The sequence below is a fragment of the Protomyctophum parallelum genome, assembly GCF_964188405.1.
Source record: "Protomyctophum parallelum genome assembly, chromosome: 16".
NCBI classification, from domain to species: Eukaryota; Metazoa; Chordata; class Actinopteri; order Myctophiformes; family Myctophidae; genus Protomyctophum; species Protomyctophum parallelum.
The window spans coordinates 12,354,931-12,499,109 of NC_139711.1; the positions used below are offsets into that span (position 1 = coordinate 12,354,931).

Below are 144,179 nucleotides of genomic sequence, written 5' to 3' on the forward strand. Positions count from 1 at the left end.
GGTCAAATACATATTCATTTGCGGGTCCCTGACATGAAAATGTTTTTACCTGAAAATGAAATAAACAGGATGACTTGAATTATTTCCGTTTTTGTGCTGTTTGTGCTCTTGATGTGTGGCAGACAGGAGGACTACTTTCACAAGATCTACAACATAAAACATAATGAAGGTAGTTGTGTGGCTTTATGCAAGTTTGGTTTGACATTAATTTATAGCTGCTATAAAGATTCACATCTACCTTATCTATTTTAAAACTGTCATAAGTGGTAGCCGGGATCATTACTTTAGACAATTAACCTTAGCCTTTAAGTATCTGGTGTTGATGAGGGAGGCTGTCAACACCATAGATAGTCGGTGTGGCTGGCATACAGTGGAATATAGTCTTCATAATGAACTACAATGAGGACATCGTTGAATAAATACGGTCAAAATGAAAAACTCACATTTAGGTGTTGTTGGGATACAAGTCTCAGATGTGTCTGGTGTCGGCTGAGCTGCTTAAAAAGATCGGGAAAAGAAAATGGGAACATTTGACAATGCAATAATACAACAAAGCAACGTACATTTCGGTGCGTCAGTGTAAGTGCTTGTTTTCCCTGGTGAAGTAGGAGCTGTCTGAGGCGCTGATTTGTATTTGGCTGCAGACCACTATCTGAAAAGAATGTGTGCCAGCCAGGGCCCACCAAAATAATGTTTTAAATTAGTAGTTTGTCGTGGGCAACCCCACCACTGCATGTCCTGTGACATTAATTACGGACATGTAAGCCTAGCTGTATTTTCAAATTCCTTAAAAAAAAAAAAAAAGCTTTTACGTCCCCAGATAAGTATTCTAATCAATATCTATTTTAGCCATATCATATTACACTGATCCTAGCTTCCCTTCACTGGCTGCCAGTGAGTTTCAGAGTTGATTTTAAGATTTTACTGATGACTTTTAAAGCCTTGCAAGGCCTGGCTGCAAGCTACATCTCTGATATGGTGGAACCGCATAAGCCGGTGCACAGCCTTAGATCCTCAGGTATTAAAGGCTCTGTTGGAAGTTCCCAAGACTGGCCTCAGTCACCATGGGCCATCTGGCTTTTGGAGCCCGGGCGCCCAGGCTCTGGAACGCCTTTCCTGAGGACTTAGGCTATCTATGTCAGTGTCTTCTTTTAAATCGCTCCTGAAAACGTATTTGTATAGTTAGATAGTTTAGTACCCTTACCTTGCACATTTGGTTGTGTCAATTGTGTTACTTTCAATATATAGGCTATGTAGTATCAGTATGTGCGTTATGTGTATATACACACTATAGATTTTGGTTTTATTTTATCTGAATTTTAATGTACCGTTATGTTTATCCCTATGGATGTTTTTTGCCATTGTAAAGCACTTTGTAACACACATAGTTTATTAGTAGACTGACATTTTAAGAGGCTAGCCTCAGCCTGTTTCCAACCAAACTACCTGCATGTCCTTGTCAATACTACTAGGCCTACTACAATAAAACTACAAACTAAGCAAGACATAGGCCTACAAGTGCAGCTCAAAGCTTAGCAGAATAGGAATCACATAATGCCAAATATCTAGCATTTGTCACGATAAAGGCGCGCTATTCTCATGCAAGTAGCCTAGCCTACATGAATGTGTCATACTCATTTTGAACCATGGTTCAGTCAGTCAGTAGCCGCGCCATAAACCTCTCACGTTAGTTACCTTTTAGTACAAACGGGAAACTCGAAAGCACATAAATATATAAAAACATATTTAACATTTTGGAAGAGTGTCCTAAACATTTCTAGTGCAAAAAGGTGTGATTCTGTACACTACAAAGTACAAACCTGTCTTTAAGAGCTGGAATGAAGCGCAGTGCATGCAGACTGTGTGGAGATAAGATGAATCGGTTGTTGACGTTCATCAGCTGTTTTAGAAAAAAGCCAATTCGCGCGCGACCTCATGCTCTGCTCAGGAACGCCTTCTGCACAATACCTCCACGTACGACGGTATAGCGCGCAACCCAAAAAAAATAAAAAATAAATGGCGAAATAATTGTGTAGTGCAGTGGTTCTCAAACTTTTTATTGTCAAGGACCCCAACATTAATATGTATTTGGCTGAATACTAAATATATAAAACAGTTAGTGTAGGCTACCACAAAATGTTTGCCTGCTATGACATAGTGGAGAAGGAGTAGCCTATAAAAATAGTATTGATTTGAAAATATTTTGAAGAAAAAGATTTGTTTAAAAAATAGGCCTACTTCGAAAATAGCAGATCTTCAAACTCACAACCAAACCAATGATATGAGCTTTTAGTCAGATCAGCAATTTTCAAATGGGCTATATAAAGAAACAGATTTTGCTGCTATTAACAAAATGTGCTGTGGACCTCCAGGAACATATTTTTTAGAACATTTTTTGCCTGGAGGATACCTGCATGTGACTCGTGAAAGGCAGGTCTTATAGCTAGAGGCGCTTACCAGAAACTGCTCCGCTGGTCAACAACAGTAGAACTCACTGGTCAGCTCCCAGCTGTGTGGCTCTTTAGGCTATGTGGGTGTGATGCAGTCTGCTTCTGAAAATTCACCAGTCAGAATGTTGTACATCTGCAGGCCTATCCAAGATCCTTTAATGTGATGTCCCATTTTACAGTAGAAATCCTTGTCACACTTTGCCCTATAGTGTGGGTAGTGTTTGCCATAAAAGGCACATGTAGGAAGAACAGCCAAAAAGAAAACTGTCAGACAAACACCTTGTGCACGTTGAAGTCGGTTCTTTATTCACCTTTTCACAGAACAGATCCTGACACCTATGCAGTCCTGCTTTGACTGATAAGCAGTGGCAAGTCTCTCACTTATATAGGCTAAGCCCCTCCCATGGACCATACCAACCCTAAATTGATTCCAATTACCCCAGTTACTTTTCAATGTCCAGAAACATCACATTTCACATACACATTTAAAGTGTTACATAATATTCAACCCATTATCCACATAATATACACAATGATAAATCAATAGTAAACAAACCGTCATACTGTTGGTATGTTAGTCTGGGTCACTGGGTCATATGAACTCCGAAGGCAAATCGTGTTAATTTATGGCATACATGTTTTCTAGGGGTATTAAGGTCTGCTGAATCCAAATCTGCTGTATGCCAAGCTCAAAAATGGATGCTAAGCCCTCAAAATGGACCCTTTAAAGATGGCGGCCACCATTATGCTGAAACATAATAAAACACATTATGTTTGACTAAACATGGTAGAAAATAGACTGAAATGTCCTCTTTTATGTTTTTATATATGGTGAATACAATGAAATATTCTGATTTAAGATCAATTGTGAAGAAACCAGTTTTATATAATTTATAGTGACAATTGTCCTCTTTAGTCCAGGCCCTTAGGGATATGTCGTGGTAATCAGTCTAAAAGCACCATATTTGGTCCAGATGTAGTCCAGGGCATGTTCTAATGATTTAGCTAGAGGGCCTGAGCCGATGACCTTCACAGTTGCCATATTGGCCAAATCCAATATGGCTGCCACCTGAAAATGGTTTTGGCTATAACTTCTGAACCAGATGAGCTACAAATGCAAACTTGGTGTCCATTTCAGGATGTTTGACGATAAGAAACATTTTGGAATACTTATCTTTATGATTGGGTGTGTCTGGACACCTAATTTGCATATGTCCAAGATGGAGGCAATATGAAAATACCTTGTTGTACCTTAACATTTCCCACTATATTGGCAAACTTGTGTCTATTTGTATGTTTTTTCTTTAGCATTAGAAACATTGGAATGTTCTTATACTGTATGTTGTCGTCTAGACCCTCATTATTGGTGCAGGCACCCTCACATGAGGGTGGCCTGGATGCTCAGTAGAGCACTCACCTTTCAACCACAATAGAGTATGTGCATGCATAAAGTGAGTGGCAAATCGAGTGGCAAAGTGAGTTTAACGTTGTTTAATGCAATCAGATTTCTGTTTGGAGGTATGAGCTGTCAAGGCCAGAAAGTGTTTATTTTTCCCACTCAGTAGGCGTTCCCGCATAACTTCCGGGTATGATGATGATGTCCTGTGCATACCCTCTATGACTATGCCATGTCTTTGATCCTGGGCACCTCCGACTCTGATAAGAAGGCACTTTGACCTACTTACTTGTACTACTTACTGTTATGGAGTCCCATATACTGAAATCATGAATATGACAACAATGCAGACACAATAGCAGGGGGATGGGATTAGCCACTGCAACCACATGGATGTGCTAAAGAAAGATGCTTATGTGGAAAGCACAACTGGCTAGAATCGCTAGGTGTACTGTATGGGGAATCGAGATAGCTGAAGACGCAGATGAAGGAGTCACTGGACATCAGAGTTGATCTGCACAGGCTCCAAGGTGAGGGCAACTATACTGTAGGTTTCCTGTCAGATCCAGTGTTAATTGCTTCCAAAAATGCCTATTGACAGCCTGTTAGCACATGGAAGAGAGGCAAAGCCAGTGACTCTTGGAGACCAGGAGCATTGCAGATATATCATGAACAGGAATGTCCCAGTAGTTATTTCCGCAGCCAAAGCCAATCCAGCTGTGTGATGCTTAATGTCTCAAATAAGTGGATTGCAAGAACTACAATTGATTGACAAATGCCTTTATGGCCATTGGCCCCAGCATGGGCCAGGTACAGAACAATTTTTGTGTCCTTTTCAGGATGGTTTCAAAGCTGTAGTGCAGATAAATTGAATCCAGGTTAGTTTGAGAGCACATTTTTCTTGTTACAAAGCAGCAGTTAACCCTACATGTCAGCATCCATGAGCTCATCACTGATGATCCCAAAAAAAAGTACCAGACATTATTAGGTGTACATGTCATCAATCGCGTTCGTGCATGTGTGCGTGTGGCGAAGTATCAATGATTGCTGGTCTGATCTAAACATATTGTTTAAATTCTAAACAATGTTAATATGTTAGCTGTAACAAAACTACTTACTTACTTATGTTATTGTTTCAATATCTGAAAATTGCATAGGTTGTTTGTTTTGAGCTTAACTCAATCTGGGTGAAAATGTACAATAGATTTAGATGAATAGTGACCGTATTGGTAATAATAAGCAAATTAAAGTGCTCTAGTCTAGATAGATTGAATCATCACAATACACCAAGTTTACCAAGAGTGTTATAGGAAGATTTAGGTAAATGTCCGGGCCAAATTTTTGTCTTAGTTCAACCATGGCTACATATGGGGAAACTTTGGTGATTAGACTGATGTTATCTCCTTAAGGGCCTGGACCATTCATAGAGAAGCAGCAAGCCGTTTGTGGCTGATATTGTAGTTAGGCCATCAGTTTATACCACAGGCATGCAATATAATTTTTAAGCAGTTTCTTCACAAGTATTATGGAGTTGGTTACCTTGTACACGTTATGTACATATACTTATTGGGAACATCAATTATTGCATAAAGTTGGTTGGAAAAATATTCGCCAATAAATGTCAATTTTCACAATATGTATGAATTTTAAGCAATTTCCTCACACTTGATTTCAAATCAGAATATTGAATTGTATTCCCCATATATGAAAACATAAAAAATGACACTTCAGTCTATATTTCTACCTTGTTTAGTCAAAAATATAGGCGTTTTATTATGTTTCAGCATAATGGTGGCCGCCATCTTTAAATTTTGAGGGCTTAGCATCCATTGTTGAGTTTGGCATACAGCAGATTTGGATTCAGCAGACCTTAATACCCCTAGAAAACATGTATGCCATAAATCAACACGATTTGCCTTCAGCACTTTAAATAAGCACATTCTCTGAAATCCTGCCTTGACTACCAACACCCCACAGCTGATAGTTGCTCCCTGCAATGGAGTCAACCAATTATCAATCAACTTGAATCAAGCTTCAAATAATATATAAAGTTCAATTCAGTGTCAGTTGCACCTTGAACTGCCACAACCCTCTAGACTTAAGAAACTGGACCTATACCGGTAAGTTGGCTCTGTTGACTACTTGGACCGCCTTTTCTGTCTACACGGTCACCTCTCCCTTCGCCAAGAATAGCTCAAAGCGTTGCGATGTGGGTTAACCACTTGAAGTTTGGTATCCCTATTCTCATTTTCGGCGAAGGGATTTGTTGTAGACGGAAATACTAGAGGAACTAGGATAGAGCCCTGGGGAACTCCGGCCATACAGTGTTTACCAACCGTAATTGGTTAAACTGAGTATACAATCGTTTCGACTCCTCAACAGAACGGCGACATGAACAGCTTTTCATCCTAAAAAAAGCTTCTGTACAGTAGACCTACATGAGCAGGTTTACAACGACTCGGTGACCTTCTCATTTCATATTCCACAACATACATGAATTATGACGACCTGTCTGACAGTGACTTATCGTCGACTTTCCATTGTCAGTGTAACTGTGCTCAGTCCCAGAGGTGGTCCATCTGTTTGATAGGAGACCCAGATAAAGAGCCAGTCACTGAATGCTGAACCAAGTGTTTACGGTCGCCTGTCACTTAAATGCCATGTTGACTTGTTATATTTATAACTTGATTATTCCGTGTGTGTGTGTGTGTGTGTGTGTGTGTGTGTGTGTGTGTGTGTGTGTGTGTGTGTGTGTGTGTGTGTGTGTGTGTGTGTGTGTGTGTGTGTGTGTGTGTGTGTGTGTGTGTGTGTGTGTGTGTGTGTGTGCGTGCGTGTGTGTGTGCGTGCGTGTGTGTGTGTGTGTGTGTGTGTGTGTGTGCGCGCACTCATATGTGTGCGTGCGTGCGTGTGTGTGTGTAAGAGAGAGAGAGAGAGAGAGAGAGTGATAGAGCTTCCATTTATGACAGCCAATTAATTCAGCTCTCGGGGACTGTGTGAGGAGAGACAGCGACTTGCGGGCTGCATTAGTCATGCCGCATCGCAGAACAGCATCACAAGCCTCTCTCTCTCACACACACACACACACAAACACACACACACACACACACACTTTAAAGGTGACTCAGTGTGTTATCTGCGTGTGCGCGTGCACGTGTGCATGTGTGCACACTGTGCAGTCATGGTTGTGTGTGTAGGTAACATTAGCTGTTCTACTCCAGAGCAATGCTGTCACACCCCCCGCCCCCAAGCCACAGGGGCTCAGAATGTACGCCCCACCTGGACTTATAAGGATGCTGTCTGCACTTGGGTTCAGGATGGAGAATGGAATGCAGCGTGTGGAACTTGCGCTGAAACATTTAACAAGCATTACAATGCACCACTTATAGCTCCTGGACAACTATTTCATATTTAATTGTGTTTCTAAACCTTTTTCATGTCAAGGACCGCCAGTTTGATATGAACTGGACCAAGGACCCCCTTTTAGATACTTCCTTTTTCTCTATACTTTAAAATCCTATGAGTTAAATCTGAGAGTATAAATGGAGCCACGAGCCAAATGGGCATGCAAGGCTTCATTTCTACATAGACCCTGCATAGGGTCCATTTGGACCCATTGTGCTCCCCGGTCCCCGGAAGCCGACCACGAACTAACGAACTCTCTCTCACACTCGCACGCACGCACACACACACACACACACACACACACACACACACACACACACACACGCACGCACGCACGCACGCACGCACGCACGCACGCACGCACACGCACACACACACACACACACACACACACACACACACACACAATGTTCCATGTGGGTCCATTAAGATACAAATGAAATGCAAAAGTGGATGTATTGGATATTATAGCAGCAGTGCATGGCTCAGGTGGTTGAGTGGCTGTAGATCCCGGTTCGATCCCAATTGGCTTCATGTGGAAGTATCCTTGAGCAAATGAACCCCTAACCGCTCCCGATAAGTCCCGTGAAGAGCTTTGAATGGCAAGGCACTATTAAAAGATGCACACACTCACTCACGTGTGCACAAGCAATGTGCACACTCACACACACAAAATAATCATCTCATTGTCTGTTTTGTTCAGCCAAGCAGTGGCAAAACAGAATTGATTTTATCTTCATACCTTGACATTGACAGTCATAAGTTGAATTCTGATCTGATCAGATGATCAGGTCAAGATAAGAACAAGATTGACTTGGTAATAGAGGAATGGAAGCGCTGCAGGGATCTGTTAGTGGCTCTTAGATGGGTGCTCTTTGGTGATACAGGTAAAACCATATAGACACAAGGTATCCTTCCTCCAAGTAGTACTGCTTGTCAAAATGTGAATTGCAGGTGAAAAATGTAATAGTTTATTTGATGATGAGCAAATCATCAAAAATCTATTACATTTTTCACCAAAAGACGGAGTGCCTTGGATTCTTTTCTTTTCAAGTCTGTAATTCACATTTTGACAAGCAGTACTACTTGGAGGAAGGATACCGTTTGTCTATAAGATTGACTTGGTAGTTTGTACAACAGGAAATGCAAACATAAATCTAAAAATAGAACAAAACATAATCTAAGAAAGTGCATAATTGCGACTGTAGGTCGCAGATTAATATGAAAACGTGCAAAACCTGTCTGTCGCTCTGTCACTGAGTCACGCCTCCATATATGGTTGTCAGTCCATCACGCCTTGTGACATCACGCCTCGTGATGTCACAAGGCGCCTCCATATATGGCTGTCTCCATATGAAGATCACGATGCCTCGTGACACACTCCTGAAGGTTGTCAGTCTGTCATGCCTCCTGAGTCGTGACACACTCCATATATGGCCGTCTCCATATATGAAGATCACGACGATGTCGATCTGACATCATCAAACCCTCTACACTCAAGACACGCTATAACGCCATGAACCCTGGCCATACCTGCGTTATATGGGAATGTCAATATATGGCCATATTGTGACAGTCTCATGATAACCAGGTGTGGTTGCAGGTTGCTGCGACACGAGCCCCCCATGCAAATGAACCAAGTTGGTACAACACATGGATCTCCATATATGGAGCTGACTATCATCACCTGGATCTCCATATATGAAGATCACAACACTGACCTTCTCAAACCCTGGATAGCCTTGACATATAGATCTGCAAATATGGAGCCGGCCAGCAACTCTACATCTGACCTTACTGACACCAGATTAAACTCCTGCTTCTTAACTGTGCCGTATTAAGAAGCTCTGTTGCCCTTTAGCGCTTCTCGACCTCAGGGCGTCTTTTTTTTGTGTAAAAAAACCTCCCCTCGGCCAACCTGGGGAGAGCAACGGACTTGAACTCATTCTTCCTTCATGCATGAGTGTCTAACTCCCTCCTTTACACCTGACAGGGGGGAGTTTCCCTGGTTGGACGTAGCGCGTGGATGGAACACGTTATTCCAACCAGTTCCTTTCCCCTCCATCAGGCGGCCCGGCTGGCCAGGGGGAGTTTAGAGACCAGGATTACTGCATGTTTTTGTGAGGGGTACCCTAGGGGACACGGGGAGAACATGCAAACTCCACACAGAAGGGCCCTTTCGCCAACCCCGCCTCGGGTATGGGCACTGATGACACAGAGGAGAGAACACACACCCAGCATCCACAGCGTCCCCAGCGGGAATCGAACCCAGGTCCTTCTAGCTGTGAGGCGACAGCACTACCGACTGTGCCACCGTGCCCCCTTACTGGTCTTACTGGTATTATATAAGTGGCTGCTGTGCCTCGATAGGCAAGCATGGGGGAGTATATATACAGGATCAAAACAGTATGAGCAGAACATTGCAGCGACTATACTTATACCTCACAGTGACAGCAGACTTGCGCTCCTTATAAAGTTCTGTGTAACCTTTGCAGCCAGGGAATGAGGACGCAGAGGATCGCTACTGATGCATACATAGTACATACCCTTGCTGCCCCACTGTTCAAAGATGAGTCTAGACGCTGCTCCATTACCTCGCAGCCAGACAGTGACTCATACATTTTGACTTGGCAAGTTTCTTTGCGTGCATAGACATTGTGAGGAGAATTTTCCTGCTCCTCAAAAGAGAAATGGTTGATTCATGGGTAATCTCTCAAGAACAGATACCTATAGCTATGCTACTGAATCTGTCGGCAGGGGCATTCAGAAGGTCACGTGCATACAGGAATGAAAACATAGCTGCCCCACAGGAAGAGGAGGGCCTATAAGGCAGAGCAAACGGGCAACATCCTGCTATCCACATTCTGTTTGGCGCCGCCCCGAGAGGCATATTCAAAGGAAAACCTTTTTTTGGGGGGGTTCACGATTATACAGTTTGAGGTTAGGTTTGGGGTTGGGTCTGGGGTTATGCTTGATTTATAGTTGTGCACACAGGTGTCATGCACTCTAGCCAATGTCCAAGCTCACTACGTGTCACACTACAGCGCATTGTGAGCTTGTAGATCTGCTTTTGCCAATGAGTGATACCCGTGTGCATCTATGTCATTTATAAAATAGCTGTCTTTGTATGTACACATTCGTATTCGTACAAATTCGGTCTGTGTGTGCCTGCAGGTACATGTACTGTATGAATTTAGAGTACGCTGCATACCGTAGTATATGTATGCGTATGTGTGTGCATGTGCTTATTTTCTCGTTCACGGGCGCGTGCGCATCAGTGCAGGCGTTGTCAGTCATGCTGCTGTGTTCATCCACTGTTTCTCCTCGAACCAGTGGCAGCGGGAGCGAGGAAGGGTCGATCTCAGTGCGAGGAGAGAGAAAAAATTGACGAGGAGTAAAACAGTGGGTGTTGGTAGGAAGGAAGCCTTCGCCATGCTCCCCCTTACAAAGCACCATTAGCTAAGGTCTGTGGCTGACAGATGATGGCTCCCTAATGGTGCAGAATCACGCTGTGATTTACAGTCTTCATATCTAACCAGAGAGAGATTAATTATTGCCGGCAAATTGACAGGGCCGAGGAGGTGGCGCGTCCATCCGACTGATGGACAGCGCCATCCCTCACGCAGCTTCCTGCCAGAGGGCATCGCTCTTGACCTTGGAGCGTCCACGACAGCGGGCTCCCCTGCCCTTCGCCTGATCTTCACAGCATCAGCACTATATATATATACACCGCCCATCCTCCTCCTGGTCTCGCTTCTCCTGCTCTAGTCTTATACAGCACTGGTTCTCAAACATGTTCATGTCAAGAGCCCCCATGTATTTGGCCCATTTGGAAAAATATTCAGTGCCACCATGGATGGACCCTGATAAGAGAAAACTTGCCAACTTTTGTCAACGCATTTTCTAAAATAGTATCCTTTGAGACACACATACAGGTATTTCGGGGTATTGTCCGAATCCACCATTGCTTCATGGGGTGAAAACAACACGGCGTATATTGGAGTTGCATTACGGAACGGACACATGATTACATTGTATGGGTTTTTCTTGTCATAGAGCAACAGCAACATACTGTGAAGTATCGTAGGGCAGGTGATTGCAACAACCACCGATGCAGTGAAAATGGAAAACGGGACTGCCAAATATTCTAAACTTTATTTCTGCCAATAATCATATTCTTTGAGACATTTTGCGGAGTCAAACAAAGAATCACGTGCTGTTGATCCCATTCCCCTATTTACTCATTCTAGCACATGATGTATGTGTATAGGCACTAGGCAGAAGAATATCTACAAGAATATCACAACGTGTTGCCTCGTGACACGTTGTCATTTCGACGATCGGCTACTTTTGAATAGCTGAAATGTATAGAACAGTGTTAAAAGTGTTTTAAAACTGTTCTGATTTTGCCGAGAACCCCCTGGAATCCCCTCAAGGACCCCTGGATGTCCCTGGACCCCACTTTGAGGACCAGTGTGTCACAGCATCATCTACACTGCTCCCTCCTGCTCCCTGACTGCTCGCTGACATTTCTCTTCATATGAAATGTCCGTGATATATTCCTCCCACCGATGCCTGTGACCTATGACAAGGTGAACAAAGCAATCGATGGCCAATTAAAGAGACGATTCACTGTCAGGTGTCATCTACATGTTAAATCATGCCTGTGTCTTGGGCACGTTTGCTATAGATCTGTGTGTGTCTGTATTATTGAATGGAACAGAATAGAATAGATGGCACAGATTAGAGTGGAGACATTGTCGTTTCAAATGTTGAAATACGTGATGCAATCATCACAAAAATGAATTGATGCCAAGTCAAAAAGTCACAAGGGAATTGGGATATGATAATGCGTGCGTGCGTGCGTGCGTGCGTGCGTGCGTGCGTGCGTGCGTGCGTGCGCGCGTGCGTGCGGGAGGAGAGAGAGAGAGATGTTGCCCAAAGCTATAGGAAACACAAGTTTCAAGATTCTAGTTTGTTGTGTTCACCCTGTTTGCCCTGTGGACATCCTATACTAGCGGTGATAACTTATATGTGGTATCCGATCTATGTGAGGTTTCGTTGAAACATCTGGTGACCTCCTATTGAGAACCTATCTATTGAGTGTTCATCCTTTGTGTGACATTTCTGTAGGGTCGAGGTAAAAAGCAGAACAATAAACATGCATTCATACAAGAAATGTTCTTGAATGCCATCTGTGTGCCATCATGAACAAATGGAGAGCCAACCGTTGCAGTGCTCGCATTGTAGGTGGTATAACAATCCATGTCAGGATCCATGTCAGGGCTATTGTGAAAAAGAGCTTATTCAAGGTTTCGTGTTTTATTTCCATGCGTTTGGCAGAGACAGTTACTCAGGAACAAAGGTTATAATAGTTTTGTTTTTTTCATTATAGTTTAGTTTTAGTTAGTTTTGACTTTTTAGAGCGGGTTTGCTAGTTTCTATTTAGTTTTTATTTTGTTGAAATGCTTAGTTTTAGTTTAGTTTTAGTTTAGTTATAGTTTAGTTTTTTTTTTTTTTTTTTTTTTGTCAGGTATAGGATTAAAAAAGATCAATAAGTATTGTGTAATAAAACCTAAAAGATATACCATTTAAAAATATAAACTCTAAAAGTTCAGAAACGTAACTTTGGTCCTTTATTTCTCCACTTTGATGATACCATTTGGTATTGTGTTTTATATCATTTTAATCGTTGATCGTTGTCACCAGCTGTACAACGAGGTATAGTCTGTATAGATTGTAAGAATTGGGCATTCGTGGAATGAGCAACACAGCTAAACGTGTGGGTAGCGCCCCCAAAACATTTGCCAAAATTGCAAATGGTTGGTATACCAACCCTTGCTTTGAGTTGCTTAGTGGATTGGATGATTGCACTCTCCCACAGTAATAAGGAAAAAACAACACTTGGTTCTGTTGGTTGCATGGACAGCACATGCGTCTCTCTCCCATATTGGACTGTCTCTTTCTTCCAACTTTTCCCGGCAGTGTCCAAGCACGAAAATAGCGTTTGTTCACCACCAAGTGTCACTGTTGCACAGCCTAACACACAGACACACACAGGCCAGGGAGGAGGGCTTACAGGACAGTACAGTACAGTACAGTACAGTACAGTACAGTACAGTACAGTACAGTACAGTACAGTACAGTACAGTACAGTACAGTACAGTACAGTACAGTACAGTACAGTACCACTCACTTAAGACGGGTTTGATTTTCCAAGTAACATGCAGTCAGTTTCAGGCAGTGCAGAATGTAAACAAGCAATGTAAAGTGTGGCTACATGCAGCTGCCGTACGGTGCTGAAAACAGCCGTAAAACTTGTTGGAGAAATGAGGAAATGAATCGAATGAATTTAAAAGGTTTATATTATGAATTTCCGAAATGCATATAAATATTGATTAAAAAAACTAAGGGTATTTTTTCTATAATTTCAGTTAGTTTTAGTTAGTTTTGTGAACACACAATACAGTTTCAGTTTAGTTATCGTTTTTAATTTATTTTTAGTTTTTATTTAGTTTCTAACTAAATAACTAAAATGTTTTTTTAATTCTAGTTTTCGTTTTTTAGTTAGTTTTAGTTAACTATTATAACCTCAGGAGTAAGACTCATTGAACCAAAAGAAGAACATAATACTATAATACAATGTAAAGAAAAGGTTTTTTGCCTGTAACACCTCTCATTGCAGCACAGTCCCCCCCCCCTAGACACCTCACTACTCCCTACACATTCTCTCTCTCTCTCTCTCTCTCTCGTTCTCTTTCTTAGTCTCTCTCACCCTTCACCCTAACCTCCATCCATCTTCATTCACCAGCTCCCCATAGCTAAGCACCTCTCGCCCCTCAACCCGTGCACTCTCCCGTGGCGCCCATGCACACTTAACACCTTACAAGACAGAGGATCACCGGGAAAAGGATAAGGTACCGCTAAGAGCCGGCATGTGGCTTAATTCACTTTGTTCCTCCAGGGGCTGAGCAATACATGTATCACGTCTTTGGATAAATCCCGAGATTTATGACTTCACCATCACATCACTTTTTATTGTATTTTAAGTCCAGTAGTGCGAGAAGCTTGGTCGGCCTCCGTCTCATCGGCCCTGCTGCAGGGAACTGTGGGAAAGGACCGTTTAAGCACCTTTACTGATCCTTTAGCTACACTTGCTTTAACGCCCCTATACCCCCACCCACACAGCCACGCATGCAGCCGCCCATTACCAAGCTCTAATCAGCGTTGGAAATCGCTTAAGGATCGTAACATTGAATCAACTGGATTCCAGGTCATGTTTCCTTCCTCTCTCTCTCTCTCTCTCTCTCTCTCTCTCTCTCTCTCTAGTCACTTGAAGTGTGAAGTGAGGCTGTGAGGGTGTCATCATCATCATCATCATACATCCCATCCGTGCTCAGCCAATCAGCTGAGCACACACAAACCTGTGCATATGAGCACGTTTCATGCTCATACACAAAAACACACAAGCTGTGCATAGGAGGGGCTACTATAGCGCCCCTCAACACAGGGCGCTCTTTCTGTCAACAGTCTGTCTTTTCATAATTGCAGTGGTGGAAAGTATGGAAAAAACAACTACTCAATTAGGCTACTCATCTAAAAACAAAACAAAATAAACAGACAAACTAACTAACAAACACATTGACGCAAGCATTATCTAAAAACACATCAGAAGGAGAATAAAATGAAAAACAAATATGGAATAAGTGGATAAAAGCGTCAGAGATTGCCTACTCCCCACCACCCCACCCCCGTCTCTCTCTCTCTCTCTCTCTCTCTCTCTCTCTCTCTCTCTCTCTCTCTCTCTCTCTCTCTCTCTCTCTCTCTCTCTCTGAGGTTGGTGCTTTAAAAAGGAGAGATCACGTCAATCCCAAGTGTCAGCAATTAGCAGACAGGGGCAGAGAATTGCTCTTTTCATAATGAATGTTATTTATACATGCCCCCCTTAGGGCCTACAGTGACTGGACATGCTGGTTCACAGACAGACCGCACATCACTGCTCTGTCTGTCTGTCTGTCTGTCTGTCTGTCTGTCTGTCTGTCTGTCTGTCTGTCTGTCTGTCTGTCTGTCTGTCTCGTACATGCGTGCGTGCGCGTGTCTTTCGCTGACATCAGTAAGACCCTGCACATATTCTTATTGAACGACAGACAGTAAATCTGTATTGCAGCAGGTTGTCAAACACTCCCGGCTGTCCAGTCAGACATTGCTTAGTATGTTAATAATGAGAAGCAATAGAGGTCAGTGTCAGCAGCCCCTCCCTCCCTAATCAAACGCTCTAGTTCGGGTGCAGTACTTAGTTTAGACAGTTTTTGGTTTAGACTAGTCATTGGTTAGACCAGTCATTAGTCCTACAACTACAACCTATCTCAAACCCTCACCCTAACCCTAACCTCCCACGGGGCAGCACACCTAAACCTAACCTTAACCCATGTCTAACCAATGACTAGTCTAAACTAAGTATGCACCCCTGTTCATGCCGAGGCCCATTATTTATTTGGCATTTGAACCACGGACCACCATTTGATGAGAGTTAGAAATATTTTGTTATCGTTGGATAAGATTTTGTCCACAATTCCATGCTGTATTTATGTGGTGCCATAAGGAGATTGATTGATTGAAAATAACAATTCTTCTACATTCTGTAATTGTGTAGACTTCTTATCAGTAATGGAGGTGTTTAACAATCATTCTACTCTTGAGAGTGTACTAAATGGACCCGTCTCAAGAGTTAAAGATCTATAAAGGGTCCATTTGGTTACCAACTCTCCAACATTTACCTACGGGGACCACCTGAAACCCCCTCAATGACCACTGATTGGAAACCACTGGAAGAGACAGCACGGTCACAACAAGAACATAATATAAAAAAAGTCTCTGTATGCTTCTCAAAGTATTCATATGTTTCTTTTTGGTCGTCACTGATCTGAAGGACAGGAGAAGCCGCTAACCACTTGTTTTTTCAAGGTTGTACTTCGTGGGTGTACATACCTACAGTCTATGGTACATACAAGTAAAACCTATGTTGGTATGGATAAAAGAAAATGATAATAAACAAATATACATGTAAAAAGAAAGGAAGAGAAAAAGGAAAGAATAATATTAATTCTAATCTAGAGCAACACAAATGTAGCCTATGTGTACATATGTACATGTGCATATAATGAGCATGCAAACCACAGACAATGAAGATATTCAAGGTCATGCATTTTCAAAAGGCCACTATATAATATATATATAATATATAATAGCATGAAACAAGCTCATGAGAACATGTGTGAACAACACATGCCTTCATAAAAGCTCTCTCTCTCTCCTCTCTCTCTCTCTCTCTCTCTCTCTCTTCTCTCTCTGTACACAACACTCATTTCAGTCTCTAAAGGTCAAAGAGGTCATGTGGAGTGTACAGTCTCATAGCTTGCGTCAGACCATGGAGCGCTACTGCCCTCTGATGGCTACTGGTTTAGAAAGTAAATCTCTCACTCTCACTCTCACTCTCACACACACACACACACACACACACACACACACACACACACACACACACACACACACACACACACACACACACACACACACACACACACACACACACACACACACACACACACACACGCTGGGAGTCTCCCTTGACAGGCCACAATGTTGCATGGTCATTTTTCATTTTTTACATATTATGAAAGTGAAGATTGTATACATATTTTCAGAAGATAATCATACATTGAAATATCATAGATTGATTGTAAACGTTTTTTTTTAAATGCTGAAGTACGAGATCACAACGTGTCCTGTCCTGAATTAGGCCAGGGCTTAAGTGTTTATAAAACGGTTCCTCGTTATGAAAACTCCCCGGGGACCCTACTTTGAGAACCAGTGCTTCACAGCCTCAGCACCGCCCACCTAACCCAAACCCCCAAACCCGTATATCATATACCTTTCACAGCAATTAGTAGGCTAGGTACGTACTACTATTAAGGACAAGTTATTACTTGAAAAATCACCTTACTTGCGCAAGCAGAGCGTGCAAGTACTGCATGTAGAACAGCAGTTGTATTAGACATTAGTTAGTAGCACTCGAAGTAGAGAGGATTTACAGAGGATTTAGACCAGCAGCTGTACCAGGCAGTAGACACTACCGAACACTGCACTTCAAAGTAGCTTATATAGGGACTACCCAGACAGCAGAGAGCTCTAGGACTCAGAGCAAGTCGTACCCAGACAGCAGAGAGCTCTAGGACTCAGAGCAAGTCGTACCCAGACAGCAGAGAGCTCTAGGACTCAGAGCAAGTCGTACACAGACAGCAGAGAGCTCTAGGACTCAGAGCAAGTCGTACACAGACAGCAGAGAGCTCTAGGACTCAGAGCAAGTCGTACACAGACAGCAGAGAGCTCTAGGACTCAGAGCAGCAGTCGTACCCAGACAGCAGAGAGCTCTAGGACTCAGAGCAGCAGTCGTACCCAGACAGCAGAGAGCTCTAGGACTCAGAGCAGCAGTCGTACCCAGACAGCAGAGAGCTCTAGGACTCAGAGCAGCAGTCGTACCCATACAGACAGCAGAGAGCTCTAGGACTCAGAGCAAGTCGTACCCAGACAGCAGAGAGCTCTAGGACTCAGAGCAGCAGTCGTACCCATACAGACAGCAGAGAGCTCTAGGACTCTAGGAGCGGTGACAGAGAGGGCCTCGAGAGAGTGCATTTCTAGTTTTGATCTGCAATGTTTCATTCTTGCAGTGGTGGGGTTTTTTTTAAGATTTGTTTTTGGCTTTTGTGCCTTTATTGATAGTTACAGTGAAGATGGCCAGGTAAGAGGGAGAGAGAGGAGAGAGACATGCAGCAAAGGTCGTCATGAAAGGGACTCGAACAGAGCCTATATGTGGCATGCGCCTGGACCACTCAGCCAGCGGGCACCCCAAGTACTCAATAGTTTTACTTAAATAGAAGTATCAATAGGCCTTACTGCAATAGAAATACTCTGTTTCAAGTAAAAGTACAATTGAATTAGGCCAGGGCTTAAGTGTTTATAAAACGGTTCCTCGTTATGAAAACTCCCCGGGGACCCTACTTTGAGAACCAGTGCTTCACAGCCTCAGCACCGCCCACCTAACCCAAACCCCCAAACCCGTATATCATATACCTTTCACAGCAATTAGTAGGCTAGGTACGTACTACTATTAAGGACAAGTTATTACTTGAAGAATCACCTTACTTGCGCAAGCAGAGAGTGCAGTACTTTCATCCGACGGAGCATTGGTCCGAACGACAACCTACCTCCTCCCTCACCCTAACCCTAACCTCCCCCGGGGCAGACACCTAAACCTAACCGCAACCCTCTCCCGACCCGCAGCGCACCTCGGAGCATTGCTCCTTCGGAGCAATGCTCTGTCGGATGATAGTATGCCCCCCGCAAGCAGAGCGTGCAAGTACTGCATGTAGAACAGCAGTTGTATTAGACATTAGTTAGTAGCACTCGAAGTAGAGAGGATTTACAGAGGATTTAGACCAGCAGCTGTACCAGGCAGTAGACACTACCGAACACTGCACTTCAAAGTAGCTTATATAGGGACTACCCAGACAGCAGAGAGCTCTAGGACTCAGAGCAAGTCGTACCCAGACAGCAGAGAGCTCTAGGACTCAGAGCAAGTCGTACCCAGACAGCAGAGAGCTCTAGGACTCAGAGCAAGTCGTACACAGACAGCAGAGAGCTCTAGGACTCAGAGCAAGTCGTACACAGACAGCAGAGAGCTCTAGGACTCAGAGCAGCAGTCGTACCCAGACAGCAGAGAGCTCTAGGACTCAGAGCAAGTCGTACACAGACAGCAGAGAGCTCTAGGACTCAGAGCAGCAGTCGTACCCAGACAGCAGAGAGCTCTAGGACTCAGAGCAGCAGTCGTACCCAGACAGCAGAGAGCTCTAGGACTCAGAGCAGCAGTCGTACCCAGACAGCAGAGAGCTCTAGGACTCAGAGCAGCAGTCGTACCCAGACAGCAGAGAGCTCTAGGACTCAGAGCAGCAGTCGTACCCATACAGACAGCAGAGAGCTCTAGGACTCAGAGCAAGTCGTACCCAGACAGCAGAGAGCTCTAGGACTCAGAGCAGCAGTCGTACCCATACAGACAGCAGAGAGCTCTAGGACTCTAGGAGCGGTGACAGAGAGGGCCTCGAGAGAGTGCATTTCTAGTTTTGATCTGCAATGTTTCATTCTTGCAGTGGTGGGGTTTTTTTTAAGATTTGTTTTTGGCTTTTGTGCCTTTATTGATAGTTACAGTGAAGATGGCCAGGTAAGAGGGAGAGAGAGGAGAGAGACATGCAGCAAAGGTCGTCATGAAAGGGACTCGAACAGAGCCTATATGTGGCATGCGCCTGGACCACTCAGCCAGCGGGCACCCCAAGTACTCAATAGTTTTACTTAAATAGAAGTATCAATAGGCCTTACTGCAATAGAAATACTCTGTTTCAAGTAAAAGTACAATTAAAAATGTACTTGAGTAAAAGAACTGTCAGGCCAGAGCCTATATGTGGCATGCGCCTGGACCACTCAGCCAGCGGGCACCCTTAAATAGAAGTATCAATAGGCTTACTGCAATAGAAATAAGTTTAAAGTGTACAATTCAAAATGTACTTGAGTAAAAGAACAAACGTATTGGCATTAAAATGTAGGCCTACAAGAACTACCAAAAGTAAAACGTACTATGCAGAATGTCTCCAGATCTACAAGCTCACAATGCGTTCCTGCACGCATTGTGAGCTTGTAGCCTATTGTAGATCTTCTATTTTAAAATGCCCTAAATGTATAGGGCTGAAGTGGGTAATATAGACTTTGTTTTGTAATATTACATCTGCAATGTTAAGTAACTCAAGTTTTCAAATAAATATAGAGTAAAAGTAGGCTACAATATTTTCCTCTGAGATGTAGTGGAGTAGGCCAACTGGAAATTGGAAAACCACTGCATTCGTGTGGCACATTTGTTATATCAGAAAAGACCCAGTAACCTGATGACACTCCATCATGTGAGGGAGGTTCATCTTATCACAAGTAATAAATCCTCAAGATGGCCACCAGTGGCCAGACAGTGAATGCAGAACACGAACCTATATCCTGTGTCTGTCTGGTGACGTGCCTGGCTGGTGGTGAAAGTTGACAGGGGTGTCATTTTTCAACGGTTGGTTCTTTTGTTGAGCCAGAGATGAGATCTGGACTCGTCACGGCACATGGCAAGTGGGATGTAATCCCCAGTGACCTGAGCAAGCTTCATTATGTTGAGAGAGACGTCTTCACCCGCCCAACAAATAGCTGTCTGTTTGTTGACTGTTACTGCCAGGAAGGCTCTGGAGAGACGGGGGTTATCTCAGTCGATTGTTTGTCTGTCAATTTCCACGAGGGCTTTATGTGTGGGGACGCCTTCTCCAAATGATCCCGTGTCAGCTATTGCCAAGGTTAATTTAACGTGGTGTTGTACTTGTGGCATCATTCATTTGGCATTTCTGTATTCACGAATCATGCAGGACCAGGTGACACAGTATTGCATTGGGTAACATGCATTGCATCCTTAAAACTGTTCTTTTGTCTCCATCTAGTGGTGTTCAGTGACATTTCTGCATTTTACAGCTTGCTTGGTTACCCTATGATAATGTAATATAAGTGGACTGTCTAAGAACTACCATGGGTTCAGGCTTTGAAATTAAGTTACACTCTCTTATTTGCGTATTTAAATATTTTCAAGTAGGCCTATATCAGTTATGAGAATAACCCTCATAAAAGCTGTTAAAATGTCACATACATATAGAAATCATCCCTTGCATCATTCTTTACTGGTCACCATAACTCATAACTTAATGATCCACTGTTTATAGGCTGTAGAAATGTAAGCAAATACCATTTACTGGTTGACTTTAAAATAGGCCTACAAACCCATCCATTGATTGTCCTGTATATGAAATGTCTGACAAATAACACAACACAATAAAGCAACCATACTTCAAAAAGACACCAAATCTCTCCAGACATTTAATAATAATGTATACGATTTATGATTCCAATGGAGGTTTTGTCCAAAACTCATTCTCTTTTTATTCCCTTTTCTTTACTGGGTAGGCCCGTGACCCCAGGGGTCCATATTATAGGCCCCCTCCCTTTCCCCCCCCTTGCTGATCTACAAGCTCACAACACATTGTGAGCTTAAGCTCACCAAAAAAGAGCAGATCTACACAATTGTATAGATCTGCTAATGCAGAATAGGGATACTTTGGATTCATGTGGCTAAAGAATATACAGCTGGCAGTATACAAACAACACCCAGCCATAAAACATATAGCCTACAGTCAGTACTAGAAAAAGCTAAAATTGTAAAATAAATTAAAATGTGAGGTGACCTGCAATGAAGGATGACCTTTGACTTTTGTTTAGTTTTTGATCCAACGTCTGTTTTTTGCATCTTTACATGCCCGACCATTAAATAAACATTACCAGGCAGGCACCCCTCACTTCACACAATTGTTTTGTATAATTTTTTTAATTTTGTATCACGTTCTGGTGAGGTGGGGACCAAAAAGCAGGACAGCCAAGCAGGTGGGTGGTGTTTAATATTGTTTTAATATAGCTGAACGGAAACAGATAATACAAACATGAACTGACACCAAACAATGACTCAAGACAAGACTAATATATACACATGAGGACTGATTACACAATAGATACAGCTGAGAAAGACAACATAGAACCATGAAAACTAGAACCGGTAACAACAGAAATACAAGACCATGGTCTTGTAAATGACCAATTTGACCAGTGCAACATGGTCAAAGTGGGGTCTCCAGCTAAATGAGTCAATATAACATCAGTTAACCACTTTAACTGTGTTTTATACGTGAGTTATTTAATTTAAAAAAATAGCTGATCTACAAGCTCACAATGCATCATGACGTTGTTAATGCGTTGTTGTGAGCTTGTAGATCTGATATTTTTGGGAAATAAAATCTTGAAAGAATATGAAAACTTTGGAATAAGTTAGATCTTTAAAAAAAAAATTACGCAAATATTCTATTATGGGTTCCCTGGCACAAAATCATGGGGGTTACACTTAATTGGATTAAATATTGGCTTCTGTAGCCATTCTGGATTCAGTGTAGAACGTTCTCCCACTCCTGACAGCTAGCTTCAAGGGGCCCTGGCTGAGGTTGACATCTCTGGGGGTGTTTATTCTTCTCTTGATGGCATCATGGCTCCCACCACTGCACTGCCTATCTGCCATATGGTGTGCTGCAAAGAAACTCATTTCCACACATACTCTCAGCCTGTCACGCATATAGCCATAATAACACTAATAATGACTTTATTCATTAAACACTTTTCAAAACGACGGTTTACAAATGCTGTGCTTTGCTGTAGTTGTAAACAAGCAAATGGCCTATACTGAAAAGCACACAGAAACAAATAATAAAATGTTAATGAAAACTATTTAAACTGTTAAATAAAGTGTATAAACTGTGTCTCCATGTATGCACCATGAGGGCATTAGGTATAACTTTCAAAGACATTACAATCTGCAGCTGAGCCACCATGCAGGGGCTAATTCTTACATTTGGTATTTTTTAGTACAATTTTCTCCTTGTAATAAGCAATGTTAAGTTACAGCACAATAGAGCAAGTATATGACACAGGCCAGCGTATATAGCACATAAATAGTCAGTGTTAATGTATCCATTTCTTGAGAAGGACACCAATTTGGTCAAATTTGCACTCTTTGCACAATTAAATTAACACTGACTGAGTATTTCACTATAGTGACCTTTTTGCTTCATAAAGGACACCCCACCCAGTGACCCCACCAGTCTCCCACAGAGCATAACAGGCCGCACACGAGTCCCCCAGACCCTCTGGGGAATTTAAAGATGACCCATGACTAGCATTGATTCCTCAAAGTGTGCAGGAACAAATAAAAAACACTGGACACTGGATATTAGATATATTGATATAGCTGCCTATAGCCTATAGCAGGCCTGTACTGCATGCACTAATAAGACCGTTAAAACTACATTTTCGTTCATTTTGAGTCAAGCCGAAGTACAATAGCTGACTTACTGAAAAGGGGTCATTGGTTGTTTTTGCACCATTGTGAGGTAGGATATAGCTTGTTCATGCGTTTTTAAACACATTCGATCGTTCAATGCCTAAACTTTAAGAGTTAGAAAGGCTAATATTTCATGCCCCCCAAAGGGGCTATATAATGCCCTTTCCACACACGAGACTCTGAGCAATGCAATAGAATAGTGGATATGATCTCATTAGCTAGCTACGCGGCTCTCCATTTAAAAGTTCATCAATTAGCCTTTCCACATAGGCCCTATAACCACGATTTACTGATCCGTTATTTTAACAGGAACAACTTCCCTTGCCCAAATTAACGAGGCCACTAATTTCCCCTAATTTGAGTGTGAAACCCCAGCATTAAGCGACTCCCAGGCAGCTATAGCCCACATGCAAGAATTAAGAAGCCTCCGTATAGCTTCGGGTGGGTGAGGATAATTACAGGCTGCTGGCTATAGAGTATGCAAACATCAAGGGGTTCCCTGTTCCTCCTACCGCATCAGTGTGTGTCTATTGTGTGTAAAAAATGGAAACGGGACTATTGTTTAAAAATGAAAATGTCTTTAATTAAAACCAGACACGCAACAAGGTAAGCGTTGATGAAGCAAGGAAAGCCTCGTGTAGCTCTTTTAGTGAGCCCCATCGTGAGTCTCTCTGCAGACCATTAGGCCTATGTCTTTCTTTGTGAAATAATCAGACTGTTTAGATTAGTGAGATGATGATCACTGGGATGTATAGGCTATTAGGCTTCATGTGTTTGCAGATCTTTTTTGTTAAATAACACTATATTTCTACAGTGTTTGTTCAGGGGTCTCTCCAGCACTTTTATAACATTTGTATTTTTCATCAGGAGAGAGAACTCATATATAGGCCCATACAGGAAAAGTGAATAAATCAAACACAATTGGAATTGAAACAAGCTCTCTCATTGGATCATCCAGTCAGGAAATCCATCAGGTTTCCAACCTGAAAATGTATTTTCTCTATTTATTAAAGAGCTGCATGGAGAGATGGGGGAGAGCCAAACAATATCACTTGGGCTGCAGCACCTTACAGCCCATAGCTCGAGGAATTAGGCTAAGCATATCCACATTTTGACATTGAACATCCAAAACGAGCCTCCTGACTTCTTCTATCCATAACTTGCGACCGGAGTCCGGACTGTCCCTTGCAGGAGGCCACCATGCAGCTCTGGTGGCAGGGCATTAATGATGGGGAGGACTGGGAGGGAGGGATGGATGGAGGTTGACCTTTGAAATGTTCCTCACACCTCCTTGGCCCCGCACCGCGGCGCAGCCACTCCCCCGCTCACACGCCCCGCAGCAGATGGGGAGTGTGTCCCCGGCACCGGGCTGTTGCGCTGCTGCCTGGCACAGGAATGAAATATTCATGCTCCAAACTAAATGAATGGACGCCCCGCCACGAGGAGCGCGTGCCGATTTATATTCAACTAAAGACTTGGAGGCCTCATTAAACTGCTGACGGTGACGAGGGTCACGCACGGTTGGCTCTTTCCGCGCGTGTGCGTGCACGCACGCGCGCGCGGGAGAGAGTATAGCGCTCTGCACAGTTTACACACATTGCTGCACTCCACAGTCTATATACATTTCCTTTACAGTTTTTAGTTATTTATATTTTGACACTTGCTTTGGCAATATAAACATATGCTGATAAAGGGCCTGGTTTTCTCATGCATGCGAGAGAGAGAGAGATATGAATTAAAGCTAAACTCATACAGGATGGTGTGTTCTAAATAGCTAGTGACTAATGAGTGATTACTGATTATAGCTCGCGTCATCGCGTGTCACTTTATGCAGCGTGAAAGTTGAATTGTCCCAGAGAGGGCCATATGGGAGACGAGGAGCTGGTGACACCGCGGCCTCTGAGAGGCTGCCAAGAGAAGAGACTCAAGCTGAGACACTAAAGTTTGACTTGCTCACGGTCAAAGTAATCATTTTAACATAATAGGCCTGTAGCCTAGATTATCATCATTCAATCATTTTTTACTGCATGGGTTTTCAATTGCAATATATTTTCAATATAGGGTAGGCCGGCCCTAATTGTAATTGATATAGGCTACTTGAATTATTGTAATAACTGATTACCCTTATTATTTAGGCTTACTATTATTGTTTTTGTATATTCAGCTATTAGTGTGTAGATTTTCGTCTTACACAAACATTACATTCCCAAATCGGCTATTTTCCCAGGATTTTCAGTTTTAATGTGTTGTATACCATTTGGTTTTCAAACTCAAGATTTTTTGGAAAATAGCAGATACAAGCTCTCAGCAACTAGATCTGATATTTTCAAATAGCCGATGATGTTTAAAGGCTATTTGAAAGGCTAGTTAAACTGATTTTTAATTAACTAACTTTGCGGCGAGGGGTCCCCGGACCTCAGTTTGAGAACCACTGCTATAGATGTTTTCTCTTGTGGAGTGGCTTGGCTTCATTGCTAAATGATTCATAGATTGCCTGCAGACAACTTATCAGTTATCCGGGTTCTCCCAGAGACAGGTGGATCCCATGCCTTGCCTCACACCTGTTGCTTTTATTATTCAGCAAATAATCCGCAAATGGTTTACTGCTTGAGAGCAAACTTGAACTTGTGTTTCCTTGCCAGGTCCAACTGCGATTAAAACCATAGTCGTTTAATTTGCTCTATATAATATAGGTCTTAGAAAATAGACAAAGCCAGAACTTTAAATTATTATATCATTTATTCAATATTAGCAGCCTATATTCCCAAGTAGCCAGTCGTTGAAACTTTGGTCTGTGTTTTTGCTTGCATTTATTTTTTATATAAACAAACCAAAAGTCTGCTTTACCGTATACAGAGTATAGTATCATCATCTGGATATAGCTAGGTTACATATAATGTTCATAGTGTTCAGTTTAATCAAAAGCTGAGAAAAATAAACACTAAACATTACTCTAATGAACAGTGGGTAAAAACCCACTGAATGTTCATTAGATTAATGTTTACCCTATAAACAACGTTTTGATAAACATGATACTTTTAAAACAAAGGTGAACACCACACACATTTGTCTATGGGACGTTAGATGTGTAACAACAATATTGTGATTGAGTTACAATGAATGCACAATGGACACAAAGCTTTGTGTCCAATTGTCTTTTGATGGGATCAAAGAGAAGTCAGTGATTGGCTTCCGTGCTAACTAACAACCTGTGACGGTGCACTCAGACATGGCAGGGCCGCCCACAACACTGCATGGTGGAAAAAATACTTTTTTTTGCTATAAGTAAAAGTATAAATGTGGAAAAGGAAAACCGAAATAGCCTCACAAGTAAAAGTCCGGTATTCAAATTGTAATGTAGCCTACAAACGGGCCTATAGTGTCATTTAAAAGCAGCTTAAAGGCTGCCAAAAGTAAAAGCAGCATTAGATGAATGTGAGAATGTCACACGTTTTTTAAATGTATAAAACTTTTGAAAGCAGCAGGTCTTGTGAGCGTGTACTGGCTCGGGCTGAAGAGGTTAATGTGTTTTGTAGTATAATAATATAATGATGATAATAATAATCAAATTATTAATTAAATTAAAACTAGTAAAATATGTTAAATAATTGCAGGGGTGGAAACATGCACTTAAAAGGTTTAAAAAAAAACCCTCAGCATTTTAAGTATACTTTTGAGTACTCGTACTTAGTTACTTTCCACAACTGGCCCAGAGTCCCACTATAAAGGATGGACACCAGTCGCACAACAGGACAGTTGGCTAATACGACTTGGTGAAGGAGAAGTGCTTGAAGTGAAAAGAGGAATCAGCGAGCCTTCACTTCTCTCTGATCTCAGACTTAATTGTTTCCTTTCTTCTCTTGCTGTGGACAACTGGCTTCTAACTAACCGTGATGATGACAGCTAAAACTGAACTTTCATGCTGGCCAGATTACCCCGAGGATTTCAGGCCAAGGTTATTATAGTTTTGACATTATCATTCGTTTTTTATTTTGATTGAACATTTTTAATGGTTTTTTAAAGCGGGGTTGCTGGTTTAGTTTTTATTTTGTGTTATTCTTAGTTTGATTGTTACTTTCTTAGCTTACGCATGTTTCATGATAAATGCTTTTATGTGATGTATTCCCATGCTTTTGTTCTTGCTTAATGTAAATCGCTCTGGATTAAGAGCGTCTGCTAAATGCCTAAATTGTAAATTGTAAATTGATTAGTCAACAAGGTCAGACAGAAGGGAAAAAGCATTTTCTGTGAAGCCTATTTTTCAGTTATTAAAGTACTACAACTGTGGTTCTAGTTATTTCGTTACTTTTAGTTAACAATAATAAACTTGTTTCAGGCTTTTGGATCATCAGATCATCCCGCACCACCACGGCGACTCCAAGGCTTGGATAACCTCTCCATCGGCAGCGCGCTCCACCATCAACGCGATCCGTGCGTATTCCTCCAGGAGAGACATCGCGCACGGACCCGCCGCAGACCTGCAGCAGTTTGACAAGTGCGTGACGCCTGCAGAGCGCATGCTGTCCACCATGGACATGATGGAGGAGGACGCGGGGGATCACCACCACCACCACCACCACGGTGCCCTTAAGGCGCACGGCGCGCCTCCCAAGAGACACCGACGCGTCGCCGCGAACGCCCGCGAGAGACGCAGGATGTACGGCCTCAACAAAGCCTTCGACGAGCTCAGAAACGTTATCCCAGCCATGGAGAACGACAAGAAACTCTCGAAATACGACACGCTGCAAATGGCGCAGATTTACATCAACGAGCTGTCGGAGATTCTGACCGGCGTGGTAAAGCACCACCATCACCACCAGCAGGAGTGTAGCAGCAGAGGCTCATCCCCTCGGGACGGGTGCGTCTCTGTCTCCTCCTCCGCGGACAAGACAAACATTTCCTTCTCGGTGGTGAACTCTCCGCAGCAGCAGATCCAGAGATCGATGCTCATGGAGCGCTGCGAGTCCTCTGCCTCCCTCGGACACCTCATCATCCTGGCATCGCCCGCGGGATCCGACCTGGGATCAGTCCGTAAGAACACTACCTCGTTCTCGAACGGCAGCGACTCGGAGTCGTCGCATCTCAGCCTCAGCGACACGGAGGACTGTCTGAATGGAAGACAGTGACACTTGAACTATAGACTATTTAGAATTAACAGTGGTGGCTGGCGGTCAAATATACTCAACTCAACCCCAGGCCAGTAGGCTACTTGAGTCAAAGATAATGAAAACTGTATTCACATGCAGTTTGTAGAATGGGCAGTTCAACTTGAGTACAGACTACTAGACTAATAACAGTTTAAGTTCACATGCACTAATTATCCATAATGTATAAGGGGTCAGGACAACTATAGGCCTTTTCGTGGAGGGGTCAGAATAACATTTGGACTTTAACTGTTATTCGCCTATAGGCCTATTGTATAAAACCCAGAAAAAGCACTAAGACTTGTTTACATCAGGGTCCTCCGGGTATATGTCCTAGGCCTACTACAAGTGAAAAGTTGCTCAGCCACATTTTGCACCTGAGTTATAAGCTTATATGACTTGCTTTTAAAGTATCCTAATTAATGACAGTGAAGTACCTATTGTACCCCCCACCCCCCCAAAAAAGTGTCAGTAAAAGTCACGAGTATCCAGAAATAACTCAATTAACTAAAGTACAGATACAAGTGTGCAATGTACTGTAGCCTACTTCATTATAGGCTAACTGTCCACCACCGATAATTAATGCCTTTTCAAGTCTGTGCTAGATGTAGACTAATCAGTAATCAGGGAAACAAACTGTAGGCATTAGTATAGTAAAGTTGACCCAGGCACTGGTTCTCAACATGGGTTCCGGGAACCACCAGGGGCCCAACTTGATCCTTACAGGTCTGTAACTGTGAGGACTTTGCAATGTATATTGGGGTCCTTTTTTTGAGAGGTGATAGACCCTCCATCGTCTGGCTTTCGGAAATGACGTTATGGCAACCAAGTCTATGGACTTTTAAAATTGTTTGTTTAGACCACTTTAAACAAACAGAGAGTACGATGTTTGTTTAAAGGAGTGCCACACAAGTGTGATTTATTTCATCAAATGGGAGGTCCATACATGCATGGCCTCAGCAGGGACCCCAGGCTTAGAACCACAACCACTGGGTTATGGGACTGTCACAATATAAGTGGGACTAGTTTTGATAGAAATGATACACAACAAAAGAAAGGGGTCATTTTCAGATGTACAGATGTCTATCAGTGGTTCCCAAAGTGGGGTCCGGGGACTCCCAGGGGTCCTTGAGGGAGTTCCAGGGGGTCCCCAGCTAAATGATAGTTTGTAACCAACCAAAGGAGGGGGTCCTTGACAAAGTTGACATGAAAAAGTTTGGGAACCACTGGTCATCCAGACATGAACCTTCAGAGCCCTCGTTGCACTTTAAACCTTTTAATTATTACATAATTAAGTAATTATTGTTAACTATAGCTATGGCCCGAGGAGCGAGCGAGGAACAGTGATTGTGTCTAAAGAAAAACAAACTATTTTGATATTTATGTATATGTTTTTTTTTTACTTTTTTTGCTACAATAAAAGATACACTAGAGTGTAGACATGGTATCAATTTATTTGTGTGTTGAAATGAGACACAGTATTTCAGTGGACACTGCATTGCACGCATGTCTTGATACTTTCACACTGGCATGTACACATTTAAACGCAGCAAGTTTGGATTTGAAAAAGGCATCGGAAATCGGAAAGAGAAACACGTTCAAACTCCTGCTTTTCCACCTCCAAGCTTTTTAACACGTGAATTTGGTATAAATGGGGGCAGCTAATTTTCAGATGAAACGGTCATTAAACAGTTTAGAACAACACAACCGTTATAGGTGAAGGCACGCTCTACTCAGGGAGTCAAGTTGAGTCTCTGTAGCTGATGGGTGCAGATACTTGAAGATCAATGGAGAAAATATCCGCACTCTTTTATAAAGTTTGAGTTTCTTTATTTCATGAAAACACAATCAGCAGCACAAACTTTTGAACAGAACACGTTCGGTTCTCTAGGTGGACTGCTGCTGATTGTGTTTTCACGAAATAAAGAAACTCAAACTTTATACAAGAGAGTGTGGATATTCCCTTTTTCCCCTCATTCAACAGTAACATCAATTTAATTTATGAATTTAACAGTTTGTATATTGATTGATGTCTTTCTTTTAATATTAGTTTTTGGCTTTTATTGATAGTATCAAGTGAAGATGGACAGGAAAGAGCGAGAGACATGCAGCAAAGGTTGTCATGAACGGGACTCGAACACGTCTTCTATTAATCATCAGTTCATGATGATGTTTAAGGCTGCGTTTCAAAAGCAACATCCTGCATCTTCTTTTACTATTCGATATGGATATGGTAATTGGATATTAGTACCAAATGTATACTGCCAGCACATGTAGCTGTTTGACAAATCACAGGCATGTGACAATTTATGCTATAGAAATACAAATAACATTAAAATAAACAGCCTTCATGTTTGACAGATGTTGGTTCCTTAACATGTTTATGATTTCAATTGACGGTCAGTATAGTGAAAGATCACCAGTAAGTGCTAAGATGTGTAAAAAATTATAATAATACAAAATAAAATAATAATAATGCATTAACATCCTCTGCAAACATCCTCAGTGTTTATTTATCTCCGAGTATGAGAGTGACCTGTAGGTTAAATGATTTCTTACTGTGTAGTCGTCATAATAACCATTCTTTTACATTTACACTATATCAAGACAATTCATTTTTTGTGAATACGTCTGGATTAATTCCTGTGGTCCATCTCAGATTTAATAGCGAGGCAACATCGGATGGTCACCCCCCCCAGAGGTCAGAGGGGGCTGGAGTTTTGCCAGGTCCTTAGAAATGATTTGTGACAGCTTCTGTTTAAAACTGACAGAGATCTCTCTGCAGGGGGTCACAGCAGAGGGCGCGACAGCCTCGTCTTCCTCCGTCTCCTTTGTGTGATCTTCTCCCAGCGGAGGTTGTGTCTGTTGTTGGACCGTGTGGTCCTGATCCTGGTGCTGCTGGTACCGGTTCTTTAGCAGGGCCTGGCGCTGGGGCTTGGCAGGCCCGGGACACGATGAGAGAGCCTGCTGGGGTTTGGCTTGCGACGAGGCGGGAAGCTGTGAGCAGGGCTCGGGAAAAGTCACGACGGAATAGAGGACCCTCTCGGACTGGGTGGGATCCGGCTGCATGGCCTGTGGCGACCCCCTCAGGTTGTAATAATCACTGTCCTCCTCTATGCTGTCCAGGTTTAGGGAGTATACGGAACTCATGGATTCGCAGCGCTCGTCGTCGTCACCGGTGTCCGAATCCCAGTCCTCCTTTGTGCTGCCGGTGACTGGAGCCGTTTCTTGGTGATTAATTGACATATATGAATTACGAATAATTGTTATCAATGATTGAATTGTAATTTTTGGCATTAACCCATTTTGACCTGAAAAAATATATATTCAAAGATTTGTTGCCGCATTTTTACGATTTTTCAAAAATAGCAGACCTACAAGCTCGTAGCGCGCCACTCGGTGGTGCGCTATGAGCTTGTAGATCTGCTATTTTTCAATAGCTAAATTAAAACAGAATGTTTAAAACACCAAAAGGGGTTCCCGCCCAAAATGGGTTAAACATTGGAAATGTGACATTTCAGTTTGACTTTTAGGCTTTGCAAATAAAAACTGCACTGGACAGACTAACAAATTATATATACAAAGACATGACCGACTATGATCAATACCAATAATCAAAATAAATAATATACTATGGCCAGAACAGACCATTATACTTAATTTGATATATCTTCAGAAATAGCTAAATAGCTAATAAATGTGTCACATCTTGACAGCTTCTAGACAGAATATTTGTGCTATTTCTCAACATAAACTAAAACAATTCTAGCGACAATGCAAAAATAATTGTGATTATGTCAAAACATAATAGTAATAGTAATAATAACAATCGTGACTAGCCTACCGGTGAAATGAGGTGGTCTCTGCAGATTTGGGAGGGATGATTTTCCGCGGTCCAGCGCAGAATGCGGTCCAATTTGCTCTATGGTAGAATAATAGTATGTCACCGGCTCATCAGCCCGGGGCTTGGAGCCCGGAGGGGGGTCGGGGCGGCTGTTGTTGCTCTGGTTTGGTGGAAGGACAGTAGCGGATCTAGTATCTGGAACATTCTCATAAAACAAGCATTTAGGGATGTTGTTGTTGGGTGAGCTGGCTGTCTTGTCCTTCACTAAGCAGTGCTTGGTTATAGCCTGATAGATCTGCACAGCGTTGGAAGACAGGAAGGTGAACAGGCCTTCCCCTGAATCACAGCGGTGGCCTGCTTCAAAGCTGAATCCCCCCTGCAAGCAAGCACACACACAATACTACATCATACAGTACACAGTATATTTATTTCAACTCTGCTGCCAAAGGCCCTCCCTCCAAAGGTTGAGAACCATTGAAGTAGACCAGGGGATCTCAACGTTTTTGGCTGGGGACCCCCGGTAATGCTTTGGCCATGTCTCGCGACACCCACCTCGCTCCCTTCCCCACCCCCAATACAAATTAACCTTAATAATAGAGAAATAAATACTGAAACCAGATATAATCATTAAGGAAAGTTTATGCATGCAGTGCACTATGTGTACTATATGTAAACACTGGTTGAAAAACCCTGCAGTAGACTATCATATATCCTTCAATACAAACAAAGTTAGTAGTATTGTGGCGATGAGTGGTAAGAGGGGGTCTATTGTAGGTATTGTTAAATAATTGACCAGCTTCTGAAAAATGCAAATTAAAAGCAGAGCAAACTTCCACAGGGTCTGAGATTAAACTATTATTATTGTCGATTACTTGAGGAGGTAGCATAGACGAGGAGTTATTAAGGGAATTAACTGCTTTCCAGAATTCTACAGAGTTTCCCTGCAAACGTCTAATTAAATTTAAGTAATCAGATGTGGCCTTTCTAAAAGAGGATGTGCATTTGTTTCTTATTTGTCGAAAGCAGGCCCAATGAGCTGGGTCTCCAGATCGCCTAGCAAGAGACCAGGCTCTGTTCCTTTCTAATGAAGGAGAAAACCAAGGGGTGATTTTATCCTCGATTCTCATTTTCTTTACCGGGGCATGTGCATCCACAATAGATGTAAAATCAAATCAGCATCTGTGAATGAGGAAGTTAAAAAATGAGTCACTATTTAAAATGTCTAATAAGAAAGCATCCTCATTAAAATGCTTCAAATTTCTCTTTAAAACCACCTTGGATTTAGAACGTTGTACCCGGGCATCCCTTATGCATTCGACTGGGCAGTGATCACTAACCCCCAGCTCAAAAACACCACAAGAGGAGATTTTGTCCGCTCTATTCGAAAAAAGAAGGTCAATTAGGGTGGATTTAGAGCTATTGGATAAATTTGGCCTAGTGGTTTCGAGGACCAGTTGGGATAGGTTCAAATCACTGGCAACCTCCTTGAGGTGTTCAGAAGCCACACCCACCCAGTTCTGGTTTAGGTCTCCCAGGACTAGATGCTCCTCATCAGTGTGCTTGGAGAGCATGTTGGCAATGGTACCTGGATAAGAAGATGGAGGTCTATAGATACCCACAACGATTAGGGAAGTCGTTCCAAACTGAACCTTTAGGGAAAGCCATTCAAAGCACCTGGGGTGTGATACAGTGTTTAAAAGTGTAGAAGACAGATTTGATTTAAGGTGCCTGGAGCACTGAACCATGGCCCAGGCCTAAAACATATATTCTTAAACATTTTTAACCCGGCGTCCATATCTCAATTAATTATTTATCTTATTTAATTTTTTTTAGCATTGCGACACGTTGTAGAAACCGGTAGTATAATTGTAGATTTTGACTTTCCCATTGTATACCTTGGACCTGGTCCTGGACACAAAAAGCTTGAAAACCACTACCCCAACCAACCAGTAGGAGTCCCTAGTTCAGCATCAATGAACACAAACACCCACAAACACTACCAAAATGAAATGAGTTCACCGGAGTGCAGCGCGCCCGGCCAAGCGGGAGAGAGGCATCCATGCCGAAAAGCGAACCCTGTCATCCTAGGTTCAAGGTTGCACGTTATTGTCACATCTTGTGTATGGGTACATATAAGTAAAGCTTATTTTTGTTTGGCTGCAAATCTTGCAAACTGCTAGACTGATCAGTGCCAAATTTCTTGTGCACAAATGCCAAATATCTGTAGGCCACATAAGTACCTGCACACTTTCCATATCGTTGATGTTGGGTGGAAACCTTGTATGTCCAAAACTGTTACTTCTCAGCACGCCACTGATATAGTGTAGATATATTATCTATGCTCCAAAATCTATAAATCTTTATAGACCATTAAGGCAGCCGGCGGTTCCACATGCTGCACAAGGTTCCCTTTTTTCACTCGAGCACCTGCCCCTCAAAATGTCTGTGCACGCCACTGCCCACCCATTTGAAAATGCCACATGCGCTCTCAAGACCACTGCTTTAAATCAACATGGACACATTTTATGTGGAGGTTAAGGGCATTGGAGACCTTTTACCTTTACTGGTCCAAATCTGCGCAGGAATCGGTAGGGCCAGTGGTAGAGGACGTGGCTGGTGAGCGGGTTCAGTAGCATGGCAGCTTTCTCGTCTGTGGCGAACACATACTCCCCAGATAGCTTACACCTCCTGGATGCCTCCGTGCTCTGGACCATCACCTGGTACTGGCCTGGGGCGAGGGTCACATCTAGAGCACACCAGAGGACAAAACGCTGCATTAGATTCCGAGGCCTGAAATGAGTTGCATTGTCAACAGCTTAAGCCTGATACAATTCGTCAAATGACATAGTCAATCAAAGCTCACAACATGTCGCTTCATGGCGTGTTTTGAGCTCGTAGATCTGCAGATGTTTTAGATATAATTTAATAAGTAATAACAATCATGAAAATGTAATCTTGTTTTTTAAAATATACCTAAAATAGAGAGGCCAGCGTCAAAGTGGTTAAGTCAGCCCCACAATAGTGAAGAAAAGAGAACTGCTAAAAGTGCATTGAATATACAGATATGATTTAAAAATACGTTGCATTAAGCTATTTTCCCACAGGAATTCAAAATGCTTGGGCTGTGTGGATTAACTTTGTGATATTGTAATCTGTGTGCGAATATTAAAGAGAAACAAATTTGGATAAACCAAAGCTTGCTGACTAATACTTTGTGGCCTTTATGTTTGAATGAATCTTATAGCTCTTATAGCCACGGCCAGAAGCTGCTCACATTTTCTGCTGAAGTCACAATCGTTTGACGCTATGGCAGTTAATCCTTTTTGCCAAACATTTCCCTGCTCATTCTCCTGAAACGGGGCATTTATATAAAGTAACTTTGGATTATTACATTCTTCTATGTTGTAAAATTAATTAAAAACTAATGAGTAGTTCATAAAACCATATTAGGACACAAATATCCTGTTGTGTACTTTCTTTGAATGTTGTTCCATCAGAGCACAATACCTTCTTTCCAAGAGGAGTACAGGGCATTGTCCTCCATGGACAACCCATCTCCTCTGCCCTGAGTCCTTTTGTCTGTTCCTCTAGGATCCTACAGCAAACACAGCACAGGGCATTGTAAACAAGACACGTCACACGCTTTATTGCAGCCTTATCGCCGGTTTATGCCATCAGTGTGGTTAGGAGCAAGCAAAATGGGGAGCTTGTGCAAGCAGATGAAATTGGAGAAGTTAAAAGTAGATATGGTCTATCATAACTTCCTCATAGTGCTACCAACTTCTTGGTGTATGTTGGTTCACATACTGCCACCCACGTCCCATGCACAGATCAGGTATACTTGTCTTATACATGATTTTAAATCAGATTAAAATAATGTATACTTATTTTTCAAAGTATACATTTATTGAGGTACTCAGTGCGCGCGCGCCGAGTACCTCAATCAAATACATTTGACTGCCCATAATCTCCTTGAGCCACGAGGACTGTTCAATTCAATTTCCCTTGTTTCCTCAATCTCAGCCCTAGTACACCCACCGTCTAATAAGCAAAAGATTACCCCCCCCCCCCCCCCTCCCCCCTTCTGTACCATTCCAGGCACAGAGGGCCAGGTCAGATTTTAGGTCTTCCTTTACTGTCTTTTATATTATCCTATTATAATCACACACACACACACACACACACACACACACACACACACACACACACACACACACACACACACACACACACACACACACACACACACACACACACACACACACACACACACACACACACACACAGTAACAGCAAACATAATGAGAAACCGAGTAGCCTTTCAGGAGCTTATTGCTCATCCTGGTCTTCTCGTTCAAAAGCCTGACTGTCTGGGGTGCTTCACAGCATACCGACAGTGGGTTTGGGACAAAATGTCATGTACTGTGCCTTAGTCAAGCAAATGTGTAGTACCTGGAAGGCGACCTGACAGAGTGCAGAGACCCAGTCCTGGCATGTCTCTGAGGCCAGGGTGTAGGTGCGCAAGGTGGTGCTCAGGTAGAGGGCGGTGCACCCTCGCGGACACGCCTCCTCGGGGGCAGGGGTGACACTGGTGCAGTCGCAGAGACGCACCACTTTCCTCTCCGCTCGTTTCTGCTGGGCGGTCATCATCTGATGGGAGATGATGTCACTGCTGCACGTGTTGTGGTCGTACATCTCCAGGCGGCCGATGCCCATGTTGCTGGGCTGGAAGAGCACCATCCAGGTTCTCTTCCACGTTTTCTTTAGTGGACAAAGAGCAGGCACAAAGGTAAAAACATTAAGCCATTTATCTCTCATAGGTTTACATTAAACCTGCAATACCCATAACTACATGCTTAAAGTGCACATACTGTAGTAATACTATGTATTGACAATTTATTTTGTTGGTACATATCTATATGGAAAACAGTATACAATATAAGTATACTATAATATACAAGTACAATATAGCACGCATATCCACACTTATGCCGGCATAGAAAAAAGGTAAGGTCTCCGCACACTGGAATAATCTCCAAAGCTTAGTGACTCACAGCTCTTCAGACATATCTATGCCCTCACAACGTTCATCTGACCATTCCAGGCACAGTGGGCCAGGTCAGATTTGAGGTCTTCCTTACAGTGTACAGTACTCAAGTACAGTACTACTACACAGTAGGGTACAGTACAGACTACAGTACAGTAGCTACCACAATAGAGGGTATGCGCAATCATAAAGTGAATGGGAAATCGAGTAGGCATTCCCGCATAACTTCTGGGTATCACGTGCATACCCTCTATACAAGTATAGTTGCACCGCTCAGTTCACACAGGCGTGCTTTTATATAGGACTGATCCAACTAAATATGTAGATATAGCGATCCCCGATCTCAGTAACATCTGATGATGTGTTGATGTACAGTACATGGGCATACTGAATGGAGATCCAGTGTACATGCCAACAATGTCACCGATATTGGTGTAGGGCAGAAACGTAGCGCAAGGCTCAGGGTATCTGTAAAGCCATTTGGTTGGGTTGGCCAATCAGGGAAGGGGATAGCATATACTAACCTATTAAATGTTGTATGGTTTTTTTAAATCGGATCATGTACTGAAGCTAATTCTCAGGATGTTAGTATTTTTGACCAAACAATGTCAAGTAACAAAGTTGTAGTTATCCAAAGAGAATATATGTGGCTTTTAGAACAGCACTTTCATAAAGTAAAAGTGATTTAACTTTCTCTCTTTTCAATAAATCCCTAAATAGGAGTGTCAGTATCCTATTAAAAGTCTGGATGTGGATATATTGGCCTGTCAGCGCTACAACGTTCTGTGAAGAATTATTATGAATCACTACCAACATTTATAGCCCTTGTCAGAGGCCTTTAAAAATAATAAATGATATGTATTCCATCAATCATCGTTTTTTCTTTCGTGAAGGAAAAATCTTATTAAATTCAATAAGCGAAAATCCATTAGGAATTCATACCAAAAGGCTATGCTCAGACACACAAAAAGCATGATTATTATTTTTAATATTGGACATTGTTATAATTTAGCTATTAAGCTATAAAATAGCAGATCTACAAGCTCATAGCGTGCCACCGAGTGGCGCGCTATGAACTTGTAGGTCTGCTATTTTTGAAAAATCAAAGCCTCAAATCTTTCAGAAAAGTGTCAAGATTAAAATGTTAAAATTTCGACGTCAGGCCTGAATGGGTTAAAAAGTGCAGTATTTGAACAGCTCACCTTTCCAAACTTGACCCCCAGAAGGTACAACATCCCCTCCTTGAAAATGACATCCATGACGGCTGTTGGATCTCCCTTTGCGAGACGTTTCTCAGTCCAGCGCAGCAGGTAGACTGTAAGAGGTTTCTCGATACACCACGCAGGGACCGTGAATGTTCAGTAATGACGCTAGCCAGGAGATTAAATGCGTCGCTTGATCTAAAGATATCTACCACAAAGTAAAATCCGTTTCCTATTCGTCATAAGACAGTCGGTGGTAGCATTTCTGAACGTCCTTCTGAAACGTACAGGTCACAATGTCAGCAACCTGACAGCTTACCACCGCAAAAGGAAGATTAAACCATTTCTGGTTTTATGACTACTTCCTCATGCGGGACACACTTCCCTTTGCATAGCTGTGCTCGACACTTCAGCAACACCCTTTACCAAAAGGACACCGTGGGTGTCGTTTTATTTACAATTACATGACGGATGTATTTTACAAAAGCAACAAGTATTCAGAATAAAAGTATGGAGAAAACAACAAAATAAAATATAAAGTTCTGCAAATTGTAATTCATCAGAGTACAATGATATCTGTTAAGCAATCATAAAAAAATACACTTCCTTTGTCCGATGATACAGATGGCAATACAATTTCCTCAGAGTTTCTCGAGTATCGGTATAACGTCATTGTAAAGAACCTCAAATGACCTCAAAGTATTACACCCGAGTTCTACTTTGTTGTAACAACGGTGTACCAACCTAGCCTATATAAAAACTCACAACACGTCACAATGTGTTGTGACTCTGTGAGCTTGTAGATTATCAGTGAATTATCAGTGATAATTCTCATTGAGTGTCAGAGTGAATCATCCATGTTAACGAAATCCCTCAAAAGTCTTAGAAGTCCATGGAACTGTGAGCCAGATAGTCCTTGCGTCCAATGTTGGTCACCTGTTTGGTCTGCATGGCTTCCAGCTTGGGACAGTCTGTGATACGATGACCCAGACCACCACAGAATGTACAGCCTCTCTCCCCTGTGAAAGCAATGACAGACGGCATGTTAACACTTTCCCTCCCCAACACCACTTACACGAGTTAATTGACTGTAGAACAGCTTCCCTCCCAATAACGAGTTATGTTTTCATTGTTTAATCCGCATTTTAAATAAATTTGAAGTCATACAGGGTTTCATCTGGGCAGGTTGCACGTGTATTTATATTTCATGAACTCTAACATTTGGGTCATATTTCAACAAAAGTTCATGGGGTTATAAACATATTATAATAGTTTCTATATGTGGGAACTATCTTCAGAATGTCCCAATGAGCACGCTTGCCAAGTTTTGTGAAACTCAGCCAGCAGGGTTCTATCGTGGTGGTTCCCAACTGGACCCTTGCAGGTCTGTAACTAATGCGAGTTATGGGGGTTCTTGAAATTAAAAGGTTTGAGAACCACCTGTGTAGCCCATCATAAGTCCTGGTTGCTCAGTTGATGCAACTTCAACCCAGGTACTTGTAAGTAAAACTCCCACATATAACCACACTTACATGTGGTAGGATGTGCGCATTTGTGTCTGTTTAAAATTGGTGGTTGTGCCTTAGTGGGAGGATGTACGTGTGCCTGTGTGTGCGTCTTATTGTTTCAAAACTATCAGTCCATTAGAAGAAATGTTTTATTTGTGTTTTACACTTTTAGATCATGGTATTAATAAGTACATTTCCACACGATCAATAGCACAGCACCTACACTCATTTGCAGGACTGCATCTTATCTGCAGTAGTCTGACAAAGATTCCCCAGTCCCCAGCATTCTCATTACTTTGCAACCCTGGACAAGTTATGCTGTCAGCAAAAATGGCCAATCGGCACACATTTGTCTGCATATCATTAACCATGCATGTACTTTTAACCCCTGTCACTTTACTGTCACCGTCACCATCTGTGTTCTAAGCATGTCACAATAGGCGCTCACAGTGTGTTGTTAAAATACACTATCATCTGGGTCTTTTTGCGCAAAACGTATGTCCGGTGATGATAGGAAATTCTGTCATAGTTTTGTGATGTCAACACTTTTTGGAACAAAACACAGAAGTCATAGTGTATTTATCTTTTTTTTGTATATACTGTACAGCCATATATATTATTCATTATGGTGTTATGTGGGTGGAAATGGTTGGCCAAGGGTCCAACCAGTGTTTACTGAATGTGATCTAGACCAGTGGTTCTCAAAGTGTGGTCCAGGGACCCGCAGGCTTCCTTGAGAGGGTTCCAAAAGGACCCTTACAGTTCTCTAACCCGAGGAGTGTATCCATACGGGTCCGTTTGGTACCAGTACACAGTCTCAGAGTTACGGGGGGTCCTTGAAACTAAGAAGTTTGAGAAGCACTGATCTGGACTCAATGGCCGGGAGACATGAAAGTGAGGGAGTTTGAAGAAAGAAAGAGGCTCACCTCCAATGTCCAGCATCTCCTCGTCTCCCGTCTGCAGCACCTGGAGGACAGGGGGAACCTTCTGCTTGGCCTCGATCAGCAGCGCCTTCAGATCCATCAGCACAGACTCGTCTGGGGGTCAAACGTACAAGACGTGTTCAGAGCCCAACAACGCCAAAACCAATGTGACACAATTTCATGAGTGTGCTTTTAGATCTGCAATTTTCACAACTTTTGTGCGACACTGTATGATGTAGGTAGAGCCATTCGTTCATGAAAAAAAAAAAAAGTTGAAATATTGAGATACAAGGTTTCTGCCCGACACTAAGGAATTGTGTGTTCATTTTGTGCTTGTCATTTCTCACCGCAGCCTTTATTGATGAAGGTCGTCGCAATACCGGTCTTCCCGGAACGTCCTGTTCTTCCAATTCTATGGACTGAAAACAAACAAAACCAAAGAGTTTTAGATCAAATTAGGGGGAAACTCAAGTTAACATACATTTCCTGTCAACATCCAGTTCCGATCACACAGACAGACATCATTCTCTCACCGTAGTTTTCGATCTCCTCAGGCATGTCATAATTCACTACATGCTGTATGGCTGGGAAATCCAGACCCTTGGAGGCCACGTCTGTGGCGACTAGAACATCCTTCAACCCCCCTTTGAACGCTTCGATGGCTTTAGTTCTCTCCTCCTGATCTGAACACATCAATGAACATCACATTATTTCGGGTTATTTGCTGCGACAGTGTCAGATTAATGAATGCAGCTCCCTGCTTTTGAGACACAGAAATCTATGAAGCAGGACAGGGTGTGACATATGCTACATGGTTTGATGACACCTGGTGGTAATGCTTAGCAACTACAAGTAGAAATATTGGACTGTCCTAAATCTGGTGATTCTGAAGTCACCCGCATGACCCCAAATTAACATCATCAAATGGATTGTGCGTTTCCAGTTCCACAGTCTCAAATTAACATCATCAAATGGATCGTGCGTTTCCAGTTCCACAGTCTCAAATTAACATCATCAAATGGATCGTGCGTTTCCAGTTCCACAGTCTTAATACCGCAATAGGGATGTCTGGGCATAGCCTTTCCCCTTGTGCCTTGAATGGTGAGAAACATTATCATCAAACTAATGGCGTCTGGTTGTCTTACTGTTGCTGGGTTTATAGACCATTAAATGTCTACCAACTACTCCCAGAGTTCACACAAAACACGCTCAAGCAGTGGTTACGTATTATGCCACACACAGTAATTGGAATAAACTTCCCAAGGATCTGAGCCCGTGCCAGCTTTGAAGACTTTTAGATAAAGGCTGAAAACATTCATGTTCTCCACTGCATTTTATTATTAACAATTCAGCTTTTTAGATGGGCTTTTCTTTTGTTTTTAATGCCTTGTGCTCAAATAAATGCCTTTCTGTGTTATGTAAAAGCACCTTGAATTACCTTTGGGTCTCCTTTTATTTAAATAATTAATCTTGTACCTGTTATTTTTTTAAATCCACGTTATTATTTATGTCCGTATGTTTATGCCTTTAGTTTCCTTTTGTGTTTAACCACATTAACACTGTACATCCATATATTGGGAATGTTATAGGGCGAGAATTGTCAAAACCTTTCAAAAAAATCGTGATGCACTATGAGCATGTAGATTAGACCCTGTGGTAGTCTGGTAGAAACAGAAGCTTCTTCTTACCCTTCCCTCCGTGGATGGCCACAGCCTCAACGCCTTTGAGTAGCAGGTACTCATGGATGGCGTCCACATCTGCTTTCTTCTCAGCAAACATCAGCACCTGCCATTGTGAAAGAGGAACCATCCGAGTTTCACACAGGACCTTCAATGGTGTACTTTCCAAGTTTTATTTCAGTTACAGTATGTGTAGGACATTATTGCATGATCGCAATTATGTGAGGTAACCCAATTATTTTTGCATAATCGTCAGAATGATTTCCATTCATCTGTAGACAATATAAATGTATCTGTTGAAAATAATGCATTTTAACATTTTAAAACATTTTCAAAAATAGCGGATCGGCCATTTTCACTAGTTAAAAGTAGATTTTAAATATGGCCAATCATAGCACATTACTTATTTTGATTTCATGTATTGGTTACAAAACCTAAAAGAATAAACAATGTAATTTAGATTTATATTCTAATGTTCATTTCCAAAACCACAAATAAATAGTTAATCACATGAATTAATCATTTGCATGACAATTACATCGCCAATTAGGATGCCATGATTGTAACAGCCCTAAGTAGCATAATATGCATCTTATGTGTGACTTTCATAACATATGAGGAGTCGGACAGTACTGACTGGTGGTGGTGTTTTTTGGAGACACTCGAGCAGGTAGACCATCTTTGCTTCCTCTTTGACGTATTCCACTTCCTGCACATACAAGGGATAGTTTTTAAATGTAGCCGATTTTCACACAAAACAATACCCTGCTGAAAGCAATAATGGCTTTCAGGGTCAAAATACACTTGTGATCTTGTTCTATGTCGTGAACCATTCAGACCCCATCCGATCAGATCATCTGGGACAGGTCTGCTTTATGTTAGCCTGGTTAATAAACCAGACTAATATCGCACTGGGGAGGCTCAGCTTGGATTTCATTTCCAGGGAAACATTTTCTCTTTGACGCAATTGGTCAGAGCTACTGTCAGTCAAAGGTCTCAAGCATTGAACGTCACTGTACCAAAGCCCGCCCATATTGCATACCGTGTCCCTATTGGGCGCCCACATTCTCGTGTGTAGAAAATGGGCGTACAATTGAGCCTCTCCAGACCGAAATCCGCCGGTAGGCAATTTTTTTTGCCAACGGCTGATTCGGTCTGGTTTATTAACCAGGCTAGCTTTATGTCCCCAGTTAGAATTAAACGTGGAGAAACAGCATTCCATTTTTATGCAGCACATATCTGGAACAAACTTCCTGAAAACGTCTACTACAATTCGCACTTCATTTAAATCAAAGCTTAATTCTGTTTGTTGCTACCATTTACTGAGGTCTTTTCATCATTTATTGTCTCCACCAGGCCAAAGGCATGGGGAGAGAGTATGTTTTGCACTCCGTCCGTGTGTGTGTGTGTGTGTGTGTGTGTGTGTGTGTGTGTGTGTGTGTGTGTATGCGTCCGTCTGTCCGTCCATCTGTATACAGCTAATCTCTGGCACCATTAACCCGGTCGATGACAAATTTTGTACAAACACTCCCTGGATGCCAACGATGAACCTCTGCCCCACATTTTCCAGAACGGCCTGTTATAGTGCCACCAGGACGCCGACTTTTGCAAAACACATATTTTGATATTACTCCTCCGGATTCTGTCCAAAAATCCCGCAAATCGTTATGCGGCTTTCAAAGTTTGCAGGATTGGCCCGTTTTGAAAAAGAAAAGCCTCAAGTCATGAACGCAGTGTGCAATTTACGTGAATTCTTTTTTTCACATTGGCTTATTATAGCGCCACCAGGAGGCCACAACCTGACCTGCCCTGGTGGAGACCTGTGCCCCTAGGGGCACTGTAATTCAATTCTCTTATCTGTTTTATTTTTAATCCTTTTTTTCTTTTCTTTTTAATCATGTTTTTTTTTGTCTTTAGTGTCTGAGTGCTTAATGTTTTGTGTGAAGTACTTTGAACTTGGTAGTTTAAATGTACTATATAGCTAATGTTCTTTGCAGTCTCATTTACCGCATGTCAAAACGTATTCCACTGAAAAGATGAACATACCTGGATGACATCCAAACTGGCAGCACCTGCTCTGCCAACATTGATAGTGATTGGTTTAACCAGGGCACTCTTGGCAAAGTTCTGGATCTTCTTAGGCATGGTAGCACTGAAAAGCAGAGTTTGTCTCTGACCCTAAAACAACAAAACAAATACAAAGTTAAAACACCTCATGCAAGTCAATTCCCAAAGGGGACACATATTTAACGTGAATCGTATTGTTCTTTTGTGATCATCTGTGAAAGTCTGACATAACATGTCCCAGTGTGCTGTGTGCGGAGAGCTCATGCTGGAATATTACTAAAATTGTTGTTTCGATTGAAAAAAGAAAACAGTCACAAGTATCATGGCCAAAATAGAGAAATAAAACCTTCAAATCTCAGAAATATGGAGATATGGTTTCTGTCCGACGGCATCGATATATTTATCTTTCGCGCAGGTGACCACAAAGTCTAATCTGACCTTGAAGCAGACCACCTCAAAGTCTAATCTGACCTTGAAGCAGACCACCTCAAAGTCTAATCTGACCTTGAAGCAGACCACCTCAAAGTCTAATCTGACCTTGAAGCAGACCACCTCAAAGTCTAATATGACCTTGAAGCAGACCACCTCAAAGTCTAATCTGACCTTGAAGCAGACCACCTCAAAGTCTAATCTGACCTTGAAGCAGACCACCTCAAAGTCTAATCTGACCTTGAAGCAGACCACCTCAAAGTCTAATATGACCTTGAAGCAGACCACCTCAAAGTCTAATCTGACCTTGAAGCAGACCACCTCAAAGTCTAATATGACCTTGAAGCAGACCACCTCAAAGTCTAATCTGACCTTGAAGCAGACCACCTCAAAGTCTAATCTGACCTTGAAGCAGACCACCTCAAAGTCTAATATGACCTTGAAGCAGACCACCTCAAAGTCTAATCTGACCTTGAAGCAGACCACCTCAAAGTCTAATCTGACCTTGAAGCAGACCACCTCAAAGTCTAATCTGACCTTGAAGCAGACCACCTCAAAGTCTAATCTGACCTTGAAGCAGACCACCTCAAAGTCTAATCTGACCTTGAAGTAGGAGAAGATGGTCCTGATGTCCTCCTCAAAGCCCATGTCAATCATCCTGTCGGCCTCGTCCAGCGCCAGGTAGCGACAGATGTCCAGACTGATCATCTTCTTCTGCAGCAGGTCCATCAGTCTGCCTGGGGTGGCCACCATCATGTGTACGCCACTGTAGAGTGCAACAGTTAATCCAACTATTCCAATATGAAAAGGAATCGCTCAGTTTGTTATTGATTACATTATTTTTTTAAACATTTACAAAATAGTGAAATTAGAGTTGGGGTTTCGTTGTGAACTTGTAGCCAATTTCACAATTCTTGCACGACTCTGTTGTGCAACCAATTATGAAATAATGTTTTAAGTGCGTAATCAATTCATCGAAAAGGTTGATTATAGAAAAACTAATAGTTAAGTAAGTAATCACCAGTTGCAACCCTACTCTACGGCAGGACACATGGACAGATCACGGCTGCAACTACACATTATGTTCTTAGCTTATTTTTTCAATATGACTGAATCAACTAACCACATACATTGACAGGAACACCCACAAACGTCTCATCCGGTTTTAGCCCGGGGTAAACAAAATAGAGTTATAATAGAGTACGATCCTTTGGATCACTTTCAGAGCGATTTGTTGGATGATAGAAATATTGACAGCCTGGCGTTGTCTGGGGTTCAAGTGGTTTATAGTCAGAGTATCATTATCTCTTTTTACTTTATTGCATGCGTCAAGTTGCACAAGCATAACCACCACTGACATCGGACATGCCTCTCAATCTCCCTCTCCCTCCATGTTACAAAACATTGTGTTACCGCAGCGCAGTGTTTACTCGCCTGATAGACACTATAGATATGATCAATTAAACTTAACGTAATATCAAAAACCAACAGCCATTAAGTCATCAATAATGTTTATAGAACACATTGTAGTGAATTCTAAGTAGTTTAGAGACAGTTGGAACTTGGCACGGAGCAATCGTTGTGCAAAAGTGTGGTCGAAACGAATGGTGTCGGTAGCCTACTTGGAATTCACTAAAACATGTTCTATAAACATCATTGATGAATTAATGGCTTTTTAATTATTATAAGTTTCAGTGATCATATCTATAGAAAAGTGTCTCTTACCACGCGAATATATCAGGCCATTGTGTTGTATCATGTCCTTGCAGTCAAGGAAAACATTCCAATCGGCCTATAGCTTGTTTCATTTTCTAAAGTAGCGTTCCTTGTCGAGTGGCAACAAGGATCTGTGCCTTTGATCTGGCAAGCCATGACGCTACTTTTAAATTAGTAGTATTTAAAGCATCTGCGTTTGAAAACCAAACACTCCACTGTTTATTCCGGTTGGGAGAACTCTGAACTTTCCCCCGGCTCCATCCCCCAGCTATATTGACGCCCCTGATGACAAAAGTCGGTGTGAATGTATAGCGCTATGTTATACTTCATCACACAACAGTTCCGTTAACATTAGAACAAACATCAATTGACAGGAATGTGCAATGAAACAATAATAATCTTGTATATATAAAGAAAGACAGAAGCCTCTGTTGGCTGGAGTGTTTTGGTTGGAGACGGTCCAGTGTGACTCCGCAACACCGTAAAAAAAGGCAAGCACCTGACTGCTAATTTTGAGCGAGAAAGAAATATGTTTTCATGCACGCTTCACTATACATATTATATTTGCCACCAATGCTGCAACGTCATAACCTGACTCCGCCAGATGGGGCAGTATTGAGTTCACAGGTTGACATTGTGAAACAAAATGTGAAGCAAGCGTTTTCCATCTGGCGGAGTCAGGTTAGCAAAGGGAAACAAAGCACTTACCGGTTCACCACCTCCATCTGTTCCTTGACGGACATCCCTCCGATGCAGAGGGCAGTACGGAGTTGTGGAGCTCCCTCCTCCTCCAGGAGTTTACTGTAATACTCGATGATGCCGTGGGTCTGCCTCGCCAACTCTCGCTGGACAACAGAGGGTGATGGGTGAAATCATAGACATAGAAAGGTAGACGCTCTGGGTCGTGTGTTTCTTGAGGCAAGCTTCTGTGACGCATGGGGAAGCTTGCCAAGCGTGCGTCACAGAAAGGGACGTTCGGTAGACCAATCAGAGGCAATGTAAACGTTTGTTTTCTTATGCCAATAAAGCTCCTTTGGATATAATTGATCTGTCCCGGAAAAGATGCGCTGTGATTGGCCAGTAGTAGTCACTTGAGTGGCAGTGACGCAGCGTGCCTTATGCCATTCAGTGCGATACAGGTCGCTCCAATGAACTGCAGCAGCCAATGAGGCATCTAGGGTTTTATATCTATGGGTGAGATAAACATTATTTTCTTCTAATGTTATCATGGCTGACATTCATAATGGCCCAAGCGAGCAAGCAACATGAAGGTGTGTGTGGGGGGGGGGGGGAGGGGGTAAGAAAGATTTCCGTCGCTGAAATCAAGGTTTTAGTTAACATGGTAGTGAACTAAAATATTATTTTTGGAACACACTCAGCAGATTGCCCTCAATTCTCAAACTAACCGTCATCCTTATATTATTTACCAGGTAATTTGGTTCAATAAATACATCAATCCCCTTTCCAATTGGTAGCTGGTGTTTTAGTTAAGACTTAAGAGCTCTCCTGTTCTGCAACAGAGTGCTGTGCTTAATGCTATACAACATGTACAAACTGATCAATCTAATATTTAACTTGGAGACAATCGTACAGAATGGTTTATGGATATTTCTGTTGGTTGATAAAGGAGAGCCTTGCAGACGTAATTCATTGACTTTCAGACATTAAGCATGCTTTACATACCTACAGTATATAAAGTGTGGATAGATGTAACATCAGAGTGAGTATGTCTTACTGATGGACAGATGATGAGTCCATAGGGACCTTCTTTCTTGCAGAACGGCAGCCTTTTCTCCTGCTCCAGTGAGAACATGATGATGGGCAGAGTGAAGACCAGCGTCTTTCCTGAACCAGTGAAGGCAATGCCGATCATGTCCCGGCCCGACAGACTACATACACACACACACACATACACACACACACACACACACACACACACACACACATACCCTAGTCAATTCAGGAACTGCATGGGCTGTATGCCTTGAAAGCAGTATTGCATCAATACAATGCTGCCTGATGAGGTGCATTCATTTGGCTGATTTTGAACAAAGTTTGGGATGAGTCATATAAGCTATTTCATTTTGAATGAAATGAAACAAAAGTCAACAATATAATTTTGATGAAAAAAACAAAACAGAGTTTATGAGTCACCCGGGCCCTCGCCAAAGCATTACTAGTTGATGACGAGCTTCCTGCCGGTAGCTGATCTCTGTCTGAGGCCCAACCCAAATATTCAAAATGAGATTGCCGCAGATGTAGATATACTCACATTGTAGGAATTCCTTGAATTTGTATGGGTGTAGGGTGCACAATTCCCTTCTTTTTGAGCCCTTTCAGGACGGCTGCAACCAGAAAAATGTAATCAGTACCAAGAATATAACTAATGTAGCAAGCACTATAGGCATTATAACAACCCAATTTACATGTTTTGGTATGGGGCTGGGTGATATGAACACAATCAAATTATCACAATATAAATTTTCTATAAGCCAATCTACATCTACAAGCTCATAATGCGTTTCATAAGTATGAAATAAGTCAATTCAAATCAGGAAAACAGAACACTTCTATCATATCATATGCATAATCCCAGATGATATCTCATATCATGATACTGATATATTGCCCAGCCCTATTTTGGCCCACTACCCAAATTGATTGTTCTTTACCTAGATTCTCTAGCACAGTGGTTCCCAAACTGTGGTGCACGACATGAAAAGGCTAATGGCGGTGCTATGGTTTCATTTGAAATATATTCACATATTATGCCAATATATGGCAAGTATATGCAGAATATAGCCTATATGCCATATTCAGGTTCATATATGTGCATATGCATGTGGATAAATAGGAAATATATGTCTCTATATAGCTCATGCAATTTATATTTCCATGTGGGGGGTGCGTCAGCTAGTTCGGGAGGTAACATGGGGTGCATGGCCAAAACGGTTTGGGAACAGCACAAGCTGAATCAATACACAACCAGAGTGGGATTGTGGTGTTTCATTTGCGTGAACAGAGAGTGGTAACGACCTGGTGGGAGTTTCATCTCCCTGAAGCTCTTGATGGGTGCAGGGACTCCTTCGCCGTCCACCAGGATGTGGTATTTTTTCCTGACACGGTCGTGCCTGGCGTCGGGCATGTTCAGGATGTACCGCGGAGCCTTCCAGCTACACAGGTCAGACGGTCGGGTTAGATGACAAGTTAGGTGGTGTTCTCACACTTTAATTAATAAAAGTAATTTGAGCGCATAACTCACCTCGTTTGAATGGGGTCATCGTAGATTATGCCCTTGGCCATTTCCTTTACGGACATCAGAGCTGAGGGAGAAATAGTTTCCGGTAAGCTTTCATGTTTTAGCATGTTAAATTCATCAGTCTTCTTCTTTTCCTTTTGTTTTTTCCCCTTCAGGTGTCACCACAGCGAATCATCTGCCTCCATCTCACCCTGCCTCTTTCACTACATCCATACATCCTTTTTTTTTGGTCTTCCGCTACCGATATACTCACTATCCCTCCTTTGTACGTGTCCAAATCATCTCAGTCTGGCCTCTCTGGCTGTATCTCCAAAACATCCGACATGGGTTGTCCCTCTGATGTACTCGTTCCTGATCCTATCCATCCTTGTTACTTCTAGAGATAATTTTAGTCTCAGCTACCTCCAGCTCTGCTTCCTTTCTTTTCCTTACCATACAACCATACAACATAGCTGGTCTGACCACCGTCTCGGCGTCTTGTATACCTTCCCTTTCATTCTTGCTGAAACTTTCCTATGACATGACACCTGACACTTTTCTCCACCCATTCCAACCTGCTCAGAGTAGCTTCATGTGATCCACAATAAAACAATAGATAAATAAAATACAAACTTTGTACAGAAACCACACAGTCATGCACATGCAGCCTAGTTCATATTATTCATTATTGTACCTCTGCCCTCCGCAACGCTCTCAAGGATCTTTTCTTCTTCCTTCAGCTGCTTCTCCTTGGCCGACTCCTTACGTGCTGTAAACAAACTATTATACATGAGACTGCAATTTTCCCAAAAAAGTGTGGAAATATTTAGAATATTTCTGAAACATTGTGGGTCGCAGGAAAATACATATGAACTTGGGGTCCTTGACATGAAAATGTTTGGGTCCCTTAAAAAAAATATTTTTGGGAGAGAAGGGGGACACGCAAAGGTCATCGGGACCGGGATTCGAACCAGCCACACGCTGTCGGACTGGATTAGCAGCCTAGTTGCCCAGACGTCTACGCCAGCCATCCGGGCCCCACATTTTGTTTTGAATTATTATCGTTTAAAAAGAATATTCCCCCAAAAAGCTATATTTATCAGAAAAAAATGAAATGGTTTGTTTTCAGTAATTTCATGAAGAAATAAGGAAAAATATAATAAATTATGTTGTGAGCTTGTAGATCTGCTATTTTCACTAGTTTGGGCCAGGGGAAAACGTCAACTTTCTCGTTTGGGCCTTGAGCTAGGTTTGGGTAGGGTTGCCACAATTATCATCTAATCTCCTCTTTTTCTGATAATCGCAATTATTTTGTAATAATCGTCATAATCATGTACGTTGTACAACATGTTGTACAACATGTATGTTGAAAAAATTTATACTTTTCAAAAATAGGTGTGAGAAATGCACATAATGTTATTGTATTTATCTGCTTGACCTATGCATGTTCTTATATACGTGTGATATTTGTACATGTAGAAGGAACTTTTAAGTCCATATGATCATTCCTAGTTCACATGAGAGGTAACGGGTCTGAGTGAATGATTGAGGATGTCACCCAACTTTATTAATAGAGGAAGTGACACAGGGGGAAGGAGGAAAAACAGACAAACAAACCTAGGTGCCAGGGTGCACGTTTGTCAGAGGAGCTCTGTGGCTCCAGATAAGCCTACCGTTTAAATCACTGTATTAAAGTGTTTACGTGTAGTATCTGCAGCCAAGACAAAGGACATTTGACTTGAGCCATCGGGAACAGGGACGCGCTGTTGCTGCCGTTGAATCACACTTGCCAGCGTGCGAGGAGACTGACAGAGACGTCACTTCTGGTGAGATCATTCCAAACATCTTGTCCTTGTTGGATAATAATAAGCGGTACCCCGAACTTTCGCTACTCCGTTTGGAGCGGACTCTTTCTTCGTTCTGTGCGGATTATGAGCAACTGTAAAAGACTATAATGTGCATGCACGGTGAGAAGAGGACCGATACGATTGTTATTCTTTAAAACTGTGGGCGTGCGGTAGCGTGCTGCTAACACCATACGAACTGTATATAGTTTATCATTTGCTGGGACTGGGACTCATTAGGGTTGGGTTCGAGTTGCGATTATTGATTTCAGTTGTTTCCCAAAGTGAGCTGTGTATATTGCTTGCCATTTTGTTTGGTCAATATCCTTTTGTGGCTTCTATATGAAATGCCACAGAGTTAACCCGACGGTCCCGTTGTTTTTTCCTTTAGCTAATAATTATCCTTTTATCCCTTCGCAATAAAAGGGCAATTTATTACATAGGTCTTAGGGCTGCCCTGATGAAGACCGTTATTGGTCGAAACAATGCTAAAAACAATTAAATTAATTAATCACAATTATTTGTGTGTAATCGTCAACTTAATTGTGTAATCGTGACAGCCCTAGGTTTGGGAACCACTGGTATCAGACTTATACCCTCTGCCTTCTCCTTGAGGTGCTGGTGCTGGTCCAGGAGGCTGACGTTGGAACGAGGACCCAGGCCTTCATCCTCGTCCCTCTGTTCTCCTCCACTGTCCTTCTGCTCCTCCTCCACCGCTTTCCCACGCAGACGCAACATTTTCTGATGCTGGACATGTTTTCGGATCTTGACAGGGACGTATGGAACGTAATCGTCATCCTCGGATGCTCCAGACCTCGCCTCATCCCCATGGGACTTCTGATGTGAATGAAGCACAAACATGAAGAGTTACACAGGATGATGGGGTCACCTCTGGCCCCTGGTGAGAGGCGTCTTCCTGACAAAGGTGCTGGGCACCTTAATGTTAAATTGGCTATCTTTCCTGAATGGACGTCACTAGAGTGAATGCACTGGACTGAATAGAGTATGCACTATGCAAAATAATTCAGGTCCAGGACCTGATGTAAAGTGGTGCTGTAAAGTGGTGCTGTAGAGTGGTGCTGTACTGTGGCGTGTGTGTATGTGTGTGTGTTAGGCTGCGCAACAGTGACAATTGGTGGTGAACAAACACTACTTCGGTACTCGGACCCCAGCCCTTTTGACCCCAACCCTTTTTGAGTGGCTGCACCACTAAAAAAAAAAAAAAAAAAAAGTAACTAAAATATATTGTCATTAAACAAATAAAATGTACAGTAAATGTAATTTACTTTGTATTTGGATTATTATTACAAAACATACATAAACCAATACCACTTCATAGTAGAGGTGGAAAGCCTGGTGACGCCAGGTTACATCCTTATGTCAAATTTGACTAATATTTCTAAATATGTTTATACATTTGAGTACTTTTACTTTTGGGTACTTTAAGTACATTTTGATGCCAATGCTTTATTGCTTTTGTAAGTACACTTGAATTGAATTCCGGAGACTCGGAGCAAGAAAACATGTAGTCCCTAAATTTACAGGCAACCTAGCCCCTCTCGGAACCCCAAAATGTCAGAAACTTCAGTACCATTGGGTTCTGCTTGTAGGGCTACAGGCAACCCAAATACAGAAAATGTAGGGTCTAGAAAACATGTGGCCCGCTTCATTTCTTCACAACTCAGATACAATTTAGTTATTGTACAACGTATATAATTATAATGTTAATAATATAATAAGCCGTACTGGCCAAAGAGTAAATTCAATAACAACGGGTGACGAACGTAGCTTCAATGCTAGCTAACTAACTTGTCTACAGCTTCATTCAATAAACCTTACCTTTCTGGGTCTGACTTCGTCCTCCATTATAGTTTCCATTCTCGGCGAATGAATGAATGAATGAATGAGCTGTTATATTGTTATATTTAGTCTAAATTGAGTTAAATACGCCTGTGAGTATGCACATGTTTACTATCCACACTGAGAAGAATGCGAATGCCTGCCTGCGACAGAGACGTCAAGCTCACGTTACGGGTAGACTGCAGGGACAAATGTTGGACGCCAGTGTTGCCATGTTTTGCGAGAAAAACAGGCAACTAAGGCATCACCTCACCAGACGTGAGACGTCCCACATAGAAATAAGCATATTTAGCATAAGGTTAGGTGTTAGGGTACCCCAACTTTCATCAGCTGTCACAGATTCCCTTAGGGATATTGAATTTCAATCTTTCTGAGATGTGTTTGTTACTAGACACCTTTACATACACATTGATTGAAGAAATGTCTTGGTAAAGGAATTATTCCCAGAATGTTTTCTGATATTCACTGACTACATTTGTTTGTATGTTGGGGTCCCGGGGTGACTCTAAAATGAACATTTTGGGTCTCGGCTTAAAAGGTTCAGGAACCAATTATGCAACATTGGTCAGACAGTTGTCTTTAAAGCCTGTTGTACAACTATTAGAAGCCCACCATGTTTATGAATATGAAAACTAAAAAGGACAAGGAAAGAAACGCCACACTGCAATGTTCAAAAAACTGTAATGTTTTTAATCTTTCTGAATGAAAGATTTTCACAGTATCAAAAGTGAATAATAAAAAAAAACAAAAACAAGAAATAGCCAACATACACTTGGCTATTAATGGTATAGTATAAATCTACATTCCAAACATTTAAGATAATGTTCTCTAGTTGAATATAACCTGGAAAGTATCAGATGTTATATGAAAACAAAAAAGCTAAGCAGATTGTTTTTTAGGAAAGAAATAACCCATCTTACTGAAAAGCCTTCTAATAAAGCCTGTTGACATTTAAACCCCAGGACCCCAATTCCCCACAGTATCAACATCAGTGGTCTTTTTTTCCTGTCCAATGAAGGATAATCAAGACTCAAGTCTTCAGACACGCTGTGAAATCAAGAGGGTGCAACCAATGTCCACAGCACTGTGAAAATAATAGCAATGGATTAAAATACCATAAACACACAACCGCCCAGAAAACTCATGACAAAGGCAGACGAGGCCTCTAAAAAACTCACAGAGTATGTACAAACATTGAAATAATTAGGTGAAAACATTATGTGATAGGTCCCAACATTAAATTAAATGTTGTGCACTGGACTAGTGTACCTTTGAGCTGTGTGTGTGTGTGTGTGTGTGGCATTTTTAAGTCACAATAACAGTTTAGGGTTGGTGGGAGGGGGGGGGGGGGGGGGAGGTGCGATACAGTAGTCATGTAATGCAAAAACGGCCTTCTGCTGGACAGCAAAGAGCATAGAAGCGCATTTGAGAACATCGATGAGATTATAGAGAGAAGTTCAAGCTTGAATAGCAAGGGAAGACAGACTCTGAAGCTACAGATGCAGTGAGAGACTTTTGTCAAAACAGGATTGGAAGGGTAGTGTCAATTTCCAAAAAAGGTACGCATCACTTTACATATCATGCACTGGGAAATTTGAAAAACTCATCACATCTTTATGCTGGAAGCAGTGTTGAGCACAGCAGATTTAGTTAGGTCTCCCCCATCTCATTAATATTATGCGTTGGTATATTGAGAACATTCATGTTTTAAAAGATGACGTGTCATACAAAAAGAATAGTGTTGTAGCAGATTGTGCATTAAGCACAATTGTCATTCGTTTGTTTTTCTTACACGATTCATTGATTACCGATTTAAAAACAAATATCTTCGCAAGCTACTCCGATTAAATCTATGTTGATCAGCCACCAAAAGGGAGTTAAGAGGACGACAAGCATGGCGCAATTTACTATTAACTAACATCAATCCACTCCGTCAACTTCATGAGAGCGGAGCAGAATGACATAGTCCAACAAGTGGAATATGCAGATGTGTTTTTTCTCAAGTCAAGTTCGCAAACCGTTTTGAGCCCCTCCTTCACAGGACAATCTTCAAACTGTTATATATTCTAAACTGGATCATCATCTATATTGTCTAAATATACTGGTGTCAGGGGAAGAACGTTAGAAAACTACAATGCACAATGGAATGGGTGAACAATACATCAGAGCATTTTTAGAGCACCAAATTGAACCGACAGGAATTCAGAGGTTTAACAACGTTAAAATGTCTCAGATTTGTGATAAAAACATATTTATTTAATGTAAGGTAACTGTTTACATACTACATAATGAAGTACACATGGATGCAGTGGATCTAACAGAATTTTTTTCTTCTCCATTTTGCACCTGTCATTTAGTGAACATTGCAACGATATCAGAGGGAGAGTTGGCCTTGTTGTGAATGATCCCTGGCTCCGTTGGCCTCAAGTCTTTCTGCATGGAAATAGGGTTGTGCACCAGGGTCCCTTGGCTTAGTGGGGAACAGAAGAACATAGGGAATGAGAGAAGGCCCCTCTATGGAGTCAGTTCATGGTGGGACGTTGTGAACTTGTAATCCGACACTCATCCAAGTTATTGAGCTGAATTTGATGGAACTTTTTTCAGGCTGAAGTTGGACCAGTTTACTGCAACCTTCTCGCGGGTTTGTTTTGCTGAGTCCAGGCAAAACCTACAGAGAAGAGAGATACGGAGACAGAAGGAAAGAAAATGGATTAGTGGTTTAAGTGAGAAAGAAGTATCAATATACTACTACTGCTAATAATAATTCATATTATAATAATTATCAGCCGTAGTAGGATTAAGTTTGGATCAACATTCCTCTATAATAAAAACTATGTAAACAATAGCGAAACAATAATTGATAAGTAAGAGCAGTTGCTGAGTTGAAACCATAGACTGTAAAAAATATGGACAAAGCGTTCGCCGGGTCTAACATGAACGTAAAATGAAGCCTGTAATAATATGGATGTAAGTCGCCATCTTTCTAGATCCGTTTGGTACCAGCTGGCCATTGGCTGGCTCCGTTTTGGACCAGCTGGCCATTGGCTGCCCAGACAACGAGGCGGGACTTCCCCCCCTTCTTCTCCGTTGGTTTTTATTTTGACTCGAGTGGGAGGGGAATCCCGATCATAGACTGTAACGGTAGCCACGCCCCTCAGAACATACGCGATGTTTTTTTTTCTTTATGGCTTTTTGGGTCCAGTCCAGCGCCACAACAGGCCATTATATGAACTACCGATTTCAAATGAGGCTTCACGAAATATCTGGCTGACTGCCCCCCTGGTTGAAACAGATGCAGGCTCTCAGGGACTACGACACTTCCCTTTGGAATCCATGTTAATTACTTTCAATTTAGCATCCCTATGTTGGGCATGTGATTAGACAATATGAAAATTAGCTTGTAAGCGTGTAGATCTAGCTGTTTTCACCACATGACACTGTCACACAACAAACTACTCATTGCTGCCTGATGAAGAGTTCTTGTACTCCAAACGTGTTGCTGAGTAGATCTTAAGCCAATCGATTTAAAGCCATGCATCACTTTTTGCCGCCTATGTGCTGACGGCATTCTGTAACTTTAGTTACCTTTTAAAGTAAGTAAGTAATTAATAGGGATGGGCATTTGGACCTTTTTTGGTAAAGGTTTAACCTTTTGACTGTGGGTGGTATACGAAAATAAAGTTGCAGTCCTATTGTGTGGGCAGTTCAAATAGGGCCTAAATATGTATTGTAACATTGGGTCTAGATCTCATTAGGTATTGGAAAATAGTGTATTGGAAACAATAGAGGGCATGCACATGCATAACGTGAGTGGCAAAGTGAGTTTAACGTTGTTTAATGTAAGCAGATCAGACTTTCCTGTTTGGATGTAAAGTCAAAGTCGTACGATTTGTCACACATGTTACCGCAGTGAAATTTGTTCTCCGCATTTGACCCATCTCTTGGAGCGGTAAACTGCAGCCGTGCCACGCTCGGGAATCATTTTATTAGTTAATCTGACCCCCCAATCCAACCCTTTGATGCTGAGTGCCAAGCAGGGAGTCATTGGGTCCCATTTATACAGTCTTTGGTATGACCCAGCTGGTGATCGAACCCTGACCTCCCAGTTTCAGGGCGGACACTCTAACCACAAGGCCACTGTCAAGGCCAGAAAGTATTTTTTTGCCACTCAGTAGGCGGTCCCGCATAACGTCCGGGTATGATGTCACACGCATACCCTCTATTCTAGATTATATTTAAGTTATTTAATTTATTACCTTTTAAAGTATTCCACCTCACGATCAATCTCGTCCATTTCTGTTGGGTCCCCGTCTTTAGGGAGAAATACATCATCTAGGAAATAATGTTAATGAGACAATGTGAATATACATACTACAGTATAGGTATATGATATAAATAGAACAAGCATAGTGCGGCGCAAATAAACAGAATGAGTCTCACTTACCAATAGCAGTCTTTTTCTCTCCCTTATTCTTGTTCTTCTTGTTCTTTCCCTTGGATTGCTGTTGGATGTTGGCTGGAGCGTTGGGGTTGGCCTTGCCATCTGAATCCGGCTCAGATCGACCCCCCCGTGTCTCTGTGTCGCCCTTCCCCCTTTGTGCGTTGGAGAGCCCGCCGGTGGTCCCGTTGGCCGCCTGTTTGGATGACCTGCCCTCGTCCGATTTCTTGGGCCCGGTTCTCTGGATGTCCGTGGAGTGTTGTTGAGCTGCTTGCTTGTGTCCAGTCTTTGAACCGTTCGAGGCCGTTTCAGTTACCCGAGACTCGTGCGTCTTCTGAGCGTCGCTCCCCGGGGCTGCTTTGGCGGGTTTGGTGGGATTCTGCACAGACGGCGGTGGCTGCTGCTCCTGTCTTTGTTGCTGTTTTTTACTCTTCTTTGACTTAGCAGCATTGGCAGGGGCAGGGGAGTTTTTGGGGTCAGGGGGGGTGTCCTCCTTCGGTCTCGCCGGTGCTTGGGCCGGGCCCGGCGGCGGGATACCTTCAGGTCCAGTTGAAGTGCATCTTTCTGGGGAACGAACCCGGATGAGCTTGGAGAGGCTGGGGGTGGTATGCAGTCTCTGGACCTCCTTAGAGCCTGCAGTGACGCCCCCTACTGTGGTGGTGGTGGTGGTGGTGGCCGTGGTGGTAGTGCTGGAAGAGGAGATAAGAGGTGCAGGGTTCATTTAGTTTTCTAAAATTAACCAAATAATGAAAACTAGAACTGGAAAGGCATTTTAGCGAGGCCCCCAAAATTAAGAAAAAATAAATAACTGAAACTGTATTATAAAGCTAACAAAAATCAGGAAAAAAGTCTGTCAACATTTCATAAATAAGCTTATTATTTTGGGAAGATATGAAATCTTATATCATTTTTTTCTGAGCAGTTTAGCCCATATTATTACATAGAACTGAACTAAAACAAAGCTCACGGAAACTAGCAAAAACGTGTTTGAACAATTAAACAATTAAAGAAAAGAAGAAACAAAAGAAAACATTAACGAAACTACAACAACCTTGAGGGGGAGATCGTCGAGGTGGCACTCTCCCATCCATTAACCAGGTCCAGGTGGCTCTTGAAGGTGGAGAGCGGGGCCAGATCAAGGTCTATCTGCTGCAGGTCGGAAGAACCGTTGAGGTGGGACAGAAGGTGGTTGCCCTCCAAGGTGGCCGCCTTCTTGGGGAAGTCGTTGACGTCCAGGTTGAGGTCGTACATGCTGAAGGAGGCCCGAATGGAGTCTTTGATGGTGTTCTTAATCTCTTCCAGCCGACTGGTGAGGAAGCTGTTGACCCGCTCCAGCTCCAGCTGAGGCCAGTCCAGCAGCCGGCTGGCTTCGGAGCCGTCCTGGATGGTCTCGTCGTCGACCGGCTCGGGTGGGGTGGAGTGAGGGTCGCTGCCTGTAGCCTCTGGACACTGCTGGGCCTTTTCCTGGAAAGAACACCACGCAAATAATGACTATTAAATCATTGCTGTTGGGTGGAAACCTTGTCATGTCCAAAAGCTGTATTGTTGAAAAAACAACCTGTGTTCTAATGAAGTCTCAAGCTGTTTTTGGTTAATATTTGGTTGAATATTTATAAAACCCACAACACAATTAACCACTTTCACTTAATTATATATACTTTTTCAAAAATATCACAAATAGCAGATCTACAAGCACACATTGTGTTGCATCACAAGCTCATAGTTTGGCCATTTGATACTTTCTTGTGACTGTAATGACGTAGTAGGCCAGGGCATTCATTTACGATAAAACAAAAAGGTTATGTGTATGGCGATAAGGATTATGCCAGATACCAACAAAAATCATATTATATCAGACGATCCAGAAAGACAAATCAAATTGAGTGGAAAAATCGCACATACCTTCTTTTTCTGTTTATGTCGGGCCCTTTTGGCGGCCTTGGCGCTGTTGACAGGTTTGGGTTCGGAGCTGTTGATGAAGTCCAGCAACTCGTCCACGTCACGGTTGTCGATGGCGCTGCTGCTGGCCACCGCCATGAGGTCGGGGTCTTGCCGCTGCGGCAGCTCCTCTTTACGTCTGGTCAGACGGGTGCGCAGCTTCTCTCGGATCTCGGCGTAGTTGCGGCTCGTCGGCGCCGCCGGGGGCTGAGGGAAAAGGAGAGAAGAATCCATTAGTAGGGTTGTCACCATTAGTAGGGTTGTCACCATTACAAATTGAAGTTGATGATTAGTTGTCAGGATTAGTTAAACCTATGAATAAAGAATACATTTCCTGGTAATCAAAAAATGCACAGGGGAGATATGACAAACAAATGAAGTATACAAAGAAATGAATAACATTCATTATTTTTATAGGTAAAAAAAAAAGAAAGGAAAAAGATATCACAAATAGAGGCTTGTGGCACGTTATAAGCTTGTAGATCTGCTATTTCAGCTTTTTTTTATGTATGAAACATTTTCAACATTATGACGATTATGACAAAATAATTGTGACAGGCCTATCCATTTGTTAACCAGTGTTTTGGCACAAATCGTATCTGCTTAAACATTACAGCTGACCAAATCTATAACTCACTTGTAAGGGGACACAGCCGAGTGTACAGTACAATACCACTGAGGTTTACCAATTATTGATTTCTTATCTCCTCCTGGCTGCTACGTTGAGAAAGAATATTAGCAGTTAATTCAGCTGAGGCTAAAATAAGTTCCATATAAAGCACAGAAGTCCTGACGTCACTGTCAGTAGAGGGCGTCAGTCCACAGGTTTGCGTACTTTTTATTTGCATTGTAATCTCCATAGGGGGATTTTAGATCGCCCTCATATAAGAACTGTTTGAAAAATAAACCGATCACCCCGGCCTTTTCACTCATATGGATATGAAGCATCGACTGAAGGTGGAAATATACAAATATACCCAAAGAGTAACAAAATAAGCGTCAGAAACGAGTCAAACAACCCAGAGACTACATTTCCGGGTAGGCGGGTGGCTGCATCTGCCCGTCGCACAACAGAAACTGAATGTTAATTACGTTTATTTAAATTGTATTGATATTTAATGTTTTGTGGTTAGCACGAGTCGAGTCACCACCAGCTGAGCTTACGTCAACGAGGAATCTCAGGAACGCAATGTGTTGACAGCTTGGCATGACGGATATTAGGGCGTGACGTATATTGACCGATATTAGTAGCGACATTCACATGTAGTTTCAAGGCTTTTGCAGCCACATTAATTCCATTTTCTCCAGAAACTGGCTGTATCAAATATGAATGGACATCATTAACGACGCACAGCCACTCCCCTGACAGAAAGGCCGGGGTGGTCCGTTTATTTTTCAAAGACAGTTCTTATATGAAGTGACCTAAAATCACCCTATGGAGATTTCACTGCAAATAAAAAAACACATGAACCTGAGTATTGGCACCCTCTACTGAAAGTGTCAGACTTCGGTGCTCTATAGAGCGTCGCAGGCCCGCCCCCTTTCATGATGACGCCAGGCCCAGGAAATGAATCCCAATGCATTTGTCCCATAGACATTTCAAAACGTATTTATTTAAAGACCTTTTAAGCGTAGTACGAAGCCAACTCTTGTCGTGACAAATCATGACAAGACACACAATATTTTGGAACAAACAAATAATTAGAAAGAAGAAAACCAACAAAAGAAGTGTTGTAACCTGCCGTTTTTTTCTACTTTCTAATTCTTAGTTTGGCCTGAAAAATTGTGTTTGTTGTCATGATTTGTCACGACAAGAGTTGGCTTTGTCCGCGGCATAAACGTCTTTAAATAAATACTTTCTGAAAAGTCTATGAGGAAAATGAACGGGGAATTATTTTCCGGGTCTCTCGAGGGGGCGGGACTGCGACGCTCTATTGTGGTCATCTGTAGCAAACTGCCTCTTCCACCCCCTCTGCTGGCTGTGGTGTAGTATTACTCTGCTCTTGTGCCAAACATGGCCCTTTTTCAAAGGGTGGCAGGCTGTTTTAAGCAGCAGGATCATCACCTTTTTTTTCTTTGCCTTCTCTTTATCACAAGTGCTGGAGCTGGAGGTCCTTCAACATTTAAATGGCCCTCCTGGCGTACTCTCCATAAGACCTTTGTTTGTTCTGTTCTTTGCTTTCGTCTTGCTTGCGTTTGGTTTAGTGTTAAGGATAGGAGACCACCAGGGTGGGTTATCTTCCTCTATTCACGCTGGTATTGTCCTTGGCTACTACCAAAGGGATTTGTGTCAATTATTTGGATGCGAGCCCAATGGTGGTTTAATTTCATTCGTTTTTTCGACTCAGTAGCTAGAGTGGCCCGTTGGGAGTTAATCCCCAGCTCGTCCAGGCTTCATGTTTAAAAGTCCCTGTGCAAAACACTTTTAATCATCCAACTGCTCCCCTGTGGGTTCACCCAGCAGCACACGTCACATGCAGGAAACATTATTTCCCCTTGGGGATCAGTAAATATGTATATATTTTCTTCCCTTAATCTTGTGGGGTATATGGCGCATCAGAGTGGAAGCCCATCTTTCCAAAAAGAGAGCCAACAGTTAGCATTTTGTACTAAGATATAGTACAGATATGTGAAAAGAATTAGAAGGATGAAGGATCATAAAGAGCAATTGGCCCATCATCCACAAGCTAATCCAGTTATCTCTTTGCCAAGACTAGATGGGCAGAGCTAAGGGTATAGATACTATATATTTTCTTACTATAGAGCGAGTCCTTGGATTTTACTCCTTTTCTGTAATTCTATATGATTCAATCATATTTTGTTTGTGTGGCACAAGTCTCAAGAGACCTAGAACAATATTCCCCTCTGTCCTTTAAAGATGATTATAATGTATATTTATTGTATGCCATTCAAACTGGCATCACTACTTTGGTCATGCCACTATAGGCTAAATCGTTCTACGGTGAATTACCGCGTTGTGTCCAAAGAACTCGCAGTAGCAGCAGTCGCAGTATTTCCCGTCCTTCTGGTTGGTGGACGACGAGGCGCACGAGCTCCTCTCCGAACTGCTGTCCTCGTCCTCGCCCTCCTCCAGCTCTGACGGGGCGTGGCACAACGTCCCGTTTGACGGTTTGTGGCCCTTACATGCCTGGTCCCTGCAAATACCACAAATTCACGTTAAAAGGAGGTGTGTGTGTGTCTATGTGTGTGTATGTATATGCATGCATGTATGCATGCATGTATGTATACACATATATATATATATATATATATATATATATACACACACACACACACACACACACACACACACACCTCAGATTTGAACGCAGGTCACCCACGCATGTGTTCTTAAATTATGTTTTACCACTGAGCCAGCTTGCAAGTCAAAATTCATGTCAAAACAAAAACAGAATCGTGTCAAAGGTCGTGTCAGGAAATACCTCAGATTTGAATACGTGTCACCCACGCAGGTGTTTTTATATTATGTCTCAGCCTGTGGCACTGTTGGTGTTGTGGAAGCCCAGGTTTACTTTGATAGCAGCTTTAAGCTCATTTGTATTGTTGAGTCCTCTTGACAATACAACCTAGATTCTGCTCAAATTCTCAATATGGAAGCTCTTAAAATATCCTGATAGTTGGTCGCTTTGTGCCACTTTGTGCTTCCGTATGTTAACAGGCCTTTTTTCCAGTCAAGACAATGCCGGCACTACTAGTAATTGTTGTACTGACCATGGTAGTACTGTGCTTAACTGACCGGCCAACTGGCCTGACCTGAATCCCAAAGATAATCTAGGTTGTATTGTCAAGAGGAAGGTGTGAGACATAAGACTCAACAATACAAATGAAGCTGCTATCAAATCAAACCAGGGCTGATCACCTACATACCACCCCCAGAGCAAGTATTGACTGCATACATTAACATTATGATATTCAAACTTTTTTGAGAAGGATCTGTACATACAGTACATCATTGCTGACAAAATGCTTGCACGTTGTAATGTATTCAACAACAATGTAAAATTAAAAGCCAAAGTCAATGAAGAATTACATCAGGAGAATTAAGACAAAGGTCTAATAAATCTAATGTAAGAGTCTCTGCACAGTTCATTTTGCAGTTTCACATAGTCCAAAACATTCAATTTGCACCACAAACGTCTTACCTGCAGGCTCCAGCTGGTAGATGGCCTACATTGGAAGAAGCTACCGTCCCCCCATTGTGTCCATTACAGGGGTGATTACAGCCCATGAGAGAGGCGCCTAATTTGCTGTGCTGCGTGTTGACAGCCGGAATGTGGGAGTTCTTGCACGGGCTGGGCTTGTGGAGCGACGTGGGGCTGTCCGGACCAGAGGGTGACGATGAAGCCAGTTTGGTTGCGGGGCCGTGGAGGTTTGGTGCCAGCGGGGGGAAAGGAGCGTGGGTCGCCACCACGCCAGGGCTTGTGGGCGAGGGAACGTGGCCATGCTGCTGCCCCCCCAAGCTCTGCTTGGGGGGTAAGAGCGAGGAGGAATGCTGGGACGACAGACCGGTGGGACTGTTGGGGGGTACGGATAGGTCCGAGTGTTGGTGATGGTCACTGGGGTGGAAGGCTTCACCTGGGGAAAAAGGGAGAGAACAGCGTGAATTAGGGCTGACCGATACGACTTCAAAGCTCAAATCAATATCTATTGTGAAGAACAGGGATGGTGGGGGGTTCTACGTATGTTTTACATTTGTTATATAATGTCACATAAATAAATGATGGCTCAATTATTGAGCTATTTAACAGTCGAAACCAATCATGCTGCAACATGTTTCATCTCAATAAAGCACTAGTGCAGTTATTGTAGGCTGTCAAGCTGCAACGGATAGTCAATCTACCGTAATCAATTTAATCCATTATTTTAAAAAACTGATTGGGGGGGGGGGGGGTGATTTCTTGCAATTTCTTTGAAAAATGGCAAAAATAGCAGATAACGTTCACTATTTTCACGCAATTGCATCGATTTTTTGATTATATAAAATAAAACAAATGATAAATGTTTTGATTAATTGAAAAGGCAATCGACAGAATAATCTTGAAGAAGCTAATCGATGGCCCGGCCGGCTAGCGTAGCAGTCTAGGCACCTAGGCTGTTAATGTCGCAGGTTCGACTCCCGATCCCAACGACCTTTTGCTGCATGTCAACCCCCCCTCTCTGTCTCCTCATTTCATGTCAGACTACTGTATCTATCATTAACGCCAGAAAGATCCCCCCAAAAATAATAATAATAATTAAGAAGCAGCAGCTCTGCTCCCCTCCTCACCTGGTGGGGTGGGTCGACGGCACATGGTCTTGAAGTGCTTGGGGGTGGTCTTACAAAGGTCCGCTGAGGTAGACAGGGGGTTCCCAGCGGACGAGGAGCCACTGGTAGTGTTCTGGGACGAGGGGTGACTGTAGGGACACACTTTAGTCCCAGAAGTCTTAGCAGATTTCCCAGGCGCCTCATGGGAGCCTCTTTTTTCGTGACAGGCCGATGATCCCCCCGTTAGACCTAGAGAATAATAAAAACAGTTAGGCATGTCACAGTTTTAACATGATCATCTAATCACAATAACTTGAGATAATCGCAATTATTTCGTCATAATCGTTTCCATGTGGAAAAAAGTTCATACATAAAAAAAAAGGCTGAAATAGATTATCTGCTATGCTCAGTCACGCATTTTATGCTTGTAGATCAGCTATTTCCGCAAGTATAAAATTATAATGAATGTCAGTCATCTCTTTGTATATTTGCCCTGTGCATTTTTGATTACCAGGTGAACCAGGTTACTCATGTATTCTTTATTTATTTGTTGCAATGTTCAATGCTACAAACACAATTAAATAATTAATCGTAATTATTTTTGTGAATGAACTCAAATTTGAAATAGTTTAATAATCAATGTTTTAAGTGGTTCTCAACCTTTTCAGGCCCCACCGTAACAAGCACTTGGAATTGTAGGATTTGAGGCATTACATTTAGGTATACCTATACGGATCTTATGCAAAGCGGATATTTCCGTCCTACATGTTTTTTTAAATCCCTGCTCATACGACAGAGATATGTGTCCGTCCTCACACACAAACACAGAAATGCATTTAACACAGGAGAAAATCACTGCAGTAGCAGCAGGTTTGTACACATACATACATAGGCCTATCATATTTCTTATTCTTAATGAAAGAATAAGTACCACATTTTAAAAGCCTAAATTGTGAGTGGAAGTGGAACATGTGCATAAATCTCCGAACCCCGACCTTTCTCTCCATATAATTTAAAATAACACCCGTGTGAAGTGAGTGGTGCAACTTCGTGTGGGGGTCCCGGGAAGTTCCAGACCCACAGGTGCCGGCCCGGTTCCCGGCGAACCGCCCCATGTCCGAAACAGTTCAGAAATGACAGAGTTACCGTGTGGGGGTCCCTCTACTGTACTGTACTCTCACTGTACTGTAGTGTCACACCAGAAATCATCATATTTACAGTTAATATGTGCGTTTGTGTGCGTGTTAGGTTGCGCACAGGTGGTGAAAAACAACCATGCTATTTCCATGCTTAGACCCAGGCACCCACCCAGCCAGCCACACACATGTAGCTCTGTAAGGGAGTGGTTGCACCACTCAAAAATGATAGACACTTTACCATTGCTCTGGCAAGTCCTGTACAGAAAATAGCAGAGTCAGACCTATAGAAGTGTCGCGTCCGCAACCAGTTGTGAGCTCGTAGAGTGGCTATTTTCGAGTTGTATAATAAATGTCACATTATAATGTAGGCTAATAAAGGTTCACGTGCGCACATGGTCGGCATGTATAGGCACAGTGAATGCAGTCAAGGGTGCGCCCTTTATTACCTAAACAGGAGAGAGATGTGCCATATATGCTCACTGGACATGGAAAGGAAAGGTACTATGTTTACCCAGGGTAACTGGACTAAGCATCAGATACTTGTTTACAGCCAGGCCCTGCTTATTTCATAGAACATTTCATGGTAGTGGTTCAATGCCTTGTCCAAGGGCACTTCAGCGGTGGTCATTTTTAACGTGTCGGACCGCTGATTCGAACTGGCGACCTTCCGGTATCAAGACCACTCCGCAATCCGTTTGGCCACCGCTGCCACTGTATACTTTCTTCTGACCAACCACGCTATTTGATGCGATTGCATTCACACCCCTCTCTCTCTCTCCCTCCATGACCATGAAACGGAGAGCAAAATACGGCACAAGAATAGTTTCACATGGCCATGCACACACCACGCATAGACTTGTTGTTGGTGTACAATGGCATTTGGCCCGGGTCCTTATTGGTAGGTTAATATCAGAGAAAAAAGGTTTCTCTGTAGCGGTCCGCAATTAACCTATTTTTCAAGCTTCACACCAATACAAATGAAATCACCAGTCCGCACTGGACTAGTAGGCTGATATATTATGTATTATTGGATGCAGCAGAGCCTTTGCTCGCTGGTGACGTGGTGCAGTTGATGCAACATTATGATACGTTTTAAAGTTAACAGTGATATAAAAACATGTAAAAATTATATGCTAATGATCGGTGACGTCGTTTCTCAAAAGCTTGGTGTAAAATAACATGTATAAGCTGAAATGTTTCCTGAAACGAAACTGTAAAGAATTTTGTTCTTCCTTGTTCTTCATATTTCATTTGTTCTATCATAATTACATAATTGTGAAATATAAAATCATTAGTATAATTGCACCACCTATTGTGTGTCATGATAACAACTAAACACTGCCTCACCATGTTTTTTTTTCTTTTCCTCCCCCATTCTATTCTGGGAACAATTAATAGTTTTATTGTCAAGGGTTCATAATGTAAAGTCAGAGACATGACTCACACTGTGAATGAGAGAATTAGTGCTACATTCTGAATGAGCTGCTTCTGTATATCGTCGCTGTCGGACCTCACATCTACAAGCCTATCTAGCCAGAACTCTGAAGTATCATCAAGAGCTTGTAACTAAAAAATAAACTACATATTTTCTAATTTCCTTTTTGCATTTCCTGAAAAGCAACAGTCTTGGACATACAAGGTTTCCACCTGGACAGTGACGATATTACATTACAGTAGTCTAACCTGCTGACGATCAAGGCGTGGAAATGTTTTTCCAAGTCTTGTTAGGACATGAATCCTCCAATTCATGCTATATTTGACGAGGATAACAGGCTGACTTTGTTGTTGACTATGTGGCCATTACAATTTAGATCTGTATCTGTAACAGCATAACAAGATTTCAGGCTTTGATTAGGCAGTCAAAGTGAGCACTAACTTTCATTCTGTCCATCTTTCTTCCTTTCTTGGCATTTATCCTAGTTACAATTCCAATGGCACACTTTGCAAGCACCAATATTTCAGTCTAGTCACAACCTTACACACAGTAATGAAAGACACCACCAATAAGATATTGTGACAATATATATTAATAGGCATCTTCTAAGTTCATGATCACACATACTACTTGGCCTCACTCCCTGAACCCACCTCACCCCTGCCCACTTTGACAGGCTGGAATGGCTTAGGGTGAAGAGTACAGCATCTTGCAATGGGTCTGGTCCACAAGATTCGATACACCACCAAGATACCCAATGTACCTGTCTAACGAAGTCCACACCAGAGGGAGTTCAACAAACCATGTGCAACCCAGATTTGGCACAAACAAGGGACTAAATTAATTTCGCTCCTATGGGGAGTAAAAGCTGCCATATCTGCCCGGCATCCCGAGCTCCTATTTTGAAAGAAATCCCGGCACTCATTGTGTTAATAAATAAATACCCCCCTGATGTGAGAAGGAAACCATGCAAGGGCACCAACCTGCTCATCGGTAGCAGTTAGGGTACAGCGTCTTGCTCAACGGCACGTCACAACAGGAGGAGCCCGGGATTAAACCGGGAACCTTCCAATTACAAGACGAGAGACGACAACTCTACCTCCCAGACCAGTGCCGCTATTACTTGCCATCAAGGAATTATAGGAATATCTGAGTTAATTCGTTTTTGTTTTGGGAAGGCAACTTTTCAATCTGGGTGAAGTGAAATTAAATAAAAAGTGTGTGCGCGCATCTTTCCCTGTCTGCCGACACAGCCACTTATTCTGCTTACAATCTTCCGTTTTTTTTTCTAGGTGGGTCAAGCGACAAACGAAAGCAATTAACCTGGAACACTCACTAAGATCTGCAAAAGTGAAATTGCAACTGGTGTAAACTGCAACATATTCAAAACAAGCTTCAAGCTTCAATGAAAATTGGGCTCATTGTGCTTTGCCAGGAAACCCATAGGAAACAGCGCTCCCATCTACGTACGGTAATTATAAAACATCCTCCAGCCAACTCTAGGCTGCCAAGCTAAAATGTTAGCTAATTAGCGCCAGTTGTCTCTCCTTTGCCAATACAATCTCTGTCATGACTAGCTCTCACACTGACAGGCTTTCCTAAATCAAATAGATGTAAATGTATGTTGTTGTTTGTTTCTCCTGACATCACAATATGTGTAAAGTAAAGTTCAAGGTAGTTGTTCTTGGACAACTGATTTGAAGGACCTTTTCTTAATTAAGTCTTGTGAAAGGGTTTCAACTGCCTTGCTGTTCCTAAGCACTCATCTCTCAGACAATATCAATATCTTTGGCAATGTTACTTACCAGCTTCTCTAGCAAGCCAAAGAAATGCCAGACTTACAACCAGTCAAATATATGATATTGTCCTTACACTATTAGTACTTTTTCTATCTACAGGCTCACAGCGTGTCACATTGAGTGGCTATTTTATTTCAAAAGAAGTTTAGAAATTTCCAGCCATAATGCCAGGCCCGAAATGGGGATACCAGGGTGGATCAAAGCAATTGAATGGCAATAATAATTCTGAGATGCATAAGAAAATATTATTATTTTACTTATTAATTAAGTAGACTAATTTCTAAAGAAAGTTCAGTGGGTAATCAAGATCAAAATCTATTAAGCTTTATGCAAAGTTGCAAACAATTTAAATTGGATCACAGGCTATATGTACCCTGTATAATGAATATCGCTTAAAAATGCCACTGATAAATAATGTAATTTAATCATGTTTATTTTAATGAAGATTCCTTATTTTACCAAGAGGTGAGGCATACGATTTGCTACTCAGTATGTGGACCAAAAACAATGTGTGTGGCCAACTGTGTGCCTTCTAGTAACAACTTTTAATTTAAATAAAAACGGAAGTATCCATTTATGAATTGCAAACTTTGGCTGGCTGTTCTGCAGGTTTGAGCCCCATTTCAGATATCAATGTTGGCAGACAGGTTTCAGCAAAGCAGGATATTGGGTATTAGACCATGTGCTTTCATTTTTAACACCCAGAATGACTGCCTGCAGGCAAACCGAGTCTCTACAAGCCAGGCATTATAAGAGAGCGCACTGCCACCCTACTACAGAGTAGTAGGGTGGTATTCCAAAATGCACGAAACCAGATATATGCAACATTATACAATAATTTACAACTTGCCACTTTCAACCAGTGTATCCCTATTTTGGGCATGTCATTGTAGATGAACATTTCCGAATGTTCAAAATAGCAGATATACACACTCAACGCATTGCCACACAACACGTTGTGAGCTTATGGATAGTCTATCTTCGCTGTGTGACACCGTCGCACAGTGAAGTAAAAGTAAAAAGGGGCTTAAGTAGTTGATACTGCTGTTTGTGACTAGATTATAATGTTTAGCAGAACATAAATAAGGTCTCAAGTTGACACTATTCATTTTAGGCACATATGTACCCAGGAATATGTCAGGTGCAACTGAAATGTTTAATTGGATGCAACGGTACAACTGTTATAGACCTAAATTATACCTCCAAAACTGTCCAAAACTGTTACTTTTCAGGATTCACAATTTTAAAAATCGACAAGCTTGTAGGTCTGCTACTTGTAATTTTAAGTGATGCTGTGTAGTATGATCAAGTAGGGCATAAATTTATAGGAAAAAAACACAAAACATTACATTATGGAGATAAGACGTTTCTGCCCGACAGCAACGATATGCTGTTGCATATGAAAGGTAACCAATTAAAAAGTTAAGGCCGGGCCATTCACACCAGGCACAATAACGATCCCTATAGACATTTCATTTTAACCGATTAAAACCAGGTGCGTGTCGTTTTAAATTTAATACGTTGGCTATCTTGAGCCCTATTGCCCCCACCGGTGGGGGCAGCGGCTGTCCACCTCTGAACTAGCCTGGTTAATAAACCAGACCGAATCAGCCGTTGGCAAAACGGCTGCCTGCCAGCGGATTACGGTCTGGAGAGGCTCAATTGTACGCCCATTTCCTACACCAGAGAAATGGGGCGGCCAATCGGGACACGGTATGCAATATGGGCGGGCTTTGGTACAGTGACTTTCAATGCTTGAGACCTTTGACTGACAGTAGCTCTGACCAATTGCGTCAAAGAGAAAATGTTTCAACCCGCCGCCCTGGAAATGAAATCCAAGCTGAGCCTCCCCAGACTAATATCCCGCGGTCCGTGTGACATTAGTCTGGTTTATTAACCAGGCTACCTCTGAACAGCACTCAGCGGGTCAATGGAGACACAATTGGTCTCCGGTTCCAACTCCGATGTTGCCAATTTAATCCATTTAGCCCCCTGGGGTTTAAGAGGTTAAAAATATACAAGCTCACATGTACAAGCTGCGATCTGCTATTTAAAAAAAAAAAAAAAATCTTGAAAGCGTGAAAACTACTGAGCATTTGTAGAATCGGCCTCAGGTCTGAATGGGTTAAAAAGCGTTACAACTCGAACAGATGGCAGTGTCCACACCACAACTGTAACCACAACTATAGTCGTGGACGGAACCGTTTGGATCACTTTCAGCACGATTTTATGAACGATAGAAATGTTGAGAGCAATTCAAAATCTATTAGAAGGACATCCAACCATTGGAAACCGAGACAAGGACACAATTATGATTCTTATGTTATGGAAGTACTTTTGGAAAATGTTGGAATTGTTTTTAATTGAAGTTGTGACTTTTCTTGTTTAAACTTTTTTTTTAAATATTTTACAAAACATGTTTTTTTTAAGTAGGAAACTAAACAAAAGGGTGATATTTGCTCCATAAAATGTGTCCGCTAACAGTGGTCTGGAGCCCTGGAAATCAAGAAATAAACGAGGCAAACATATGAGCAAACAGTGGTGCCACTGCCATGGAACAGCGTGGCGAGTTGACGGACCTTGTTGCGAGTGTGTGGCAGCCGTGTGGTTACAGTGCACGCCTCCATTGGTGTGGGCAGAGTTCCAGAGGCCTGACAGTTTGTGGGCTGACAGGAAGGAGCTGGGATCCCAGTCTACGGAGCTCTGCTCTGGGTAACCGTTCCCACAGCTCTGGGACTTGCAGGACGACGAGTGGGACAGCGGTACCTGAGGAAGGAAGGAACACAGAAGAAAACATTCATTTAACTCAGTGGTTCTCAAAGTGGTATCCAGGCCAGGACCCTGGTTCCTGGGGGGGGGGGGGGGGGGGGGTTTCCTAAATGGACCCTTACAAGTCTGTACTGTTTACAAATGGATTGACCTTGACCTTTTGAATAATTAAATTTAAAGGTTTGAGAACAATAATAATTAGTTTAACCGTTACTGATATCTAGGATGGTCTACATTGACATGCCCAAGGACATTTTAACATTGACTTTGACATGGCGTTATTAAAGATTTATGTAGTGTTATAGAACAAGAAACAGATCACAGATATATGTAGTGTATTAAGTCTAATACAGAACAAGAAAAAGAACAGATCGGACACTAGGGCTGAGCAATTAACTGAAAAAAATAAATTTTAGTTTAGTTAGAAAACTGATTAGAAGAATACTAGAAAAACACTTTGCCATCCGTGGTCCAGTAAACTTGTCTACACGACTAGAATTATTGTATGTTTAATATGACAAGCAAACACTTGTGAATGCAGTTGTGTTTTGCATTACATGGAAATGTCATCCCGATCAAGAAAGCCAAATTCATGTCTGTTAGGCATGCTATGTCAGAGACACTTAAACAAAACAATAGGATGTCATATTTTAAAGTAAATAATCTAACCTGAGAGAGAGAGAGAGAGAGAGAGAGAGAGGATAGAGAGTCAGTGAGGCGATCCAACAAAACAGCTCAGATCTATTTTCCTACAGTGGTTGTTCTTGACAAGAACAGGGCACCACCCTCAGCTGTGAATGATGATTACACTTCAGTCTATGAGATTTATTTATCATTTACCACCAAATGACAACAGCAAGTTGCATGTTGTCTAGTTTACAAAGGAGAGCTTGTAATGCGTGGGGAAATTCTTTTTTTCTTCTTTTTTGTTTGTATTTCATGTTTTGTTGCAGATCTTCTTCAGGTTTGTGCGTCGGTTTTTAATGAAGACGATCCGGAAACGATTTAAATTATCCTACTTTTTTCCAAGATTCAAGATTTTAAAATGGTTTGTTTTTCATTCCTCAACATTGCTCCAGCAATAACAAAGAAATCATGATTTAAGAAGCAACAATAGTAGAAGTGAAAGAAAATCTGCCAAGTATTAGCATGGGTATTACTCCTAAACTTGTATGCGTCTATAACAGTCTATTTAAATGTGTGTACCGTATGTACATTTATGAGTGCATAATATGTTTGTGTGTGCAGGCTTAATATGCAAATTGTCATGTAACAGTGGTGCATGCTGTGTTTTGCAATTTGGCTCAGGATGTGCGTAAAATGTATCACAAATGTATTTGTCTCTCAAAGCAGAAACAACTTTCAAACGTTTCCCCTTAACAGTCAAAGTAATGGGCATGCAAACGATGCGTTGATCTTTTTTAAGATAGGAGTGAATTGGATGCCCTGCCTCCCCACGCTAGCAGAAATGGAAATAAAAAACAATTGTAGGCCTATTATAAGATAACGGAACTGACTAATACAACAGGTGACAGCTTCCGCTCTCTGCTTTCAGGATTAGACTATTTGTAGCCATCCAGCTTGAGAGACAACAAACGTATGAAAAGTCAAGCAATATGATCATCGGTCCCATCGTTGCATTTACCGCCGTGGGCTGCTCCTGCGTACTCCGTCTCTCCTCCTCCTCCACACTCTTACGACAGCTCTGACAGATCCACAACGGCACCTCTCCCAGCAGTGACTGGGACAGCGAGGGCACCGCGTCGGCCAGCTTACGCCCCGGGACCTCCCGCAACAACGCCTGGGACAGCGCCGGCACGGCATCGGCTAGCTTAGTCCCGTGACCCGCGGGGAGGCCGTTCGGAGAGCCTTGGCCCCAGTCCTTGAACTCACGATGGCACAGGAGACAGCAGGTGTGCATAGGCTAAAAGAAGATGAAAGAGGTACAGAGATCAATCGATGCTCCTATGATCATCACTCTCGTGCCTCATTATCAAAGCCTGATTTATACTCAGTTGAGCGGCAGTGTCGCGCACCGGAAACAGCTGCGCCAGCATTATGAGCTTGTAGATCGACTATTTTTGTGGCACAACACAGTGCACAAGAAAGGTATATCAAGCCCGTGAAAGAGAGATACGAAGTGAATCGGAGTTACAAGGAGGACTCAGGAGAGCAATGAACCCGGGCTGCACTTGCTACTTATTATGCTCCAAACAATTATGATAAATGTGTACTGTGACTTATGATTTATGACAGATAATGTGGTATAAAATGTAATGTGGTAATGGGGCACCACTCACTTGCCAACAGTAAAGGTATCAATCACATAAAGCAGCATGTTAGCTAGCTACACAGTCTGCAAGCAATGAGCATGCCATTGCCAAGATCTTGCTTTTAGTGCTTGGTTTGCCTGAGCCAATCTAACATTTTTTACACCACAGTGACCATTACATAAACAAGAAATAGAGCATGGTCGGTAAATAAAATGAAAAGTTTCAAGTTGAAAAGAACAAGCTGGTTAACATTAACCACTGTTGTGATAAGACAATGACATATCTTAGCTGGAGCTATAGTACAAGTGTAAAGCAATAAGTACAAGTGTAAGCAATGCCAATAACAACTTATAAGACTGGACATTTGCCAAGGTTAGCCTAACAAGCTCAACAAGCTGAGATCATCATTTGGCTGAAGGACGCATTCGAAATGTTAGTAAAGAGAGACAACTTGTCCGAGACACACACGGGGACAATGTCACCTGGAGAATGCCTGCATTGATAACGACAGCCTGACTGCTGTGCTGTGGGTGGATGCTTTTAAATTTTTAAATACAAAATAAAGTAACAATAAAGGGGTTTTGTTGTTATCAGAATTATCATTTTGTAATTATTTCTAGGCTATTTTGTATCAGTTTACTGATCAAGTGTAGCAAATATGACGTGAACCATCTCCAGATAAATAATACATTATGAAATACACGGGGATGAAAAATAACTCGAGAGGTCAGCGAGAGTAATGAAAGTTAACAGTCCTTCGTTGCAGGATGAAGTACATAAATAAACACAAAGCTTTAATGGAGGATGCTGGGATTAGCAGAGGAGTGCTAGCTAGCATTGCTGCTGGGCTGCAAACAGCAGCAGCAGCAATGCTAGCAGCTATTTTTTGCAGCGATTTGCTTCTGCTGTCTGATGAAAGACGCAAAGGATGAGACGAGAGACATCACATCAGTGTGCGGAAGTGCATGTACACAACCATTCGTATTATTTATGATGGACATCGCGCGACCCTTTCGACATGTGTCATTCTACCGAGGAGGAAAAAATATACTTTTTTTTTAACTAGTTTAATTGAAAATGCGTATTTTTGTCCAGCCTTAATTCGTACGAAGTGTCACGTGCCGAAAAATAGCCGATTTACAAGCTCACAGGACGCGAAGCGTAGTGGGCGTCGTGAGCTTGTGGGTCGGCTATTTTCGGGCGCGCGATCGGCAGAGCATAAATCAAGGACTGGCGCTACTTCCACTGAGTTCCTCCCGTTCCACTGTGTCGTGGTGACACCACGGACATATCCTTGGCGATTCCCATCCCAGCCAAGCTACTAGGCTAACATGCTAACGGTTGCTGCTAATGCTGCTAACCTGGTTGTTCGCCCGGGTGGCCGCTGTGATGGCCGGTCTCTCCAGCAGCCCCAGCGCCGCGTCCCCAGCCCCGCCGCCCGTGCCCGTCCCCGGGCCCGCCGCCGCATCGCCGCCGGGCCCGGGGGGAGACACGGGGTTGTTGTTCGGCTGCTGTCCGGCTGCCATCAGCTCCTTCTGGACCTGGAGCCCTCCGGATCCTCCTCCTGCTTGCTGCTTGCCTTTCTTCCTCGCCATTATTACACCACGCGCGCGTGTAGCGTCCTTGTCGCCCAGTTTGCACCAGTTTTTTGGATGGTGGTTTGTACTGGGAGCACACAGTTTTGGTGGGGGTTTGTTTTCTGGGACAGTTAATGTTTTCTCCTCTGTCTGTCTTCTCTCTCTCTCCCCAGTCAAGACAACAGTCAATATGGCGGAGTACTGGCACACTCTGGAGTTCAAAGGTTAAAGATACTCTACTGCTGGCTGGCTGGCAGAGCCAGAAGAGACTTCCAATGGAGATCATCCCAGATGTCTTTAATACTGAAACATAATACATCCATAATCAGATAATTAATAGATCCATGACATGAAGCCTATAATACTCAAACATAACTGAAGACATAGGCCTATACATTCATGACTGGTGTGTGTGTGTGTGTGTGTGTGTGTGTGTGTGTGTGTGTGTGTGTGTGTGTGTGTCACCTGCCCCCCCCCCCACACACACACACACAAAATATATAACTTGTGTGTGTGTGTGTGTGTGTGTGTGTGTGTGTGTGTGTGTGTGTGTGTTATCTGTCAGTACAGTTACACACAAACATTTTCATGTCAAGGACCCACAAATCCATTATGCATTTGGCCACAAATCCATATGCATTTGGCCACGGACCCTCATTTGAAAATATTTTGTGTAGGGACCCCTATATAAGATTTGTTTTCAAATGTTTTTCAAAATTGTTAGTTTGTAGATAATCTATTTGTGTCGCTCGGGTGGCGCAGTGATAAAGTCCCTGCCCAGTGCCCACCACCCCGGAGGTTGTATGTTCGAATCCAACGTGGTGAATCTGGCTTTGTCGGTCATCTATGCTGGGCAGGGAGGTGATATTGGTCATTGCCCATAATCCTATGGGTAAATGGTGCATTTATATAGTGCCTTTATCCAAGCTTAGTCCCCAAGCTTTACATAGATTGTGCATTACATTCACACACACATTCATATACAGATGGTGGAGGAAACCATGCAAGGCACCAACCTGAACATCGGGAGCAATTAGGGGTTCATTGTCTTGCTCAAGGACATCGAGGGAGCCTGGGATCAAACTGGGAACCTTGCGGTTCCCAATTGGCAACTCTAACCCTGAGCCGCACGGGCAGCGGGGAATGTAGGATGAAGGCTCTATATTGAGTGAGTAGGATACAGCACTGACTGCAGCAGTGACAAGTGACAACACAGAAATGTGTGTGGGGAGAAATCAATTACCGGTAACTGAATTGGGGCGTACGGTACTCTTTAAAAAAATAAATCAAATAAATGTACAGGGTTAATGTTGTTAAACTGATTTTGATGCTATATTAAGAAATGTAGCTGGGCAGGGCCCTGCCCCCTGAACCCCCTCAAGGACTGTTAGAGAGCGAGAGAGACAGACAGACAGTACAGATTAATACAAACATAGGCCTACTGTAGCCTACATAGCTACATACATAGGCCTACCGTAATATAATTTTGGTGGTGGGAGATATAAAAATTAAAATGTATGGGGGAAAAGCAGTTGGGGGGGGGGGGGGGGCATTTTAAGTCTTGGGCAGAAGTTTATAAAGTGTGTTTGTGTGTGATGCATTTGGTTGTGATGTGATATTTATTGTGTGATAATGTCTTGATTCTTGGAGGAGTTTAAAAACAAGTATGTAGAAAGTGGCGCGCTGATGGAGCCTTTGAAAAACAAAAAAACAAGTCGAGGGAGTGGCACGGCTTACTGATGACGTTTTATACGTCATCACCCCAAGTTTATATCCCATAGATCAGAAGGACGGTCGATATGCCTCTTCTGCCGTGTGTGTGTGTGTGTGTGTTCTTTTTTAAATAATTTTGAATATGCTATAGTTTATAGGTAGGCTATTACAAAGAACCTTACAGAGAAAAGGACAAACTTCTGTTACAATTACAACTGTTGTAAGAAGCTATTACAATATTATTACGGTTTTTTACAAGGTTGTGATAGTATTACCGGTATTTATGCATAAAATAGCCCTATAATAATATGCACATAATATCATTGTATGCGGTTGAGTTCCTATCCAATCACAGTCCTGCCATCCCTCCGGGCTATGGGAAGTAAAGCCTACCTTTGGGTTGAATTGCAGTCGTAGACATTAGTCCTAGTAGGTCTCCTTCCACTGGTTCTATTAGTTTATCTCCTGCGTCTCTTTCTTATTTTTAAACATATTTTTAAATAAAAATGGAAGCAATCTGCAACATCCAGGTTCTCCTTCAGGCCGCGGAGTTTCTGGAGAGACGAGAACGAGGTAATTTATTGATTCACGCGTCAACAACAACAACACCAGTGTCATTCGAAAGGGGAATTGTGTTTATATCAATTCGGTCAGTATTATCAAACGCATGTTTGCAAGTGTGCAAAAGTCTGCAGACGTAGATGTATAGAAGGTATGAAGATGCAAGCCTATTTATACACTGTTGTTCAGGTTTTGTGGAGCAGGTTGTGTAAGAAGTAGGATTTGAACCACTGACCTACATTTTGGTTCTGTCATTGTACTCAAAGGCGCCAATTCCACTCCCGGTTTGAAAGATCCGCAACCGAATGAATGAAACTGCAGACTTGTCAAATCCAAAAGAGGCTTAACATAACTCCGAGGGTATAACAATTGTAACCAAATGACCAAATGGTCCCGTATGCGTCCTTTTGGTTGCATTTGTTACACTCTTGGAGCTTAGAAATGTATGCATTCAAGAACACAAGCAGGATGTGATCTTTACTACTGCGTAATAACGCACAGTTTGTCATGTCTAGTACCTCCTGTTTGTAAAGTTTGTTTTACTTTGTAAAGTTTCAGTTTTACAAACACTTTGTATGATGGCTGGCACCCAAAACTTAAAAATAAAACATTTTTTTTATGTTAGAGCTTGTGGCACCACCGTCTACTTACTTACTATGTGCTTTATTGTTGTTATTAAACTGGAGGATGCTCGTTAATTGCTCAAACTTTTAATGCCATTTATATATCATATCGATTGTAGTCTTTTACTGGTTTTGAAGCATTGCAGCATAATGATGTCATTTCTGAACTTACATTGCTGTTGTTGCACCAACATCCTCACATTATTCATACTGACAGATCTGTATTTGGTTAAAAACATATATATGACATTTGATGTATGACATTTGAAAGCGCCTTTATCCAAGGCGCTTTAAGAGATTGTGCATTACATTCACCCATTCACACACCGATGGCAGCGGAAACCATGCAAGGCACCAACTAGCACATCGGGAGCGATCAGGGGTTCAGTGTCTTGCTCAAGGACACTTCGACAGTAACTCTGGGGGAGCCCGGGTTCGAACTGGCAACCTTACGGTTACCATCCAGGCACTCTACCCCTGAGCCACCGCCGCCCCGATATAAAGTGTGTAACATACAGTACATGGTCAGAATAGTCATAGGCCTATAGGGCAAAATATGATCCTTGTGATAACATCTTGTAAATACAATTTACCCCACACTTTGAGAAACACTGATATATAAACATTGTTAGCTAACATTTGTTCTGATCTGTGCTGAAACATATAATATTAGTTCATTACTGGTATCTAACATGACATATAGCAATGACTGTAGAGCAGATATTTACTAGCGTTAACTGATTAACCATGAGCTTGTAGATTGTGTATTTTGGTGAACCAAGGGGTCCTTGACATTTATATAAGTTTGAGAATGTTGGCCTATCCATCCACAGAAGCAGAACACGGCTACGCCTCGGTGCCTCCTCTGAGTCCTGACGACAATGACAAGAGGAACAAACATAGGAGCAGGAAGTTATCTTCTGGGGGCAATAGGTGATTAAAATGACATACTGTAAAAGAAAAGTATTTAAGTAGATAATAAGCAATAATATAATGTTTGCTGCTTGCTTAATCTAAATTCAACTGTGTGTCTGAATTACAGGTCAGTTCACAACGAGCTGGAGAAAAACAGGTAAAGAATTGAAATCATTTTGTCCAACATTTACCTATAACTTACTTGCTTTGTGTGGATATTATAACAATAAATCTTATCCACTAATAATACCATTGTAATAAAGCTGTTTCTCCTGCAGCACTTAACTTTTAAATGCCCTATTTGTACATAGTTGCATTGATCAAATCATTTACTTTTGGTTAGCTGTCTGTGTCTGACCTGCACTGAGAGGGAGGCCAGCAGACACAATATCAGCAACATAACATTGTATTAACACAGTTGTTTTGTCGCTATGTACTGTGTAGACGAGCTCAGCTGAGACACTGCCTGGAGCAGCTAAAGCAAGAGGTTCCTCTGTCGTCTGACTCCATGAGGAACACCACCCTCAACTTGCTGAGGCGTGCACAGCTGCACATAAAGGTAAGCACCTGGGAAAACGTGCACAGCTGCACATAAAGGTATTTCTATGTATTTTATGTATTGATCCTGCTTACTGTAAATCGCTCTGGATTAAGAGTGTCTGCTAAATGCCTAAATTGTAAGCACCTGGGCAAACATGCACAGCTGTACATAAATGTAAATATCTGGGAAAATGTGCACAGCTGCACACAAAGGTAAAACACCTGCTCACACGTGCACTGGCACAGCTGCACATAAAAGGACTTCAACACCAATGATTCGCAACGCAATGAGTTGCAACTTGCAACCACAGAATCTAGCTAGAGAATCCTAAAACTGGTTTACAGCTGGACAGTCCACATCCAGAGAACATGTTGTAATGGAAGACAAATGTGAGCAACGTCTTTGTGATCATGCTGTAAATACATCGCAACAGTTTTGTTTTGTTTGTGACTCCAATCACTTGGAGCGAGTTGCGGTACAAATCTGTGGTGTGGATTCTGTTTGGACACAGTTGTTTCAAGTATTATATTTTGTGTAGTAGTGAACTGTGTAGTGAACTATGTTAAAAAGTCTAATCTGGCAATTCACTTGTCCTTCAAACAAAATTATTGATCTGCTAATTTTAAAGTAAATACAAAAATCTTTGGGGGAAATAAGTGATCACTGATATTGTGAACACAATGAACTGTCCAAATGTACACATTGATGGATTGATTGACGTCTTTGTTTACAAAATGCATATTTATGAACATATCTTTGTCAAAAGGATAAAACACAATAAAGCTCCAGAGATTATTTCCGTCGTGCTCCCAAGAAACAATTGGCAGGCTTCAGGCTTCAAGTACCTTAAACTATTATCAGCATTGGTGCACAGCATTGTGCCTCTGAATTTAATTAAAATTAGAAAAAAGATTTCTCACCCCTCTCCATGGGGTGAGAAATCGGGAAAAAAAAGTAATGTTTGGGGTGAACTATCCCGCTCAAATGTCCTCCTGTCTATCTCACCCATCATCTGTCTCTCTCTTTCCAGAAGTTGCAGGAGCAAGATGAGCGCGCGGAGAAGCTGAAGCTGCGTCTGCGCTGGGAGCAGCGGGAGCTGTGTGTTCGTCTGGAGCAGCTCCAGAGAGCCTCGGAGCGGATGAGGAACGACAGCCTGGGCTCCACCGTGTCCTCTGAGAGGTCCGACTCCGACAGAGGTACAAGCCTTGCGTGCAAAACAGGGTCACTCGCGGCTCTGTCACAAGATTTCCACGCAACCAGTTTAGATTACGCCTTTGTGTAGTTTTAAATAGCTGACACTCCATCCCCTTGACGAAAACAAGTTGGACGTATCTGACAAGTCTTTTAACAAAGATGCACCCTTGTCTTTCATCTTTGGGCATGTACTACTATGCCTGTCGATATCGTTGAACTTTCTACAATTAGGGGAAAATTTGCCTAGATTTCCAGGGAATATGTCAGTAGCGTTCCAGACTGTCAAAGCAAAAGTCAGTTTAGTCCACTTGAAATTAAGGAATTCCAAGAATTTGTGACATTATTATTAAAAGAGGTAGGGAAATTTGTGCTCTAAACTCAAATCATAGCATGAAAGTCCATAAACAACAAAAAGGCTTGCACACTCAAAGATGAGGCTCTGGACTGCCCAGTGTCCATATATGGAGCTGGCCTGTTCTGACATCATTCTGACATCTGCATAAACTCCATATTTGGGCAATGGGACATTGTTTTAATGGGACACAGACATAATATCTGTTTGGGGCATGCATTTCCAACTTGCATTGTTCTAAGTAGGCCAGTGCCCAACGCGCACCGCTGTAGAGGCTCCAATGGGCTAAAGAAGTGGTTCTCAAGGTGGGGTCCAGGGAGAGTTTACAAATGGTACCAAACGGACCCATTCCATTTATACTCTCTCTGAGTTATGGGCGTCCTTGAAATTAAAAGGTTTGAGAACCAGGTGTGCTTCATTGTGCTTCATCTGTCAGGCACGTCCAATTTACGTAAACTCGATTGAGTATTCTGGTGGACCATTTTACAATTGGACCTCTCTGACTTTCTCCCACCCATATAACTAGTAGGCCTATAGCTGAAAAACGGATGCAACTTCTGTAACTCAAAAGCAAATCTTTACGGCGTGTCTCCAGCAAGACTGACATCATCAATATGATATCATCAACATGACATCACCGATCCACAGGGAATCCACTGTGTAAATTAAATATCACCTAATTTAAACACTGCTTGATGACGGCTCATGACAGTCAAGTCCAAAGAATTTAACACCAGGCAAATCCATTAATTCAAGTGGAGTAGCCTACACCTGAGCAAATCTGCCACTCGTGGTCAAAAGTGTGAGCCAAGCCGCAACCAGTGACAAAAGTTTAGCGTTACATCTCTGACTAGAAGTGAAGGCATAGAATAAAATGTCCTGCAATTAAGACCTTTTACTTAACCACACCAAATCTATGGATAAACGTAACTAAATATAATTAATTAAACGAACACATTTTAAAACATTATTGTCTACCATTCTTCTGTTACTGGATTGACAAACATTCCCATTATTAATTTCATTAGCTGCAGCCATGTTTACCTTGCTCCATCTTACTCCTCTTGTTCAACAACCCGAGCTGCTGATATGACAGGCGCCACTCCAGCTCGTACCAGTCACTAGTTCCATTGCGATGTGTTCATGAGCTTTTAGATCAGCTATTTTTGAAAATGCTTTGATCATTCTTTAAATGTACTCATATTTATTTATTTGTATTTCACTTGTTTGCCTCGTCATGACATGCCCAAAATACAGTAGGGGCACCAGGTTGAAAGTGGTAAATCATCATCCTCACCATTGTGTTTCCATTACAGAGGACGTGGAGGTTGACGTGGAGAGCATAGTGTTTGACTGCGTTGTCACCGATGGACTGAGTGTCCCGCAGACAGGCGTAGATCACTGCTACTCCAGCCTGGACAGAGGCTGGTTATGACTCAGCTGACACGGAGGGACGCAAGGAGAAAACATTCCAAAAAGAAACAAAAGCAAAAAATAAAAAAAAACATAAAATGGAGGACAAGAAAGAACGAAGAAAAATGTTACTGTACAGCTGAACTCTTCTGTACTCTCTTTGACAGGTGACGACAATTCAAAGAAAAAAGAAGAAAAAAACATAACACATACAGTCTGAATACAAGCTAAATGGTAATGTTTGGTTCAAATGAGCCATGTCCATTGTTTTGCACTGAACAGCAGTTAAAATCACTGGGCTGAGATGGAAGAAACATTACAGTGTATTTGAAACATACCAGCATCCAGTGAGGCCGTTATTTTTCCAAAGTTATGAGGTATATTTGTTATGGCTAACTACAAGCAATCAAATAATCCCATTTCTGATTGTTTCATCTACCTGTCAAGGGCTGTTTTATTTTCCTTTTTAACTTATTTTTTATTCAGTATTTCTATATTGGATTATGCCTTAAAATGGGTTTGGTCTACTATAAACAACCTTTTCTTCAGCACTAAGAAGCTTCTGCTTTTCAGGAAAAAGTCATGATGTAAAGCATGCACTTATACAGTAACCCGTTTTTATGTTTTGCATTCATGTTACAATGTTAATTGTAATGTCTTTTTATGTTTTTTTTTCTTTCTTTTTTTCACTGTTGCACAAACATCCACACATTGCACTTATTTCGTCTCAGAAGGGTTGTGGGTATATGTCTCTTAACAGCGAACAGAAATTGGTTAAATTTGCACATTTAACATCTGGCAATTAAATAATTATACCACATTATGTACGTACAGGTATTAATGCTTATACTTGTGTTAAGGGCAAATGACAAAAGAAATGCAGTTCCACACAATACATAGGACTAAGAAGGTGCAACATGAATTGCTAATATGAACTTGAATGTTTGCCTCCATCTGAAAAGTTCTACTTTGCAATTGTGCACTTCTCATTACATTGTAATTATGCATGCAGTAGCTTCATCATCTTGCATAGAAAGTCTTCTTGTAATCATGCAACTTGTGTTGCTTTGCAAGTATTTTGTATCCTTTTAATTACTGTGCATTTAATACTCTGAAGTGCATTTTTGCCTTCAGGATTGTATATGCAAAATGCCTTATTACTTTGTAAAAGTGTACTGTATGTATGCATTAATCTGGCTCTTCGAGTAATATTATGTAGCATTTTTGTATTAGTGTATACTTTTTTATAAATAAATATTTTATATATTTAATGCCATGTCTTGTTTGACTAGACTGCAGTGCAACAGGACACACTTCGTTGGTAAATCCTTTTCCATACTAGCTTATTTAAAACTAGAAAATTCGCAATTTAAAAAAATTGCAGAGTGTGGTTGCCGCAGTGGCTTACATATGCCCCTCCCACTAGTATTGCCAGCCAATTACAATTTCAAGTCACGCCTTAGATCATGCGTAAGTAATTCGGAGGGGATTTAACCCCCGAAATTCATGTTTTTGCGACAAACGGTTACATTTCTCGCATTTGCGGCGCCCCCTATGGATGAAAATGGAATTGCTTTTAGAACTTGGTTGATTGAACCACCCCGGACATGTGATTCAAATTTGGGATGGATTGGACATTCCGTTCGTGATTTATGGCATTTTTTGTGATATAGGCCCCTCCTACTAACTTCGGAAGACGATTACGGCCGAACGATACGCACTTTCAAAATTCTGCAGTTCAGTTTTAATTGGATGGGTCCAGAGATCACGTGTGCCGAATTCTGTGAGATTTGGACAAAATCTGTAGGAGGAAAAGCAAAAAGTGTGTTTTGGACAAAATTCAAAATGGCGGAAAATCTATCATGGCGGAATGGGAATGGGCGAGATGCGTCATGACCCAAGGAATCCAGGGAAAAAATATTTTTTGTTTTACGACCTACGGTTCAAGAGTTATAAGCCAAAAGGTAAAGTGGGCTAAATAATTTTAGGTATAATGTTGAATTATCCCTAAAAGTTTTGTAACTATAGTGATTACAGTCTCCGAGGAACAAATACTTGAATGTGAATTTTTGCCTTTTCCCATTCATGTCAATGGGGAAATTTAAAAATCACTTTCACCTAGAAACTACATTCACACTTTGTTATTTAGCTTACTGTGGAGACACATGCTGGAACTTTTTAGTATTGAGTTTGTGCTTGAAATGTACTGTAATTCGACAATCAATCAATCAATCACTGACCTTGAGCAGTATAAATGACCTTCATAAGATTAGTAAATGACCTTCACCAGTATATATGACCTTCACCAGTATATATGACCTTGACCAGTATAAATGACCTTGACCAGTATAAATGACCTTGACCAGTATGCGGTCCGTGACCATGGACTATAGCCTTTCTCTTTTCCGCGATTTTCACCTTTTTTTTTTCAAATCCTCCGAAATCGAAAAAAAAACGACATACTATTGTATGACCTCCGAGACCATGGATTAATGACCTTGACATGTATAAATGACCTTCACCAGTATAAATGACCTTGATCAGTATAAATGACCTTCACCAGTATAAATGACCTTGATCAGTATAAATGACCTTGACCAGTATAAATGACCTTGATCAGTGTAAATTACCTTGACCAGTATAAATTACCTTGACCAGTATGCAGTCCGACACCATAGACTATAGCCCTTCACTTTTCCGCGATTTTCACCTTTTTTAAAATCCTCAACAATGATGAAGAATCGCGCACTATAGCGCGCCGCTCTAATGACCTCTAAGACCATGGACCAATGAACCATGTAAATACAACACATTGAGCAGGGCACTGCAGGGAGTTGAACCCCGTTCAATGAACCATGTAAATACAACACATTGAGCAGGGCACTGCAGGGAGTTGAACCCCGTTCAATGAACCATGAAATTACAACACATTGAGCAGGGCACTGCAGGGAGTTGAACCCCGTTCAATGAACCATGTAAATACAACACATTGAGCAGGGCACTGCAGGGAGTTGAACCCCGTTCCGGTAAACCAGAAGTACGACACCAGTGCCTTAGGTTTTGTGTTGTCCTTTACAGGTCCTTTCGTTGAAATGTAAATTTTACATTGCAAACCGTAAAGTAATGTATAAAGAAGAGAAACACAAAAGCACAAAAATAACATTTTCGAATTACCTTTGCTTTGATTTTTTAAACTTTCTCTTTTGCCGACCTCCCACATTTCATTCGATGATTAACAAAAAACAGTGTTGGATCTGTAAGGATCCATTTGGTTACACGTGCGTGCGTGTGTACATGCTTCGATAACCAGTGTTGGACCTGTAAGGGTCAATTTGGTTACATGTGTTACACTCTCAGAGTTAAAGACCTGTAAGGGTCTATTTGGTTACATGTGTTACACTCTCAGAATGACAGACCTGTAAGGGTCCATTTGGTTACATGTGTTACACTCTCAGACTTACAGACATGGACCAAATGGTCCATTTGGTTACACTAGACCTGTACGTGCCCGTCGGCCACCATATATACTCTCAGAGTTAGAGCTGTAAGGGTCCATTTGGTTACATGTGTTACACTCTCAGAGTTACATTTGGTTAGCGTGTGCATGCACATGTGCGTGTGTAGGTGCATGTGTGTGTGCGTGCGTGTGTGCACGCTTCAATGACCACTGTTGGACCCCATGGGGATCAAGGACCTCAGGGAGCCACCCATAATTCACAACGATCACAGCGAACTCTGTTGCGTCACAACTGGTGGCCAACAGTCATAACCAACACCGCCGCCGACCCACAGGAGAATACCATCGCACAGTGGTATCAGACCAACCACAATCAGCCAGCCCTCAAACCAAACCCTTCGACCTAGAAGAACTCGAAACTGCAATGGGAAAGTTGAGCACCTGGGACCTAACGCAAAGACCTGGCTCGTGGGGATACTGAATAAATGCATGGCACAGAAAACCATCCCTTCTGTCTGGAGAAAGGCCAAAGTGGTTGCAATCCCCAAACCTGGCAAAGACCCATCATCCCCAAAGAGCTACCGACCCATTTCCCTCCTCTGCATCACCTACAAGAGAGGCTGCTACTCCAACGCCTCATGCCACTCATAGACACCAAGCTGACTAAAGACCAAGCTGGTTTCCGTCCCGGCCGCTCCTGTGCTGGACAGAGCTCAACCTCACCCAACCTCTGGCTTTCTCAGCTCGCATTCTGAGCTGGCTGGCTTGCCAGAAAGGCTGGTTCTGTTGCTGCAAGGCAGGGCGGAGCAGACTGGGCCAGGCAGACAGAGAGCCAGGCCTCGAGAGAGGCCTGGCTGAGCTGACTGAGCAAGGCTAGTATGGCTGCAGTGGCTGACTGCAAGGGCTGATATGCTCTGGCTTGGCAGCCTGACTTTCTACACTGGCTGACTGGCGGAGCTGACTGGCTGCGTTCGCTGACTGGGCAGGCTTGCTGGCTAGCTGGCTTGCTGAGCTCCCTGAGGGAAGCTTTGGGATGGATCTCTAGGGGCATCGGCTTGTGTTGAGCCTTCCAACGGCGTCTACCTTGATCTCCGTCCTAAGAAAGAAAGACAGAAAAAGAAAGACACGGTTTTCACAAAGACACAAACCCAACTATGCAGCTTCCACCTGAGGAACCGAGACGCAAAAAAAGAACTGAGCGTCACTTGGGATGGTCACAAACTCTCCAACCATACCCACCCCATGTATCTTGGAGTTACACTGGACAGGACCCTCTTCTTCAAAAAACACCTGGAGAACACAAAAGCCACGGTCAACACCCACAATAACATCCTGTGAAAACTAGTGAACTCCAAGAGGGGCGCAGACCCACAAACAATCCGTGCAACTGCCATGGCCCTGTCTTTCTCTACAGCAGAGTATGCCTGCTCAAGCTGGAGCCGATCACGTCACACCAAATTGGTCGACACAGCCCTAAATGACACCTGTCGCATCAACACGGGATGCGTCAAGACAACACCTGTCCCGTGCCTTTATGCACTAGCCGGCACCTCCCCCCGCACATCAGACAACTGTGTATCGCTCAAGATGAATGGAGAACACAGGAGATAGACAGTGAAGTTGGGAATGAACGAAGGAAAGTCTGGAATTAAATGATAGAGAACACCTCACACACACATAGTTTCCTTTCGTGGCTGTTTACATTCGAGGGTTGCCGGTCCTCTCGAACGGAACAGTTTAACGTCATGCCCAGGACGAAAAGATATAGAGAACACCAACATGACAAATAACAGCAGGAAGGCATGGGCCACAATCCACCGTCTTGGCAAAGACCACACCACCCATAATTCACAACGGTCACAGCAAACTCTATTGCATCACAACTGGTGTAGTTATTGGATGGAGCCCGCACACCACCAAAAATAGAAAAACAACATACTATAGTATGCCCTCCGTGACAATGGACTTTAGCCTTTCGCTTTTCTGCGATTTAACCTTTTTTCAAATCCTCAACAATGATGAAGAATCGTGCACTATAGCGTGCCACTTAATGACCTTGACCAATATCAATGACCTTGACCAGTATAAATTACCTTCACCAGTAGAAATGACCGTGACCAGTATATGACTGTGACCAGTATACATGACCTTCATGAGACTAGTAAATGACCTTGACCAGTATAAATGACCTTTATAAGACTAGTAAATGATCTTCACCAGTATAAATGACCTTGACCAGTATGCGGTCCGTGACCATGGACTATAGCCTTTTGCTTTTCCTTGATTTTCACCTTTAAAAAATCCTCAACAATGATGAAGAATCGCGCACTATAGCGCGCCGTTCAATGACCTGAGACCATGGACCAATGAATGAAATACAACACATTGAGCAGGGCACTGCAGGGAGTTGAACCCCGTTCCGGTAAACCAGAAGTCCGACACCAGTGCCTTAGTTTTTGTGTTGTTGTTCATTTAAAGGTCCAGGTGTGCATACGCATGTGCGCCTGTGCGTGTGTAGGTGCATGTGTGCATGTGTGTGTGCACGCTTCAATGACCACTGTTGGACCCAATGGCGATCAAGGACCTCAGGGAGCCACCCATAATTCACAACGGTCACAGCAAACTCTGTTGCATCACAACTGGTGGCCAACAGTCGTAACCAACACCGCCGCCGACCCACAGGAGAATACCATCGCACAGTGGTATCAGACCAACCACAATCAGCCAGCCCTCAAACCAAACCATTCGACCTAGAAGAACTCGAAACCCGGAAAAGCAGCAGGGATTGATGACATACTGGCAGAAATTATACAGCACCTGGAACCTAACGCAAAGACCTGGCTCGTGGGGATGCTGAACACATGCATGGCACAGAAAACCATCCCTTCTGTCTGGAGAAAGGTCAAAGTGGTTGCAATCCCCAAACCTGGCAAAGACCCATCATCCTCAAAGAGCTACCGACCCATTTCCCTCCTCTGCATCACCTACAAGAGAGGCTGCTACTCCAACGCCTCATACCACTCAGACACCAAGCTGACTAAAGACCAAGCTGGTTTCCGTCCCGTCCTGTGCTGGACAGAGCTCAACCTCACCCAACACATTGAGGATGGGTTTGAGGGAAAACAAATAACTGGAGCAGCAACTGGAGGGCGAAGCAAGCACGCAGGCAGCTTGTGCCTGCCTGCGTGCCTGCCTGCCTGCCTTCCTGCCTGCCTTCCTTCCTCATGTGGAAACTGCATAGTTGACTTTGTGTGTGTCTTTCTTTTTCTGTCTGTCTTTCTTAGGATGAAGATCAAGGTAGACGCCGTTGGAAGGCTCAACACAAGCCGATGCCCCTAGAGATCCATCCCAAAGCTTCCCTCAGGGAGCCCAGCAAGCCAGCTAGCCAGCAAGCCCGCCCAGTCAGCCAACGCAGCCAGCCAGCTCCGCCAGTCAGCCAGTGTAGAAAGTCAGGCTGACAAGCCAGAGCATATCAGCCCTTGCAGTCCGCCATTGCAGCCATACCAGCCTTGCTCAGTCAGCTCAGCCAGGCCTCTCTCGAGGCCTGGCTCTCTGTCTGCCTGGCCCGGTCTGCCCTGCCCTGCCTTGCAGCAACAGAACCAGCCTTGCTAGCAAGCCAGCCAGCTCAGAATACGAGCTCAGCAAGCCAACGCAGCTGGCAAGCACGCAGTTAGTCTAAACCAGTTTCAGACAGGCAGGCCAAGGCAGACAGACAGGAAGACCGAGGCGCCTAGGCAGGCAGACAGGCCAGGAAGGCAACAAAGTGCAGGCAGGGGGACTATCCGGCCTAAGGCTGCGCTGCAAGGGTTGGAGCCTGGCCAGCTCCTGCTGGTCTTGGCTGAGTGGCTGTGGCTGCACAGTAAGGCTGCGGTAACCTAGTCTGGGCTTGCTGCTGCACTGGCTTGCTCAGCTCGCATTCTGAGCTGGCTGGCTTGCCAGAAAGGCTGGTTCTGTTGCTGCAAGGCAGGGCAGCGCAGACCGGGCCAGGCAGACAGAGAGCCAGGCCTCGAGAGAGGCCTGGCTGAGCTGACTGAGCAAGGCTGGTATGGCTGCAGTGGCTGACTGCAACGGCTGATATGCTCTGGCTTGGCAGCCTGACTTTCTACACTGGCTGACTGGCGGAGCCGACTGGCTGCGTTCGCTGACTGGGCAGGCTTGCTGGCTAGCTGGCTTGCTGAACTCCCTGAGGGAAGCTTTGGGATGGATCTCTAGGGGCATCGGCTTGTGTTGAGCCTTTCAACGGCGTCTACCTTGATCTCCGTCCTAAGAAAGAAAGACAGAAAAAGAAAGACACACACAAACCCAACTATGCAGCTTGCACCTGAGGAACCGAGACGCGAAAAACCGCCACCGACCCAAAGGAGAATACCATCGCACAGTGGTATCAGACCAACCTCAATCAGCCAGCCCTCAAACCAAACCCTTCGACCTAGAAGAACTCGAAACTGCAATGGGAAAGTTGAAACCCGGAAAAGCAGCAGGGATTGATGACATACTGGCAGAAATGATACAGCACCTGGGACCTAACGCAAAGACCTGGCTCGTGGGGATACTGAATACATGCATGGCACAGAAAACCATCCCTTCTGTCTGGAGAAAGGCCAAAGTGGTTGCAATCCCCAAACCTGGCAAAGACCCATCACCCCCAAAGAGCTACCGACCCATTTCCCTCCTCTGCATCACCTACAAGAGAGGCTGCTACTCCAACGCCTCATACCACTCATAGACACCAAGCTGACTAAAGACCAAGCTGGTTTCCGTCCCGTCCTGTGCTGGACAGAGCTCAACCTCACCCAACACATTGAGGATGGGTTTGAGGGAAAACAAATAACTGGAGCAGCATTCAGAGATCTCTCTGCTGCCTACGACACTGTCCAACACCGCACAATGGTCAGGAAAAGCCTCCTCAACAACAGGCGCTTCTATGTCCAGTTAAATGACCAGAGGAGTAAATGGAAAGCCTGCTCGCCCCCTCCTTTTCAATATCTACACAAACGTCCAGCCACTACCCAAAGTAGTAGTACTGGAATGAAATGATAGAACACCTCACACACGCATAGTTTCCTTTCGTGGCTGTTTACATTCGAGGGTCGCCGGTCCTCTCGAACGGAACAGTTTAACGTCATGCCCAGGACGAAAAGATATAGAGAACACCAACATGACAAATAACAGCAGGAAGGCATGGGCCACAATCCACCGTCTTGGCAAAGACCACACCACCCATAATTCACAACGGTCACAGCAAACTCTATTGCATCACAACTGGTGTAGTTATTGGATGGAGCCCGCACACCACCAAAAATAGAAAAACAACATACTATAGTATGCCCTCCGTGACAATGGACTTTAGCCTTTCGCTTTTCTGCGATTTAACCTTTTTTCAAATCCTCAACAATGATGAAGAATCGTGCACTATAGCGTGCCACTTAATGACCTTGACCAATATCAATGACCTTGAGCAGTATAAATTACCTTCAATAAGACTAGTAAATGACCTTGACCAGTATAAATGACCTTGACAAGTACAAATGACCTTGACCAGTATAAATGACCTTCACCAGTAGAAATGACCGTGACCAGTATATGACTGTGACCAGTATACATGACCTTCATGAGACTAGTAAATGACCTTGACCAGTATAAATGACCTTTATAAGACTAGTAAATGATCTTCACCAGTATAAATGACCTTGACCAGTATGCGGTCCGTGACCATGGACTATAGCCTTTTGCTTTTCCTTGATTTTCACCTTTAAAAAATCCTCAACAATGATGAAGAATCGCACACTATAGCGCGCCGCTCAATGACCTGAGACCATGGACCAATGAATGAAATACAACACATTGAGCAGGGCACTGCAGGGAGTTGAACCCCGTTCCGGTAAACCAGAAGTCCGACACCAGTGCCTTAGTTTTTGTGTTGTTGTTCATTTAAAGGTCCAGGTGTGCATACGCATGTGCGCCTGTGCGTGTGTAGGTGCATGTGTGCATGTGTGTGTGCACGCTTCAATGACCACTGTTGGACCCAATGGCGATCAAGGACCTCAGGGAGCCACCCATAATTCACAACGGTCACAGCAAACTCTGTTGCATCACAACTGGTGGCCAACAGTCGTAACCAACACCGCCGCCGACCCACAGGAGAATACCATCGCACAGTGGTATCAGACCAACCACAATCAGCCAGCCCTCAAACCAAACCATTCGACCTAGAAGAACTCGAAACCCGGAAAAGCAGCAGGGATTGATGACATACTGGCAGAAATTATACAGCACCTGGAACCTAACGCAAAGACCTGGCTCGTGGGGATGCTGAACACATGCATGGCACAGAAAACCATCCCTTCTGTCTGGAGAAAGGCCAAAGTGGTTGCAATCCCCAAACCTGGCAAAGACCCATCATCCTCAAAGAGCTACCGACCCATTTCCCTCCTCTGCATCACCTACAAGAGAGGCTGCTACTCCTGTTTACATTCGAGGGTTGCCGGTCCTCTCGAACGGAACAGTTTAACGTCATGCCCAGGACGAAAAGATATAGAGAACACCAACATGACAAATAACAGCAGGAAGGCATGAGCCACAATCCACCGTCTTGGCAAAGACCACACCACCCATAATTCACAACGGTCACAGCAAACTCTGTTGCATCACAACTGGTGTAGGTATTGGATGGAGCCCGCACATCACAGGTGTAAAAAAAACGTTCTGTATTGAAATACTGACAACGTTTCGATCTATTTGATCTTCATCAGGTCATGTGTACACAAAACATACACTTTTATACTAAGGGAGTGCCCCCATCAACCAATCAAAACACCACATTTTGGTGCCCCTCCCATCACTGCAGGTGTGACACGTCAACCCTGAGTGAGTATGTGGGGACCCAGACATATTGATGTAAATATAGTCTGTTCAGAAATGTTAGTGCCTCTCATAGAGCTTGTAGGTGATGCAGAGGAAGGAAATGGGTCGGTAGCTCTTCGGGGATAATGGGTCTTTGCCAGGTTTAGGGATTGCAACCACTTTGGCCTTTCTCCAGACAGAAGGGATGGTTTTCTGTGCCATGCACGTGTTCAGCATCCCCACAAGCCAGGTCTTTGCGCTAGGTCCCAGGTGCTGTATCATTTCTTCCAGCATGTCATCAATCCCTGCTGCTTTTCCGGGTTTCAACTTTCCCATTGCAGTTTCAAGTTCTTCTAGGTCGAAGGGTTTGGTTTGAGGACTGGCTGATTGTGGTTGGTCTGATACCACTGTGCGATGGTATTCTATGTGGGTCGGTGGCGGTGTTGGTTACGACTGTTGGCCACCAGTTGTGACCAACACCGCCACCGACCCACAGGAGAATACCATCACACAGTGGTATCAGACCAACCTCAATCAGCCAGCCCTCAAACCAAACCCTTCGACCTAGAAGAACTCGAAACTGCAATGGGAAAGTTGAAACCCGGAAAAGCAGCAGGGATTGATGACATACTGGCAGAAATGATACAGCACCTGGGACCTAACGCAAAGACCTGGCTCGTGGGGATACTGAATAAATGCATGGCACAGAAAACCATCCCTTCTGTCTGGAGAAAGGCCAAAGTGGTTGCAATCCCCAAACCTGGCAAAGACCCATCACCCCCAAAGAGCTACCGACCCATTTCCCTCCTCTGCATCAACTACAAGAGAGGCTGCTACTCCAACGCCTCATACCACTCACAGACACCAAGCTGACTAAAGACTAAGCTGGTTTCCGTCCTGGCCGCTCCTGTGCTGGACAGAGCTCAACCTCACCCAACACATGGAGGATGGGTTTGAGGGAAAACAAATAACTGGAGCAGCATTCAGAGATCTCTCTGCTGCCTATGACACTGTCCAACACCGCACAATGGTCGGGAAAAGCCTCCTCAACAACAGGCGCTTCTATGTCCAGTTAAATGACCAGAGGAGTAAATGGAAAGCCCAAAAGAACGGCCTACCACAAGGTAGCCTGCTCGTCCCCTCCTTTTCAATATCTACACAAACGTCCAGCCACTACCCAAAGTAGTAGTACTGGAATGAAATGATAGAACACCTCACACACACATAGTTTCCTTTCGTGGCTGTTTACATTCGAGGGTCGCCGGTCCTCTCGAACGGAACAGTTTAACGTCATGCCCAGGACGAAAAGATATAGAGAACACCAACATGACAAATAACAGCAGGAAGGCATGGGCCACAATCCACCGTCTTGGGGGGAAAAAAATAGCTGATCAATAAGCCCCAAACGCGTTGCACTGTGACCCGTTTTGAGCTTGTACATCGGCTATTTTTGCTACAACAGCAATATGCAACGTGGCCCTCTGGAGTGAGAGTGGAAATATAGTCTCCATCGTCAAAGTTGCCCACCCCCATTCTAAACACTACAACATGCAGAGGAGAAGTCATAACAGAACCATCTAAACACTACAACATGCAGAGGAGAAGTCATAACAGAACCATCTAAACACTACAACATGCAGAGGAGAAGTCATAACAGAACCATCTAAACACTACAACATGCAGAGGAGAAGTCATAACAGAACCATCTAAACACTACAACATGCAGAGGAGAAGTCATAACAGAATCATCTAAACACTACAGCATGCAGAGGAGAAGTCATAACAGAACCATCTAAACACTACAACATGTAGAGGAGAAGTCATAACAGAACCATCTAAACACTACAGCATGCAGAGGAGAAGTCATAACAGAACCATCTAAACACTACAACATGCAGAGGAGAAGTCATAACAGAACCATCTAAACACTACAACATGCAGAGGAGAAGTCATAACAGAATCATCTAAACACTACAGCATGCAGAGGAGAAGTCATAACAGAACCATCTAAACACTACAACATGTAGAGGAGAAGTCATAACAGAACCATCTAAACACTACAGCATGCAGAGGAGAAGTCATAACAGAACCATCTAAACACTACAGCATGCAGAGGAGAAGTCATAACAGAACCATCTAAACACTACAACATGCAGAGGAGAAGTCATAACAGAACCATCTAAATACTACAACATGCAGAGGAGAAGTCATAACAGAACCATCAAAATACTACAGCATGCAGAGGAGAAGTCATAACAGAACCATCTAAACACTACAGCATGCAGAGGGGAAGTCATAACAGAACCATCTTAATACTACAGCATGCAGAGGAGAAGTCATAACAGAACCATCTAAACACTACAACATGCAGAGGGGAAGTCATAACAGAACCATCTAAATACTACGACATGCAGTCATAACAGAACCATCTAAACACTACAGCATGCAGAGGAGAAGTCATAACAGAACCATCTAAACAATACAACATGCAGAGGGGAAGTCATAACAGAACCATCTAAATACTACAACATGCAGTCATAACAGAACCATCTAAACACTACAGCATGCAGAGGAGAAGTCATAACAGAACCATCTAAACACTACAGCATGCAGAGGAGAAGTCATAACAGAACCATCTAAACACTACAGCATGCAGAGGAGAAGTCATAACAGAACCATCTAAACACTACAACATGCAGAGGAGAAGTCATAACAGAACCATCTAAACACTACAGCATGCAGAAGAGAAGTCATAACAGAACCATCTAAACACTACAACATGCAGAGGAGAAGTCATAACAGAACCATCTAAACACTACAGCATGCAGAGGAGAAGTCATAACAGAACCATCTAAACACTACAGCATGCAGAGGAGAAGTCATAACAGAACCATCTAAACACTACAGCATGCAGAGGAGAAGTCATAACAGAACCATCTAATCACTACAGCATGAAGAGGGGAAGTCATAACAGAACTATCTAAACACTACAGCATGCAGAGGAGAAGTCATAACAGAACCATCTAAACACTACAGCATGCAGAGGAGAAGTCATAACAGAACCATCTAAACACTACAGCATGCAGAGGGGAAGTCATAACAGAACCATCTAAACACTACAACATGCAGAGGAGAAGTCATAACAGAACCATCTAAATACTACAACATGCAGTCATAACAGAACCATCTAAACACTACAGCATGCAGTCATAACAGAACCATCTAAACACTACTCTGTTCACCTCTAGTCGATTATTTATTCAGCCACGGACCACCATTTGAGGCCATTTAGCCTCTCAGACCCATTTGAGCCACTGACCACCATTGTGAGCATAGAGTATATTATGAATAGAGAAAAGGCACCCAGAGGAAACCCTGAGGCCAAATGGACATAGTGGCCGAATGAAGGTATTGCAGCCTGGCCCCAAACACATGAACGCGCTGGTCCGTTGACTATCATTGTGCACGTTCACGACGGCAGCACGCTAGCTAGCTAACGAACACGCTAGTTCGTTAGCTAGCTAGTGTGCTGCCGTCGTGAACCAGAATGCTCTGTTCCTACTGTGTTGTGTTCATATATGTTACTAACTACATTATAAAACCATGATCCAGTAGCCCAATGGATACCGTCGATCGTAATAATGTGAACAACCGGGCCCGGGTTCACTTCCCAGTCGATGACCGAGTTTATTTTCTTCTTAACAAACACAACTGTTTGTTTGCATCAAGTCGAGGTCCTTTATTCATTCGGTATCTGAGCCACGGGACCACCATTTTTAGGCTCAAATACTGAATGAATAATGGACCTCGACGAGAAAAGCTAAAACAATTGTGTTAGTTTGGTAAGAAATGAAGCTAAAATCTCAGTCCTCGATGGGGACTCGAACCCGGGCCCTGGCCGTAGTCTACTAGGCGCCGACGGTAACCATTCGGCTACTCGAACACGGTTTTACAGAGTGGCACGAACATAATATATAAACATCACAACAAAGTTATCATAAAGTGATCACAGATGTTTGAACAACAACAACGTTAAGTATTAAATAACATTGAACGTACCTGCTTGCTGCGGACACGACGACGACCGACATGGTGACGTGGCAAAACAACACTGAGCAAAACCCCCTCCACGCGTCTCTTCCGTATTTGAGGGGGGGCGGCACTTCCTTCCGGGTGTGACGTGAGGCCACGCCCGCGAGGACGTGGAGCTTTCTTGAGTAAGACCCGGAAGCGGGTTACGTCACGGCTTATAAATAGTCAATACAGACATGAGTCCCCTTCCTGGCAGCGTCCTCAGTGGTCTAGCGGTTTAGACACCCGACTTTGAATACAACTTTATGTAACTTCACGGGTTCAAACCCCTCTGATGTTTTTCTCAATCATTGATTCACAATATACCAGAATGCACGTTTAATCATAATACATAAAGCAGACAGCCCTGTGATTAAACCTTCAGCATTACATTACACTGCAACCCCACTGTGGCTAATACCTTTTTATTCACAATGCCAAGTTATTGTACTCCTAATAATATATCATGGTGTAGTCTAGCTCTGGTTTGATTGATTGATTTAAATATTTTATTAATAGTTTGTAGAATTACAGTACATTTCAAGCACAAACTCAATACAAAGACTGTTAACTGTGAGTGGACGACCCAATTAAGCATTACACTTGTTTAAGAGGGTCCACATTGTTCAATTCATCAAAAGTCCACATTGTTCAATTCATCAAAAAACTACATTATTACAAACCTACATTATGTGGGATCCTTTAGCTTACAAACGGAGTGACATTTCTGGCCACAACGTGGGTGTCGCTGGGCTGTGGCGCTGCCAACTGACTTTTGTGTTTCCCTCTGCTTCATCACCTTTTAGTTCCTTTATTACAGCGAATCAAAGGTGTGTGAAATACTTCTGTAATTAATGACTTGCTGACTATCTCGCGATTTTAGCCTGGATTTAGTGTTCACGCCACATAGGCTATACATTGAAGACCACATAGGCTATAGCCTACATGAAGACCCGACTCCAGCAGCAGAACTGACAGGTAGGCTACAGTAGCCTACCCAAAAAAAGCCCTATCTTGACCACAGAAACGCCCCTAAAAGACACGGTATCCTACCGTCGGTATACGTGTAACATAGTGTGTATAAATTGGCAGATTTTATTTTTTATTTTGCACGTCACTTTCTGACTTTCCAAAGGAAACGTTTCAATGCCTTATTGCTGTGTTGTTGGTGATTTGTGGATTCGTTTTTAGATCAATCAGGGATCTGTTAATAACTTAATACTGTAGGCTACTGCAGTCTGCAGTTGTTCCCAAATCCACATTTGTTGAGCCCCCATTAGACCCCCATTAGACACTACTTGATATGTATCAAACAAATTTGGCTAATAATAAATTTATTAACATAATTTCAAACATTAAACCATTTAAACTTCTTCACCTGAACTGAACCAGCTCGGTGAAATAACTCAGTACTCAAAACATGTTAATTGATATCAATTTTATTTATAACTGCCAATGTCATGTAAATGTACAACGCACAAAATGTATGTCACCATAACCAAACATGTATTTCTACTTGATAAACCTTATTTATTGGAAGACGGAGCACTTGCAGCATAGATTTTGAGTCTATAATTTTGTTCTAAATACCTGCAAATTGACAAATTGTACATAACTCCTGTACTGGACGCTTTATCGTATATAAAGTAAAGAAAATAAAGAACCAGACCACGTGATTAGACAAAAAGTATCTGCAAGCTGATAAAAAAAAATAAAAAAAAAACAGTTTCTTACCCAAACTTACAAGTGAAACTTCAGTAGTATTTAACCCATTCTGACCTGAGATCAGATTCATACGAGGTTTCCACATGGACACACACTGGTCTGATTAACCCATTCTGACCTGAGATCAGATTCATACGAGGTTTCCACATGGACACACACTGGTCTGATTAACACGGTTCTGAATGTGAAAATCTGACATAACATTTCTATGTTCCGCATCTAGAGCCATACTGTAAAATAGATTCCAGCCTCACAAGAACTATGCATACATTTCACCTGGGCTGGTGGTGATTCACATTAAATGCCGGCAAAGCCATCCATCCTTTAATCACTTGAAACATGTGAAATTACAAATGTTCAAAAACAGCCTCACAATGCTGTGTTGTGAGATTGTAGATCAGCCATTTTTACAATTGAACATTGTTGTGCGACTAAGTGTATATATTATGTAGGACTTAAGAGGTTAATTACAAAATGATGTAACAATAACTGAACGACTTCTACAAACATCTGTCAAAGGCGTCACAAACTAGAAAATTCGCAATTTAAAAAAATTGCAGAGTGTGGTTGCCGCAGTGGCTTACATATGCCCCTCCCACTAGTATTGCCAGCCAATTACAATTTCAAGTCACGCCTTAGATCATGCGTAAGTAATTCGGAGGGGATTTAACCCCCGAAATTCATGTTTTTGCGACAAACGGTTACATTTCTCGCATTTGCGGCGCCCCCTATGGATGATGCTTTTAGAACTTGGTTGATTGAACCACCCCGGACATGTGATTGAAATGTGGGATGGATTGGACATTCCGTTCGTGATTTATGGCATTTTTTGTGATATAGGCCCCTCCTACTAACTTCGGAAGACGATTACGGCCGAACGATACGCACTTTAAAAAATCTGCAGTTCAGTTTTAATTGGATGGGTCCAGAGATCACGTGTGCCGATTTCTGTGAGATTTGGACAAAATCTGTAGGAGGAAAAGCAAAAAGTGTGTTTTGGACAAAATTCAAAATGGCGGAAAATCTATCATGGCGGAAATGGGCGTGGTCTATATGGGGAGATGCGTCATGACCCAAGGAATCCAGGAATTTTGATTTTACGACCTACGGTTCAAGAGTTATAAGCCAAAAGGTAAAGTGGGCTGTTATAGCGCCACCATGAGGCCGACCGATAACATTTTAGGGTTAAATAATTTTAGGGATAATGTTGAATTATCCCTAAAAGTTTTGTAACTATAGTGATTACAGTCTCCGAGGAACGAATACTTGAATGTGAATTTTTGCCTTTTCCCATTCATGTCAATGGGGAAATTTAATTCACTAATAAATTCATATCAATTAAACTATACAACATTTCTCTTAACAAAATACAAGCACACGATTCCCGATTTTTTCGGTCAATTTGACATATGGCTCAAGTGCGTACAGCGTACAGTGTGGGAGGTATAAAGCGTCAAAATAAAGACTACTCCAGTGAAATAATAAAGTGTCACAGTTACAAGAGTCTGGTTGCCCATTCGGGCAACCACACTAACTATAAGTGTAGAGATTCCTATTGAAACCCCCCGTGTGGGGGTTCCCGGAACATCCAGGCCCCCAGGAATGTTCCGGCGAACTGCCCTGGGTCTGAAACGATTGAGAAATGACAGTTACCGTGTGGGGGAGTTAGCAGACAACACACCCACAAGCAAAAGTGTGGTATTCTCTCTCACTCATTGTAATTAGCAGGCAACAGTGCACCACTTTTGCACCTGTTGGTACCCTAAACATAGGGACATACATAGGGAGGGACAGACAATGGCTGGGTTTCCCGAACACATTTAGTGTAGGACTTGTAGTGCCGCACATGCTCAGGCGCACACAGAAGCCTGTGAACATAAACATTCCGTGCATAGATGTGCCACGCAATGGCCTCAGGCCTACCATTCTGAAATTTAATTTAATAATATTTGGACAGCTGACAGTAGGCTCTCTTTACTCACGAAAAAAATATATATACATAAATATATATATATATATTTTTTTATTTTTTTAAGACTAAAGAGAGCCTACCGTCAGCTGTCCAGCAGTCCCAATATTATTAATTAAATTTCAGAATGGGCCTACCATTGCGTGGCACATCTATGCATGGAATGTCTATGTTCACAGGCTTCCGTGTGCTGCCTAGAGGGCATCTGAGCATGTGCGGCACTACAAGTCTTACACTAAATGCGTCCGGGAAACCCAGCCATTGCAGTTTCCTGTACCACAAAAAATATAAGAACGTTCCACATGTTACAAAGATCATTTGTATTTATTGACAAGCTAGCACCACCACAGGAGGAAGAGCACATCCTCCTGGTGTTTTATATTTGTGATCAACTGAAATGGCTGTATAAAACAAGATAACAATTGAGCCTTTTTTTAATAACCCATTGAACGAAAGTACATTTCAACCCTGGGCGCAGATGCTGATATCCACTGCAAACATGTCTCTACCAATTATAAACTGCAAAGTGACAGCCCAACACGCTCTAGTCCAGTTCCTAACTTCCTTTCCAGTTACTTTTCAAGAGATGACTGCAAACAATGTGGACCCATCGTTGCACAATCAACTTCAATTTGAAGCAATGAAACATTTTGATTAGTAAAGAGTAAAGACAAGAAAATTAAAGCATGACAATTAACAACAGTAAACAGAGATACAATGATTATATATGTGAAATTAAACATAATAAGTGCTGTACCCATTGACCGAGTACTTTCATCTGTTCTACTGACAGTGACATAAATGTCAAGCATAGCTTAGCCAATCTGCAAAGCAGACTGAGAAACACGCACACAGACTGAGCTTCTTGAACTATATCGATCGACTTACAATCAAAACAAAATGTTTCAACAAAACTTGGATAAATAAAACAGTTTCAATCATATTTGTGAAAATCTGGTTATGAAAAGTTCTTAAGAATAGATCAAGTACAAAGGTATAAAGTAAACAAAAGTGTTGTAATGGAAAGAGAGTAAATAGAGTAAATAGCACATGTACTGTATGGGGACAGAGGTGGATAAAGGAAAGTTGTATAAAGATTAAAGATATTGAAGTTCTATTATTTTATGGTACGCCATAGTCAGTGTTCAATCACTGTTTCAAAAATCACTTCCTTCTTCTTTTTTAACCACAGAAATGCTTGCGTACCATATTAATACATGCCAGGTTTGTCTTGTTTGCAGAGATTTTAACTGCATTGCAAAAACCAATGCAAAGAATTTGACCACTTTCATAATGGGACGGTGATATGATTCATTTTCAAAGCAGTGGCTGTAGGTTTCTTAGCGGACATTCTCGCCTTTCTAGTTATAGCAAGTATGTTAATAATTTCAATGTCACCAGACATATACATAGGCAGAGATCTATGACGGGTCTGGCAACACGAGACCCCGGTCGTTCTCATTTCTATGAAATAAGCCGTTTACCAGTTTAAGGTTCAGGTGTCACAATCAGAAAAACGCAAGGACAGGAAGCTGGCTGTTTGAATCCAGCTCAGGCCTTCGATGGTCCACCTACCATAAGAGCAACTCTCACAACCAAGTAGACCAGTGGTTCTCAAACGTTCTAATTTTAAGGATCCCCATGATCTCATACTATATATTTTTAAATCTGTGGGACCCTGATCTACACTGCAAAATCCTCAGATGGGAACCCCTTTTTGGGTTTTTACCTTTCAAGACTGGAACCCATTTTTGGGTTGTTGTTGCTATGTACAGTATATAGAAACATTTTTCCCCTTTTCTTTGGTAATGTTTTGAATAAATATTTGAAGTTTTTCAGATAACCAGATTTAGGAGGCGTTTTTATAATCGGCCTCAGTTCTAAAGGGGTTAACTCTTGACGGTGTAGAATTGTAACCAAATAGACCATTTCTCCACCGTCATAGTTACAGACCCGTTAAGGTCCATTTTGGATCCCTGGTCGTCCCCGAATCCGACGCTGAGAACCATTGACCTACAACATGACCACAGATCTAGGATTAGTTTATCTCTCCCCGTCTCAATAGAAGGTGCGGAAAGATCTGTTCCAGGGCCTGTGGTTTGGTTATAAATATGTCATACATATTGTTTCTTGTGGGCCTGTGAGGCGAGGTCTTTGGCTTTCTCTTTAGCTGCCAGTGCCGTCTCTCTCGCTCTCTCCGTGGCCGTTTCTGCCAAGGTCCTGGAGGGAGTCTCACCTGCACGAGAGGCAAAAAACATTACTGACCCTCTACAATTTCAATGTATTGATCACTTTAATTTAGGGATGCACGATTAATTGGTAGCATAATCGGAAAATTGGCCATATCGGTCATAAAAATGCCGTGTCGGAATGGTCTCAAAATACAGATTATTTTAATCGGTTTTCACCAGCAAAAAATAAATTAAATTAAAAAAAAAAGTATTATGCTATTTATTGATTGAATACTATATTAACAGGCTTTGGGCCAAGCCCCTATAGGGCCAAGGCTTGTTTCCATTGTGGTCCTCTGTATAATATCAGAATCGGTATCGGCAGATATGACCCTGCAAATAATCGGAGATTGGATATCGGTCATAATTTCATAATCGTTCACCCCTACTTTAATTATTACTTTGGGAACATCGTTTTAAACAGTGATATATACAAATGACATTATTATTACTAATATTAAGTGATTCATAAGAGTTAAGTTTGCACTTAAATTAAGTTCAATCTCGATTTATCTAAAAAAAAATGTTTTAACTCATTGCGTTGATTTACTCTTCAAGAAGTGTTCAGATATGGTAAAAAGCATAGTTCTGCATATTTTATTTCTGTAAGAATGTTGAGTGTAGCTGCTGAGTATCACAAAATTAGAATGTGATAAGTAACAATGACTGCCCCCAAAAATGCCTAAACATACCTTGCATCTTGGCGAGGACAAATTCAAAGCCTTTCATGGTTTTTGTAGCACTGGTCTTGAATCTTGCCAGACCAAATTCCTGAAAAGGAAGCAAATGAGCTCCGTCAAACAAGGAAGTTGTCATAATTCATATCACTACTCTTTTGTTGACAGTTTAATTAAAGCTTATGTCCTCGCCTGACAGAGGGGGATCATTGTCTCCACCAGGCCGAAGGCATGTGGGGAGAGTATGTTTTGCACTCCGTCCGTCCGCGTGTCCGTCCGCGTGTGTGTCCGTGTGTCCGTGTGTGTGTCCGTGTGTCCGTGTGTCCGTGAACAGCTAATCTCGGCCACCGTTAACCCGGTCGATGCCATATTTTGCACACACACTCCCTGGATGCCAACGATGAACCTCTGCCCCAAACTTTCCAGAACAGCCTGTTATAGCGCCACCAGGAGGCCACTTTGTGCAAAACAAGTTTTTGCACAGTACACATACAGATTTTGTCCAAACATCACGCAAATTGGTACACAGTCTCTCTAGAGCCATTCAACGAAAAGGGTCTTTCAGATTTATCAGACTCCATCCTGATTGGTTAAGATTGGCTTCCAAAGTTCACAGGAGTGCTCAGTTTCAAACAAAATGCTGCAAATCATGAACACATCGCGTGATTTCCGTGAAATTGTGCACCCACATTCCCACTAGGCCGAGGACGAAATGCCACATGAACAATTTCAACTCAGCCTCAAGGTGGCGCTATAACTGGCCGAAAAGTGTTTTTACCTCTAACTGCACGGATCTGTGGATAACCTGGTGGAGACCTGTGCCCGGAAGGGCACTTTTTCTAGTTTCAACTGTATCACAAGGGATTCGAACCTGGGTCTCACGTGAGAGACCAAAATATGTAGCGCTCAATAAAGAGTGGATTTTGACCTAGGGAGTCAAATGGAAAATATGAAATAGTATTATGTAATATTCCATTTGCTTTAAGCAGTGCTGTGTCTGTTACCAACACCCAGATTCATCAAATCCTTTTATTAAGCTGTATATCAAATAACTAATGAATAAGACTCCAATTTATTATTCATGAGTCATGAGATTTGAACCAGGGATCTTCTGCACAGGGGAACAGGTGGCACTAGTGTATAGGGTAGTAGCCCAAAATAAATCTATGTCCCTTTGAGGGAACAACAAAGAAAGAAACATAGGTCTCACGTTGGAGAAGTAACCTTTCACCTCTGGGTGGCTCTTCAACCTACTTGACTCGAACATATCGCAAATGATTGAGATTATGAGTCGCCAAGTCTGCATGGTCGTCATAACTAGGTCAAGTGCTACAGGCTAAGGTGGAGTAGAAAATGCAGTACAACTCACAGAGAGACAGGGCCTTTTGTAACTTTCTGTGTGTCACTATTAACAGCAAACACAGGCCGTCCCTCCCATCCCTATGAAGCCCTGGCCACTAATCCATGTGACCTACAGTAGGACTCTTTTCCCTCCTGGCCCCCAAGCTCCCCAAGCTGTGGAATGACCTATACAAGCTCACGTGTCACATTGCGATGCATCGAGTTATTTTCAGAACTTTCGCTAGTTGCGTTGTAGTAATTTTTTTAGCACCATTTAATCTACCCTGTTAATAATTGCGTGCCACTTTACACCCATCTCGCACTTTGTAAATCGCTCTGGATCAGAGAGACTAGGCCCGTCACTGTGTCCGGTGTTACCGGTGGGCGGGCATACCACAGAGTACATTACTTGCACACCGATAGCACCGTTTTATTATGAGCCACATGTGCATGGTGTCAGATTTCACTTTCGTGTGCTGTAGTGTAGAGAAAAGGAGTTACGGTACGGTGAGCTTTCTTCCACAATGTTTTAGTGGTTTATTTACTCACAATAACCTGTAGCAACGCGCTCTCAATTAATCTTGTAATTCCTGTTAGCGTCTTTGGATTGGATCAGCGCTGATGAAGGCTATTTGAGTAGCTGAAACACGTCCGTTGTTGGTCTCGGTGAGGAAAATAAAATAGTGAAAAGGACATTATGGAGTTCTGCTGACTTGTTTATCTTGTTGTATTTGTTGACTGTGCCTGCCTTCTGCGCCTTAATGTGCTTTGGAAATTAGAAGAGCAAGCGCTGATGTTGTTTCTGTATCATTGCCATTTACCAGGCAGGTCTATTAGGACACCTAGTGGTTGAATTTGATAATACCGGTACTACTGGTGTGGGTAAGCCTGATCCCAAACATTGGGGAAGTTCTAGCACTGTGGCATGCCTAACAAAGACCATGTGCTGCTAAATGCCTGGATTGTTAAATTATTAGGGAGTCCAGTGTGGACCTTCACTCATACTAACCTGAATAGCTCTGGAAAGACCATAGACATTGGAGGAGATCCATGCCTCTCTTCGAATTTCGGTCCAGCTGCCATTCTCAGGGTTAATGTGGTATTCACAGCGCTCCTTCACAGACTGGGGGGCACAGGTTGAAAGCAAACAGAACACTGCATGAAAGTCACTCTGGACAGGAAGGAACACAACCACTTTCCACCTAGTGTCCATATTTCGGGTATGTCACTATATGCACAACTTTCTAAAGAATTAAAATAAAAACAGAAAATTGAGAAAATATCAGATCATCAAGCTCACAACTGCTGTTGTGCAGATCTTGCCATTATTGTGAATGTAAAATGTACTGCTGGGCCGTTGTTGGTGTTAACACGAGAAAATATCACCGTTAATCTATTCTCAAAATTGGTTCTGGGAGCTGGGTCTGCATCCCTATGGTCTGCATAGCGGACAGGAGGCGGGCCGTGTGTGTGTGTGTGCGCGACTGTGCGTGTGCACGTGCGTGTGTGTGTGTGTGAGAGGGGAGATGGAGCACTGTCTGCATGGAGTGGGGGGACGGTAAACAGCAAGTCAGCAACACGTTAAAGTTCCACAACTTTTCTTAATAGAAAAGAAAGAGGCAGCGATGGAGCCATAAGTCCATATCCATAAGTTCTGGGACATAGAATTGCGCTAAATACTATTATCCATGATGGCAGCAGCCTGCTGCCTCCTGCTAGCCTATCTTTTTTTTTTTTTAAGATATTTTTTTGCGGCTTACGCCTTTTTTATTGATTTTTGAAGGGACAGACAGTAGGCTGACAGGAAACGGGAGAGAGATGGGGGGATGACATGCAGTAAAGGCCGTGTCGGGTCCGGGAGTCGAACCCGCGGCACACTGCGACTGGATTACCAGTCCGGTGCCCAGACCGTTACGCTACGGCCTGGGCCCTGCTAGCCTATCTTTGACCAGGATTGCCACATTTCGTGACTGTGAGAGAGAAACAAGCAACCAGGCCTATGTTAACAGGCCAGATCAAGTCAGAACATCTGAAAAGTCAGAGAATAATTCTAAAAGAAAAGCAACTATAGTGCTGACTGACTGTTGTTTTAGAGCAGTGGTTCTCAAACATTTTCATGACGAGGACCACCAATATTTTAAAGACATTTTAGATAAACAAGTCCAAAGTATCTTATAATGACTAGACTTGGCAACACTGAACAGTTCTACAAGCTCACAGTATGAAATATAAGATATTATTAATAGGCTAGTTGTATTGTTGATATCCATAATTAGGGCTCCTGGTCTAATGGGCCACTTGGCCTGAGGTAGCACACACATATTTTGAATGCCTTCGGCAGTTAAACTTAGCTTTTAATTTAGATTAACTCCAGGATTTCAGTGAGATTAATCTAGATTAAAAAATCTATGTTTCAATGTTCAATGCCAAAAACACATCATTGATCGTTATTAATAGGCACAATTATTACATAATCGTCTAATCGCAATTATTTTTGCATAACAGTCAATCGTTTCCACGTTGAAAATGTCCATACATAAAATAAAAGCAGAAATAGCAGATCTACAAGTTTCTTCTAATTTGTAAATGTTTTGGAAAGAAAAACTATTCAAAATGATTAAATGTGTCAGTGATTTAATCTGCCCCGTGCAATTTGTGAATGCAAAGCCTAAAAGGCAAAACAATACAATGTTCAATGCAACAAAACAATTAAATCGTAAATCGCAATTATTTGTGTGGCAATTAATTGCCAACTTAAAATTGTAATCGTGACAGCCCTGACCATTTTTCGTCAGCTAAACTTTGATGGCCCTAGTAGTGGTACCATGAGTCGCGCGTGGGTGACGTTCCAGGACAGCGTGGTCATGGTCCTGGTCTGAGGGTCCACGACGGAGTCCTCGATGACGTACGCCTTGCTGGCCATGTGCTTGGGGAGGTAGCGCTCCATCCAGCGAGGCGCGCGGCTAGTTTTGGTCAACAGACGTCTGGAAATCAGACAGTTGCTGGGAGTAATCTCCCGGAAGATGATGTCCTCCGTCAAAACATGATTACTGGGAAGGAGAAGAGGGAAGGCATATGAATAAATCAGAGCTATGTGTTTGTTTGACATTTATGCAAGACACTAGCCCCATATGATCCCCCCTATTTACAGTGTGCAAGTTCAACAAAATTACTACATCAAAATACTATATTAAAGTTTCATGTCCAGGAGTCCCGTGCCGCGTGGGAGAGAAACTTCCACCACTTTGCCAATAGGGAGTCCCCTCGACCGGGGGAAATATAACATTTAACGACACTAGGGTCTAAATAAAATGTCTCAATAGAAGAGTACTAGTTATATTGTATTAGCATGCTGTACCATACAGATATACTACTTATATTGTATTTAAAGGCATTCCGGATTGCAACTTTAAGCAAAGATCAGAGTTCAGTTCCATTGAGAGTGTGTGTGTGTGTGTGTGTGTGTGTGTGTGTGTGTGTGTGTGTGTGTGTGTGTGTGTGTGTGTGTGTGTGTGTGTGTGTGTCAGTTTGTTCTGACCTGTAAGGGTTGGGATATCGTTGCCAGAATGCAACACATACTTGGTCCCAGGAACTCTTTAGGAAACCTGCACAGCAGTAATACTTCACCATTGTTCTGTCTTGACAATGATCCTGGCGAAACCCTGCCAAACAAAATGATGAATTACAAATAAATACTCAACTATGTCTGTCCAACCATTATTCTGTATGCTCAACATAATGGTCTCTACTAGGTCAGTGGATGGTTCTCAACGTGGGAACCAAATGGATTTTTGTACACACTCAATTAAGAAGGTTTATTTGTCAGTCACTCTCTCTACTCATACAGGTACAAGCAGCGAAATGCAAGTGAGGTATGGTCATCAATAATGTCCGACATCAACATAACTAAAACAAAATGAATGAAAATAAATAAATAAAATAGTAATACCACTCAACATCAAATAAAGGGGATAGGTTTTGTCAGAGACCTGGACCTGCTGCAGCAGTACTATAGTGTCCGATTGGAACTTAACCGAGATGTCAACTCATGGGGTTCGAAAGACGTCTTGACATAAGCAGTAGCTTAAGCCAAGGGCTAAAGTCTGTACCATCGAGATGATCCTGGGTGGTGTCATTTGTTAACTCATTACGTTCCTGCCAAGCCCTTCAGCAAATATAAAAGAGGCTATTCTGGATGACTAACCCCAAAAAGGCAACGAGCGCCATTGGAAAAACAAAGGCAGTGAATGAGAATGAGAGAGCATGATGATAATGTAGTTGCCTGAGTGCGTGCCCATAAGTCAAAGATCATTGGAGAGTCTACCATTAAATGCTTGTGTCATCCTCCATAATATATATAGAGTTCTGAGGTCAGCCATGTCCAAATATGGAATCCAGCAATACTGTATGATGTGAGACATAGATGCGTCAGCCAGCTCCATATATGGGCTTCTAATTAGTCAGGGCCGATTCATACTCGAATAAAAGTCGGTTCGGCTCTGTAGAGCCTACAAAATTTCTGACGAGCTGAAATGATTTCGGCACTACAGCGCCAAGCGCGGTAAAATAGGAGTATGAATCGGCCCTCATACCCAAATATGGTGTCTGTGGTGTTTTTTGATTGATTGAATACTTCATTAGTCAAAAATGTAATTAGCAACATGATACAGTCAGAAAACGCTAAAAGGATAACATAAGTTCTGGGGACTACTGACAGCGTTAACCACCAGGACTCACTCAAACCTTGGGGGGAACTTATGGCAGTGACCTAACAAAAATAACTATATCGGTGCCTCATAGACAAGACATCAAAATCACATCAAATGGGGGTCTATGGTCTATGTGCATACCATTGGTGTCTGAGTAAAACACTGGCCTAGGCTATATAAACAATGAATGACAGAACGACACTGAATGACAGCTGTCAATCAAATAAAATATCTGGAAAAAGAAAAGGGAGAAAAAAAGGTTGAACTACAAACCTAAATCCACAGTGAATGAAAAATGAATATGGCCAATATGAGCATTTAGGCCTAGATTTAAATAAAAGTCTCAATTGATCAATACAGCCAAAACACTTGGTTTAAAAGTCCTTACGGTGAAAGTCCTTACTGACTGTATTCAATTCATAAACATGAAAAATAACAACAAAATCCAATGTCATCACAAAATATTAAAACAGTGAGTGGCCTACTTAAAGGTGGATTTTCAGGCCTATATTACAAGCATTTAGCACTAAAATACATATACTCTAGTCTAGACTGAAGAACTGTAGTGAATCATGGCGGAACTGCAGTGAATCATGGCGTGTGGAATGTGGTCAATGGTCACGTCCGCAGTCACACTCCACTCACACTCACTTCTTTTCGCAGATGAGTAAGCCCAGGCCGTAAGCCTGGGACCGAGGCTACACTCCACTCCACTCCTCCTTGTATAGTACAGTATGGATCATGACATGAGGTCAGTGGTCACATGATCAGGAATCAGGATGATCAGTGGCTCTGTTCAGGAACGTTACTGTACTTTCCTCGCTAGCCTTAGCATTTTGCCTAGCGTGTCGCGATGAATGAATTACATAATTTGACCCAGTTCCACGCAATGACGCTGAAAGAGTCCATTTCGCGAGGTTATTTTTAATAGACCCACTCACCTGGACGGCCGAACGCAGCTCATGAACACGGGGCTATGTTCATTTTCGTCCTCCGCTTCCCTGCTGTTTCGTACAGCCAGTACTAGCCACTAGCCACTAGTCAAACAACTACTACTTGTCAGTAGCGAGCAAGAATCAACAGCAAGTAGGGGGAAGGTCAAATTCAACGACATATCCGGTGTTGTTGCGCCGAAATTGGTGACCCGTTGAATTCTGTCTCCCTCTTCTTCTTTTGGGTTCAACTGCAGCTTGTGTTGCATTTGTGTTGCTTTACTCCCACCTTCTGGAGTTAGTTAACACCTACACTCCTACAGAGACTGTCCACCAGTGTCCAGTCTCCAGCTTGTCAGGTACTGAGATTTTGCAGTTTATTTTCAATCTACGAGAGTATAAACCAGGGCCGGTGTCCAAACTTTTTTCAAATATTAGAAAATGTTAAAACACCCAAGGGGCAACTATATAATGTACCTTCGGATTATCATCAACGATATTTAATATCAATGGTCTTTTCTCATGTGTGTGTTGTGAACAAAAAGTGTCTCAGCCTTTTTTCAGCCTTATGTCACATTACCAAATGTAACCAAGGTAAGGTAACATTTGGTAATGGCAACACATAGTGAAGATTCTTGTAAACCATGTTTTTTCTGTTATATGGACCCTAGAGGACACAAAAAAACGGTTTACATTTTTTATTTCTAACAATATTTTATCACCATGGTAATACATGGCAATATGTAACAATATTTTGTGTCCGTCTGTATTTCTGTCGACATCATTTCTCCAAATCTGCCAGGCCGATTTACACCAAATTAATTCGTTCCAGGAGTGTATGATGTGCTCTATCTAGAAGGCCCCAATTTCGCCGTTATCAGCCTATAGGTGGCGCTATATAAACCAATTCAAAAAGCAAAAAGCAATTCCTGACTATTCACAAACTACTACTATTGCTGGGTTCTTGCACCAAGGGCTTCTGCACAAGCCCTGCAAATTTGACCACAATCCACCAATAGGTGGCGCTACAACAACAGATTCAATATGCAAATTCACAAGGTGCAAAAGCTACCTGACCAATTTCCCCCATAACCTTAAATAATCAGTAACAGACAGTGTTTTATTTCAAATCAAATGGTTTATTTGACTTTCTCCTTTGACAAAATAGATCATGCATCCATGATAATTTGAAAATGAAATAACATTAATAATAATAATAATAATTACCCCCCCCTCCCCACACACACACACACAAAAAAAGCAAAAAGAGTTTTTTTAAATGCAAAGATAAGACTTAATAGTAAATAGAGGGATTTGCATGGACATCATTTTCATTAACATAATAATGTGGTCAATAGCAATGTTTTGTGTATTTCTTCCCCGTTTGAAGTGAAACGCATGTTTGATGTTTCAGACCATATTCATATACCAACACTAACAACTGGAGTTTCATAGAGTATACCAACAACTGTATACAGTTTCAATTAAAGACATGAGTGTGACATGCTCAACTGTACAAAGAATCACTGTAGGTATCATCGTCATCACTCTCAGCCTCATCTTGTGGAAGATTATCACATGAACCCTCAGCAGCTTCACATTTGCAGAGCTCTGTGCATGGAAGGTTATTAAGTTTGCAAGGACAGCGGCCGCTACACTTGCTGGCAACACTTGCTGGCAACACTTGCACACTTGAGACTACAGGGACACCTTCCATCATCTTGTTGCTTCCATCCTAAAGAAAGTGGATCTAAAACCTTTGGCTCAGCTACAATGTCTTGTGCCCCTGAGAGTGAGAGAGAGAGAGAGTGTGTGTGTGTGTGTGTGTGTGTGTGTGTGTGTGTGTGTGTGTGTGTGTGTGTGTGTGTGTGTGTGTGTGTGTGTGTGTGTGTGTGTGTGTGTGTGTGTGTGTGTGTGTGTGTGTGTGTGTGTGTGTGTGTGTGTGAAGAGATCAACAGCTTTTTGTGCAATGTAGAGGACGAGGTTGGCCTTGGTTTCCTTGGTTCCGAGGAAAGCCTTGAAGTCTTTGACTGGTGTGCTATCCTTCATTTTATACCCATGGTCTTGTGCTTTTCCTGCTGTACGGAGATGTCTTGTTCTGTCCTTTATGGAGTATAGCAAGTATATATCTGTGTAGCCTTGTGCCTTTATGTGTTGGTGATGCTTCTTTGGGTTGGCATCAGCTATGTTAAGTATAGGCGTTCAGTTTCACCAGCCAGTCTTGCCAGTACTGGGGTACTCAGACAGTATTTCAGCAGACCCCGACGATCAGTGGTTAAGCCAGAAATGGCACCTTCTCCTTTTTGAAACTTGTTCACATGTTCTTGAGCGTAAATCGTGATGACCCCCCTTGGGCCCCCTCAACTCTCACTATAACTAGACACTTTACACCCCCCCCCCCATCTCTCTCTCTCTCCGTTTAAAAGTACAGGAAAAATCTCAAAGTACAGGTGAAAATATAGTATCCACGGCTTTTATCAGAATAGGGATGCTAGGGTTTTAACACATTGTCTTTGTTTTGCAGTCTAGGACTGAAACCATGGCTGCCTGCCTTTCCAAGACCCATGTACTGCTGAGAGGAAGACATTTGTGTTGGATTTTACAAAGGCTCTGTTTGAGGCAGATATTCCTCTTGAGGAAGCCCCCAAGCTGGCCCCTGCATGGCTATCTGGCTGGCAGGCAGGCAGGCTGACTGACTAGCTGGCTACAACTGACTGGCTGGCTGGCTGGCTGGTTAACGGACTGACTGGCTGGCTGGCTGGTTAACGGACTGAGTGGCTGGCTGAATGGCTGGCTGGCTAATGGACTGACTGGCTGGCTGACTGACTGACTGGCTAACGGACTGGCTGGTGGACTGACGGACTGACTGACTGGCTGGCTTGGGAAGCTGTGGATATACACGGCTTGGGAAGCCGTGGATAGGCTCAGCGCAATGGCCCGTTGCAAAGATGTTGATATTTGTCTCCACCAGGCCGAAGGCATGGGGGGAGAGTATGTTTTGCACTCCGTCCGTCCGTCCGTCCGTGTGTGTGTGTCCGTCTGTCCGTGTGTCCGTGAGCAGCTAATCTCGGCCACCGTTAACCCGGTCGATGCCAAATTTTGCACACACACACTTCCTGGATGCCAACGATGAACCTCTGCCCCAAACTTTCCAGAACGGCCTGTTATAGCGCCACCAGGAGGCCGCTTTGTGCAAAACAAGTTTTTGCACAGTACACCTACAGATTTTGTCCAAACATCACGCAAATTGGTACACAGTCTCTCTAGAGCCATTCAACGAAACCGTTCTTTCAGATTTCTCACACTCCATCCTGATTGGTTAAGATTGGCTTCCAAAGTTCACAGGAGTGCTCAGTTTCAAACAAAATGCTGCAAATCATGAACACATTGCGTGATTTCCGAGAAATTGTGCACCCACATTCCCACTAGGCCGAGGACGAAATGCCACACACACTCAGCCTCAAGGTGGCGCTATAACTGGCCGAAAAGTGTTTTTACCTCTAACTGCACGGATCTGTGGATAACTTTGTATGCCAACTCCCTAGAGGCCAAGGAAAAACCTTTGTCTGAAATGTTTCACATCTGCTCTTTATAGCGCCACCAGGAGGCCGACATATGTAAAACACATTTTCTATTATTACTCCTTCAGATTTTATCCAAATTTCACACAAATCGGTACACATGATCTCCATAGTCATGTGATCAAGACAGGTTTGTTTGATTTCTCATATTCCATCCTGATTGGCCACGATTGGCTCCTACAGTTTTCAGGAGTAGCCCGCTTTGTACAAATCGCCACAACTCCTCAACGCAGCGTCCGATTGCGATGAAACTGTGCACGCATATTCCCACTAGGCTGAGGAAGAATCCTGGTGGATTGCCCAGAAGGGCACTTTTTCTAGTTTACTTGTGCGATATTCAGATAATCTTCAACCGATTGTTATAATTCGAAGTGGTATATATTCTGTGAAGTTTATATTTTCATTGGGTGTACAAGTCATGTTTTTAATATGCCATTATCAAATGATATAGAGAGATGGTAGGGTATACTAGTGCCCAAGCCCCGTTAGCCATGCAGCCTATATGATCTGTGGTGCGCTTGCTAGGCCTACACCCTCAATTAGGGATTTTCCCAGAGGTGAATTTCACTGATGTGTACAATTAACCTTTATTCAAATAGTTTCATTTGTATTGGAGTGTGAAGCTTGCACAATAGGTTAAATGCGGACCGCTACAGATAAACTGTTGATATTAACCTATACCAATAAGGACCCAGGCCAAATGCCATTGCGCAGTATAGCCTACACCAACAAGTCTATGCGTGGTGTGTGCATAGCCGCATGTGAAACAATATCGTGCTGTATTTTGCTTTCCATTTCATGGTCATGGTCATGTGAGGAGAGAGAGAGAGGGTGCAGAGAAAGAGAGAGGTGCAAATGGAATCATCGTGCGTGCGCATATATGGCACATCTCTCTCATGTTTAGGTAATTATTAAGGGTGCACAATTGACTGCATGTCACTGTGCATTCATGCTGACAATGTGCGCGCGTGAACTTGTATTAGCCTGCTGCCTACATTATAACGTGACATTTATTATACAGCTCGAAAATATAGCCACTCTACAAGCTCACAACTGGTTGTGGACACTTCTATAGGTCTGACTAAGTTATTCATTTCTGTGCAGGACTTGCCAAGTCGCCAGAGCAATGGTAAAGTGTCTATCATTTTCAAATTATATGGAGAGAAAAGTCGAGTCGGGATCTGGAGATTTACGCACATAGTGTGTGTGACATGCTGACAGACAATGAAAGAAACATACTTCCACTCAAAATGTAGGTGGCTTTTAAAAGTACTTATTCCTTCATTAAAAAATATGATTGGCACCTCATAAGTGCAAATATAAAATCAAATATAATATAGCCTACAATTGAAACCTTCAAGTGCAGTGCGAGTCAGCGACAAAGTACAACAAATAAATAATACTGGCCAAAACAACATTCCAATAAAACAAAACAAACACGTGAAAAACTATATACAATCAAGAGACAAGCAGGAACTGGTACAGGCTTTTCCCTGGCTGGCAGTTCTCCCCTGTTGTCTCCTATACAGCCTCAAGTGAGACTGAACTGCATGCCTCCACCTGCAGAAATCCTGCTCTTAAACAGGTAGGGCAAACCATCCTCTAATTAAGTAAGTGGTCATTAGTTAACTCGCCACACGGCTAACTATATGAGTAATTCTTCCACATTACTATATACATTAAAGGAATAACAAGATATACAAACACTCAACTATTTCACATCATCATTTATTTTAGAGAACCTAACATAAAAAAGACCAAACATAATACAGACGGGAACAAACACCCCTCCTCCTCTACAGTACGTGCCAGCACTGCAGAGGGGAGACAGGTGACAGACATACCAATGCAACTTCAGTGTCAATAAATACAAATAAACATTTAAAACTCTTTCAAACATTGTGTTAATTACTAAAAATGTCATGTGTACAATATATAAAACCATTACTTCCAGTCCAGCTGTTTGTCAATTGATCAAGTTGACTTAACTGTGTGGTCTATTTGCAAGGTCCTTGATATTGTCTAATAAGGGCACGGGCTGCCCCGTGACAGATCCCATCTCTCACACGTTACAATTCTGGAAATTCCTGGAATACAACAGGAAGAAAGGTTTCAGCACCACGGAGAGCGCTCTCCGCACTGACAAGGTGCCCCCTTGGGCCCCCTAAACTCTCACTATAACTAGACACTTTACCTCCTCCCCCCCCCCCCCCCCTCTCTCTCTCTCTGTTTAAAAGTACAGGAAAAATCTCAAAGTACACGGCTTGGGAAGCCGTGGATATACACGGCTATGGATATTCGTGGATATACACGGCTTGGGATTAGGTGTGAACTTGGGAACAGTATAGTCACAGCATGCCATGTCATATTGTGACTCCAGAGTCACAAGATGACATGGCATGCTGTGATCCATGTCATCTTGTGACTCTGGGGTTTTTTTTTAACAAATATAAGCACTCCGTTGAACTGATCAATGAAAACAAGTATAGAAACAAGTCAATGACTTGACTCCAGAGTCACAAGATGACATGGCATGCTGTGATCCATGTCATCTTGTGACTCTGGGTTTTTTGAACAAATATAAGCACTCTGTTGAACTGATCAATGAATAGCGCTGTAGAAACAAGTCAATGATGTTGGTATAGTCACACCATGAAACACAAACTCTTCTGTGGAGACTGACAAATGCAGAATAGCGTATTAATCTTTTCATTTGTACATCTCGAGTAAATAACTGAGTACACTGTGCAGAGCATAAAACAGCACAACCTGCTGTTGTCTAGCAGGCAGTGTCAACTTGTGACTGTGATATATAGTCACATATGAAACAAACTCTTGCCATTGCAATCAATGAAAATATCCACAGGGAAATAGGAAATACAAGGACAAATAGGATAGTGATTCTTTTTAATTAAAAGTTGTTACATCCTCAAGATGCCATGCTAAATAGCACAATCAAAGTCAGCTATTCAACAAGCATGAACATGTACAAACGTTGTTCTCTTGCAGTAGGCTACTACACCACACTCATATGAATAATACCTGAGTGCCACACATGTATAGGCTGTTATGCTTTTGAAGTACCAGAACCTCAAATGGCCTATCCCTTCAATAGAAATCTAAAATCTGTAGCTTAAATGGGACAAGTGCATGGAAGCATGATGCACATAACTGATTATTGCACATTTGAGTATTGTAGCACCAACTACATGGCCATTTAGCATTTAGCATTTAGCATTATCCCGAGTGGCTTAGTAGCCTTGGTAACCAACAGCTATAGGCAGGCCTCTGTCAAACATTACATGGTGGCCTCCCCATCACCTGTGCTACATCGTGGACAACAATATTCCTCCTCTGTGTTGGGGTTTCCAACACATGCCGTGTGGAACCACATCTCACATACTTGGCATTGAATCTGAAAGAAGAACAATTTCAATGGAAATACATTTTCATAAAAGTTGTATAAATGTAACGCATACGTTTCCATGAAAGATAACATTCAAAGTCCTCATACCCAGATATCAACTGCCTCTCGGTCCATCTCCCCACAACTGCGGCACAGCTCTATTGAAGATATGTCTATTTAATACAGTACATTTAATTGTTTGGTTATGTTGATACAAAGTGACATTGCAGCCTACCAGAGCTGTTAACCAGATGAGTGGAAATGTCTTTCCTCATTCTGTTGAGCCCCTCTGGGGGGGTCAACAGAAAAATGGAGATCCGTTGTCTGCAACTGCAGAATCAGCTCAGCAGCCTACAAAGAATTTATTATTTCAGTGCACTTTAAATGTACAGGTGAATTAACATACCTTCATAATAAGGTTACTTTTTATATAGGTTTACTATTATAGGGTTCATATGGTTCATGCGAATACACTGATCTCACACTGCAGTTGCTCTGGTAGAGCGTCTGCTAAATGCCTAATTTGGAGTTGGAATCATCTTACTTTGCAGACTAACACCCCACACGAAGAGGAGTCCATCTGGCGTGGGTGATGGGGAGTGACGCATGTCCATCTTGAAATATTTAATTTCCTCTGCCTCATGAAGGCTCTAAAAGCAGTGTTGATCTACTTTTCACAATGATTTGTGGTGCAACTAAATCCATCCGTACTTAATGGACAATACCTACATAAGCAAACTATTCATAGCACTTGAAATCATTGCATTACATATACGTAATGTTGGATTGGCGTATACGGTGGAATTTTCACAGCGTTTCAGCTGCTGCTGTGTGGCTCCAAAGGGGTCAAAGAATGTTCCTCCTGAGTTTCCTGAGCTAGCTTACCTTTTGTTTGTGTCCCTTACTGCCTTGGATTTAAATAAATACTTTGATTTTGAACCTTACTGTTTTGAGACTCTGCATTTTGGGTTCAGTCATTCCTGATATCACAACAGTCACCTTAGTATAATCTGATCGACAGGAGGAATTGACTTCTGTCTCTGTTCTCTGTTTCTGAACAAATATCAAACATTGGTTCGTTTTCCTAATTTTCTAGCCCACAAAAGAAATCAGGACAATGCTTCAAATTTCGGACCACGTCTTTGGCATTTTGGCATAATCTGATTGACAGTTGGAACAGTGCGTGCGTGTGTGTGTACGGTTGTAATGCACGTAACTCGAGAACCGTTTGCCCCACAGACTTCTAATTCGACACACGCGTTCCAAACCCCCGCAAGGAGTGCAGTGCCTGGTATCGAGTCGGTCAGACTCACGGTTCTCCAGAACCACCACAAAAGGCTCTGCTCAGGCTCTGCCCGTGGGGCTAATCAGCCTAAATCCCCTCACCTGTGAAATTTCCAGCCTCTGCCTCAGCCAATTGATTGCCATAGCAACCCAAAACCTGACAATTGATTACTTAACCCATTCTGACCTGAGATCAGATTCATACGAGGTTTCCACTGGACACACACTGGTCTGATTAACCAGTCCACTTTTCACAGTCAGTTTGCCCTCTTCAGACAGGCAGATACAACAGAGATCTCCATGTGGGACACAGACAGACAGTTAAAACGGGTGCTATGACAAGTTGACAACAGGTATTATTAGGTTCAAAAGTTGCATTGTTCTCAAGTAGGCCTTTTTTAACGTTGATTTGGACTGTTTTAACGATTTTTTATATTTAGACTAATGGCTTCACCTCCCTTGTGCTCCCTCTCTGCATAGTGATTGGCATGGGGGGGGGCATTAGTTGGTTGGCAACTTGGCACAGTCACCACAACACACACACAATATTTATTACCCACTATTTATTTATATTACTATCCATTTTGCTGGCTTAAATTCTAATCCCAACCATTACACCCCCAATATATGCATTACTCAATGTTGTATTATATATCTATATTCATATATGTACATCCCCACTCATTTCTGTAGTTTCATAAATTCTAATCCCAACCATTAAAAACAAATGACAAATCACTAAATAGTTTTCAACTTGACAGTTCGGCCACAAGGGGGACCGTGGCACTGGCCAAATACCATAAACTCAGTATTAAACCATTTTTAAGACTTTGTGAGGAACATTCATTTCTGTAGGCCAGAGGTTCTCAAACTAGGAAAATAGGAAGGTGGTCACACATTGACAACTAAAAGGTGTTTATGCTATCTTTCCTACTTTTAAATGGACTGAATAGTTGTATTAAGATTCTCTCAACAGAACAAGGCTGCAGGACAGGAATCACAGTATATTTCCTATAAATCCACATATTGTTATATGCACATATATACCGGTATTATATTGACATGTATGTTCATATATTTCTTTTCTGTGTGGGGCGTTGGAAAACACCTTATTTTAAATGCATTAGACCAGTGGTTCTCAAACCTTTACCTGTCTATAATAGTTTGCTTAAACTGCAAGAGAACATGATAGCTAGTATGATGGTGAATGATAATCCACCTTTTGAATAATAGCATTTAACCAAATTAGTGAAAAAGTTGCAATTAGTGCCTCTTGAGCTGATTATAAATTTGGCCATAACATCCAGTCCATTTGTAATGTCAATACCGAGAAATGTGCAAATGCAAATCCTTTAACAGTTGTGCTAGTTGAGTTTTTGCATGCTATGTATTAACATTAAACATAAAATAGAAATTCTTCCCATGTTTACTCTGTTGCAGAAATGATGCCTTGCCCCAAAAAATGTAAAACATTAAATCATGGCAGCACTCCTAGTGTAGGCTAACAGTGGATCTTCTATTTGGATGTATATTGTCAAGGCCAGAAAGTAGGCCTACTATAGTTTTTTTGACACTCAGTAGGTGTTCACGGCTCACACATAACCGGCTATGATGATGTCACGGCAGTCACTCACATTTCAAAATCGGATGTGCCCCATTTCACCATTTGTAATTATGTGTAGGCCTACAACAAACAGACTCAAAATCAAACACAGCAAAGCAAAGCAAAGCATTCTCCATATTCAGACCGCAGCCATCTTGCCACCTAGGTGACACTTCCCATAGACAGCCCATTCATCCAAACAGAAAAGTCCCCTCTAATTATATTAAACAATGTTAAAATCACCAACATTGCAGCTGTAGGGAAAGCTTGAATTATCCTCTTTCAATCTGTAAAGTGGGCCGTTGAGTGATAGTCAACTTGTTGAGTGATAGTCAACAAGTGGTACACCTGTTTTGAATGTGCACATAATGCAGGAGGTTGCTTTACTGCTTTGCTTCCATTTTTTGATAGAAAATAATCATCTGCAAGGAATTTCTTGACAAGAAGTAGCTCATAAAATGTCTACGGTGGATTTTTATTAAACAAATTTTACAGATTGAAAGAGGATAATTCAAGCTTTCCCTACAGCTGCAATGTTGGTGATTTTGACGTTGTTTAATATAATTAGAGAGGAATTTTCTGTTTGGGTGAATGGGCTCTCTATGGGAAGTGTCACCTAGGTATCACCTTGCTGGCAAGATGGCTGCGTTCTGAATATGGAGAATTTAAACGTTTTTTTAAGTAGGCCTACCTCTCCTCTTTGGACACTAGAGGGCAGCAGATGATAATGTAAACTGTATTTTGAAGCAGCCTTGTGTTCATCACATGAGGTATCGTAAGCTAAACTTTAATTGTAACACACCATAAATGTTACTGTACTTACAGTAGCTTTGAAACAAAAACGAATTAAAACAAAAAATGTCATCATATTTGATCGCATGTTTTATTTTGTTTACAAGGCTATATCTAGCCCTACCATATCAGTTCTTAATCTGCCATTTTTAATATTTTTTACCACATTGAGACAGGGTGTGTGTGTGTGTGTGTGTGTGTGTGTGTGTGTGTGTGTGTGTGTGTGTGTGTGTGTGTGTGTGTGTGTGTGTGTGTGTGTGTGTGTGTGTGTGTGTGTGTGTGTGTGTGTGTGTGTGTGTGTGCGACTGTGCGTGCGCGTGCGTGCGTGCGTGCGTGCTCATGCGTGTGTGAAGATTTAGGCTGATTCAGGACATTTCTGTTTTGCTTTAACCATTTCAAAGTGATGGTCTTCCTTTTTAGTTTACTGTATTTAATTATGGCTTAATTACTGTTCTGTCATATATGCATTATTCAAAAGGCATTCAAAGAGATCAACCACAGAGAACAATGAGAACAGAGTTGTATGACTTATGAATGACATGAATGCTTCTTACATTGTTTTCAAAGAAACTCACTAGTCACTCCCACCTGTATTCTGTGATTATGACATCAAGAGCTCTTTGCTCTCATTTCAGCCATTGGTGGAATTAAGCCTTTCCTTCTAGTCTCCAGTCCACAATATTATTGATGACCAAGGCGTGTGCACAACCAATGCGTTCTTGTGAGCTTGCATCTTCTCTATATTTGTAACAGGGCTTCAGTGCTCAAAATAAGAATGTACCTTTTCCCTTCCTGGAAATGTATACAGTGGAGCCAAAAGTACAATCTTTGAAAATGCAGTGGAATGTGGAAGTAGGCCTATATCCAAAAATGCAAATACTCAAGTAAAGTACTGATACTCAAAAAAGTGTATCTGTACTGTTCTCAAGCAAATCGTCTCTGTCGGGTGGAAACCTCCTATGTCCACAACTGTTACTATTCAGGATTAAAATTCAAAAGTGGTAAAAGTAAAGTAACTGCAACTTTTGATGCTTTTGTGTGGTGATGTAGTACGATGAAGTATGGGCATTAATTTACGAAAAAACACAAAAGGTTAAAATAGTGTGGAGACAGGTAGTTGGAGAAGACCTGAGGCCGATCAATGTAAACAAGTCTTCACATTCACAATCAACTGCACTCTTCAGCACACCAGAACTCCATTACATCCTCACAATTGCAAAACATTGTCAACTATTAAAACAGTGGTTCTCGACCGTCTATGGATCAGGGCACACTTAAAAATCCCATCTGACCACTTAACAGCACTTTAAGTGGTCAGACAGGTGAGCAGTGGGCCTTTTTAGATCAACCAATCAATTGTGTTACGGCTTGGATCAATGAAACCAATGTAGTGTAGCTACTGTAAATGCCCATTTAGCAGTATCAATTACAATTTAGAAGACTTAATCCAGAGTGAATTACAGTAGGCCTAAACAAGGACAACAACACAAGATAATACATCAAATGCATAGCTAAACCAAGAACCTATCAAGAAAATCAATAATCTGTACATTAAAACTATACACCCAGGATGCTAGGTCAACCTGACATTCTGATATTGTAACATGCTATCTAAATCACATTTTAGCCTTTGACTGCAGGGTCGTCAAGGCTAGGGCAAGTGCTATGGGCTAAGGTGGAGTCTGAAGAGGTGAGTCTTCGGATTGCGGCAGAAGATTGGGAGTGAGTCTGCTGTTCAAATTGCAATCACAATGAAAACTCTCTTTTCAAAGGATTTACAGAGAAAAATGCCATGACATTTTATATCTAATACATTTCCTTTTTGAGGGGCGCTAGCCCCTCCTGTGTCCATCTTTGAGCGTTTGTGTAAACACAAACATTGTCCTAACACAAACATTGAATGCCATTGACAATGAATGGCCAGCTTTGAGTGTTTGTATAAACACAAACATTGCGTAAACACAAACATTGAAGACAAAAGTGAGGATGCAAATTGTGATTGGCCAGAATGAGATGATACATGATGATGTTTTGTTTAATATTAATGTTATATTATCATTAAAATCTTAGTGTTTTGCAAATGAGTTAGGGGCCCTCTTGCAATATCCTCAAGGCCCAACAAGTGGGCCCCAGCTCACAGGTTGAGAACCACTGATCTAAAATACCAAACAAGAGTGGCTACAGAAAACGCATTGGGCTACACAGTGTTTTAATGGGTTACTTAAAACCGTGATGAACATCTTCTGAACAAGAAATTAAAGGTCTCACATAAAGCATTTCACATGCAAAGCTTTGAGCCTCCTCCGTGGGCATAAAATGCTCCAGTCAGATCAAATAATTCAAGATATAAGGCTGCTTTTTAACCACAAGAGCCACAAGCCAGAGGTCTGTTTAATATGTTGAAGAATTGTGCAGGTTTTTCTTATTATTATTTCTTAGAGTGTCATCTCATACGGCGGTGGGGGGGTGCCCACCATTGCGACCGTTCAGCGTTAGCCCCCTGAGCGAGCGTGTCCTGAAGGACCCCTCGGGGTGTAGAATGTCTGGCCTGTCCTGGCAGCGAAACACCATGAGGAAGCCATTCCTGTAGTTCTTGTTCATCCAGCCGTACAGCAGCGGGTTGGCGAACGTGGAACACATGGCCACTATGTGGAAAACGGTATAAATCAGCTTGTACTCTTTCAGCCGGAGCGCCAGGTCCAGGTCGCTGGCCAGCTGAAAGACGTGAAAGGGCAGCCAGCACGTGGCGAACACCACCACCACCAGGGCCAGCATCTTGGTGGTCTTCTTGCGGCGGGCGACGCTGTCGCTGCGGCTGGACGGGCTGATGTGGTTCTTCAGCTTGACCCAGATGCAGATGTAGGCGTAGCTGATGATGGCCAGTGGGAGGATGTACTGCAGCAGCAGCATGGAGAAGCTGTAGATGACGCCGTCCCGGCCGGTGCCGTGCGGCCACTTCTCGGAGCAGACGGCGATGCGCAGGTCGATGGAGGGGATCTCCTCGTAGCGGTACTCCCTGAAGATGGCCAGCGGCGCCGCCAGCACGGCAGACAGCGTCCAGGTGAGCGCCATGATGAGGAAGCTGCAGCGCCAGGTGAGCCGCTGGCCCAGGTGGAAGACGATGCAGCGGTAGCGCTCCAGGGCGATGACCGTCAGCGTCAGGATGGACACGTGCACGCTCAACGCCTGGGCGAAGGGCACCATGTGGCACAGCACGGCGCCGAACTGCCACTCGTCCAGCAGCGTGTAGACCAGCGTGAAGGGCAAGCACAGCGTGTCCACCAGGAGGTCGGCCAGAGCCAGGTTGGCTATGAAGAAGTTGGTCACCGTCCGCATGGTTCTGTAGCGGATGAGCATGTAGATGACCAGAGAGTTGCCCAGCAAGCCCAGCAGGATGATGAGGGAGTAGGCTAGGATGAGGGTGATCTGCACGCCCAGGTGCTTGGTGATGTCGGTGTGGAAGCCGGGTCTGAGGAGATCAATGCTGCTGTTGCCCAGAATCCCGCGGTACCAGTGGGAGGAATCCGTTTCGCCGGCCTCCCCCCCGTCTGTATTATTGGGTGCATCTGTGGGGCTCATTTTATCTGTAGATATGGGGATCCGGGCAATACAAACACCTGAGCAGAGAAACCAGACGAGAGGGAACACAGTTTAGCAAAATGACTGACCTGACCCGGAGGCCACTGTAAGCAACAAGATAGGAAGAAAATAACAATGACAAAATCACATGGGCTCTGGCTCGAGCCTGAATTCTACTGTCACGCACTGAAAATAACAGATCTACAAGCACACAAGCAACGCTTCCGGACTTGTTGTGAACTTGTAGATCGGCTGTTTTTGATGCCGTGCAAGGAAGAATATCCCTCGTCCCTGTCCCTGTTTTATCTCACATTCCATTGCACCATGCTCACCATCACTCAGTGAAATTTATATAATTCATGATGAACAATGTGCATTCCTATCTCTGTCTGTTTAAATAGACGCAAAGTTATCGCTGAGGTATTTAACAGAGACATGGCATTTATTTCCAAGGTGGTTTGGGCTTTGTCTCTTGCAGCTGTGCAGTTTGACAGTGCCACGTGGTCCATATCCATGTTTTAATTAAATGTGCCAAAAAACTGTTTGCTAAATGGTTTCGTCGATCTATTCATATCCTGCGAGCAAAACTAGCCACAGTTGTAAATGCCACACTTTTATTACAGGGATCTGATTGTTTTCGCTGGAAAAAAGAGAGGAATAAAAAAGATAAGAGCAACTTATTGTGGAACAATTATTAAAGCACTCATCTATGATTGGATTGAGGAAGTGAATTTGCTGCAATGCTGGGAAAGCTAGAGATAAAATAAATGAGAATCATTCTAAAGTATATCGCAGCTCTCTTGGTTCCGCCATTGTTCACAGACACTTAACTGTGTGTATACAGAAAGAATGCTATCAGCACACTAGCACGTTGCATTTTCAAATATCATCATGAGAATGAAGGCTGAAAAGAAGCATGCATGCAGGTGGCACATGTACCAGAGGTCTTATTGTTCCTGTGGCTCACAAAGGGAATTATGTTGTCATCCTCTTTGACACTTTCTTTTCTTACATTTTCCACAACTTGAAAGCTACAGTTACCATCCCTATTCTGAGGGAGAACACTGGCTGAAAACAATCAATCTATACAAGTGGCTAGAGATTTTATGTACAGTAGAGGGGGGGGGGGGGGGGGGGGAGCGGACCGATTACAGGACTCTGTTTACTTTTTAACTATAGAGGTTTTAAGTGGTTCATATATTTCTGAAATTGTTTTTTGGGGACAATTTATGCTCCTTTTAGTTTGAGTGAGGGGACAGAGGGGAGATGCAAAACACGAGAGGAGCCTGGACCCAAACCTGGGTCATGTAACCCGCAAAGGAGCAAATGCACCGTGTCACCAGACACCCCGAGTTGTCATCCTTGTTTCTGACAGTCATACTACGGTACTTCAGTGAAAAAATCCCCTCCCATGGGAAGGGATTGTTCACACGAGGGTGTTAAGGGAATAACTACAGTTACTCCATTACACCCTCTCTCATCATCAGTCTGTGCTGCGAGACAGACAGAGACAGACAGACAGAGACAGACAGAGATTTGTGCTTTAACGTCTATCTCTCAAGATAGACTGTTGACTCCAATTCAAGGAAAACAGGGCGCTGTTTTTACTTTATTTTTGGACGATGGGTTCTCAGATTGATAATTTTCTTTTATAAAACTATTACTTTTCTGGATTCAAATAAAAATTTGCAAAAGTAGCAGATCTACTACTTTTGAATTTTGATGCTTTTGTGAGTATGATCAAGTAGGGCGTTAATTGACGAAGAAAAGAAAAGTTAAAATATGGAGATACTGTTGCCTGACAGCAACAGTATTTCTGTAAGTGGTTAATCCAGTGTGGGGAAAAAACAGAGACATGACTTTAGATACATTTCCAGACCCTCTGCCGTGACTACTCTTGTTCTATTTCTGAACATTTAGTGCTGCTTGGTGATAAGACATGGGTCCTTTGGGGTTGGTGTATTTTTGAAAGGTCGTCCAAAAAGAAATTGTGACTTTCGTGACTGTGGAAACATGCAAAGCTTCATTGCCTGCTGTCTTAGCTGAGTGGACTTTTATGTACTATGAGTTGTTACCTGACATTTTGTCTGTCATTGCTGATTGCTGTGTCGGGCAGAAAACTCTCTTACTATGTTATTTTTCTTTTTGTAAATGAATGCCCTACAATCATACAATGTCACACAAAAGTAGCAAAAGATTATTGATTATTGCCTTTTGGGGGGGAGGTGGGTGCTATTTTTGAATTTGAATATTAAAGATGGAGTGCTGTGATATTTTCGCCCTATGATTATACTTGGAGGAAGAGTTTGTGTACAGTGTATGTGTACAGAAAGTGTGAAAAATGAGTCCCTGTTCATTACAATGGAGGGGGTGGAGGGGAGCGGTGCACTTCCTTGTTCACTCCGTTGTTGTGATCGCTACTTTTCAACACTACGACAAGCGATTACACCGTTTTAAAGTGGATTTTCATGACAAGCAACACAGCGGCTCTTCAAAGGTAACTTAAAACATAGGCAGTGAAGCCTGAAACACGACCCCACAATCCCGGGCAATAAAACTGTTTAAAATTATGTTTATGTGGCCACACCCACCAGTTCATACCTGGTTTTCACCTTACCACCACCCACCTGAACTTAAGCCTCGCCCACAGCTGTTGTATGATAATGGCGTAGGGTTATGATGTCACTAAAGTGGTGAATTTCGGTTGGGCCTTTTGACTCAAAGGCTTTCAGCTTTCAGGAAGGAACAAAAAATACACAGGCAAGACTTATTTGAATATTATAACCACACCTGGGGGTCTATTAGAGTAATATTAACTCCATATACAGATATAAAAGTACAAAGCACTCCATCTTTAAACAGTAACAGTTTTGGTCATGAGGTTTTCACCTGACAGCAACGCTATTGCACTTGAGCTGTGCTTTAAAGCTACAGAGGCCGCCTGGATTAGGTGTAATGGGAGTTTATTCCAAGCCATCGGGCCATGGAAGCAGGATGCTGCTTCACCGTGTTTTTTAGATGCCATTTTAGGCAGTGGCACTTTGAGCAGTTCAGCACTAAGGCACCTGAGTTGGCTGTTTGGGACATACATAGGCAGGCAGTCATATAGGTAGGAAGGTGCCAGACTTGTGAGTTGTTTTCTTTGGCAAGCCAGAAAAAAGTGCATTGCAGTAGGTGTAATAGCGACGTGAAAAATAAACTTAAAGTCGCTGAGAGGCGATGGGATGGGCTATGTTGTCAGACGCGCTCCGCCGCAAACAAAAGGAATTCGCTGGATGCAAATGATGCATTTTAAGGGTTTTATTAAAGCAATGTAGATAACTCATAATGGTGCTCAAACGTAAAGCAAAATGACCACAGCTACAAAGTAAATAAAGTAAATGAAATAAAGCGGTCAACAAAAGGTATGGCGTCCCACACACCCCCTCTCTCTCTGTGTCCACAGCAGGTGAACAGGTGATGTTAAAGGTAACCTTGGGTCCGCCCCTATGCCCGTCAATCATCCACACCAACACCAGTGACAGCCTACTCATTTCATTGACCGAATGTATAGTCAACATAACCAAACCATTTCATGGCTCTTACAGTAGGCCTAATCAAGCCGAGAGAAAACAAAGGCGTGGATCAGCGTTTTTTGCATCGTCGATAGGATCTAATTAGCACAATATTTCTAAGATGAAAAAAGGCAATCTTGGTGATATGATTAATGTGTGTATTAAAATTAAATTCAGAATCAAATAGATTGAGAAGCAAATATGGTCAGCAGTGTATGGTCTCAGGGTACATATCTGTATGCATTGTGTGTGCATGGCGTGTGTGTGCGTGCCGTGTGCGCGTGCGTGCGTGCACGTTTGGATCCGGAACCGGAGGTAAAACAACAAAACAACATAAAGTGTCAGGTGCCACACCACCATGCAGGTCCTGGAGTGGAAACGGCAGATACAAACAGTTAAACATGCAAATGACTTGTGGGGAAAAATAGACAACTGAGATATGTGCTGCTAATGTCATTTATCTGACTGCATCTCATCTCTGTCTGTCTGTCACAATAAGCTGCAATCTAACATTATGCAATGTGAATTCATCAGGCACAATGCGTGCGCGTGTGTGTGTGTGTGTGTGTGTGTGTGTGTGTGTGTGTGTGTGTGTGTGTGTGTGTGTGTGTGTGTGTGTGTGTGTGTGTGTGTGTGTGTGTGTGTGTACTGTGTACGTACAGTGTCTGTTACACTGACATAAAGGTCATCGTTTTTTCTGATCTGGACTAAGATTTAATTTGAGGCAAGCCTGTGCCACATCAAATTTGAATCCAATGTTACTGCAACTGCATATCTCTTTTACACACACCTGCCAAAGTGCTAAACCAACAAACGAGCAAACTCGGCGACGCACTGCCTGCCGTGAATTCAACATGATTGACTGACAGGTCCTATTCGTTTTAAAAGGTTCTCCTTCATGCGTAAAATATCTCACTTTATTTATGTATTGCGCTGTTAGTTAATTCCATGTGAACTTAACTCTCCAAGTCAACGCAATCGATTAAACTGATGCAAAGGGTTTAATAGGGCTACCCATCACATGCAGTGTTGTTGCGTGCGTGATTTGCGCACTCCATGATCCACGGGTCTCCGGTCTCCCTGGCCTCATCCAAATTACGCGTCACTGTTAACTAACTGCAGATTTTGGCTGCATAATTGTTTGGCGAGTCAGTCAACGATGAAACAAGATGCATCTCAAACTAACAGAAAACTTTAAGGTTCTCGGGCGGCAACATTGGTATAAGAAAGAATGGACTCACCTCTTCTGCTTATATCTCCTTTGGTAAGCGAGTCTTCATTTGACAGCGGTGAGAGAGCAGGCTGGAAAACGCTGAAGCTCCTCCCAGGCATCAGGCAGCGCGCATAACGTGGTGAGATGGTGCGCTCTATGCGGACCTGACCGACCGCGCACATTGCTCAATGATAGGCTACTCGCGCGCCTATTTAGATTTCATAAGCATTATATATAGCAAATGGAAGTAGGCTACTCAGAGTCACATTCATAAGTAAACGTTCTGTATTCAGAATGTTTGAAATAGCCAAAGTGGTTAGGCTATACAGTATGTTTAGCAATAATAATACAAATCTACAAAGTAACGTTTTCAAATAATTGTAGTGGAGTAAAAGTATAGACCAATTAATTTGTTTACAAACATTGGCACTGGGCGTGGGTGACTGTTTCTGTAATCAATTCCCAACAGATCTCCAAACCTGTTGTTTTGGGGAGCACTGGTTTAAATTCATTCAACCTCCTCTTATGTGTTAATTGGCTATGAGGTGCACCCTAGGAGACATTTAGGGAAGAACAGGGTAAGATGAACCACTTTTTGCTTAAGTTGTCCTGGAAGCAAGGCAAAATTAGATGGCAGTAAAATGTAATGATCTACCCATATTTTTAGGATGTCTTCTATCAATTGAAATGATGAGTAAGCATCTATGACAAAGGGCCATGAAAATATTACCTTTTTTTTTAAAGTGGTCATGTGACTCAATTTGCCCCAGGTAAGGGGTAAGTTGATCCAAGTCGAGGGGCAAGTTGAACCACATGATATTTTAATGTTAAAAGCTTAAACTTGAACATATAATGTATTCACTTATCGATAATAATATAATAACAGTTTTCCCTTTTGCAAATTGTCTTATTTATTTGTTTATTTATTATTTAAACAATATTAAGACAATTAAATAAAGTTTGTTATGCAGAACCTTATATTTTCAATATTGTTAATACAATATTGTTAATACAATATTGTTAATACAATATTGCAAACTTCTCTTAAATGAGTATGTACATGCAAATTAAAGGTCATTCGGTATAATTTGAGTAGCAAAGACTTAAAAATATGAATAGTGATTCCCATTGACTCAATTTACCCCCGGACATTGGCTCTTACCCATATAGCCACCATTTGAACAATGACTAGAATAAGCTATACTTCAGCCAATTTATTTGCGAAATGATTCACATGGTTCTATCCATTGACAAATCATCAACGTGTATGATATTATATTTTAGACCTAGGTACATTTTGCTTTGTATAACAGTCCTTTTACTTTTTTAATTTCACTTTGACCGACAAAAAAACAGTTTTTTGTGTAAAAGAATGTTTTCTACGCTTCCCAACTTCACAGCCAGGTGTAATTCTAGTTTTCTAGATAAAGGGGGTGGTTCAACTTACGCTGGCTCATCTTACCCAGTTCTCCCCTATAGCCTACTTCAAAGCGCAACAGTGTTGCACAGAGAACAGCTGATATTTATACAAGCTCACATCGCATCGCTCACTGTTGTGAGCGTATAGAGGTCTGTGTGCGCGACACCATTGCCTCGCGGCTCGAAGCATAAATTATACTTGATAGGCTGCAGGTGCGCTTGCTGATGAATGAATATCAACATCCTAATACGATCTAATACTGGGGGGATCAAATTATGACAGGCAATTCCTGCTGTCAAAATATGACCCCCTAGTCAAACAACACTTTGTTTGAAATAGACACTCGTGCTTTCCAAGGTGTGATTTGGGGTCCTAAGGATGAATACAAAATGTATATCAACATCTTAAAACCAAACCAGAGCTGTTCACATTCCAGGTCAAGCCCTCCTCAATGTGGACTCCCAGAAAGCGGAAAGAGGACACCCTCTCCACACAGTCCCCATGTATGATTAATGGTGGAATGTCCGTTTTCTTCCTCCTGTAGTCGATGACAAGTTCCTGGGTCTTCGATTTGTTCAAGAGCAGGTTGTTTCCTCGGCACCAGTCAGTCAACTGCACCACCTCAACCCTGTAGGCGGACTCATCCCCCTTGGAGATGAGCCCTACTACTGTGGTGTATCATATCATATCATATCATATCATATCATATCATATCATATCATATCATATCATATCATATCATATCATATCATATCATATCATATCATATCATTATCATCTGCTATCACTACAAAGATACGCACTGTCACCATCACAGGCACTTCATCCATTACATTATGTTGTTTATTTGAATGTCCCAAACGTATTATCGAATGTGTAGGCCTATAAAGAAACAAGGTTCAATGTGAAAACTATGAATTGCGTTTAGATTTTGAAAGCCCTGTGTACAAAATAAAATGTTGATCTGAGACTATAGTGTTTAAATCTTTTGACCATATTGCCACATCATTTTAATGAGGCCCTTGAGACATGAAGGCAGCTGGAAATAGACAAGCAAAAGGATTTCTGCAAAATACGTATATATGTAGATACATTACCACTATTGATCGTTTCAGAGTCACAATCCACGGCCGTCTTCTGGTCCACTAGGGGGTCGCAAGCTAAATGATTGATAGTTAGGAAGAGGAACTAAATGGACCTTTACAGGTCTGTAAGTTGTACAAACAACAACAGAATACAGAATACAAAACTCTGATGCTGGCATTCAAAGCAACCAAAGGTATGGCTCCCCCATATCTTGCAAGTTTGATTGAACCCTACAAACCCTCCCGCTCACTCAGATCAGCCAACGCAGGGAAGCTGGAAGTACCCTCACTAAAAACGCCAGGACAACGCTCCACACGTCCCAAACTCTTCTCCCTTCTGGCTCCAAAACTGTGGAATGCACTTCCAATTGCAGTCAGAACTGCAGCATCACTCCCAATCTTCCACCGTAGTCTGAAAACCCACCTTTTCAGACTCCATCATGATTCATGGCCCATAGCACTTACCCTACCCCCTTAGATAGCATTTATGTAGACTTAGATAGCATTTGATAAAGATTTATAGCATGTTATGTAGACACTAGACAGCACTATTCTACAAACACATTTCAATCAATCCCAGTGATAGGGATGCACGATTAATCTTGTGATTCAATCAATGTTTTCTGGAGAAGCTTTCAGCACAGTTGGAAATATGTTGGAAATACTATAATTACATGGTTTGAACTAATAGGTCTTCTAATAAGAAGGCACTGTTTATTAGAATTCTGCATCTGCACGCAGCATTAGAGTTACTGTATAACAGGTTTAAGGTAAACCGTACCAGGAACTTGTATTGCAATATCGGAATCGGTCGATTTGACCGTGTGTAGCCTACTGTAATCGGATATTATCATATCAAAGTGTCACAGTTTTGTATCGTTGTATAAAAGTTTTATACTTCATCCTACTCCTTTTCGGACATTGTTTCTTTTGTAGTTGTTTTGTTTCAGTGTTTTAATGTATTTGTTTTCAAATTATGTCCGTCAAGCTGCCTTCAGCCATATACCTTTTTTATATTCATTACAAAGGCTTTCTGCTGAAGCTGCAAGCCTCTTATGCTGAACACCATTTTTACATTAAATGCTTGCTTCTTTCGCACAAAATTCCCTGAAAAGTGATGAAGAGGCTTAGAACATAATGGTGACGTCCTCTTGACTCCAATTTGCAAGCTCCACTCAGCCCATTAGTTCTGTGGAAATAGCTTTATAAGATACATAGATAATTCAGCACGATGTACATTACAGTCAGAATCTGCTCAAACACTCATTCATCCGCAGATATGTGTGTCTACCAGAAATCACGACTTGATGTATACAGCAGCCTCTTGACTCAAGCAGCAGATCAATATGACACACACGACAGGAATGGATTAAGACCTACAGGGGCCCCTGTGTCTAATCCATCCATGCACACAGGACAGACAGGTTCAATTACAAAATACAAATAAACATGATTTTAGTCAGTCACAGAGAGAGACAGAGAGGGGGGTGGGGTAATAGGGGTGGAGTGATTGTTCCACACATGTCCAGAGGAAACATGGTAAATGGTAAATGGTGCTTTTATACAGCATAAGACATGGCTGTGCAACTAAACACTAAAGAGTCTCTTTTTTGCCACATTGCCACTATAGAGTGTCGCAGTCCCGCCCCCTACCAGGGGTAGGGAGCCTATACATTCTAAGCGTCGTACGAAGCCAACTCGAGTTGTGACAAATCATGACAACAAACACAATTTTGTCTTTAAATAAATACTTTTTGCAATGTCTATGGGAAAAATGCATTGGGAACTAGAAAAAGTGCCCTACTGGGCACAGGTCTCCACCAGGATGAGCAGATGTGAAGAATTCCAGGCAAAGGTTTTTCCTTGGCCTCTAGGGAGTTGGCATACAAAGTTATCCACAGATCCGTGCAGTTAGAGGTAAAAACACTTTTCGGCCAGTTATAGCGCCACCTTGAGGCTGAGTTGAAATTGTTCATGTGGCATTTCGTCCTCTGCCTAGTGGGAATGTGGGTGCACAATTTCACGGAAATCACGCGATGTGTTCATGATTTGCAGCATTTTGTTTGAAACTGAGCACTCCTGTGAACTTTGGAAGCCAATCTTAACCAATCAGGATGGAGTCTGAGAAATCTGAAAGACCGGTTTCGTTGAATGGCTCTAGAGAGACTGTGTACCAATTTGCGTGATGTTTGGACAAAATATGTAGGTGTACTGTGCAAAAACTTGTTTTGCACAAAGCGGCCTCCTGGTGGCGCTATAACAGGCCGTTGTGGAAATCTGAAAGACTGGTTTCGTTGAATGGCTCTAGAGAGACTGTGTACCAATTTGCGTGATGTTTGGACAAAATCTGTAGGTGTACTGTGCAAAAACTTGTTTTGCACAAAGCGGCCTCCTGGTGGCGCTATAACAGGCCGTTCTGGAAATCTGAAAGACTGGTTTCGTTGAATGGCTCTAGAGAGACTGTACCAATTTGCGTGATGTTTGGACAAAATCTGTAGGTGTACTGTGCAAAAACTTGTTTTGCACAAAGCGGCCTCCTGGTGGCGCTATAACAGGCCGTTCTGGAAATCTGAAAGACTGGTTTCGTTGAATGGCTCTAGAGAGACTGTGTACCAATTTGCGTGATGTTTGGACAAAATCTGTAGGTGTACTGTGCAAAAACTTGTTTTGCACAAAGCGGCCTCCTGGTGGCGCTATAACAGGCCGTTGTGGAAATCTGAAAGACTGGTTTCGTTGAATGGCTCTAGAGAGACTGTGTACCAATTTGCGTGATGTTTGGACAAAATCTGTAGGTGTACTGTGCAAAAACTTGTTTTGCACAAAGCGGCCTCCTGGTGGCGCTATAACAGGCCGTTCTGGAAATCTGAAAGACTGGTTTCGTTGAATGGCTCTAGAGAGACTGTGTACCAATTTGTGTGATGTTTGGACAAAATCTGTAGGTGTACTGTGCAAAAACTTGTTTTGCACAAAGCGGCCTCCTGGTGGCGCTATAACAAGCCGTTCTGGAAATCTGAAAGACTGGTTTCGTTGAATGGCTCTAGAGAGACTGTGTACCAATTTGCGTGATGTTTGGACAAAATCTGTAGGTGTACTGTGCAAAAACTTGTTTTGCACAAAGCGGCCTCCTGGTGGCGCTATAACAGGCCGTTCTGGAAATCTGAAAGACTGGATTCGTTGAATGGCTCTAGAGAGACTGTGTACCAATTTGCGTGATGTTTGGACAAAATCTGTAGGTGTACTGTGCAAAAACTTGTTTTGCACAAAGCGGCCTCCTGGTGGCGCTATAACAGGCCGTTCTGGAAATCTGAAAGACTGGTTTCGTTGAATGGCTCTAGAGAGACTGTGTACCAATTTGCGTGATGTTTGGACAAAATCTGTAGGTGTACTGTGCAAAAACTTGTTTTGCACAAAGCGGCCTCCTGGTGGCGCTATAACAGGCCGTTCTGGAAATCTGAAAGACCGGTTTTGTTGAATGGCTCTAGAGAGACTGTGTACGAATTTGCGTGATGTTTGGACAAAATCTGTAGGTGTACTGTGCAAAAACTTGTTTTCGGCCTGGTGGAGACAATTATTTCCTGGGCCTGGCGTCGTCATGAAAGGGGGCGGGACTCCGACGCTCTATACTTTTGTTCTTTTACGCAAGTCAATTTTTTTCTTTTACTTAACACTTTTACTTTGTATTGGGGAATCCCATGTTGGGAAACACTGATAATGCATTAGGCACACAGTGTCCATTTGGACCCCAAGTGGACACACAGTGTCCATTTGGACCCCAAGTGGTGTTAATGTCTTTCTTTTTTTTTTTTATATATTTTTTATCCCACGATTTTGTAACCCATTTTTCACCCCTGTGTCAATCATCTAATGTGATCCTGGGCTCTACACACCCTCCACCAACCTGGGGAGAGCAACAGACTTAACTCATGCTTCCTTCATGCTTGAGTGTCCAAGTTGCTCCTTTACACCTGACAGGGGGGAGTTTCCCTGGTTGGACGTAGCGCGTGGAAGGAACACGTTATTCCAACCAGTTCCTTTCCCCTCCATCAGGCGTCCCGGCTGGCCAGGGGGAGGCAGTTTAGAGACCAGGATTACTGCATGTTTTTGTGAGGGTACCTACCCTAGGGGACACGGGGAGAACATGCAAACTCCACACAGAAAGGCCCTTTCGCCAACCCCGCCTTCGGGTATGGGCACTGATGACGCGGAGGAGGAAACACGCCGCCAGCACCCACAGCGCCCCGAGCGGGAATCGAACCCAGGACCTTCTAGCTGTGAGACGACAGCACTACCAACTGTGCCACCGTGCCCCCTTGTTAATGTCTTTCTGAAGGTACTTTTGCAAGTTGTGGCACTGATGATCTGAAATTACAATGATCATAATAGATTATAGAGCATGGCGTCCTCATGTCACCTTCCCTGCCATGCATGAAATGCAATTCATTTCATTTTCAGCTACGTTTCTCATGGGCGATAAAAAGAGAATAGAATAGAATTCCTATATTGTTCTCAGCAGAGATGGCATTTATCAGAGGTTAAACCTGACAGGAGCATACAGCACACACGCTGACACCACCAGTAAACAAGCCCTTTCTCTACTAATTAAAAATATTGTGTTGTATTGACAGGACCATGGGTGCCAACTCCCTTCATGTGGTTCATGTCTGCCCTACGCTAGCTGTCACTCCATAAAAGTGATAAAACATAACATGCAAAGAATATATATATGACTAATAATCTTTAAATAAGTAAAACATTGACAGCCTGTGAAGTTTGCATATTCATTTCCCAGGATAAACATTTGTAGAGATGCTAACAATTATCTGCACTGACATTTCACCAGCTGGCAGGATAAAGAGGCAATTAAGACTCCCGTCCACCCCCCCCAGATAGAGGTTGCAAACTGAAACTGACAGGTGAGCAACCATCTGATTCAAAGTGTAACCTGAGCTGAACCAGAACTATTGATGAAGTTACTATCATGCAAACAAACTGCGATTAAAAATGTAGGCCCAGGCCGTAGCGTAACGGTCTGGGCACCGGACTGGTGATCCAGTCGCGGTGTGCCGCGGGTTCGACTCCCGGACCCGACACGGCCTTTACCGCATGTCATCCCCCCATCTCTCTCCCGTTTCCTGTCAGCCTACTTTCTATCCCTTAAAAAAAAAATGTATTTGTATTTTCTTTTTTTTTTGGTCAAATATTTCCCTAGGGTGGTTGAATACAAACCAATGTGGGATATGTCAGTAGACACCTTTACAAACACATTGGTGAAGACATTTCTTGGTAAGAAATGTATTCCCAGATTTGACATTAATCTGATAATATCCCCTGACTATAACAGTAGAAAATCACTTAATGCACCTTTAATACTTTTCACAGCAGCTTCTTTCTTCTCTTCTCCTCTATAGAGAAGAGAATAAAGACAGGAATTTCATGAAGGCCATTAAGGCCATCATGCCATCTGGCCACCTTCTGCACTTCAGAAAACAATCTACCCTCCTGTGGATTTTGCTGTTTTCTCCTCTGCCTCGTCCTTGTCCTCGTCTGACACTGCAGTACTTTGTCTTACTCTGTAAGTTAAAAAAGTTAGAGTTACAGACTGTAACTCCGTGTAACTAATCACTCCGTCTCACACGCATTCATCAAGAACACTGCAATCAATGAGGACATTATAACATTCACAGTTAAGGCCAGACTACAAGTCCTTCCCACCAGACTCAATCTATCCATCTGGTTCCCCACCACTCAGATCCCTCATTGTTTGCATCACACCACCACAGAACAGATCACTGAAACACTGTCACACATCTTGAATGGATGGCTTGCATACAAAGGAATGTACATGGCACGCCATGATAGAATAGTGGAACTCATAGCAAAGGTTATATCAAAATACCATGCATCTTCAGTGAGAATGTACAAACATTCCAGCGTCATTCCAACTCTGTGATAACTCAGATACCTTTACATCTCTATACAGCTAATACACCAGATATTGTTGTGGTTGATGAAGAGTCCTGCAGAGAAGTGTCTGTATTAGAGATAGCCTGCACCTTTGACCACAGCCTAGACTAGAGGAAGCCTTTATGACCAAGGTCATAAAATACCAACCACTTCTACATAACATCTCAGAGCTGGGCTATAGGTGCACACTATTTGTCTTTATATTTGGCAGCCTAGGGCATACTCACAGACTGGTTGTTAGAGGGTTCCAACAACTTGGGATGCCCAAAAAGGAGGCAAAAAGGCTGGAAAAGTATATTGTGGTGTCTCTGCTATAATTGGCAGCCGTCATATATGGCGGAGACGCTGTTACTTATACCCATAGAGTACTGTGTGACATGCCTGTTGTTATGATTCTCTGTTCTAAGCGCTGGACCCTCGTCTGGTTCTGGTGTGTGACGACCTTTGGCATTTCCATGGGCAAGACGGACAGGCCGGCCCGGGAGAAGATATTAACATGACGCGAGGCTTGGTCACATTAAATCATTCACACAGTTTATTACACATACAGAATCATATATAGCTTGGATACTTCATGTCCTAATGACGTCACTGACTAGACATCACAATCACTGCCTGCAGCACGCGGCCTTCAGCGTGCCCTAACACAGCTCTAAAGTATGTTACAGTTCAGGCAGTGCACCATACATATAAGTACATTGCATATTCACGTACAAGTACCAAGTATCAGTACACAGCATGTTGTATATTACAACACCTGTTGTATCATGAAAACACATGCCATGACTTTGCAGATGTAACTTTAATGCACCTATAATATTTGTGTGTGTGCGTGCGCGACTGCAGTGTTCAACCAATACTATTAATTAAAAATTACATTTCAAGGTCATTCATTTTGTGCCCTGTTGCCTGTTTTGATTGATTGATTAAAACTTTAACAGTTTGCATAAAAGTACAGCGGTGCGACTGATTGTACAATGATGCTAAAAGGAACACATGCTGTCAGTCATACGACTGTACTTGTAGGCTACTGTACGAAACTCAAGTCAATGGCTTGATCGGTTGCTAGTCAACCAGTTAGCCAATCACAGCGGCAGCGTCCCTCCGGGCTATGGGCTGAGGACTTGTATCTGTACACAGTGTTCCTTGTTCTGTTCCGGGACCAACAAAGCAGGACAGACCAAAACAAAGCAGGTGGTCAGAAACTTTGAACTGTCGCCATTCTGGGCCCAACAAACAGACAGCTCCACCAACAACAACAGACCACGTAAGTCCACTCAATGCGTTCATTAGTAATAGTTAATTCATTGTACATTCACCTTTTCACGTTTTTCTTTAAAACGCTGTCATGTCACTGTCAGACAGCACAGCAGCAGGCAGCAAGCCAGGCATTCAGCGATGCAAAATAAAAATACAGATCTACAAGCTCACAATGCGTTGCCGATGTGATGCGTTGTGAGCTTGCAGATCCGCTATTTTTGTGGCCGCGCGACACCATCGCAGACAGTCCTACGTACGACGAAGTATAGATCAGTCCAAATGTGCATACCTGATAGTAGGACGAATTACTTTTATAAGATTATAATGTCTCGTGGTCTGTCACTTGACACCCCCCGCCCACGGGCCCAACCCCCCACAAGGTGATTAACATTAAACCTCAGAAAATGAGCATAATAGACGTTAATATTATCATAGTTTTTGCTGACCACCCAACCAAGTTGTTGTTTAGTTAGGACAAAGTCCCCGCCCCCTTTACTACACAATTTCTTCTTTGGATTGCATAGTACTATTATTTGTATGTCATTAAATGTTCTGATGAATTAAAAATGGAGGGCCCTGATGGAAACAAGACTTAAGAGCCTACTTGGATTGTTTTATTAATCTTATAGCAGACCTTATACTGAACTGTGGTTTCCCTTAGTTATGCTACAATCTACAAACTGTTAATAAAGTTTTCAATCAATCAAACCTCAACCCCAGTGCTTGAGTTGAAGTATTGGAGTATACTTGCTTTTAAAAAGCAGTACGTAAGTGTTCAAAAGTACAAAATACAAAGTACATTTTCTTGTTTGTCAATGCAATGCTGAATTGATTTAATTTCCCCAAATAATATTGAAAAATAGCTGATCTACTCGAGCTGAGCTCGCAACAATGCAGCATGTTTTGTATTTTTTTATTTTTTCAGCTTGTACAGCTATATTTGTTATGGAGCGAGCTCATCTGGTTAATTAATAATTAACTTTTTCCCTAGTAAGTAAAATATTTGTCTTTAAAAAGTGAATAAAAAAAACATTTTACTTGGCACTTAACCAGTACTAGTCTTAAAAGTCCTAAAAGGTTCTTTGTTCCCCACTTAGAATATACCTAAACCAGAAACGTAACCTAGTAATTTTAGTAATTCTAGTAAGACTAAAAGTATTTTAGCAACTTACTTATAGTAGCAAATTCTGATTTAAGCTCAGAAGTTTAGGCCTGCCTAGGCTACTTAAACTATCTAGTCTTAGCAAACAAAAAATGAACACTGGCATAAAATAAAACATAATTGCTCAGTCTCTTCAACAAAGATGGCAAAAACAAACATTCTTTGTTCTGTACTTATACATACAATTGTATAGTACAAAACACTGAAATCCTTAAACCAGAAACCTATAACGTTAACCCTAAACCCTAAGGTAAGTGGTTAACATAGAACCTGGGGAACATAGGGATGACCCCATCTTCAACTGCTTGCCTTATCCATAGTCGATTCGCGGGGGCAACAGCTCTACCAGAGAGCTCCAAACTTCCCTCTCCAGAGCAACATTAGTAACTCCTGGCCAGTGAGTCGATGTGTTTCCTCCAACTGTGCCTTCATGCCTTGGTCTGCCCCCGGGGTCTCCTCCCAGTGGGACGTGCCTCGAGGACCTCCCTAGGGAGAGACATCCTAACCAGATGCCCGAACCACCTAAGCTGGCTCCTTTCCAGGCAAAGAAGCAGCGGCTCTAATCCGAGTCTCTCCCAAGTGACTGAGATGCCAGCCACCCATCAAATTAGTTTTCTTTGACGGGTGGCTGGCATCTCCCTTTAACGATAACTTTGCCTAATATAATCTCATTTACTCAAAACAGGAAGCTGCCGTGTGTTTTTCAAATAGCTGTTTGCTCAGTCATGTCAGCTGACTGGGCGATTCTTCTCCTGTTTCTCTGCCATGCCAACACTGTCTCTTTCAGTTCAGATCAAACATTAGTCTCTAGCTTCAAAAGTGATGCTATTTTCCATCCGTGGTTTAGGGACGGGTGTAAGAAAGGGTAAAGATGAACCCCCGTGGGGCACACATTTCTAGCCTGGTACCTGGCAGAATCTTAGAATACACACTCCAAACTTCCAAAGACTGAGAAAAGAACAGGTGACGGGGGAGGGGAAATAAAAAGTCCACCCTATGTGTGTGGAGGACCCATCTGTCTGGGTCGGGACTCGGGACCCATTTGTGGGTCGCGGACACATTTTTATGGGTCCATTTATTTTTTGTTTTTAATTATTATTATTTCAAAACATTTTCAAAAAACAAATTAAAAATAATGATTTTTTTCCAGTAATTTCATGAAGAAATAAAAAAAATCGAATAAATTAGAAAACAAATGTTTGCGAAGCAACACGTGAGCTTGTAGATCGGCTATTTTCACTAGCTTGGTCCCCAGGCAAACAAATGTATTTTTTGGGTCTTGAGCTAAATATTTGGGAACCACTCCTCTAGACTAATTTTCTCTCTCTTTCACTTCATCAGTGTCGAGGAAACCCTGGACTTTGCTTCTGCGACATCATGGCTTCTGCTGCTGTCTCTGCGCTCCCGAGCCAAAAGGGCAGCAGCCTGCGCGAGGACCTCACGTGCGCCATCTGCTGCGACCTGTTCAGAGAGCCTGTGATGCTGGCGTGCATGCATCACTTCTGCAAGGCCTGCATCTCGCGCTACTGGAGAGGGACATACGGTCCCGTGAGCTGCCCGCAGTGTCGCAAAGAGTTCAGCAGCAAACAGTTCCAGACCAACTACCTGGTGTCGGCCATGGTGGACAAGGTCAGGGCCAGCACGTCTGAGAGCTACGTCAAGAACCTACAGGTGGGTTCACGTGTCCTTTGGTTCTCTGGGACTTCTTGTAGGAGTGGTTGCACCACTCAAAAAAACACACAGCCGCTGCAGTGCTGCACAACGCGTAACACCAGCTCATTTCTCAACGCCGCCCGTCTCCTGTTGAATCTGCGTATACGCGCAGCACCGCAGTACGCGCTGATCTTATTACACGTGGGCCGTGGCTCTTGGGCTTTGCTCGGCATAGTTTCCAAAGTAAAACAAAATAATAATAATGCTAAAGTAGAATCCATAGCAAACTAATATCAAACACGACACTGGAGCACAGAACTGACTGACACAGTGAATAGCAGCCAGGCAAATGGCAATGTCGCACAGTTGATGGTCAGTGTCCGTGCGCGCCAGGCCGCCAGCCATCAAGCACACCGTCATCAGGATAATGGGTAATGTAATGTAATGTGAAATTGTGAATCATGGCCATCGGGGACCAGGCAACCGTATTCGGAAACGGTTCCAATGAAACGGATTCAGTCCGTCTCAGTGTGAATTGCCTATAAGAGGCAAGGAAGCAACCAGGTGTTCAGGAGGTGTGCAGGTATACAAAGTAAAAAGGTGCTCCTGGGATCAATCGGGATAACACATCTATAGAAATAAATGGAGATCCGGGCACACTTAATAGTTAAAAAGGAGGAAAAGTTTATTGAACCGACCTGTTTCAACCTACACGGTCTTCATCAGGGCTCGTTTCTTTTCTATAGGCTAAGGCCTAACAAAATAATACTTACTCCTCTACGGCAATGATGGATAGGCTTCTTTTTTAATAACTTAAATATTTGCCTGAGTATAGCTAGCTAGTGCTACAGGTTAAAAGACAAAAAACATTTACAATACATTGAACATTAAACATAAATGGGAGACAGAC

The 144,179-nt window shown here is 42.5% G+C and overlaps 7 protein-coding genes across 8 annotated transcripts in view; 2 read left to right on the forward strand and 5 right to left on the reverse strand.

The window, feature by feature from the left end:
* Positions 1-31,054: 31,054 nt before the first annotated feature.
* Positions 31,055-38,859, reverse strand: dok3 (docking protein 3). The gene is made up of 6 exons (XM_083785198.1): positions 38,549-38,859; positions 36,752-37,060; positions 35,807-35,894; positions 34,858-35,045; positions 32,300-32,675; positions 31,055-31,682 (listed from the first exon to the last, which is right to left on the reverse strand). The coding sequence occupies exons 1-6, from the start codon at positions 38,603-38,605 to the stop codon at positions 31,117-31,119; spliced, it is 1,584 nt and encodes a 527-aa protein (XP_083641324.1). The 5' UTR covers positions 38,606-38,859; the 3' UTR covers positions 31,055-31,116.
* Positions 38,860-38,975: 116 nt separating this feature from the next.
* On the reverse strand, positions 38,976-53,949 carry ddx41 (DEAD (Asp-Glu-Ala-Asp) box polypeptide 41). Of its 2 annotated transcripts, none has more exons than XM_083785532.1 (16): positions 53,792-53,949; positions 52,549-52,786; positions 50,803-50,877; positions 50,133-50,193; positions 49,907-50,043; positions 49,143-49,215; positions 48,606-48,759; positions 47,579-47,715; positions 45,758-45,920; positions 44,705-44,836; positions 43,296-43,367; positions 42,668-42,764; positions 41,513-41,662; positions 41,327-41,398; positions 40,983-41,093; positions 38,976-39,567 (listed from the first exon to the last, which is right to left on the reverse strand). In XM_083785532.1, the coding sequence occupies exons 1-16, from the start codon at positions 53,828-53,830 to the stop codon at positions 39,431-39,433; spliced, it is 1,848 nt and encodes a 615-aa protein (XP_083641658.1). In that variant the 5' UTR covers positions 53,831-53,949; the 3' UTR covers positions 38,976-39,430. The 2 variants fall into 2 exon arrangements, with proteins under 2 accessions (XP_083641658.1, XP_083641657.1); XM_083785531.1 differs by having other exon boundaries at positions 52,549-52,789.
* A 525-nt stretch (positions 53,950-54,474) lies between these two features.
* On the reverse strand, positions 54,475-76,785 carry fam193b (family with sequence similarity 193 member B). The gene is made up of 11 exons (XM_083785886.1): positions 76,231-76,785; positions 74,242-74,520; positions 72,407-72,593; positions 65,476-65,703; positions 64,352-64,784; positions 63,160-63,343; positions 60,153-60,395; positions 59,302-59,714; positions 58,257-58,939; positions 58,069-58,144; positions 54,475-56,480 (listed from the first exon to the last, which is right to left on the reverse strand). Exons 1-11 carry the CDS (start codon positions 76,462-76,464, stop codon positions 56,384-56,386), a joined length of 3,057 nt encoding a protein of 1,018 aa, XP_083642012.1. The 5' UTR covers positions 76,465-76,785; the 3' UTR covers positions 54,475-56,383.
* Positions 76,786-78,570: 1,785 nt separating this feature from the next.
* mxd3 (MAX dimerization protein 3) lies at positions 78,571-84,958 on the forward strand. The gene is made up of 6 exons (XM_083785874.1): positions 78,571-78,732; positions 80,177-80,276; positions 80,386-80,415; positions 80,703-80,817; positions 81,830-81,995; positions 83,662-84,958. The coding sequence occupies exons 1-6, from the start codon at positions 78,666-78,668 to the stop codon at positions 83,778-83,780; spliced, it is 597 nt and encodes a 198-aa protein (XP_083642000.1). The 5' UTR covers positions 78,571-78,665; the 3' UTR covers positions 83,781-84,958.
* Positions 84,959-102,134: 17,176 nt separating this feature from the next.
* On the reverse strand, positions 102,135-111,844 carry prelid1a (PRELI domain containing 1a). Its single transcript, XM_083785903.1, has 6 exons — positions 111,723-111,844; positions 109,611-109,734; positions 108,897-109,122; positions 107,082-107,195; positions 104,747-104,825; positions 102,135-104,059 (listed from the first exon to the last, which is right to left on the reverse strand). Exons 2-6 carry the CDS (start codon positions 109,700-109,702, stop codon positions 103,938-103,940), a joined length of 633 nt encoding a protein of 210 aa, XP_083642029.1. The 5' UTR covers positions 109,703-109,734; positions 111,723-111,844; the 3' UTR covers positions 102,135-103,937.
* Positions 111,845-124,827: 12,983 nt separating this feature from the next.
* On the reverse strand, positions 124,828-130,821 carry npy7r (neuropeptide Y receptor Y7; the record flags this gene model as incomplete). The annotated part of the gene is made up of 2 exons (XM_083785690.1): positions 130,754-130,821; positions 124,828-125,996 (listed from the first exon to the last, which is right to left on the reverse strand). The coding sequence occupies exon 2, from the start codon at positions 125,956-125,958 to the stop codon at positions 124,828-124,830; it is 1,131 nt and encodes a 376-aa protein (XP_083641816.1). The 5' UTR covers positions 125,959-125,996; positions 130,754-130,821.
* Positions 130,822-140,349: 9,528 nt separating this feature from the next.
* trim105 (tripartite motif containing 105) overlaps positions 140,350-144,179 on the forward strand; it is a 17,821-nt gene continuing 13,991 nt past the window's right edge. Inside the window, exons 1-2 of the mRNA XM_083785893.1 lie at positions 140,350-140,461; positions 142,958-143,287. Of these exons, the coding sequence (XP_083642019.1) occupies positions 142,994-143,287 (294 nt within the window). The 5' untranslated portion in view covers positions 140,350-140,461; positions 142,958-142,993. The remainder of the gene's footprint in view (positions 140,462-142,957; positions 143,288-144,179) is intronic.

What these genes read in the sequence shown, in the direction of transcription:
- dok3 (XM_083785198.1), bottom strand. Translation starts at nt 38,605, where the DNA reads ATGGATGTCATTTTCAAGGAGGGGATGTTGTACCTTCTGGGGGTCAAG. An exon ending in TGGGGGTCAAGTTTGGAAAG is followed by an intron (nt 37,061 to 38,548) that starts GTGAGCTGTTCA and finishes TGTCCACTAAAG; the next exon opens with AAAACGTGGAAGAGAACCTG. An exon ending in GTACTCCTCTTGGAAAGAAG is followed by an intron (nt 35,046 to 35,806) that starts GTATTGTGCTCT and finishes GGTGTGCTCTAG; the next exon opens with ATGTGACCCTCGCCCCAGGC.
- ddx41 (XM_083785531.1), bottom strand. Translation starts at nt 53,830, where the DNA reads ATGGAAACTATAATGGAGGACGAAGTCAGACCCAGAAAG. An exon ending in GAGCGTTGCGGAGGGCAGAG is followed by an intron (nt 50,194 to 50,802) that starts GTACAATAATGA and finishes TTTCTCCCTCAG; the next exon opens with CTCTGATGTCCGTAAAGGAA. An exon ending in CAGATGGAGGTGGTGAACCG is followed by an intron (nt 45,921 to 47,578) that starts GTAAGTGCTTTG and finishes TGCACTCTACAG; the next exon opens with TGGCGTACACATGATGGTGG.
- fam193b (XM_083785886.1), bottom strand. Translation starts at nt 76,464, where the DNA reads ATGGCGAGGAAGAAAGGCAAGCAGCAAGCAGGAGGAGGATCCGGAGGG. An exon ending in TGCCACACACTCGCAACAAG is followed by an intron (nt 65,704 to 72,406) that starts GTCCGTCAACTC and finishes ATTATTCTCTAG; the next exon opens with GTCTAACGGGGGGATCATCG. An exon ending in GACATAAACAGAAAAAGAAG is followed by an intron (nt 59,715 to 60,152) that starts GTATGTGCGATT and finishes TGTTCTTTCCAG; the next exon opens with GAAAAGGCCCAGCAGTGTCC.
- mxd3 (XM_083785874.1), top strand. Translation starts at nt 78,666, where the DNA reads ATGGAAGCAATCTGCAACATCCAGGTTCTCCTTCAGGCCGCGGAGTTT. An exon ending in AACGAGCTGGAGAAAAACAG is followed by an intron (nt 80,416 to 80,702) that starts GTAAAGAATTGA and finishes TGTACTGTGTAG; the next exon opens with ACGAGCTCAGCTGAGACACT. An exon ending in GTGCACAGCTGCACATAAAG is followed by an intron (nt 80,818 to 81,829) that starts GTAAGCACCTGG and finishes CTCTCTTTCCAG; the next exon opens with AAGTTGCAGGAGCAAGATGA.
- prelid1a (XM_083785903.1), bottom strand. Translation starts at nt 109,702, where the DNA reads ATGGTGAAGTATTACTGCTGTGCAGGTTTCCTAAAGAGTTCCTGGGAC. An exon ending in CGATATCCCAACCCTTACAG is followed by an intron (nt 109,123 to 109,610) that starts GTCAGAACAAAC and finishes TCTCCTTCCCAG; the next exon opens with TAATCATGTTTTGACGGAGG. An exon ending in TCACCCACGCGCGACTCATG is followed by an intron (nt 107,196 to 108,896) that starts GTACCACTACTA and finishes TGTGCCCCCCAG; the next exon opens with TCTGTGAAGGAGCGCTGTGA.